Source organism: Oncorhynchus mykiss, chromosome 8 (genome assembly GCF_057628025.1).
Source record: "Oncorhynchus mykiss isolate SJ-2025 chromosome 8, ASM5762802v1, whole genome shotgun sequence".
Taxonomy (NCBI): domain Eukaryota; kingdom Metazoa; phylum Chordata; class Actinopteri; order Salmoniformes; family Salmonidae; genus Oncorhynchus; species Oncorhynchus mykiss.
In genome coordinates this window covers 61,739,705-61,880,485 of record NC_143029.1, presented here as the reverse complement: position 1 = coordinate 61,880,485, position 140,781 = coordinate 61,739,705, and the positions used below count along the sequence as shown (strand labels likewise).

General features: G+C 42.5%; 2 protein-coding genes across 8 annotated transcripts; one reads left to right on the top strand and one right to left on the bottom strand.

The window, feature by feature from the left end:
* Positions 1-23,782: 23,782 nt before the first annotated feature.
* LOC110530255 (ATP-dependent 6-phosphofructokinase, platelet type) lies at positions 23,783-59,009 on the top strand. 6 transcript variants are annotated; one of them, XM_090182153.1, is made up of 23 exons: positions 23,786-24,403; positions 33,248-33,321; positions 35,072-35,149; positions 36,864-37,053; positions 37,306-37,471; positions 37,644-37,688; positions 37,899-38,007; positions 38,559-38,654; positions 43,902-43,994; positions 44,323-44,448; positions 44,681-44,745; positions 44,934-45,003; positions 47,189-47,335; positions 50,253-50,323; positions 50,480-50,567; positions 51,223-51,375; positions 53,163-53,315; positions 54,165-54,329; positions 55,633-55,694; positions 56,100-56,211; positions 56,346-56,445; positions 56,659-56,764; positions 57,867-59,009. In XM_090182153.1, exons 1-23 carry the CDS (start codon positions 24,310-24,312, stop codon positions 58,006-58,008), a joined length of 2,505 nt encoding a protein of 834 aa, XP_090038279.1. In that variant the 5' UTR covers positions 23,786-24,309; the 3' UTR covers positions 58,009-59,009. The 6 variants fall into 6 exon arrangements, 5 of the variants coding, with proteins under 5 accessions (XP_021468841.1, XP_090038279.1, XP_090038280.1 ...); XM_090182154.1 differs by lacking the exon at positions 51,223-51,375 and adding an exon at positions 38,201-38,296; XM_021613166.3 differs by lacking the exon at positions 51,223-51,375 and having other exon boundaries at positions 23,783-24,403.
* A 660-nt stretch (positions 59,010-59,669) lies between these two features.
* On the bottom strand, positions 59,670-73,486 carry LOC110530254 (presequence protease, mitochondrial). 2 transcript variants are annotated; one of them, XM_021613165.3, is made up of 27 exons: positions 73,067-73,486; positions 72,726-72,831; positions 72,361-72,467; positions 71,974-72,125; positions 71,710-71,824; positions 71,517-71,613; positions 71,224-71,384; positions 70,876-71,002; positions 70,481-70,569; positions 70,154-70,282; positions 69,892-70,005; positions 69,705-69,801; positions 68,370-68,504; positions 67,965-68,103; positions 67,761-67,877; positions 67,350-67,479; positions 65,387-65,507; positions 65,202-65,278; positions 64,838-65,003; positions 64,574-64,674; positions 64,347-64,467; positions 63,722-63,778; positions 63,314-63,426; positions 62,996-63,118; positions 61,982-62,127; positions 61,459-61,561; positions 59,670-61,271 (listed from the first exon to the last, which is right to left on the bottom strand). In XM_021613165.3, exons 1-27 carry the CDS (start codon positions 73,111-73,113, stop codon positions 61,178-61,180), a joined length of 3,084 nt encoding a protein of 1,027 aa, XP_021468840.3. In that variant the 5' UTR covers positions 73,114-73,486; the 3' UTR covers positions 59,670-61,177. The 2 variants fall into 2 exon arrangements, with proteins under 2 accessions (XP_021468840.3, XP_021468839.3); XM_021613164.3 differs by having other exon boundaries at positions 72,726-72,902; positions 73,067-73,483.
* Between the last annotated feature and the right edge of the window lie 67,295 nt (positions 73,487-140,781).

The following is a 140,781-nucleotide window of genomic DNA, read 5'->3' as shown; positions in this document are numbered from 1 at the left end:
CTCATTAAATATAAGAAGGCAACTGTTTTCATTAGTAGTAGCCTAGTGTTTCAGCGTGTATAGCCCCTCTTCCAGTCAAATTCCTTACATGGAAACTCATATGGCAATCATATTTGCTTTTCTGCCTGAATGATGATGCATTCCAAACAGTCATTATCCTAATGGTAGAACATTTACCTGCTATCATTATCCGCAGCTTTGAAACCCACAGCCATGAAGGTTGCTGAAGCAATGGCTTTTCAGTGGACGCATGTTAGAAGGCAGTTCACGGCAATCCACAAACTCCGGTCATTTGTATCATAATACCTATTTTGCATAATCCTCCCAATAAATACCATTTCAACTTTACTTTTAATTAACTGGTGTTTAATCCCTGCCAGTCACATACCATTGTGGTCCCCAGAAGGATGATTATCATAAATAATATTCCAATTATGATTCCAACTTATGGCACACGTTGTACACAGGGATGCAACAATACCATATCAATATCTTGCTAATTGTGGCTGTCATATTTGTTTCAGTTCCAGCTGTATGGAGAGGAGAGATGCAGGTTCAGGTTGTTTGTGTCCTTGTATTTCTAAGGCGGGGTCGATTTGAACTATAAGCCTCCTCGAGGGGATCAGTTTGATACTGTAACCTCCTTTATCTATGATTCCAATGCTGTGTCTGGGGGATTGTGTCGAGCCCTTTGGGATCCCTTCTTCCAGATAGCCTTTCACCTCACTGCCTCTATGTGTTTTTTAGCCTCTACCCCACAGCTACTTGAGATTATGAGTCCCAAATGGCATCCTATGACCTATTTAAGCACTACTTTTGACGCTTCACTCTGGTCAAATGGTCAAACGTAGAGCACTATATAGGAATAGAGTGCAATTCGGGAGCATCCTGGTAGTAACAAGGTGTACTTTCATTGTTTGTCTGATACAAAATCTGTTCTTAGAAGGCCTTAAGATAAAGGAATGAATTTGGGAAAATTCTAAATATATATTTTTTACAGACTCATTCACTACACTATGTTAAATAATGTCACCAGTGGTAAATGTCCTCTGTTCATATCACATGAACAGGTTTATTACTGTAAAAAGGTACAGTATAATTAATACCATCCTTTTAGGATTCTCCGAGACACATTGCTGCTGGTGTTAAGTTCCCTACATGTATATTGTGTAAGAGGAATATAGCCTTGGTGGTGGGCAGAGTACAAAACATGATTTAGCACTTTAACACACAAACTGTTTTGATTAAAAATGAAAAAAAATGGAAATTCCAGCAATGTAACTGTTACCATTCAGTGGATCAACCTGCTGTCATGTTTGTGCATCTCTCCATTTTGTAAACATTTGTTTACCACACACAGAACCTTAACTCCTAATGTGATCTTGAGAACCATCTCATGCAGCCCTTTTTCAAATGTTTTCTTTGGGCAGTATCTAGAGGCATGCACCTGCTTGAGCTATGACCTGTGTCCCAATTGGAATCCCTATTTCCTGCACTACTTTTGACCAGTGCCTATAGAGAATAGGGTCACATTTAGGACACAGATATAGGCTACAGCTAAAATAATCCTCATGGGTGGGAGAAAACCACACTGGGTTTAACATTGACTATACTCATGCCTCTGTCACGCCGTGTCATGTGGAATAACTTTAGGATTTAAGGATACATCCCAACTTTGGGATGGAAACGGAGGGACAGGGTTAGATGAAACATGGTCTGCGTCCCAAATGGCACCCTATTCCTATATAGTGCACTTTGTAGGAAATAGGGTTCCATTTGGAACACAAGCCAGTGATGTGACCTCTTTTCACCTCAGTTCAGGTTGAGTTTAATATAAGATTTCAGCATTGTGTTGGCATAAGAGAAAATCCAAGTCCTCATTGTGTCTCATAAGGAACAGATAACACATGCTCCAGTCAGTGTCTGAGAGCCCAGGGGGCAGGCAGGGGGAATGAGCTGCTGCCTAAATGATCCTAACACAGGCCACTCAGATAGGATACAACATTTTGTATGTGCTCTCCTGAGGCCAGGCATTAGAGAAAACAGATCTGACCCTATTCCACTGGAAGTATCTCTTCCTCCAAGACATGTGGACAAATGTGTATTTTTAAAGTGACGTTTGACCATATAATATTTGGCTCTCTATTCTCTTTGTTTTCTTCAATCAGATTTGGCAGATCAAATCAGATCAAATGGAAATGTGATAATGATTGTAACACTTTCTATTTAGTTGAATGCAACATTTGGCATGAAACCAGGCTCTCACATTTTTCATATGTAAACCTGCAACAGTTGTCAGCATCAAATTTTGACATTGTCCCTCATATTTTGAATGTAGACGGGTGTCGGGGGGTGTTTTTTGGTATCTCTGAGACACTAGTCAACTAATCCTGTTATGCTTGATTGAAAATTCCATACTAGGATCTTTCATTAAGATGTGTAATAAAGATAATATTATGGTTAACTTGATTCGATTTCCTGAATATTTGGAAGGCATACCAAATGGCTAAATAAATATTTACTGGCAGTTTAAGTATAGTGGTGTGGGGGTATCATTTCATATCTCACAAACTCCTTACTGTATCTCTGTCACTATCACTAACCCATGATGACATCAGCTGGATACAGTTACCTAGGAGTTCTTGTTCTTCTAAGGCATGATCAAATATGTCTTTCATTTCAAGTATTTTTTACAAGAAATCATTTACAGTCATGTCTAAAACAATATATACAATTTATGGTTGATAGGTTGGGCCCTGAGTTTTTCCTGACCACGTGACCTGATGAGGAAAAACTCAGGCAAGGGCCCAAATTTTGTTCAGTCCTTCATGCTCAGAGTAATAGTAGATCCTTGTAGCAGAAGTGGACCTTAAATTGTCTGCTTTAGGCGAAACACTGAATGTCAGCTGAATATAAATGTGCAGATTTAGGCATTTTGATCAACTTGACATGTTCACTAGGAACCTACTTGAATTGGTCCAATAAGAAAAGCTTGTTTTTGTTTTTTCCATGCAAAATGTTTTGCTACACTGTGCACAAATGAATACAACCCTGGGTTTGGGATGATTAGAACATTGCATGTGACTCAAATTAAGCTGGTGAACTTTATGTTGATTATAGGACAAAGATAATCTTTTAGATGTAACATTTCCAGCCAACTATCTATGTAAAGAGTGTACATAATTCATATCTAAAGCCTGGTGGCATTGACATGTCATCAAATTATAGACCAACTTTGAATCGTTGATAAGCCAGGCTTATATGCGCTGTGTGTAATAACCTAGAAATGAGGTTAGTGCATCACTGTCACTATAGCTATCAGTAGAAAATAATCAAGTCATGGGTAACTGCAACTCAACATGGCTGCCGGACACAGGTGTTTTAACATAAAGGGGCGTATCAACGCAAGTGGGTGTAATAGAAAAGCTAATTGGGCAGATTTGTTGCCACCCAATGCTGCAACTATGAGAGCATTTTAGCTAAGCCTAACCCTTTACCTTACCTTCACCTCATTCTCCTAACTTGCTATGTTAATTCTCCTAACCTGCTACATAAACAAACCATCAGACCCGACCAACCATCAGTATCACCACACAGGAACTGACCAATGAAACGTGTTAAAGGTCCAATGCAGCCATTTTTATATCAATATCAAATCATTTCTGGGTTACACCCATCGCTGATGATCCACCCACTTCAAATCCAAGTCACATTAATATTGATTTAATAATTTAAACCTAACCTGACCCATCACCTTATATATTATAAATAAAAAACAACACAAATGGCTCCTAGCCTCCCATGCTTCCTTTCTGTCCCTATCACTAAAACTGAAACTGAATAACATAAAATTAAATGGAAATATCTGTTTACCAGAGGAGGCTGGAGGGAGGAGCATAGGAGGAGCATAGGAGGATGGGCTCATTGTAATGGCTGGAATGGAATAAATGGAACGGTATCAAACATATGGAAGCCACATGTTTGACTGTTTCATTTGTTTTATTCCAGCCATTAAAATGAGCCCATCCTCCTATAGCTCCACCCACCAGCCTCCACTGCTGTATACAACTACAACTAAATAAAAACTTGTAAATCAGGTCTGAAAACTAACCTCAAATAAAAATTGAAAAACATATCGAAATAAAAACGATTATAAAAACACAAATCTATAATACCCTTAATAGCAATGTGCTGTAATGGTGGCCTGGCCACCAAAACAACATAAAATGTACCTTGTGCTTATATCCATTGCAGGTTCTTGTGCCACCTATTACGAGATTGTGAGGTGGGAAGTAACGGTGCGTGGGTAAAATCACTGGGGAAGCCAGAAAAAAAAGCCATATTACAACCTATGTGTTGTGATATAATTGCGTTGTTTTCTTTAGAACCTGTTAGTTCATATGCCTTGCGACTGTGATGTATATATAGGCCTAAAGGCCAAGACAATAAGAAAACACAGTGGCAGAATAAATTCAACCAGGCCTTTGTTTCATCACAAAACCAGAGAGCAACATCTGTCTGGTGAAGTCCACAAAACATATTGCATGTAACACAGTTACATGACCTACAGCATGGTCCAGCAAGTTAATGATTCCGACATTTTCAGACTACTAAACAACTATAGATTTAGAACCAGGGAGAGTTACCGCAGGTCGCAAGGAAAACAGGAGCTACCTCCACTATTTCAGCACCATTTCAACTTCAACATCATCAAATCACCTATGCTTAGTCTAATACAGTGACAACTAAAGATACCAACAACAATTTAGTAGAATCAATTTAAGCTAAATATGATGTGGCTGCCCATGGTTCTGATTTCTGTTTCTGTGACCTGCGGTAACTCTCCCTGGTGTGTGCACGTTTGTGCAGGTAGAAAAAACATGTTGACTCACCCTACTTGAAGAGAATGCCATTCTCCTCTCTCTTTTTTTATTTTATTTTTTACATTTTACCCCTTTTTCTCCCCAATTTCGTGGTATCCAATTGTTGTAGTAGCTACTATCTTGTCTCATTGCTACAACTCCCGTACGGGCTCGGGAGAGACGAAGGCTGAATGTCATGCGTCCTCCGATACACAACCCAACCAGCCGTACTGCTTCTTAACACAGCCCGCATCCAACCCGGAAGCCAGCCGCACCAATGTGTCGGAGGCTACACCGTGCACCTGGCAACCTTGGCTAGCCCGGCCCGCCACAGGAGTCGCTGGTGCGCGATGAGACAAGGAGATCCCTACCGACCAATCCCTCCCTAACCCGGACGATGCTAGGCCAATTGTGCGTCGCCCCACGGACCTCCCGGTGGGACTCTGATGGCACAGCTGGCGCTGCAGTACAGCGCCCTTAACCACTGCGCCACCCGGGAGGCCCCATTCTCCTCTCTCATGTTGACGAAACGGTCCCTCTCTCTGTCATACAGTACACACTTTTTTATTTTTTGTTGTCCTAGGCTACCTGGCTACAATGCTTGCTCGCTAGCCAACCTTCCTTTCATTGGCAACGTTAGCTAGTTAACAATCGCCTGCTACATCAACCTAAATATTGAACTTCTATCCTCTCAGGCCAGGGGCACAATGTATGAAATAATGGTTGGATCAGATTCGCTATTATAATCATTGGCCAGTACGGAGAATGTAGTAAAACCCTAATCCCATCTCCAATTTAGGAAAGGGACCATTTTAGCTAGCTAGCTAGCCACCGGAGGACAACAACACAAGAAGAAGGAACAATTCAAGTTGTTTCTGTCAATGATTTATGCTCTCAATGCGATTTGATAGGAGTGATGCCAAATCCAAACTGGCATCTGCTCACTCAGTTTATCTCAACACTGATTGGCTATTATGTTGTACTTTTTTTTTATCAATGGAGGCCAAATGCGCGCTGGCTTCCCTTGCATTCAATTCTATGGGCGGCAACAACGTCATACTCTTTTGGACCAGACAGCATCAGATAGATGGCCTACACAACCAGAGACAGAGGAGCGCTGTTTCGCTGGCACAAATTCTTTCTCCAGTGAGATATATTCAGCCTCTTGCGAAATGAGGGACAATTCTGAAACACAGAGAGACTAAATATGAATGTTTTTTTCTTGGTCAATGTTTTGTGGAAGCCTGGCTCCCTTGGCATCCATGAATACACGCCACTGGAGGCGGGCATATCTCTCAGGCTTACCTGAGAACATAGTGGACACAATCTTGGAGAAACATGCAAAGAAGGGTCACCAGATGAGAAAGCGGTTAATTACTCCTGTATTAGTTCAGGTCCTTGGAATACAAAGTGCATGCATGGCCCTATTACATGTTTCAAGTTATATATTTGAGTCTAGAAGAGTAGAATAAAAACAGAATTGAATTCTACCCACCTGGTCTAGAGTGGCTGCTATAGCCCCATTAGTTTCATTAATCACCTGGTCTAGAGTGGCTGCTATAGCCCCATTAGTTCCATTAATCACTGATTGCTATACTTTGTTGCAATATTAATTGCCTCTGTATCAGAACCCCATTGACTGTTTTACTGAAAATAACAGTAATCATGAGCTAGGTTCACGTTTTGGCAAAAATGATATTTCCTACTCTAGTCCACATGCCTGTAGCTCTGTGCACTGACAGTATCACATTCAAAACTTGTAGTATATCACGTTAAGAGTGATAACTGTCAAAGGTTGGAATTCTCCTTTAATATCTCTCAATCTGTATTTTATATGGCTTTAACGGGGGAATTAGCAGTTGTGACATCCATTTTTAGACTTATAAATGAATTATGTGTCCATTGATTCTTGAAAAATACAACTTATAAATGCCTCATGAGCTTAGTTCAACCGCCGTACCCCATCAGAACCCTAAATATAAGCTTGTTTTACTCAAATTTTTGTAAACAATGTAAATGTAAACAAACATTATATAGCCACACAGCATGGTTAAAACTATAATTTTATTATCACGGATGGTCAGTCCTTGTATCCATAGCTCTGTCTATGAATTTGAGAGTGGTTACATTTCTCCAGCATCATCAGCTTTTTACTGAAATGGGCAGGGAGTGCACTTTGTTATTGTTTCTATTGCTGATTGCTTTATATGAATTATATGAATATGCATGACTTGAGACTGATGCATTTGTTTACTGGGTTCTATTGTTTTTTCTTTTTCTACATCTAGATGAATGGTCGAGAGTGCATGCAGAGGATGAGAGAGACATTTGCACAAGAGTTAATGCAGACCTGATGAGTGATGAGGAGGACGGCCTGCAAATCTAGATCCCACGGACCCCTCAACCCTCACCACAGTAACCCCAATGGAGGCTGGCCCGAAGCCAAGCTGGATGACTCCTGGCAGTACTGTGCTTGATTATTTTGAACACTTTTGTTGATCTTTGAATTTTGAATAGGCTCTTTCATATTGAGGTATACCCCCCCCCACCCTCTTTAACCCATGTAAGCAGGTAAACACCACATTTGAAATTCGAAGAGTAGCGAAAGGGTTTTCAGAAGAATGAAGCAGAGTACAGGCAGTAGTTCTCCAGTTTGGCCCAGGGCTAGCCTCCATCGGGCTTCCTTCAGTTTCAGGCCCTGCTTAGTCTAAATGCAGATACTATTACTTACTTTCTCCTGCTCTACTGACATGAATTGTCGTCCTTCAAGAAGTGAATTTCTGTGTTTTATTCCATTAATTGTCATCCTTCAAGAAGTGTATTTGTGCATTTTATTCAAGGGACTAAGAATTGTTTTAGGAAAGCGATGTCATGAGGTGCTGGAAAAACCTTGATAGTGGTGCTTGAATTTTATTTCTGAAAAGGTGTAGGAACCCCAATGTGTGATATTAATAACATTAACGTGTTCATCCAGTCATTCATAACTCACTGTAATTCATTAACACTGACATTTATTGGCGAGTCGTTGGCGGATGTGGACGAAGATGTTTTGCATCTCCAGTACACGTCAAAGGTGTGCACTGGATGTGTCCTGGTAAGTGGGTGGACGTGTTTACTGGGGATTTACTGAAGTGTTGCTGGCCATATACACGTCTGTGCACATCCGTGCACTAAAGTGGTCCGTTGTCTGAATTTTACGGGAAGTGTGCAGTGCCGAACATTGCTGGGCATTTTCGAAATGGTACATTTTCGGACTTGTTCACTGGAGTGTTCGACACATAAATGTGCCTTTTCATGCAGTGTTACATGATTGGGAGAAGCTGGTTCTAGAAAGAGTCAGTCTGACTCAGTTATAACCTGAAGACAATAAGATAAGATCTAACCTGTATTTTACACTGAGGCCTGAGTAACTAGGTAGAATGGAGCAATCGTCCATTGAGTAGGCTAGTCTCAATAAGTTCAAATCAAATCAAATGTTATTTGTCACATGTGCCGAATACAACAGGTGTAGGTAGACCTTATAGTGAAATGCTTACTTACAAGCCCTTAACCAACAATACAGTTAAGAAAAATACAGAAAAAAAGTAACAAATAAAAGTAACAAATAATTCAAGAGCAGCAGTAAAATAACAATAGCGAGGCCATATACAGGGGGTACCGGTACAGAGTCAATATGTGGGGGCACTGGTTAGTCGAGATAACTTCTTGAGTGTAGGCATGATTTTTTACCCACTTGAAACTTCCTATTTCTCAGGCCCAGAAACTAGAATATGCATATAATTATCAGATTAGGATAGAAAACACTCTAAAGTTTCCAAAACTGTCAAAATATTGTCTGTGAGTCTGTGAGTATAACAGATACAGATGCAGAAATATTGCAGGCAAAAACCTGAGGAAAATCAAACCCGGAAGTGCTGTTTTTCCTGAAAGCTCTCTGTTCCATTGGATGCCTTGCCTCCATTTAAAGGGATATCAACCAGATTTATTTTCCTATGGCTTCCTTAAGGTGTCAACAGTCTTTAGACATAGTTTCAGGCTTTTATTTTTAAAAATGAGCGAGAAAGATAACATCACGTCAGTGGATAGCTGGGTGTTCGCAGAGTTTTGTTTGCGCAACAGAGTGGGGCAGCCATTGTCTCTCCCTCTCCTATTGAAAAAGCGGCAGTCCCGGTTGATATATTATCGATTATATATTTTAAAAACAACCTGAGGATTGATTATAAAAAACGTTTGGCATGTTTCTGTGGACATTATCGATACTATTTGGAATTGGTCTGCGATGTCGTGACCGTCTTGAGCCTGTGGATTTCTGAACATTACGCGCCAAACAAATTGAGGTATTTTGGATATAATGGATATACAGTGCCTTGCGAAAGTATTCGGCCCCCTTGAACTTTGCGACCTTTTGCCACATTTCAGGCTTCAAACATAAATATATAAAACTGATACTCCTTCCATTTCAATATTATTGCTTGCACAGTGCTCCTTGGGATGTTTAAAGCTTGGGAAATCGTTTTGTATCCAAATCCGGCTTTAAACTTCTTCACAACAGTATCTCGGACCTGCCTGGTGTGTTCCTTGTTCTTCATGATGCTCTCTGCGCTTTTGACAAACCTCTGAGACTATCACAGTGCAGGTGCATTTATACGGAGACTTGATTACACACAGGTGGATTGTATTTATCATCATTAGTCATTTAGGCCAACATTGGATCATTCAGAGATCCTCACTGAACTTCTGGAGAGAGTTTGCTGCACTGAAAGTAAAGGGGCTGAATAATTTTGCACGCCCAATTTTTCAGTTTTTGATTTGTTAAAAAAGTTTGAAATATCCAATAAATGTCGTTCCACTTCATGATTGTGTCCCACTTGTTGTTGATTCTTCACAAAAAAATAAAGTTTTATATCTTTATGTTTGAAGCCTGAAAAGTGGCAAAAGGTCGCAAAGTTCAAGGGGGCCGAAAACTTTCGCAAGGCACTGTATATATTTATGGAACAAAAGGAACATTTATTGTGTAACTGGGAGTCTCATGAGTGCAAACATCTGAAGATCAAAGGTAAGCGATTTAATCTATTGCTTTTCTGACTTTCGTGACCAATCTACTTGGCTGCTAGCTTTTGTAATATTTTGTCCCCTGAGAGAGATGTTCTTACAAAAACGCTTGTTATGCTTTCGCCGAAAAGCTGTATTGAAATCTGACACGCAAGGTGGATTAACAACAAGCTAAGCTGTGTTTTGCTATATTGCACTTGTGATTTCATGAAAATTAAAATATTTTTAGTAATTTAATTTGAATTTGGTGCGCTGCAATTCAGCAGGTGTTGATGAAAATTATCCCGCTAAAGGGATGGGTGCGTCAAGAAGTTAATTGAGGTAATATGTACATGTAGGTAGAGTTATTAAAGTGACTATGCATAGATAATAACAGAGAGTAGCAGCAGTGTAAAAGGGGGGGGGGGGGGTAGCCATTTTATTAGATGTTCAGGAGTTTTATGGCTTGGGGGTAAAAGCTGTTTAAAAGCCTCTTGGACCTAGACTTGGCGCTCTGGTACCGATTGCTGTGCGGTAGCAGTAGCTGGAGTCTTTGACAATTTTTAGGACCTTCCTCTGACACTGCCTGGTAAAGAGGTCCTGGATTGCAAGAAGCTTGGCCCCGGTGATGTATTGGGCCGTACACACTACCCTCTGTAGTGCCTTGCGGTCGGAGGCCGAGCAGTTGCCGTACCAGGCAGGGATGCAACCCGTCAGGATGCTCTCGATGGTGCAGCAGCAGAACCTTTTGAGGATCTGAGGACCCATGCCAAATCTTTTCAGTCTTCTGAGGGGAAATGGGTTTTGTCGTGCCCTCTTCACGACTGTCTTGGTGTGCTTAGACCATGTTAGTTTGTTGGTGATGTAGATGCCAAGGAACTTGAAGCTCTCAACCTGCTCCACTACAGCCCCGTCGATGAGAATGGGGGCGTGCTCAGTCCTCCTTTTCCTGTAGTCCACAATGATCTCCTTTGTCTTGATCACGTTGAGGGAGAGGATGTTATCCTGGCACCACATGGTGAGGTCTCTGACCTCCTCCCTATAGGCTGTCTCGTCATTGTCGGTTATCAGGCCTACCTAACTTAATGATTGCTGATGTTGGAGTCGTGCCTGGCCATGCAGTCATAAGTGAACAGGGCTCCGTAGACGGGCACATCGCGCACCGCTCCCGAGCATACTCCGCGCCAATGTCCAGTCTCTTGACAACAAGGTAGACGAAATCTGAGCAACAGTTGCCTTCCAGAAAGACATCAGAGACTGTAACGTTCTTTGTTTCACGGAAACATGGCTCACTCAAGACACGCTACGGAGTCGGTAAAGCCACCTGGTTTCTTCATGCTTCGCGCCGACAGAAAAAAGCATCTCTCTGGTAAGAAGAAGGGCGGGGATGTATGCCTTATGATTAACGAGACATGGTGTGATCATAACAACATACAGGAACTCAAGTCCTTTTGTTCACCTGACTTAGAATTCCTCACAATCAAATGCCGACCGAATTATCTACCAAGAGAATTCTCTTCGATCATAATCACAGTCGTGTATATTCCCCCCCCCCAAGCAGACACATCGACAGCCCTGAAATAACTTAATTCGACTATGTAAACTGGAAACCACATATCCCGAGGCTGCATTTATTGTAGCTGGGAATTTTAACAAGGCTAATCTGAAAACAAGGCTCCCTAAATTCTATCAGCATATCGATTGCGCGACCCGGGCTGGCAAAACCCTAGATCATTGTTATTCTAACTTCCGCAATGCATATAAGGCCCTCCCCCACCCTCCTTTCGGAAAAGCTGACCACAACTCCATTTTGTTGCTTTCAGCCTATAGACAGAAACTAAAACAGGAAGCACCCACACTCAGGTCTGTTCAACGCTGGTTCGACCAATCGGATTCCACGCTTCAAGATTGCTTCGATCACGTGGACTGGGATATGTTCTGCATAGCGTCAAACAACAACATTGATGATTTCGCTGATTCGGTGAGCAAGTTAATTAGCAAGTGCATTGGTGATGTTGTACCCACAGTGTCTATTAAAACATTCCCCAACCAGAAACCATGGAATAATGGCAGCATTCGCACAAAACTGAAAGCGCGAACCACTGCTTTTAATCAGGGCAAGGTGACCGGAAACATGACCGAACACAAACAGTGTAGCTATTTCCTCCACAAGGCAATCAAACAAGCTAAGTGTCAGTATAGAGACAAAGTAGAGTCGCAATTCAACGGCTCAGACACGAGAGGTATGTGGCAGGGTCTACAGTCAATCACGGACTACAAAAGAAAAACCAGCCCCGTCGCGGACCACGAAGTCTTGCTCCCAGAAAGACTAAACAACTTCTTTGCTCGCTTTGAGGACAATACAGTGCCACTGACACGGGCCCGCTACCAAATCCTGCGGGCTCTCCTTCACTGCAGCCAACATGAGAAAACATTTAAACGTGTTAACCCTCGCAAGGCTGCAGGCTCAGACGGCATCCCCAGCCGCGTCCTCAGAGCATGCGCAGACCAGCTGGCTGGTATGTTAATGGGCGTATTGGGACGTATTAAGACCCTGGGTCTCGACCACACCCTGTGCAACTGGGTCCTGGACTTCCTGACGAGCCATACCCAGGTGGTGAGGGTAGGTAACAACATCTCCACCCCGCTGATCCTCAACACTGAGGCCCCACAAGGGTGCGTTCTCAGCCCTCTCTGTTCACCCACGATTGCGTGGCCATGCATGCCTCCAACTCAATCATCAAGTTTGACAAACTGAAATGGTCCACCTACACAGACAGCGTGGAGAAGAAGGTGCAGAAGCGCCTCTTCAACCTCAGGATGCTGAAGGAATTCGGCTTGTCACCAAAAATACTCAAACTTTTACAGATGCACAACCGAGAGCATCCTGTCGGGCTGTATCACCGCCTGGTACGGCAACTGCTCTGCCCATAACCATAAGGCTCGCCAGAGGGTAGTGATGTCTGCACAACGCATCACCGGGGGCAAACTACCCGCCCTCCATGACACCTACACCACCCAATGTCACAGGAAGGCCAAAAATATCATCAAGGACAACAACCACCCAAGCCATTGCCTGTTGACCCCGCTATCATCCAGAAGGTGAGGTCAGTACAGGTGCATCAAAGCAGGGGACCGAGAGACTGAAAAACAGCTTCTATCTCAAGGCCATCAGACTGTTAAAACAGCCATCACTAACATTGAGTGGCTGCTGCCAACATACTGACTCAACTCTGGCCACTTTAATAATGGAAAAATTGATGTAATAAATGTATCACTAGCCACTTTAAAGAATGCCACTTTATATAATGTTTACATGCCCTACATTTCTCATCTCATATGTATATACTGTACTCTATACTATCTACTGCATCTTGCCTATGCCGTTCGGCCATCACTCATTAATATATTCTTATTCATTCCTTTACACTTGTGTGTATAAGGTAGTTGTGGTGAAATTGTTAGGTTAGATTACTTGTTAGATATTACTGCATGGTCGGAACTAGAAGCACAAGCATTTTGCTACACTCGCATTAACATCTGCTAACCATGTGTATGTGACAACTAAAATTCTATTTTGATTTGAGTACAGGAGGGGACCGAGCACGCACCCGTGAGGGGCCCCCATGTTGACGATCAGCGTGGCGGATGTGTTGTTACCTACCCTTAGCACCTGGGGGCAGCCCGTCAGGAAGTCCTGGATCTAGTTGCAGAGGGAGGTGTTTAGTCACAGGGTCCTTAGCTTAGTGATGAGCTTTGAGAGCACTATGGTGTTATAAACCAATCTTTGTCCCCCTCTTTAAAAAAAATCTGACACAGAAAATGTTACTTATTTGGGGGTGCTGTTTTAGTGTTGTTCTGTTGTTTTTTCCCCCTTTGAAATCATGCTGTTTTAGTATCAAATGATAAGCAACTCTCAGGTTTTCCTGTCTAACTTGAGTCTTTTTCTTTGGTTGGAGCGCCCCTTGCTGGTTAGAAAGCAGAAGTACATTCATAGAGGTTCACAACATCCTGCAGAGATACAATATGCCACTAGATGTCTCTCTTGACTGACAGTAACCAAACAGATGCCTTCTCGAACCAAATCAAATCACACTTTATTTGTCACACACGTGATTAGCAGATGTTATTGCGCGTGTAGCGAAATGCTTGTGCTTCTAGCTCCGATAGATATTACTGCACTAACAAGTAATAATATCTAACAAATTACACAACATATACAAGTATGAATGTATTAAGACTTTATACATATGGACTATTGACGTCAGAGTGGAACGGACTAAGATACTGTAGAATAGTATAGAAAACATTATATACACGAGGTGAGTTATGCCAGATATGTAAACATTAAGTGACTAAGATAGCATAGAATACAGTATATACATATAAGGTGAGTAATGACAGATATGTAAACATTATTAAAGTGACTAGTGTTCCATTCCTTAAAGTGGCCAGTGATTCCTAGGCTATGCCTATAGGCAGTAGCCTCTAATGTGCTAGTGATGTCTGTTTGGCAGTCGAATGGCCTTGAGATAGAAAGAAAAACTGCTTCTCTCGGTCCCAGCTTTGATGCACCTGTACTGACTTCACCTTCTGGATGATAGCGGGGTGAACAGGCAGTGGCTGGGGTGGTTGATGTCTTTGATGATATTTTTGGCCTTCCTGTGACATCGGGTGCTGTAGGTGTCCTGGAGGGCGGATAGTTTCCCCCCAGTAATGCATTGGGAAGAACGCACCATCCTCTGGAGAGCCTTGCAGTTGTGGGCGGTGCAGTTGCTGTACCGGTAAAAATGTGTGAGGGTTTTGGGTGACAAGCCACATTTCTTTAGCCTCCTGAGGTGGAAGAGGCTCTGTTGCGCCTTCTTCACCACACTGTCTGTTACGGTGCGTGAATGAGGACCCAAAAGCGAATCAACTTAAACAGAGCTTCTTTAATTACCAAACATAGGTAGGCTCAGATGGACCGGCAGATTCCGACAGGACAGGACAAGGTTACAGCAAACATGACGGCAGTCTGGTTCAGGCATGAATGACACAAACAAACAAGAATCCGACAAGGACAGGAGCAGAAACAGAGAGAGATATAGGGACCTAATCAGAGGGAAAAAGGGAACAGGTGGGGAACGGGGTGAATGGGTAGTTAGAGGAGACAAGGGACAGCTGGGGGAAAGCGGGGGAGAAAAGGTAACCTAACACGACCAGCAGAGGGAGACAGGGTGAAGGGAAAGGACAGAGACAAGACAACATGACAGTACATGACAGTACCCCCCCACTCACCGAGCGCCTCCTGGCGCACTCGAGGAGGAAACCTGGCGGCAACGGAGGAAATCATCAATCAGCGCACGGTCCAGCACGTCCCGAGAGGGAACCCAACTCCTCTCCTCAGGACCGTACCCCTCCCAGTCAACTAGGTACTGATGACCACGGCCCCGAGGACGCATGTCCAAGATTTTACGGACCCTGTAGATAGGTGCGCCCTCGACAAGGATGGGGGGGGGGGGGGGGGGGGGGAGACGAGCGGGGGCGCGAAGAACGGGCTTAACACAGGAGACATGGAAGACCGGGTGGACGCGACGAAGATATCGCGGAAGAAGAAGTCGCACTGCGACAGGATTAATGACCTGAGAGATACGGAATGGACCAATGAACCGCGGGGTCAACTTGCGAGAAGCCGTCTTAAGGGGAAGGTTCTGAGTGGAGAGCCAAACTCTCTGACCGCGACAATATCTAGGGCTCTTCGTTCTACGCTTATTAGCAGCTCTCACAGTCTGCGCCCTATAACGGCAAAGCGCAGACCTGACCCTCTTCCAGGTGCGCTCGCAACGTTGGACAAAAGCCTGAGCGGAGGGGACGCTGGACTCGGCGAACTGAGATGAGAACAACGGAGGCTGGTACCCGAGGCTACTCTGAAAAGGAGATAGCCCGGTCGCAGACGAAGGAAGCGAGTTGTGGGCGTATTCTGCCCAGGGGAGCTGTTCTGACCAAGACGCAGGGTTGCGAAAAGAAAGACTGCGTAAGATGCGACCAATAGTCTGATTGGCCCGTTCTGCTTGACCGTTAGACTGGGGGTGAAAGCCGGAAGAGAGACTGACGGAAGCCCCAATCAAACGGCAAAACTCCCTCCAAAATTGAGACGTGAATTGCGGACCTCTGTCCGAAACGACGTCTGACGGAAGGCCATGAATTCTGAAAACATTCTCGATGATGATTTGTGCCGTCTCTTTAGCAGAAGGAAGCTTAGCAAGGGGAATGAAATGAGCCGCCTTAGAGAACCTATCGACAACCGTAAGAATAACAGTCTTCCCCGCTGACGAAGGCAGTCCGGTGACAAAATCTAAGGCGATGTGAGACCACGGTCGAGAGGGAATAGGAAGCGGCCTGAGACGGCCGGCAGGAGGAGAGTTACCGGACTTAGTCTGCGCGCAGACCGAACAAGCAGCCACGAAACGACGCGTGTCATGCTCCCGGGTGGGCCACCAGAAACGCTGGCGAATGGAAGCAAGCGTACCCCGAACGCCAGGGTGGCCGGCTAACTTGGCAGAGTGAGCCCACTGAAGAACGGCCAGACGAGTAGGAACGGGAACGAAAAGAAGGTTCCTAGGACAAGCGCGCGGCGACGGAGTTTGAGTGAGTGCTTGCTTTACCTGCCTCTCAATTCCCCAGACAGTCAACCCGACAACACGCCCCTCAGGGAGAATCCCCTCGGGGTCAGTGGAGGCTACTGAAGAACTGAAGAGACGAGACAAAGCATCAGGCTTGGTGTTCTTAGAGCCCGGACGATAAGAAATCACGAACTCGAAACGAGCGAAAAACAGCGCCCAACGCGCCTGACGCGCATTAAGTCGTTTGGCAGAACGGATGTACTCAAGGTTCCTATGGTCAGTCCAAACGACAAAAGGAACGGTCGCCCCCTCCAACCACTGTCGCCATTCGCCTAGGGCTAACCGGATGGCGAGCAGTTCGCGGTTACCCACATCATAGTTACGTTCCGACGGCGACAGGCGATGAGAAAAATACGCGCATGGGTGGACCTTGTCGTCAGAGAGGGAGCGCTGAGAAAGGATGGCTCCCACTCCCACCTCTGACGCGTCAACCTCGACAACGAACTGTCTAGAGACGTCAGGTGTAACAAGGATAGGAGCGGATGTAAAACGATTCTTGAGGAGATCAAAAGCTCCCTGGGCGGAAACGGACCACTTAAAGCACGTCTTGACAGAAGTAAGGGCTGTGAGAGGAGCTGCCACCTGACCGAAATTACGGATGAAACGACGATAGAAGTTCGCGAAGCCGAGAAAGCGCTGCAGCTCGACGCGTGACTTAGGGACGGGCCAATCAATGACAGCTTGGACCTTAGCGGGATCCATCTTAATGCCTTCAGCGGAAATAACAGAACCGAGAAATGTGACGGAGGAGGCATGAAAAGTGCACTTCTCAGCCTTCACAAAAAGACAATTCTCTAAAAGGCGCTGGAGGACACGTCGAACGTGCTGAACATGAATCTGGAGTGACGGTGAAAAAATCAGGATATCGTCAAGGTAAACGAAAACAAAGATGTTCAGCATGTCTCTCAGGACATCATTGACTAATGCCTGAAAGACAGCTGGAGCGTTAGCGAGGCCGAAAGGAAGAACCCGGTATTCAAAGTGCCCTAACGGAGTGTTAAACGCCGTCTTCCACTCGTCCCCCTCCCTGATGCGCACGAGATGGTAAGCGTTACGAAGGTCCAACTTAGTGAAAAACCTGGCTCCCTGCAGGATCTCGAAGGCTGAAGACATAAGAGGAAGCGGATAACGATTCTTCACTGTTATGTCATTCAGCCCTCGATAATCTATGCAGGGGCGCAGAGACCCGTCCTTCTTCTTGACAAAAAAAAAACCCTGCTCCGGCGGGAGAGGAGGAGGGGACTATGGTACCGGCGTCAAGAGCTACAGACAAATAATCTTCGAGAGCCTTACGTTCGGGAGCCGACAGAGAGTATAGTCTACCCCGGGGGGGGGTGGTTCCCGGAAGGAGATCAATACTACAATCATACGACCGGTGTGGAGGAAGAGAGGTGGCCCTGGACCGACTGAACACCGTGCGCAGATCGTGATATTCCTCCGGCACCCCTGTCAAATCACCAGGCTCCTCCTGTGAAGAAGAGACAGAGGAAACAGGAGGGATAGCAGACATTAAACATTTCACATGACAAGAGACGTTCCAGGAGAGGATAGAATTACTAGACCAATTAATGGAAGGATTATGACAAACTAGCCAGGGATGGCCCAAAACAACAGGTGTAAAAGGTGAACGAAAAATTAAAAAAGAAATGGTTTCACTATGATTACCAGAAACAGTGAGGGTTAAAGGTAGCGTCTCACGCTGAATCCTGGGGAGAGGACTACCATCCAGGGCGAACAAGGCCGTGGGCTCCTTTAACTGTCTGAGAGGAATGTCATGTTCCCGAGCCCAGGTCTCGTCCATAAAACAGCCCTCCGCCCCAGAGTCTATTAAGGCACTGCAGGAAGCTGACGAACCGGTCCAGCGTAGATGGACCGACAAGGTAGTGCAGGATCTTGAAGGAGAGACAGGAGTAGTAGCGCTCACCAGTAGCCCTCCGCTTACTGACGAGCTCTGGCCTTTTACTGGACATGAAGTGACAAAATGACCAGCGGAACCGCAATAGAGACAGAGGCGGTTGGTGATTCTCCGTTCCCTCTCCTTAGTCGAGATGCGGATACCTCCCAGCTGCATGGGCTCAGCACCCGAGCCGGCAGAGGAAGATGGTAGTGATGCGGAGAGGGAGGCGACGGAGAGCGCGAGCTCCTTTCCACGAGCTCGGTGACGAAGATCAACCCGTCGCTCAATGCGAATAGCGAGTTCAATCAAGGAATCCACGCTGGAAGGAACCTCCCGGGAGAGAATCTCATCCTTTACCTCTGCGCGGAAACCCTCCAGAAGACGAGCGAGCAAGGCCGGCTCGTTCCAGCCACTGGAGACAGCAAGAGTGCGAAACTCAATAGAGTAGTCTGTTATGGATCGATTGCCTTGACATAGGGAAGACAGGGCCCTGGAAGCCTCCTCCCCAAAAACAGATCGATCAAAACCCGTATCATCTCCTCCTTAAAGTCTTGATACTGGTTAGTACACTCAGCCCTTGCCTCCCAGATTGCCGTGCCCCACTCACGAGCCCGTCCAATAAGGAGAGATATGACGTAGGCGACACGAGCAGTGCTCCTGGAGTAAGTGTTGGGCTGGAGAGAAAACACAATATCACACTGGGTGAGGAACGAGCGGCATTCAGTGGGCTCCCCAGAGTAACACGGCGGGTTATTGATTCTGGGCTCCGGAGATTCGAAAGCCCTGGAAGTGGCCGGTGGATCGAGGCGGAGATGGTGAACCTGTTCTGTGAGGTTGGAGACTTGGGTGGCCAGGGTCTCAACGGCATGTCGAGCAGCAGACAATTCCTGCTTGTGTCTGCCTAGCATCGCTCCCTGGATCTCGACGGCTGAGTGGAGAGGATCCGAAGTCGCTGGGTCCATTCTTGGTCGGATTCTTCTGTTACGGTGCGTGAATGAGGACCCAAAAGCGAATCAACTTAAACAGAGCTTCTTTAATTACCAAACATAGGTAGGCTCAGATGGACCGGCAGATTCCGACAGGACAGGACAAGGTTACAGCAAACATGACGGCAGTCTGGTTCAGGCATGAATGACACAAACAAACAAGAATCCGACAAGGACAGGAGCAGAAACAGAGAGAGATATAGGGACCTAATCAGAGGGAAAAAGGGAACAGGTGGGGAACGGGGTGAATGGGTAGTTAGAGGAGACAAGGGACAGCTGGGGGAAAGCGGGGGAGAAAAGGTAACCTAACACGACCAGCAGAGGGAGACAGGGTGAAGGGAAAGGACAGAGACAAGACAACATGACAGTACATGACACTGTCTGTGTTGTTGGTCCATTTCAGTTTGTCAGTGATGTGTACACCAAGGAACTTGAAGCTTTACACTTTCTCCACTGCGGTCCCGTTGATGTGGATAATGGGGTGCACCCTGTGCTGTTTCCTGAAGTCCACGATCATCTCCTTTATTTTGTTGACGTTGAGTGAGAGGTTGTTTTCCAGGCACCACACTCCCAGAGCCCTCACCTCCTCCCTGTAGGCGGTCTCGTCATTGTTGGTAATCAAGCCTACTGCTGTTGTGTTGTCTTGATGATTGAGTTGGAGGCGTGCTTGGCCATGCAGTCATGGGTGAACAGGGTGAACAGGGAGTACAGGGTGGGGGGGAGGGGCTGAGCACGCACCGTTGTGGGGCCCCAGTGTTGAGGATCTGCGGAGTGGAGGTGATGTTTCCTACCTTCACCACCTGGGGACGGCCCATCAGGAAGTCCAGGACCCAGTTGCAGGGGGCGGGGTTCAGACCCAGGGCCTCGAGCTTAATGATGAGCTTGGAGGGTACTAGAATTTGTTTAGCCTGTTCCGAAGAAAGACATCGGTCTGGCTGGTTTTCCTTTTGTACTTCGTGATTGTCTGTAGTCCCTCCCACATACGTCTCGTGTCTGAGCCGTGGAATTGCGACTCCACTTTATCTCCACACTGACGTTTTTGCTTGTTTGATTGCCTTGCGGAGTGAATAACTACACTGTTTATGTTCTGCCATATTACCAGTCGCCTTGCCATGGTTAAATGCGGTGGTTCGCGCTTTCAGTTTTGTGCGAATGCTACCATCTATCCACGGTTTCTGGTTAGGGTAGACTTTTCTCATCATCAAATAAATACCCAAATGAACCGGAATTCTATGACAAAAACGATTAATTTGGAATTCATGGGCACATGTTTAAGTAGTAAAACAGTACATTTAAGGAAAACAGTGATGCCTTTTTTTCTTTACTTGTTTGACAAATCATTTCAGACACAGTGTTTAGACAACTTGCATGCCTGCATGTGTTTGACCTTTTGAATAGGGTTAAACAACCAACCAGTTAGAACCCTTAGAAACAAAGGAGATGTTTACGCAACATGATTGAGCAACTCCCGGCCAGTTAAGGCTGTCAATGAGGGACTACTTTTCTCGCAAATTAAGCCAGAAAAATGCACAAAAACGCACAAAATTTGCTGAAATGCATTTTGTACATATATGCACGAATTGATTGTGAGACTGTGTTGCGTGGTCATATGCAGGACCAAACCTGCTCTGTGCTGTATGTGCAGTATCAGACTTTTACACATGGAATAAACAAACATACAGTCAATAACACAAGAGAAAAGTCTATATACACTGTGTGAAAATTAGGTAGGATAAGGGAGGTAAGGCAATAAATAGGCCATAGTGGCGAAATAATTACAATTTAGCAATTAAACACTGGAGTGATAGATGTGCAGAAGATGAATGTGCAAGTAGAGATACTTGGGTGCAAAGGAGCAAAAATATAAAATAAAAACAGTATGGAGATGAGGTAGTTGGATGGGCTATTTACAGATGGGCTATGTACAGGTGCAGTAATCTGCGAGCTGCTCTGACAGCTGGTGCTTAAAGTTAGGGAGATATGAGTCTCCAACTTCAGTGATTTTTGCAATTCGTTCCAGTCATTGGCAGCAGAGAATTGGAAGGAAAGGGGGCCAAATGAGGAATTAGCTTTGGGGGTGACCAGTGAAATATACCTGCTGGAGCGCATGCTACGGGTGGGTGCTGCTATGGTGACCAGTGAGCTGAGATAAGGCAGGGCTTTACCTAGCAAAGACTTATAGATGACCTGGAGCCAGTGGGTTTGGTGACGAATATGAAGCGAGGGCCAGCCAACGAGAGCATACAGGTCGCAGTGGTGGGTCGTATTTGGGGTTTTGGTGACAAAACTAATGGCACTGTGATAGACTGCATCCAATTTGTTGAGTAGAGTGTTGGAGGCTATTTTGTTAATGACATCGCCAAAGTCAAGGATCGGTAGGATGGTCCGTTTTACAAGGATATGTTTGGCAGCATGAGTGAAGGATGCTTTGTTGCAAAATAGGAAGCTGATTCCAGATTTAATTTTGGATTGGAGATGCTTAATGTGAGTCTGGAAGGAGAGGACACCTAGGTATTTGTAGTTGTCCACATATTCTAAGTCAGAACCGTCCAGAGTAGTGATGCTGAATGGGTGGGCAGGTGCGGGCTACGATTGGTTGAAGAGCATGCATTTAGTTTTACTTGCATTTAAGAGCTGTGTCTGAGCCTGGAGGTCTGAGACCCGGTGATGGTATTATTACTTAATAATAATGACTATAATGACTATGGCCAGAGCTGTGTGCACCCCCCCTCCTCACCTCCAGTGCTATGTGCTCCTCCCTCCTCCTCGCCCTCTCCATCACCTCGAGCACAAGCCTGACTATATTTAGAACTTCTGCATCACTGCTTATCATATTGACTCGGAGAATAACATACACATAAAATGATCTACTGTTCCCCACCTGCCCTTTCATTCAGATTCAAGGGGTGGCTTTCAAGGAAGAATACTGCATGCTACTGACATATTATCCTGGTGTTAATTCTTCATCTTCCTTATCCTTTCTACCAGTGTGTACCACTCTCTCTTTTCTGGCCATGCAAATTATGCTTCACATAAATATTCTATAACCACCCCTCCAGAGGTATCATTTCAGTCTAGACTAAAGCAAAAATGAAGTCTACTATACCTAAGGATGGTAACAAGCTTAGTGTGGGTTATGTGACCTTTAATACCATCATTATTATTAAATAATAATAGCATCATCGGGGCCCAGACCTCCAGGCTCAGACACAGCTTTTACTCACAAGCAATCAGAGAACTGAAATCTTCAACCGGTCTCTTGCACTGACTCCCTGCACCCTAACACACATACAGTGGGGAGAACAAGTATTTGATACACTGCCGATTTTGCAGGTTTTCCTACTTACAAAGCATGTAGAGGTCTGTAATTTTTTATCATAGGTACACTTCAACTGTGAGAGACAGAATCTAAAACAAAAATCCAGAAAATCACATTGTATGATTTTTAAGTAATTTATTTGCATTTTATTGCATGACATAAGTATTTGATACATCAGAAAAGCAGAACTTAATATTTGGTACAGAAACCTTTGTTTGCAATTACAGAGATCATTCGTTTCCTGTAGTTTTAGATTCCGTCTCTCACAGTTGAAGTGTACCTATGATAAAAATGACAGACCTCTACATGCTTTGTAAGTAGGGAAACCTGCAAAATTGGCAGTGTATCAAATACTTGTTCTCCCCACTGTATACACACACTCACACAAGCTCACACCTAGACTCGAACACACACACAAACACACTCCCACTCTCTCACACACACACAGAACACACATACCCACGCTACACACACACTCCATGACTGCTGCTACTGGATACCAACGGTGCCTTCAGAAAGTATTCATACCCCTTGATTTAGTCCACATTTTATTGTGCTATAGCCTGAATTTTATAATGGCCTTTGATCATCTTTGAGCTGTCACTACAACTTGATTGGAGTCCACATGTGGCCAATTCAGTAGTTTGGACATGATTTATAAAGAAACACATCTGTCTACACAAGGTCCCACAGCTGACAGTGCACGTCAGAGCAGAAACTATACCATGAAGTCCAACAAACTCCAAGATATATGCCTCATCACAATTCTATCTGGGGATGGTTATACAACTATTTTTATAGTGTTGAAAGTTTCCAAGAGCACAGTAGTCTCCATCATTGGGAAATTGAAAAAAAACATGGAACTACTCAGACTCTGTCTAGAACTGTCCGTCCGACCAAACTGAGCAACCGGGCAAGAATAACCTTAGTCAGGGTGGTGACCAAGACCACTCTGATATAACTACAGTGTTTCTTGGCTGAGATGGGAGAACCTGCCAGAAGGACAACCGTCTCTACAGCACTTTACTCAATTGCTTCCTGTTTAACTGTTCCTCGGTCGTGACTAGTTACCACAGCCTCAAAGGCATAAACCCCGCCTATTTATACAGTTTAAAAGTGATTTTAAACCTAAACATAACATTTAACCTAACATTAACCATACTGCGAACATTATGCCTAACCTTAACCTTAAATTAAGACCAAAAAGATCCAAGAAAAAAATATATATTCAATTTTGACTTTGTCGCTTTGGTAAGTAGTGGACACCTTCCTAGTCCCTACCATCGTGTCGCTGTAGTAGTTTCTAAGGACCCAATTGGTCAGAAAAGTTTGAGGAATATACGTGATGCAGTAATCTAATGGATAACAGCACTGTCAATTAATTAATTACAGGAGGAAAGCTCCCTCATAGGCTCACTGCTGCCATCGGGAACAGTGGGGAGATGAGCGTGTCGAGAGCAGGAAAAGGGGGCGTAATCACTTATTTTATTTCACAACAAAATACAACTACCGGTGTTCAGATATTATATTTGTGAAGGATAGACGAGGAGCCATGGCGAAGCAGCAGGACACAAAGAAATTATTTGAGGATCTCTCTGGCGCCGGGAAATCCATCGGCGTTCTGACAAGCGGAGGAGATGCTCAAGGTATCGATTATTGAAACAAGTGGATAAGAGTGATATATTGTATCAAATGGATTACAGTGTAAGAACGACATGATACTAAAAGGGAAATAAACTGTTGAGTTATCATTTTTCCAAGTGTTGTCATTGGCATTGTTTAGCCTAAAGGATCAATTTATCTTACAGTAGGCCTATTTGTTATCGAATGGTCCAACAAAATAATGCAACAGATGATATGGTTGAGTATTGACACTGACAGTCGTATAAGCTATTTAACAGAAACATTTTAAATGTAGGGGCCTAACCATTATTTTTTGAATTATTTGGAAGTTATGTTACAATATCTCGTCATTTAAAGAAATGTGATTATGTACTCTTATAACCGATAAAACACATGTAGCCTATAGGAGCAAATAAGTTAGGATACCATCTTTGAGGTTACTGAAGCCTGCATTGCAGACTTCCAATCGTTGGGTAGATTACGTGGCGCAGAAATGTCAGTCTGCAGCTATCGCGCCCTGCATCTTAAAGTCTACATGCCAAGATTTTATAGAGCAAAGATATAGACCTACACCTCAAATTCCATCATTGGCGCTTACCCAATATTGTAATGAATGTAACTTTATAGACTGTTGCAATGGCTTTCATCGTCGACTTCCCCTGTGCGTTAAAACAGGTCTTGTAACGTGCATGACAGATGGGCAGACATCCACTTGAGTTGTGAGGAAGGGCGGGGGTCATGTACTGTAGACCAGGCCTACGTGAGGAGCGGGAAGTAGCGGGGTTTTCCCAATGATTTATATATAAACTAGATGTCCGATTGGGGAAGCTGTTGAAGCCACTGGACCACCATCTTGGCACGCCCCTACCTTGTCAAAAAATATTTTGGAATTGATAGAAATGCATTTATTAATGTCTACATTCGTTTTTGCCACACTTATTCTATTACAGACATCATACTTTTAAGTTATGTTATGTGAGCTAAGCATAAAAAAGGAAAATATATGAAAACACTTTCCTTAGAGTATACATTTTTGGAGATGACTAATGTTACTGGCCCCGCTACAACCAAAACATTCTTAAATACATGTAATTTTGTTCTTGAAACATTTAATTGAAAAACTGTAGAATTCCATTCATTCCTGTGGAGGACTGCTCCTACTGGGGAATGCCAATATGTTCGATCTTTTGGTTCAAAGCCTCTCAATTCCCAGTCCAGGGTTTATAAACAGTTGAAGTTGGAAGTTTACATACACTTAGGTTGGAGTAATTAAAACTAGTTTTTCAACCACACCACAAATTTCATGTTAACAAACTATAGTTTTGGCAAGTCGGTTAGGCATGACACAAGTAAATATTTCAACAATTGTTTACAGACAGATAGTTTCACTTATAATTCACTGTATCACAATTCCAGTGGGTCAGAAGTTTACATACACTAAGTTGACTGTGCCTTTAAACAGCTTGGAAAATGATGTTATGTTTGGAGGAAAAAGGGGGAGGCGTGCAAGCCGAAGAACACCATCCCAACCGTGAAGCAGGGGGTGGCAGCATCATGTTGTGGGTGTGCTTTGCTGCAGGAGGGACTGGTGCACTTCACAAAATAGATGGCATCATGAAGATGGAAAATTATGTGGATATATTGAAGCAACATTTCAAGACTGGGTCTTCCAAATGGACAATGACCCCAAGTATACTTCCAAAGTTGTGGCAAAATGGCTTAAGGACAACAAAGTCAAGGTATTGGATTGGCCATCACGAAGCCCTGACCTCAATCCCATAGACGATTTGTGGGCAGAACTGAAAAAGCGTGTGTTAGCAAGGAGGCCTACAAACCTGACTCAGTTACACCAGCTCTGTCAGGAGGAATGGGCCAAAATTCACCTAACCTATTGTGGGAAGCTTGTGGAAGGCTACCCGAAACGTTTGACCCAAGTTAAACAATTTAATGGCAATGCTACCAAATACTAATTGAGTGTATGTAAACTTCTGACCCACTGGGAATGTGATGAAAGAAATAAAAGCTGAAATAAATCATTCTCTCTACTATTATTCTGACATTTCACATTCTTAAAATAAAGTGGTGATCCTATCTGACCTAAGACATGGATTTTTACTATGATTAAATGTCAGGAATTGTGAAAAACTGAGTTTAAACGTATTTGGCTAAGGTGTATGTAAACTTCCGACTTCAACTGTATAATGGGAAATTTTTTCACCAAATATTTTTAATATAAGGTACGATCCTCGCTGCGCTTTGATAGGTGGGGGCAATGTACTGGTGGGGTTCATTAGCATATTTGGGGACACAGTCAAATATATGTATATTTGTGCCAACCATCAGTGGAAGTGTTGTTGCAGATTAAGTTTGAGGGTTATGCCAGTGCAAGTTGAGCACCTCATTTGACACTATCTGTTCTGCAAATGTTGTAAGAGCATGTGTCACCAACAAGCTGCTCTGTAGTTATTGTGCATTTTCCAGCAATTTAACAGCAACTTGATGTTAGAAGTTGCTGTGAATTTATATTTTCTTAATTAACTGAAAAACATTTGTCAGTAAGTTATTGTAAAATTCACAATAATTTACAGGCAACTGGCTGCCATGAGCAATACATGCCAGTAATGTTATGTGCCTTCACTGACTCTTCTGTTGACAACATGCAACATTACTTGCTAATTGGCAGCATACTGTAGAAGTGGCAGCCTATCATAATATTGCAGGCGTGGCTTTCAGCTCCCATGAGAAGGAATATCCCAGTTAATGTGATCTGTTCTATTCTGCTCACAAACACGATCTTGTACACTGTCAGTTCTCCAGCCTTGTTAAAAGCTGACGTACACTACATGACCTTCAACCTTCTGGGAAGAGAACTAGTGAGGTTAGGCACTGATGTTGAGCGATTATGTAAGGCTCGCAGTCGGCGTTCCAATTCATCCCAAAAGTGTTCGATGGGGTTGCCCCTGTGCAGGCCAGTCAAGTTCTTTCACACTGATCACGACAAACCATTTCTGCGTGAACCCCGCTTTGAGCACAGGGGTATTGTCATGCTGAAACAGGAAAGGGCCTTCCCCAAACTGTTGCCACAAAGTTGGAAGCACAAAATCGTATAGAATCTCATTTTATGCTGTAGTGTTAACATTTCCCTTCACTGGAACTAAGAGGCCTAGTCCTAACCATGAAAAACCATTATTCCTCATCCACCAAACTACAGTTGGCACTATGCATTGGGGCAGGTAGCATTATCCTGGCATCCGCCAAAGCCAGATTCATCCGTCGGACTGCCAGATGACATTGTGCATGGTGATTGCCCATGAAAACCCATTTTGTGAAGCTCCCAACGAACAGTTCTTGTGCTGACATTACTTCCAGAGGCAGTTTGGAACTTGGTAGTGAGTGTTGCAACTGTGGACTTGAGTACTCGGTGGTCCCGTTCTGTGAGCTTGTGTGGCCTAAAACTTCGCATCTGAGCCGATGTTTTTTCCTAGATGTTTCCACTTCACAATAACAACACTTACATTTGACCGGGGCAGCTGTAACAGGGCAGAAACTTGACGAACTGACTTGTTGGAAAGGTGGCATCCTATGACGGTGCCATGTTGAAAGTCACTGAGCTCTTCAGTAAAGCCATTCTTCTGCCAATTCTGCCAGTTTGTCTGTGGAGATTGCATGGCTGTGTGTTCGATTTTATACACCTGTCAGCAATGGGTGTGGCTGAAATAGCCAAATACACTAATCTGAAGGGGTGTCCACATACTTTTGTATATATAGTGTATCACCCAACCCTACTCTACAGCTTTAAAGATTGTTACTGCGCATGGCCCTAATATTGTGGCCTTACTTATAGCCTTCAAACACAGTGTTATGTCTCTGTGTTTCACTGGCCTGATGTTTTTTACTTTGCTTGCTTCTATCTCGATTGGTCAGTAGTGCTGAAAAGAAGAGGTTGTATGCGTACATACGCCTGTGTTGTGAAATACACTGTATCCTGACTTCAACTGTACATCATTGGTTTTGCCTCTATGTGTCACTATTCCAAAGATTGTATATTATATTGACAAGATAGTCAAGTGACTACTGTAACAATGGAAATACATGTCCTCAAAGATGGAACACAGGTGGGAGGAGGCGAGATCTGGCGGGACCTTTCTAGCCAATGAGAGGTCACATACAGGTGTGAACAACAGGCCATAGAGATAGAGGACTCATCTTTGTATCTGCCATTATAACGTCTATGACATTATGGGCAGTGCCATTTAGGCTATCTCCATTTAAAGTATTCCATTTTCTTCTTCATTGGCTGATTGCTCCCAACTCATAGTAATTCCCACCCTGTTGACTACTTTAAAATGGCAATGTCCATGCTTAAACAGGTTATATCCATAATGAATACTCTATCTATAGAACAGGTTCAACTTCACATGCATCCACTTATATCAGTCCATTCGTAACATTCATAACAACCTAACCATCTTCTATTTGATCAAGCAAATTCGCAATAACAAAATGTGTTGACCAATTTTACACTCTTGTTGATCTCCATACAAAAATTCCTCACTTCTTGGGCTTATTTTCGTGGACAGATTTTGGGCAGAGTAAAACCTCTCACTTTTCCTCTTCCTCGAACTGACTATCCTCCTGAGACCCAGCAAAAAAAAGGGTTTGGATTTTTAAAAAACATTTTTTTTTACACCACATAAGTGTTTGGGGTGGGAAAAAACATCTTACAAAGAACATTAAAATAAATAAATATTTTTATTTCATTTATTTTATTTGAAATATTCCATAAAATTATCTCAGTGGATCTCAGCTGATAATATGAAAAATGTAACATTACAGTAAATAGGTAGAAAACATCCAGATGAAAACTCACCAAACTGTTACTGAGATATTTACCTATTAGAAACTATTTGAATATCAAACTCACAAAAATTATAATTACACAATTACACGCACTTACCATAAAATGTGCTAATTGTAATGGAAATTGTGATGGTTGCCATTTTGAAGAACCAGAAAGAAGAAATGATCAAGGTGACACTCATACACATATGGTATCATTGAAAATCCCAGAATGTCCTCTTAAAGGTACAACAGGACCTAACACAGTGGCAAGTATGGTCTTAGAGATATGGACCAAAAACGAATGTCCGTTAGAGAGAACAAAAATGAGTCTCAGGAGGCTACTATAATGTGGAAACCCAACTGACATCCCAGTTAAGGACTGTGGTAGTAATAGAGTAATAGTGACTCAGTCCTTCATTGCTTCATGCCTGGCTGTCATCCAGTAACAATATTGCACTCTCTGAATATGGACGGTCTTATTGGCATACAGGCTACAGTAGGCTGAGATTTCCACTGAACTTAGGATACTGTAGTAGGCTACATTTTCAATAATAGCCTAACTGTCATTGAAGTGTGACGTGGTGGGGAGTAGAGTAGTGGGCTACTCCCTTTCTCACCAGAGCACCAGTGACAGGAGCCTACAAGTTTCATTTATGATCATGTAATGACAATTCTAGCTCTCCACAATAGGGTTGGGCGATGTCAACCTTTGTCCTGTCGTGATTATGTACTCACTAAATATTGTGCTATACCTGGCCTGGGCAATCCCAGTCCTTGGGGGCCCGATTGGTGTCACCCCCCCCCCCCCCCCCATCCCTAGCAAACACAGCTGATTTAAACTACGTGCATTCTAAACTGAAGATCATGATTAGTTGATTATTGGAGTCAGGTGTGTTAGCTAAATAAATAAAATGAACACCTCTGGTAAAACCCCCGTTGAGCTATAGCTCAAAATCGCATGCTACATCTGGACAAATCATGACCAGATATTGTTGTTGGAAGCCTGAGCAGAGGTTAAGTGCAGGCAAATATAATATTTATTTCTGGTGGAGATTCAGCATGGAACAGGTGTGTCTGTCTGTGTCTGTGTCTCGTACATATGATGGAGCAAAGTGACAGTCAGCTGATGAGGAACAGGCTGTTTTACCGTAGTGAGTTAGGTTATAAATAATGGGTGTTATAGAAACAAAGTCTACAGTCTTGAGAACTGGATAATAATTGCGTTGCCTCATCAGCCTGTTTTAATAGGCTATTGTTTGTTATATCACTCATAAAGCTGTGATTGAGAATAGCCTATAGACTCCGATTTCCATTATTCTTAAAAGCCGCAACTTTGGGAGAACAGTAACTTCTTAGGCTATTTGGGAAATTGGCTAGTTGTTCATAACTTTAATTTGTCTTAAATCCTTATGGAAAAAAATAGCTTTTTTATTTGATTTATTTCACCTTTATTTAACAAGGTAGGCTAGTTGAGAACAAGTTCTCATTTACAACTATGACCTCGCCAAGATAAAGCAAAGCAGTTTGACACATAGAACAACATAGTTACACATGGAATAAACAAACATACAGTCAATAATACAATAGAACAAGTATATATACAGTGTGTGCAAATGAGGTAGGATAATGAATGTGCAAGTAGAGATACTGGGGTGCAAATATGGAAAGGTGCAGTGACCAGTGAGATATACCTTCTGGAGCGCGTGCTACGGGTGGGTGCTGCTATGGTGACCAGTGAGCTGAGATAAGGCGGGGCTTTACCTAGCAGAGACTTGTAGATGACTTGGAGCCAGTGGGTTTGGCGACGAGTATGAAGCGAGGGCCAGCCAATGAGAGCATACAGGTCGCAGTGGTGGTTAGTATATGGGACTTTGGTGACAAAACGGATGGCACTGTGATAGACTGCATCCAATTTGTTGAGTAGAGTGTTGGAGGCTATTTTGTAAATGACATCGCCGAAGTCGAGGATCGGTAGGATGGTCAGTTTTACGAGGGTATGTTTGGCAGCATGAGTGAAGGATGCTTTGTTGCGATATAGGAAGCCAATTCTAGATATAATTTTGGATTGGAGATGCTTAATGTGAGTCTGGAAGGAGAGTTTACAGTCTAACCAGACACTTAGGTATTTGTAGTTGTTCACATATTCTAAGTCAGAACCGTCCAGAGTAGTGATGCTGGACAGGCAGGCAGGTGCGGGCAGCAATCGGTTGAAGAGCGTGCATTTGGTTTTACTTGCGTTTAGAGCAGTTGGAGGCCACGGAAGGAGAGTTGTATATCATTGGAGCTCGTTTGGAGGTTAGTTAATTAACACAGTGTCCAAAGAAGGGCCAGAGGTATACAGAATGGTGTCGTCTGTGTAGAGGTGGATCAGAGAATCACCAGCAGCAAGAGCGACATCATTGATGTATACAGAGAAGAGAGTCGGCCCGAGAATTTAACCCTGTGGCACCCCCATAGAGACTGCCAGAGGTCCGGACAACAGGCCCTCCGATTTGACACACTGAACTCTATCAGAGAAGTAGTTGGTGAACCAGGCGAGGCGAGGCAATTTGAGAAACCAAGGCTGTTGAGTCTGCCGATAAGATTGTGGTGATTGACAGAGTCGAAAGCCTTGGCCAGGTCGATGAATACGGCTGCACAGTAATGTCTCTTATCGATGGCGGTTATGATATTGTTTAGGACCTTGAGCGTCGCTGAGGTGCACCCATGACCAGCTCTGAAAGCAGATTGCATAGCGGAGAAGGTACGGTGGGATTCGAAATGGTCAGTAATCTGTTTGTTAACTTGGCTTTCGAAGACCTTAGAAAGGCAGGGTAGGATAGATATAAGTCTGTAGCAGTTAGGGTCCAGAGTATCTCCCCCTTTGAAGAGGGGGATGACCGCGGCAGCTTTCCAATCTTTGGGAAAAACGTGATCACGTTATTTTATGTGAAGTTACTGTGATAACATGTAACAACGTGAAGAAAACATGATCTCATTTGAAATAAAAGTGACAAAATGGTGATGCAAAATTTCAACATGTGATGCCATGCCAACTACACATGTGATGACATTTGAGCACGTGAAAACGCTGTGTCAAATGTTATTGAGAATATTTTATTTTCAAATGTATAATGGACATTAATTCAACCAGTCATCGTCCCCTGCAAGTGTTATCTAGTTCCCTGTTTGTGGACAAGAATGTTTTTAGAATGTTGTATCATGGTCCCCTGGATAACTTGGGACTCAACCTCACAACCTCTTGGCCAAGTTTGTATCAGGCCAATGTCTCATCAGAATCCATCAGAATCCAGGTGCGGCCAATTTGCATAACCACTCCACCTTGTAAACTAAAGAATGCGGTATGCATATTTCCTCACATGATGTTAGTAAAAACCACTTGCAAGTCTTACCTGCCAGAAAATATCAGTTTGTTCTGTATGTAGGGGGATTTCTATAATGACTCACAGAACCATTGGCCATGCTTCAGGAAATCTTCCAGTGGATTAATAACTTTTGAAGTGTTTATCATTATTAATCCACATTGAGAAATCTGTGCCATTCTCCATGTGTAGACTCATCTCCTTCATCTTATATCGGTACTGGTACCCTAGCATGACTGCTTGGCACTAGCCAACCCACAGTACCAGTACCAGTGCTTACAGTTTCATTGCAACTAAGATGGCAGTTTTTATAATCATTATGATCAGTTTTCAGACTGTAAATGGAAAATTTATTAGATATTGAATTAATGCAATGACACATGGCCGATGGCTATGCAAGCAACTTTCTCTGCTGGACGAAGCACCCCACTGGGCAAAGACGTCAATTCAACGTCTATTCCACGTCATTTCATTGAAAACAACCTTGATTCAGTGGGACATCACTTTAATTTGGTTGATTTATCTCTGTGATTCATTCCATCTCCCTGATGAGTATTTTCAGTCTGGAGTCTACTGGATGGAACATCCAGTGCAATAGCCATTCATGTACTGCCATTTTTAATTCTCTCTCCAACCTCTCTCTCTCTCTCTCTCGTTGTGCAGGTATGAATGCTGCGGTCCGGGCTGTTGTCCGCATGGGTATTTATGTGGGAGCTAAAGTCTACTTCATCCATGAGGTGAGATCATGACAGACACTACTTGGGGGCTTGTACCATTCTACCACTGACACTGAGACAAATCAACTCTGGCAAGCTCTGTGTTCAGGGGGCAAAGCTATTCTGTCAAATGAGGGTCATGAAAATGAGAAGTAAGGTTATCTAACATTTTGCCATGTCATGGGTGTTAAGTTCATGTTTTAAGTATCCCTATAGTTCTGTTTTTACGGGGCATTCACTCTGTTATTAGTACTCCTGCGCAGCAGTCTCGTTGTGGATGAACCTGGCCTGAGTGCAATGGCAACCATGTAGTGTGCTAATATGGTTTAGTAAACGTTGTTGAACTGGAACCTTGTCGTTGTGTCATTTCGAGTTAACAATGGGGTCAGTCCTAAATGGCACTCTATTCCCTATATAGTGCACTACTTTTGACCGGGGCCCTTTATAGGAAATGGGGGCAGTTGATAGTGGGAGTAGTTTCCCATAGATAAGTAGCTTCTTAAAGCGATTGTTCACCCAAATTACAAAATGACACATTGGTTTCCTTACCCTGTAAGCAGTCTATGGATAAGGTAGGAGAGCAATTCATGCGTTGGTTTTGTTTCCCTAGCACTGTTTCCACATGATAACATTTTAGCATTTGTGGCACAAATCCCATTCAAGTCATGGGACTGATATAAGCATCATGTCTAAATCATTCAAAAGTATCTACAATTTATGGTGAAGCTCAACAAAGTCACTTAGATGATTTGAACATGATGCGCGAAAAATGCTAATATTGTTCACATGACTTGAATGGGATTTCCTCCACCAAATTTAAAATGATAGCATGTGGAAACAGTCGCAGGGAACTTTGCTTAAGTGTTGTCTATTGTTAGAGACTCTGGTGTTTAATGAGTGATGAAAGGCATTCCGTTGAGGAGGCTCACATCACACTCACTGGTTTTGTCCCAAATGGCACCTTATTCTTTATATAGTGCACTATTTTTGTCCAGTGCCCTATATAGTGCAATACTTTTAACCAGGGCCCATAAGGTCTCCTATTTTGTGCCCTACTTTTGATCGGGGCCCATCTGGTTCTGGTCAGAAGTAGTGCACTATTTCCTATATAGTGCTCTACTTTTGACCAGATTCCTATGGGTCCTGGTCAAAAGTAGTAAGAGGTGTTAGGTTCTATTATTAGAGTAAGAACTCAACAGACACTGTGAAAGCTCAAACCAAGTTTATTCTTCCCCGAGGGTCAATACAGCTGCATTAGACAAAGCCATGGTTCCACCTGTGGTAGTCTACATACCCCACTTTGGGTGGAGTCTCCTCATTATCGCTACACATTGCATCATTATTGCTAGGCAGGGAGCTGAGTGATATTGGCCTTAAACGATTCCTCACTGTCACGGATCCCTCCGGAACTTTCATCACACACACCTGTCCCCTATTCCCACTGATTAGTATTGGTATATATGTGCCCTTTGATTTCCATGGTCTTGTTGATTATTGTTACAATCTGTCTGACTCAATAGAGGATGTAGGATACCTTGAGTTGTCTATGGAGGCCAGTAGTGACAGTATCTATGATAATCTGTTGTTTACTTTTACAGGCAGTAGTTAGCATGATTTAGCATCGTCATCTCAAAGTCAATGTCAATATCCCTGATAGCAAAGCTGCGTTGTAGAGTCAATGACTGATACTATGTAACAACATTATAAGTGGTGAAGATGTTCGGAAATGAGGAAATATAGGCCAATGTTAAGGCTTCTTTTCTCCTTGCAGGGTTACCAGGGTATGGTAGATGGTGGAGATAACATTGAAGAGGCATCATGGGAAAGTGTCTCCAGCATGTTACAAGTGGTAAGCAGGCAAAATACTAGGGATTTCTTTAGAATTCCCATAGGCCATGTACAGTATACAATGCTAGGAATATGAGTTGAAAGTTATTCCGCTAGCTAAGAATAGCAAAGCACCCTTAAGCCAATTAGCCTGTTACCGACCCTTAGTCAACTTTTGGAAAAAATTGTGTTTGACCAGATACAATGCTATTTCAAAGTAAACAAATTAGCAACAGACTTTCAGCACGCTTATGGTGAAGAGCATTCAACATGTACGGCACTTACGCAAATGTCTGAGAAAAATGTTTTATCAGAAAACTCTGGGGGCTGTTTTGTTAGACTTTCAGTGCAGCTGATGATTGACATTATCAATCATAATCTGCTGCTGGAAAAATGATGTGTTATGGCTTTACATCCCCTACTATATTGTGAAGGAGAGTTACCTGTCTAATGGAACACAGTGTTCTTTAATGGAAGCCTCTCCAACACAACCCAGGTAGCCAGGCATTCCCAAGGGCATCGGTCTAGACCCCTTACTTTTTAAAACCACTGGCACTGAGTAAAGCCTGTGTGTCTATGTAACAAAGAGCTGCAGTCAGTTTCAGAATGGGCAGCAAGAAATAAGCTAGTCCTAAATATTAAAAAAACCTAAAAGCATTTGGGACAAATTATTCACTGAACCATAAATCTCATCTAAATCTTGTAATGAATAATGTGGAAATTGAGCAAATTGAGGAGATTAAACTGCTCGGTGTAACCCTGGATTTGAACCGTTATGGTCAAAACATATGGATGCAACAGTAGCTAAGATGGGGAGAGTTCTGTCTATAATAAAGCGATGCTCTGCCTTCTTAACAACACTATCAGCAAAACAAGTACTACAGGCCCTAGTTTTGTTGCACCCGGACTACTGTCCAGTCATATGGTCAAGTGCCACAAAGAGGGACGTTGGGAAATTGCAGTAGGATCAGAACAGAGCAGCTGGCCCTTAGATGTGTACGGAGAGCCAGCATTGATAATATCCATGTCAATCTCTCCTGGCTCAGGGTGGATGCAGAATCCACATTACTGCTTGTCTTTGTGAGCATTATTGACATGTTGAAATCACTGAGCTGTCTGTTTAAGTGACTAGCACACAGCCCAGACATGTTTTATTGTATGTAATTGTGATTGGAACCAAGGATGTGTAGCTGCTGCCTTGGCAGCTAATGGGGATCCAGAATAAAATCCCAAATGGTATAAATATATTTGTGGTCCCAGACTTGTAATTCACAAATTGCATGTGACAGATGAGCGCAGCTGCATTTCTGCCTGATGCTAAACAGAGTGGAAGGTGCCTTGTCATTATGGATTCTGCATGAACCTGTTAGTTAATGACAACAACAAAACACACCACACAACACAACAAAAAAACTAAATGAGAGGTTGAATTAATGAGGCATATCAATGACTGCAGCAGTGCTCCATTGTATCAGATAATGCCATCCATTGGTTTGGTCTAGAGCTTTGTGTTCCATCCATCCAACCGTCATCTGCCCATTCATCCAACATCCATCCATCCACATTTATCCATCCATCCCTCCATCTATCCTTCATCCATCTACCCAATCTTCCTTCATCCATCTATCCAACCTCAACCTATCCATCAATGAAATTGTCATCCATCCAGCAATCCATCTTTCCAACTGTCATTCATCCATTCATTTGAATTCTTAGCTGTTGTGTTTTCCTGTCAGGGTGGCACAGTCATTGGCAGTGCCCGCTGCAAGGAGTTCCGCAGCCACGAGGGGCGTCTAAAGGCTGCCCACCAACTGGTTCTGCGTGGCATCACCAACCTGTGTGTGATCGGAGGGGACGGTAGCCTCACGGGGGCCAACCTCTTCAGAGAGGAGTGGAGCGGACTACTGGAAGAACTTGTTCAACAGGGTAACTGAACGTTGTAGTCCATGTAGTGGACCAAATGTTCACAGTAATCTACTCCATCACTAAATTAGATAACTCATTTCCCACGCAAATTGCAAAAAAATGTATTTTCCCACATGATATGTAGTAAGACATGTATTACTAGGTATTACCAAAGTCTGTATACCAAAGCCTGTATACATCCACCTATGCATGTACATTACTCAGTAGTAAAACCAGTGGGTTAAATTGTGGTCTTGTGTATCCTGTTTAAAGGTCTGATTGATGAGGAGGCTGCCCAGAACAACTCAGAGCTGCACATCGTGGGAATGGTGGGCTCCATCGACAACGACTTCTGTGGCACTGACATGACCATCGGGACAGACTCTGCCCTGCACAGAATCATAGAGGTGGTAGACGCCATCATGACTACTGCACAGAGGTACTGACAGAAACAGTATAGCAAGTGTGTCCCAAATGGCACCCTATTCCCTATATAGTGCACTATGTATTTGGGAAGCATCCAGTGAATTTAATAAAGGGTGCATATTACAGCTCAGTGGTGTTGTTTGTACACACTCAACCTTTACACAAACTTCTCTCCTTTCTCTCAGCCACCAGAGGACGTTTGTGCTAGAGGTCATGGGAAGGCATTGTGGGTATGGAATGACATTTATTTGCTGCTCTGACTTCCTGCTTTATTCTTGTGTATTTCCTTGCTGGAATTTAGCTATGGGCTCTCAGCGGTCTTGCTTTGAAAATGTTTGTTCATAATACATACAAATGGGTTTGTGTTTGCATGTAGTTATTTATAGTTTATTATATTCTAATGTGTGTGTGTTTGTGTGCGTGTGTGTATGCGTGTGTAGGTACCTGGCTCTAGTCAGTGCTCTGGCCTGTGGGGCCGACTGGGTCCTGATCCCTGAGATGCCCCCTGAGGATGGTTGGGAGGAACATATGTGTCAGAAACTATCTGAGGTAAAACACACACACACGCACAGGTGACATCTGACATGTGCAGATGTAACAATAAACACATTTTAATCTATGCTTTACATTGAATGGGATGTACTGCTTAGTGATCACAAGTGTTGTAGTGTATTGTATTCCCTTGTATTCCCTTCAAGTAAAATCAACAGTGTTCATTCATGCAGTGTTTCTTAATGCCCAGAGCCGATCCAGGGGTTCAAGGCTGAATATAATCATAGTTGCTGAAGGAGCCATTGACAGACAAGGAAAGGCTATTACTGTTGATAATGTCAAGGATGTGAGTACCTGAATATGCAACGAAGGGGGAACCAAAAGCAGGTCCGACAGATGCGTGAATAGCTCCATGCTTTACAGATGAAAGGAATCTGTACAGTGAAAGATAGAGAAAGAAAGAAGAGGTAGTAGACATATCTGTTCTTTCTCGTTCTAAGGTAGGCATGCAGCTGTTTCAGCATAAACCGGGTCCAGCTTTTGACAAGCCAAATGCAAAACTTTTCTGTCATGTACTGTATATCTGTGCTTTGTTTGTATTCCTATAGAACCGTGCAGATAAGAAACGGCTCAATATCATTATTGTAGCTGAGGGGGCGATAGATTGCCACAACAAGCCTATCACTACAAACCATATTAAGGAAGTAAGTGCTATGAGAAGACCAGCCCAGCCCAGCTGTCTTGTACTGGTACAGTACTCATCTGCAGACCTGAGTTCAAATCCGGTTTAAAATCTTTCAAATACTTTGAATGTTTGCTTGAGTGGCAGATGGGTGGGGTTTGCAGTTTTGCGACTATTCTATTGTTACCAAGCGCCAGCCAAGCTCAATTAAGCCCAATTTAAGTATTTTAAATGATTTCAAATAGTTTTTGAACCCAGGTCTGGTACAGTACTCCTTTGTTTCCATGGTTCCTTCTGGTTGGACATTGTCATCTCTCACTCTCTCTGTCCCATTAACAACATGCTGTACATGTTTTAACTCTGAAGTCTTTTCATGGACCTTTCTTAGTGATGTGAAGTTCTGTGAATTATACTCCTTCCTGTTTGTGCATTGCCACCTTGTTCTTCGTCACCGCACCTAAGAACCTAGTAAGCATAGAATTACATATAGAACTTATAGGATCTCTGTGCCGGTAAGAGTCCTATACAGTACATTTTACCTGGGAGAACAGAAGAACAAGATTGAGTCCAAAGTGACACCCTGTTCCCTATATAGTGCACTACTTTTGACCAGGACCCATTGGACTCTGGTTAAAAGTAGTGCACTATATACAGAATAGCGTGACATTTGGGACACAAAGGTGTTGGAGGTGTTACATCTGCTCCTGCCACGCCCTGTTCTGCTCATCCTGTTTCTCCTTGACCTGCCACGTAACAGTACTATCTGGCCAAAGAGATGAACCCAGCGGACTCAGATACTCTCCACCAAACCCTCTCTGGCCAAGGCGCCCTGCTTGAGCAACATGACCAAGACCTGAAAGCCCTTCTGGAGCACATCAAGGAGTTTTCACAGAGCCTGTCTGACCTACAGGGCCGAACCTTCACATCGAGCTCACAACCAGTCCAAAGTCATTCTTCTCTGCCTCGGGAGCCGTTTCCAACTCCCGAGCTCTACGATGGCAACCTCTGAGCTTGCAGAGCCTTTTTAGTATAAAGTTCACTAGTATTTGAGCAACAGCCCTATTCTTATGCTAGCAAACATGCCAAGATTTCCTTCCTGATTAGCTGCCTCCATGGAGCAGCGCTTTCCTGGGCCACAGCGGTGTGGGAGAGACAGTCCCCCATCTGCTTCTTCTACTCTAGATTCACGGAGGAGATGAAAAAAGTCTTTGACCACCTGGTCTGCGGTAAGGATGCGGCTAAATGACTCCTGTCCCTCCGTCAAAGCCACCATAGTGTTGCTGAGATGGCATGTGAGTTTCGCACCCTCGCGGCTGAAATGAGGAGGCCTTTCAGGGAGCATTCCAGAATGTGCTCACTGAGACCATCAAGGACGAGTTGGTGTCCAGGGATGAGCCTGATGGACTCGATGAATTCCTCTTTCTCGCCATCTGCATCGACAACAGTCTCCATGAGCGTCGGAGGGAGAGAGTAGGTAAGGTTGCATGCACCATAATATCTGCTTCAACACCTTGTCCTCCTTCTCCGACTGCATCCCTTTCCAAGGCACTCCAGAGGAGAGGCAGTGGCGAATCGGCGCTAGGAGCTGCCTATACTGTCGCCAGGTTGGTCACTTTGTCTCCACTGGTTCCCTGCGTACAGCAAAAGTGGGTAGTGGGGGATATACTGTTGAGCCAAATCGCCTGCCCATCTTCCCCCAGACCCCTGCTTGAAGGCAACCCTGTGTGGCAGAGCCAGGCTTTTCCTCACTCTGCTCTCATCGATTCGGGCGCTGACCGGAGCTTCCTGGACCGAGGTGTCGTTACTCAGTTGGGCCTGGACACTGTCACACTCGATTCAACCCCTCAATGCCAATGCTCTCAACGGACAGCTCCTCGCCCGTGTCTGTGAGAGAACCGTACCTGTCATCCTGTCTCTCTGGAAACCACCAGGAAAAGATCCGTTTCCACATAATCGACTGTCCTTACTCCCCCTGGTTCTTGGCCATCCATGGTTAAAGCTACACAACCCACAGATTGACTGGACTTCCGGAAAGGTAACCACTTGGAGTTCATTTTGTCACTCTAATTGTCTACATTCTGCCATTCTCCCTGCCTTTTCTGTGCCCCAGTTCATTCTAGAACCTCCGGACCTGTCATCAGTTCCTCCAGAGTATCACGATCTACCTCCTGTGTTCAGCAAGCACCCGCCTCATTGGCCTTACGACTGCGTCATTGACCTCCAGCCTGGAGGTCCTCTTCACAGTAGCCGGTTATTTAACCTCTCTCGCCCCGAGCAAGAGGTTATGGAGAGGTACATCCAGGATTCTCTGGCTGTAGGACTTATCAAGCCATCTTCCTCCCTGGTGGGTTCTGGGTTTTTCTTTGTGAAGAAGGATTAGTCACTGAGGCCGTGCATAGACTTCCGTGGGCGGAATAATATCCGTGGGCGGAATAATATCACAGTAAAGAACAAGTAAAGAACCCCTTGCCACTCATCAGCTCTGCTTTTGCCCCCCTCCAGGTGCCCAAGTGTTTACCAAACTCAACCTCCGGAATGTCTACCACCTTGTCCGCATAAGAGAGGGATCCACTGGATCCCTTTGAGGAGTTGGTCATGCCTTTTGGTCTAACTAACGCCCCTGCTGTTTTCCAGAACCTAGTCAATGATGTGCTGAGGGATGTGATTGGACACTTCATTTTTGTCTATTTAGATGACATCATGATTTTTTCCAAGGACCCTGAGGCTCACCATCAACACATTTGCCAAGTTCTTCAACGGCTGTTGGAGAATAAGCTTTTTCTTAAAGCTGAGAAATGTGAGTTCCATGCTGCTTCAGTGTCTTTCCTTGGTTATATTATTGCACAGGGACAGTTACGTATAGACCCTACCAAGGTCATGGCAGTCACAGAGTGGCCTGCGCCATCCAACCTGAAGCAGCTACAGTGTTTTCTGGGGTTTGCAAATTTTTACAAACGTTTCATCTGCAACTACAGCCGTCTAGCTGCACCACTCTCACCTTCACCTCCACTCCATCCCAATGGACTCCTGAGGCAGAGGCAGTATTCCTGGAACTCAAGCGTCGCTTCACCTCTGCCCCGGTCCTTACTTAGCCCAACCCAGGACTCCAGTTCATCGTGGAGTTGGACACCTCTGACACCGGGGTAGGTGCTGTTCTGTCTCAATGTTCCCCCTCAGAAGGTCCACCCATGTGCATTCTTTTCCCTTAAGCTCTCACCTGCAGAGGAATTTTGACATCGGAAACGGTGAACTCCTGGCTCTTGAGGAATGGCATCACTGGCTGGAGGGCTCTGGACTGACCATAAAAATCTGTCCTACATCCAGACTTCCAAACGTCTGAACTCCCGGCAAGCCAGGTGGGCCTTGTTCTTCGGTAGATTTAATTTCACACTCGCTTATCGCCCCGGTTCAAAGAATATCAAGCCTGATGCCATCTCCCGCCAGTTCACCACCGACAGCACGGGTACCGAGGCAGAAGCCATTGAGCGATCCACCTGCATCGTTGCCACCGTCACCTGGGAGATCTAGTCCCGTATCCTCCAGGCTCAGCAGAACCAGCCTGATCCGGGTAACGGTCCAAAGAATGCTTTGTTTGTTCCAGATTGTGTTCGCTCTGTTCTTCAGTGGGGCCATTCTACTCACCTCACCATTCACTCTGGTATGAACCGGACCCTCGCCTTCCTGCGTCAGCGCTTCTGTTGGCCCACCATAGAGAGAGATGTCCGGGAGTTTGTCTCAGCCTGCTCGGTTTGTGCTTGGAACAAAACTTCCACTAAACCCACTTCCGGACTGCTGCGCCCTCTTCCCTTACCCAGTCGCCCCTGGTCACACATCGCTCTGGACTTCGTCACTGGCCTTCCACCATCTAACGGTAACGCCGTCATCCTCACCATTATTGATAGGTTTTCCAAAGTGGCTCACTTCATTCCCCTCTCCAAGCTCCCGTCCTCCAGGGAGACTGTGGACCTGCTAGTATCCCATGTGTTTTGTCTGCATGCCATTCCCACTGACATCATTACCGACTGGGGACCCAACTCCCAGGTATGGAGATCCTTCTGTTCAGCTCTTGGTATCAATGTCAGTCTTTCTTCTGGATATCATCCCCAGACCAACGGCCAGACCGAACGGGCCAACCAAGAGTTGGAGACTGCCCTACGCTGCGTGACTTCTGCTAACCCTTCTTCCTGGAGCGCTCAGCTAACCTGGGTTGAATATGCCCACAACACCCTCACCAACGCCTCATCAGGTATGTCACCTTTCGAGTGTGCTCTGGGTTACTAACTCCCCTTGTTCCCCATCCAAGAGGTTGAGGTTGCGGTCCCCTCTGTCCAGGACCATCTGCGCTGTTGTCATCGTACCTGGAGAAAGGCTCGGGCTGCCCTTCTTCATGCCTCCGACAGGACCTAGTCCCAAGCCAACCGTCGCCGGGTCTCAGCCCCAATCTACACATCAGGTCAAAAGGTATGGCTCTCATCAGAGGACCTGCCATTGAAGAAACTGTCCCCCCAATTCATTGGTCCCTTTGAAATTGACCGTGTCATTAACCCCTCTGCTGTGCGCCTGAAACTCCCAGCCTCTCTCAGGATCCATCCTACCTTCCATGTATCCCTGATTAAACCTGTGTGCTCCAGTCCCGTCTCCTCCTGCAAGAGCTCCTCCACCCCCTCGACTCATCGATGACCATCCTGCCTATACCATCCTGCGGCTTTTGGATTGACGTGGTCGGGCTTGCGGCTGGCGGTACCTAGTGGACTGGGAGGGGTATGGGCCGGAGGAGCACTGCTGAGTGCACCACCGTCACATTCTGGACCCCTCCCTCTTACGTGATTTCTATACCTCACACCCAGATGAGCCTGGTCAAGGGGGGGGGGTACTGTAAAATCTGCTCCTGCCACGCCCTCTATTGCTCATCCTGTGTCTCCTTGACCTGCCGCAAAACAGGAGGCTCACTTACTGTGTACATGGCAGGAAGTGTTTTGCATGTGTCTACAGTGCTTGTGCTTTCCCCTTCTGTCTTACTTCCTGAGAAATAGCATGCCATTTTCATTCTCTTTCTGCCATACATAGTGTATTATGTAACATATCTCAAATACCACGTTTTCAAATAGTCAATAGTTACGTCCCAAATGACACACTATTCTTTATATAATGCACTACTTTAGATCAGAGCTGTCTGGTCAAACGCAGTGCATTATATAGGGAATAGGGTGCCATTTGGGATGTAACCAGTGTTATTTAAGTACACTCTGATCTTCCTCTCCTGCTATAGCTGGTTGTTAGCTGTCTGGGGTTTGACACCCGAGTCACCATCCTGGGTCACGTCCAGAGAGGAGGAACCCCCTCTGCCTTCGACAGGATCCTAGTGAGTGATACATCCACATACCAAAATTACATCATTAAAAGGCACTTACAGTTTCAGTATTGCTTCCCAAATGGCACCCTATTCCCTATATAGTGCGCTACTTTTCAGTTGGAGTCGCAGCCATTTGTGCTGCTGCTTGTCTAATAGCTCCATAATATCCCTGGTATGTTTGTTTTGGTTAGTGACCATGAGGCAGCCAAAGTTTCAGAGTGGTCAACATAATTGAAAAAGCATGTCATACTATTAAGCAATTTCTAACTTGAACCTGAAGTTACAGTATTTTCCCAGCGTCCCAAAATACAGTGTAACCTTTGACCTGTCTGTCCAGGCCAGTCGTATGGGAGTGGAGGCGGTCCTGGCCCTGCTGGAGGCGTCAGACAGTACCCCGGCCTGTGTGGTGTCTCTGTGTGGGAACCAGGCTGTCCGTCTGCCCCTCATGGAGTGTGTTCAGATGGTAAGTGCTGTTGGCCTGCCACTTACACTGTGTGTTCAAGATTGCTTTACTCAACTGTAAATGAAGCACACATATGGAGTGATAGCCTACCCCATTTTAGTGGTGTGTTTTTATGTTGTACACCCCCAAGTACTTCTACCTACGGTATACATTATAGATATATTATGAATTAAGATAATTGGTAGGCTGTTGATTAGAGACAAATTACCATTCGTAATTATTTTCTCACTAGACACAAGATGTCCAGAAATCCATGGACGAGAAGAATTTTGAGGAAGCCGTGAGACTGCGTGGAAGGTACATTATCTGACTCTGTGTATATAGGATTTCTTTGGTAAAATAAACATAAATCTCTGTATTTGGAAGCTTCATTGAATTGTGATGGATTTTCCACTGGCCTTTAAAAGCTTATGCAACTCAGTAATGGAGGCTTCTGGAGAATGGTAGAAGGATAAATAACAGTATGTTTCATTAATATTTTGCAGGAGTTTCGAAAACAACCTGAACACCTACAAACTCCTCTCTTACCACAAAGCAGACTCTGAACTCCCAAATGTAAGTAACCTCAGATAACCCAAGATAAAATGATTAATGTACATACACAAAGTAACTGTGACATTCATATTTATTTCCTCCTAATGTTTGTGTCATTCCAGCATTTCTCAGATTTGCGCGTTAGGAACAGGTACTTCCTGTTGAGGTGCATTGTGGGTCATGCGAGGTCTTTTTGTGACAGTAACAGTGTTTGTTCAATTGCTTCTGTTTTAAGGGGATAGGAGGAGGATGAGCCCCCATATAATGTATGTACTATACTGTAGCCTATTATACTATAACAGTTCTAGCTCAGTGCTCCTAAGTGCCAACAATTAGTTGCAACTATATCTATTTTTAATTATTATACATTTTTTTAAAACCTTTTTCTCCCCAATTTTGTGGTATCCAATTGGCAGTTACACTCTTATCTCATCACTGCAACTCCCAGACTTGGGAGAGGCGCAGGTCGAGAGCCGTGCGTCCTCCGAAACACAAACCAACCAAGCGTGCTTCTTGGCACAATGCCCACTTAACCCGGAAGCCAGCCGCACCAATGTGTCGGAGGAAGACCTGGTGACCATGTTAGCGTGCATTACGCCTGGCCCACCACAAGAGTCGCTAGTGCGCGATGGTACAAGGACATCCCTGCCGGCCAAACCCTCCACTAACCCGGACGACGCTGGGCCAATTGTGCACCGCCCCATGGGTCTCCCGGTCGCGGCCAGCTGAGACAGAGCCTGGACTTGAACCCAGAATCTCTAGTGGCACAGCTAGCACTACGATGCAGTGCCTTAGACCATGCCAAGTTGCAACTATAGCTATACCTTGTCAGATATCAGTCTCAACGTCAACAGTGAAGAGGTGACTCCAGGATGCTGGCCTTCTAGGCATAGTGTGTCTGTGTTCTTTTGGCCATCTTAATATTTTCTTTTTATTGTCCAGTCTGAGATATGGCTTTTTCTTTGCAACTCTGCCTAGAAGGCCAGCATCCCGGAGTCGCCTTTTCACTGTTGACGTTGAGACTGGTGTTTTGCGGGTACTATTTAATGAAGCTGCCAGTTGAGGATTTGTGAGGCGTCTGTTTCTCATTCTAGACACTCTAATGTACTTGTCCTCCTGCTCAGTAGTATACCGGGGCCTCCCACTCCTCTTTATTCTGGTTAGAGCCAGTTTGCGCTGTTCTGTGAAGGGAGTAGGACACAGCGTTGTACGAGATCTTCAGTTTCTTGGCAATTTCTCGCATGGAACAGCCTTCCTTTCTCAGAACAAGAATAGACTGACGAGTTTCAGAAGTAAGTTCTTTGTTTCTGGCCATTTTGAGCCTGTAATCGAACCAACAAATGCTAATGCTCCAGATACTCCATTAGTCTAAAGAAGGCCCGTTTTCAGCTGTGTTAACATAATTGCAAAAGGGTTTTCTAATTATCAATTAGCCTTTAAAGTGATGAACATGGACTAGCAAACACAACGTGCCATTGGAACACAGGAGTGATGGTTGCTGATAATGGGCCTCTGTACGCATATGTAGATATTCCACTAAAAAGCAGACGTTTCCAGCTACAATAGTCATTTACAACATTAACAATGTCCACTGTTTTTCTGATCAATTTGATGTTATTTTAATGGACATTTTTTTTGTTGCTTTTCTTTAAAAAACAAGGAACTTTCTAAGTGACCCCAAACTTTTGAATGCTACTGTAGGTGATTACAACGCTTATGATGTCACTCATTATACGTGGGGTCTATCTGTCCATGATCTTACTGTGATCATCATGTGATTGACAGCTAACGAATTTTCCTAAGCTCAGAGCCAGTGGTCTATGTGAATGAAGTACAACAGCAGCCTATAAAGATGTAACATCTTGGAGCCATAGCATGAGGCCTTGTTAGAGATTATCAATGCATGCTGCTCCATTCTCCGCAGAGACAGCAGCTTTGCCAAGCCTTTACAGCATTTCTCCTGAACATCAAGCACTATGTGCTCCTATATTGTATACAGAGGGATCTGTTGTTGATATGTGTGTCAACGGCTTGGAGTTGGGGCCAATTCTATTTCAAGAATTGGATAAGTGCCATTTATCTTCAATGAGTGTTTTGACATGAACTGAATTGAAAAAGAGTTGTCGCCATCCTCGCTGTCTAAAAGTGTGTGTGTCTGCACATATGCTCGTGTGTGTGACGGTTGTGCTGTGCTGTTGATCCTCAGAGCTCCTTCAACGTGGCTGTGCTGAACGTGGGCGCCCCCGCGGCGGGCATGAACGCAGCTGTCCGCTCGGCCGTCAGGGTGGGCATCAAAGAGGGGCACAAGATGTTTGCCGTTAATGACGGCTTCGAGGGATTCTACAACGGACAGGTACTGGCATTAAGACATAAATCTGTTTTGTTTACCTTGTTGTCATTTCATTCTTACCCAATGAGGATTATTGTCCCTTATCACTCCCCTATGACGCCTACTTCCTGTTATTGTTAGTAGCGCCTCACTGCCACATGATCAACAGGTCAACGTGATAAGAACACAAACACATTTTGACCGTATTAGTCCCCTAGTATTGTTTACACCATATAAATAGTTCTGTTGTTTACACTATATCTTGAAATCACTAGCAAAACCAGAATACTTCTGCATATTTGATCAAAAGATATCAGACAGTGTTGGCTGTGATGAAAACATGACAGCGAAAACAGGTAAGCTATAGGTTATAGTGACCTTGTTAGTGTAATACACTTTTCAAACCAAGATGTTTTGCCGCCAACTTTAGCATGCTGCCATCTTTTTTCCATCTCCTTTATATCTGAAAGGTGTTGCCGGCAACAAAGCCTGTACTTTTATTTCCGCCGACCGACCTAGTCATGATTGCGGTATTATTTAAAAGTCCCGCCAACCCCTCTGTATAAATGTCCCCTTTCATCTTACTGGCTTTGTCATTATGAAACAGTATAAACACACAAATGACTGTCTGCAAGACATCGCAGCAGCCTGGTCCAAATAGCAACATTACCTGCTCAATTTTGTTTGCACCAACAAAAAAAAAACATCGGTTTAAACATTTATTTAGGATATGTAGCTATTAAATCTGGCAAGCCAGTGAACTAAAAACGAACTTTCAAGACAATGTTTTGGTGTTTTGCTAACGTTAGCTTGTTAGCTAGCTATCTAGCTGGCTAGCCAGCTCATATAATTAAGAGAACATATCTAACAATGTTTTGAGTTCAACTGTAGCCAACTTTTTATTCACCATAACAGAAAAATGAACACATTACAAAGTCATATTTTACAAGTATGGCATGCTGCTATCTTCTGCTGTGAATGTGAAGAAATAGAACAACTTGCAGCTGTCACTCATGTTACCAGGACTATTGTTGCAACAACAGGGTCTAGGAGCTAGGGTCAAAGTTAAATGTCTCTTGCTCCTTGCCGGCTAAAGCAATGGCGATATAAAAGGGGAATGCAGACAAGAAAGACGTAGAAATAGGGCTGTTTGAAATGGGATCATAGAAACATTGCCCGATTGTTTTTACAGGCAACATACCGTCAATCCTATGTGAAATCAGTATAAGTCACCTATACCCCTGTGCCCATGACGCTGGCACAGACAGTGTTTTACAGATACAACTTGTGTGGGGAGATAAACAGCTTACAGTAAGCCATTTACTCTCACCCTCACCCCTTTTCCCTTATGCAGGCCTTTCTCTCATCCCTACTCTTACCCCGTATTCCTAATGCAGGCCTCTATCTCACATTGTCTAATGCTACTGTACCTCGGCCAACATTGGGGGATGTGTAAGATGTGGGTAGAGGGCTGTTGGTAGATTATAGCCTGTGTGCTGCAGTACAGACAAGCTGTCAGCTCAGCGTTCAACACCATATTGCCCTCAAAGCACATCACTAAGCTAAGGACCCTGGGACTAAACACCTCCCTCTGCAACTGGATCCTGGACTTCCCGACGGGCCACCCCTAGATGGTAAGGGTAGGCAACAACACATCTGCCACATTGATCCTCAACACGGGGGCTCCTCAGGGGTGCCTGCTCAGTCCCCTCCTGTACTCCTTGTTCACCCATGACTGTCTCTGACTCCAACACCATAATTAAGTTTGCCAACGACACAACAGTGGTAGGCCTGTTCACCTACAATGATGAGACAGCCTATGGGCAGGAGGTCAGAGACCTGGCAGTGTGGTGACAGGACAACAACCTCTCCCTCAACGTGAGCAAGACAAAGGAGCTGATCGTGGACTACAGGAAAAGGAGGGCTGAACACGCCCCCATTCACATCAACGGGGCTGTAGTGGAGCTGGTCGAGAGCTTCAAGTTCCTTGGTGTCCACATCAGTAGCAAACTATCATGTTCCAAACACACCAAGATAGTTGTGAAGAGGGCACGACAATGCCTATTCCCCCTCAAGTGACAGTAAAGATTTTGCACGGGTCCTTTTCAGTCATAATTTCTTGGTAGGGCAACTGCTCGGCATCCGACTGCAAGGGGGTAGTGTGTACGGCCCAGTACATCACTGGGGCAAAGCTTCCTGCCATCCAGGACCTCTATACCAGGCCGTGTCAGAGAAAGGCCCTAAAAATCAAAGACTCCACCCACCCAAGTCATAGACTGTTCTCTCTGCTACCGCACGGCAAGCAGTACCGGAGCACCGAGTCTAGGTCCAAAAGGCTCCTTAACAGCTTCTACCTCCAAGCCATAAGACTGCTAAACAGTTAATCAGATGGCCACCCGGACTATTTGCATTGACCCCCTTTTCTATGCTGCTGCTACTCACTGTTTATGAATCACTTTACCCCTACCTACATGTACATATTACCTCAATTATCTCTACTAACCTGTACCCCCGCATATTGGCTCGGTACCCGTACTCCCGGTATGTAGCCTCGTTATCGTTATTTTATTGGGAAACTTTTTTAACTTATAATTTTTGTAAATTATTTGTGCAAATATTTTCTTACTTACTTTAAAAACAACTCTGCATTGTTGGTTAAGGGCTTGTATGTAAGTAAGCATTTCACCTGTTGTATTCAATGCATGTGACAATTTGGGGGGGATATTGTCATACAAAGCAAGATAAATGTTGATTGTAAATCTGATGTGCTTGATTGCTTTTTAGAATGTAATTCATTCATTTAGCTTAAATGCTAATGTTTTGTGACCCCTTGAAATGAACATGATGATGTTCACATTTAGCACTGCTTTTTGGAGACTACACAGAACACATTTGAAACCTCATTCTCAAACACAGTTTTGTTGTTTTTGTCTCCACACAGATAAAGGAGATTACATGGGGAGATGTAGCAGGTTGGACCGGCCAAGGGGGGTCCATACTGGGAACAAAGAGGTAGGCTAATGTTTATGTCTGTGGGACCTAAATGGCAACCTATTCCCTATATAGTGCACCACTTTTGAACAGGACCGATAGAGTGCCATTGAAAAAAATCAACACTGACTTACTGTAGTGTGTAGGTGATTATTGGATTTTCATTTCTAATTTTAGAACCCTTCCAGCGAAGCATCTTGATAAGATTGCTGAACAAATCAGGATACATAACATCAATGCTTTGCTTGTTATCGGTGGATTCGAGGTATGTAGGGCACATAACAGCATCAAGTACATTTTACATTCACAGTTGAATATTTACATTTTATATGTAATATATTTACAATATTATTACAGAATTATACCACTATTTTGCAGTACCAAATTGTATATTGTACTTTTTATAATTTCGAAAAGTTATTAACATTAAGCGTATGAGTAAAATTGGAATCTTTGAGTGATACTAAAACATATACTCTCTTCTCATGTGTCTTTGTATCTTTTTCTTAAGTGTTTCACGCAGTTATATTCATTCATTTCACAATCTAAAGTTACAAAATATTCTCCTTTATTTCCTCCTATAATAATCAAGAACATATTTCTGTATGTTCAAAGAACCCCCTTTAGGCTCTTTCCTCCCTGTGGGTCCCTCCCCATCTCTGTGTGAGTTACTGTGTGGTGCTTCCTGTCTGAGTCACACTGTCCGTTGTGATAGGCCTGGCTCCCTCACCCTGGCTCCGCCCACCTTGTCTCATCTTTACTCATGGTTGTGTCCCAAATGGCACCCTTTTCCATATACAGTGCACCCTCTGGGCCCTGGTCAAAAGTAGTGCACTACATAGGGAATAGAGAGTCAGTTTGTGCAAACACATTAACTCCTCGCTCTTAAGCCCTGGCTCTGGCTCTGCCCTGTACTGCAGGCCATCCTGGGAGTCATAGAACTGTCCGCCGCCCGGGAGAAATATAATGACTTCTGTGTCCCCATGGTTATGGTCCCTGCCACAGTCTCTAACAATATACAGGATTCTGATCTCAGCATTGGCGCAGACACAGCTTTAAATGCTATTACTTATGTAAGTGTGGCTGGGGATCAGAGGTCGCAAGGTCAGATGTGTTTAGAACACCTACCACCCAATCCGAATAAAGGACTTCACTGATTGCAGCTTGGGGCGTTGCGTGTACCAGCATCACAACAGGCTGAACATAACTAGGTCTAACCCAAACACACCATACTGATTTGTGTTGAGCTAGGTGTGCATGTGCTCCTATATCATCTGAAGGAAAATAGTTAGGTAGAGTTTAAAAAGCCTTAGAAGGGAATAATAAACACAGTGAAATAGCAAGATAAGGTATGACAACTCATTGTCTGATCAGCTGCAAACAATGTATACATTAGAAACAGCAAGCAGTTACAAAACAGTGTTTTCATTCAAGCTCAACCCATGCAGAGGTAAAGTAGTATATGATTAGGGGCCAGTTTCCCGGACACACTTTAAGCCTTGTCGTAGACTAAAAAACACTTTCAATGGAGATTCTCCTAATGTTTTTTTAGTCCAGAACTAGGCTTAATCTGTGTCTGGTAACTGTCCCTGTAAGTCTAGGTCTTTCAGTCTGAGGCTACTGTTGCTGGTAAATATCACATTGAAGATCCCAGGTAAGTGATAGATACTGGCATGAAGTGACGTCAGTGGCATGTTTTTGCGGCTAGCGTTGTTCTGCCTGCAGCTGCACCTTTCTATGCTTGTTTACTAAACACAATGAGTTGACTTGTCCCTGGTCTGGTTTAACACAACACTTCCTATCCTGCTATCTCTACAGCACTCCTATCCTGCTATCTCTACAGCACTCCTATCCCGCTATCTCTACAACACTCCTGTCCTGCTATCTCTACAACACTCCTGTCCTGCTATCTTTACAACTCTCCTATCCTGCTATCTTTACAACACTCCTATCCTGCTATACATTTGTCTACAAGCCAGTTGGATGAGGTGGAGGTTTTTAAGAGAAGGGTATTAATGAAGGAGAACTAGTAGTAGTAGTAACATTTAGATGTCTTCTCTAACCAATATTTTTACTTTCACCCATCTAGTTGATTTTAATTCCATCATCAACCAAAACTAGATTTTCACTAAGCATCTGAAAAGCATTTGAATAGTCACTAAACTGTATTGGAGAAGGAAGTGAATTCACTTAAGTAACCTACTTGTTGTGATCAAACACAGTATCTTATTTTGTGTTTACTGAGAATCTATTGCTAATGGTGAAAAATGGAGATTGAATGTGTCATAGAACAGTATTAGGCTATCAAATTGTTGTCTTGAACCAGGCCAGACGTCCATCTTGTTTTGAACACTGTCTGCATCGGTAGTGTACCTCACGAATAACAGCCAGCATTTTTCCACTCGCGTTCAAACATTCCCTCACGTCGTGAGGCCAAGTGCAGTGTCGCCAGGCTGCATCGTGACAGTCTGAGTCTACTGTTATTTCCACGTCAACACTTCTGTCTGTCTGCCAGCCAGGGTGACCAACCAACCCCGCCCTTCTCTTCTTTACCAATGGGATGCCAAGCCAACCCCCCTATCACACGGAGATAGCCACCCTCAGGATACACAGACACTACATTTTCTAGATCAGGCCCTAGTAGGGTAACAAGAGGTTCTGCCTCCCAAATGAGAGCCTATTCCTTTTATAGTGCACTACTTTTGACCAGAGTCCCATGGTCCCAATAGTGCATTGCATAGAGAATAGGGTGCCATTTGAGACAACGCCCATAGTCGGTGTAAAATGAAGTAGGATTTCTCTTTGAGTCTGAGAGTGCCCCCCCTAGTGGTCTAACATGTTTGTGCCGCACCACCTCCAGGCGTTTGAGTGTCTGCTGCAGCTCTATGAGGCCCGGACCAGCCATGAGGACTTTTGCATCCCGATGTGTATGCTGCCTGCCACCATTAGTAACAATGTGCCCGGTACTGATCTGAGTATCGGGGCAGACACTTCCCTCAATGCTATTGTGGAGGTAAGGTAGAACTCACATAGTCTGATCCCAGATCTGTTTGTGCTCTTGCCAGCTCTATTGCTGTCATTGTCAAGACAAGCATGACAGGGAGTTGGCATGAGAGCACAAACAGACTAGCACTCAGGCAAGACCTCACAACTTTGAATAGGGGTGAAATTATACCGTACTATCAAACATCACTCGATTTGTATTATTATGTGGTATGCTTTCCTAGAGATCTTCAAGTATACTTATGAGCATTGTATTAGCTAAAATACAACAACAAAAATAGTTTAGTCAATAATTCTCTTATTGGACAGACCCTAGTTGACATTGTGGAAAAGAAGAATGCACAAATGTACTTGGGAATATAGACTGACAACAGACACAGACATTTCCCACAATGTCTCTCCCACATTTACACAGACTTATACAAGCACACTGTACACAAACCCATTTCTCTGCACTTACAACATGCATACTTTAATAGTTAAAATGACTCTTCCCTTTACTGACTGTTTTCTGCTTTAGTGTTCTGGAATAATTCTTTATCAGACTCTGCATCCTGGTAAATCTTGCAATACTGTTTGTATTTTACGATCGTATTATATTGGGACATGGAGCATGTTTTGGGCAATTGTGTGAGCATTTGATACCTACTGTATAGACAGCATTTTTGTATGTAACTACTACCTAACAAAATAACATTGTCTGCAAGCTATTGATAACCTTACAGTGGTTGTGTCTCAAATGGCACCCTATTCCCTGTAGTGCACTACATAGAGAATAGTGTGCCATTTGGGATGCAGGCAGTGTGTCTATTTGATCTGACTATGAGCATCTATGTGTGTGTGTGTGTGTGTGTGTCAGACATGTGACCGCATCAAGCAGTCTGCCAGTGGGACCAAGCGGCGTGTGTTCATCATTGAGACCATGGGGGGGTACTGTGGGTACCTGGCCAGTGTCGGGGGGCTGGCTGCGGGGGCTGACACTGTCTACATCTATGAGGAACCCTTCGACATCAGAGATCTCCAGGTGAGGACCATTGTTTTACAAAGGGTTGCAAAATTCCGTCAACTTTCCCAAAAATCGCAGTTTTTATAGAAATCCCGGTTGGAAGATTCTCGGAATCAGGAGGGAATAAACAGGAAATTCGGAAACCTCCAACCATGATTTATGGAAAACCAGGGGAATTTTGGAAACCTAGTTCTACACAGTATACAGTACATTGTTACAAATGTAAATGTTTGCATCATAGTTCATTCCTCAGTGGATACATGTGCAGCTGTGACAACTTTCTAAGTTGAAGCAGTTTTTTAGTATGGAGAACAATCTCCATGTGGCTGTCAATGGTTACATTGTCCTATTTATACAGTGCTGTACAGTACAATTACACTCCAAGGAAAGAGCATCCTTGACAGCAATGTTTGTAATCCCTTTATTGTGCACTACTTTTGAGCCCTTTTGACCCTGGTCAAAAGTGGTGCACTGTAAAGGATGGGGCGGCAGGTAGCCTAGTGTTGGGCCAGTAACCAAAAGGTTGCTGGATCGAATCCCTGAGCTGACAAGGTAAAAATCTGTCGTTCTGCCCCTGAACAAGGCAGATAACCCACTGTTCCCCTGCCAATCACTCTCTCCTCCCTCAGCACAATGGGGCCTCTATTTTAGGACTTCTCAGGTGACCCAGATAAGGCAGTTATTAATAGGTGGAGAGCATCATAATTCCAGGAGTGTTAAGCTCTGATCAAGACACATCACATTATGGTTTGAGGAGGTCTACTCAACATCAGTAGAGAGTTGTTGATGTGCCCGTTTTTATTGTCCGAGAGACACATTGCTGTTTTCAGGTACACAAAAGTTATAGATCCCCTCAGATTATGGAGAAAATATGCAGTCTCCTTCTAAGACTAGACCAATGACATCAAAATGAAAGTATTATTTAATGCCATGAACGTTATGGATATGCTACATTGTGAAACGAGGTGATGTTGATATTTACCCATGTGTTGCAAAGAGCACACACAGTATAAACAAAAGATCGTGTTGATTTTGTGTAATGAGTGCTCATCAATACCCTTACCACAATGTTCAAGCTGTAGCCTACATTGGTCGGAGTGAATGGCGACAACTCCTCTAAGTGGACAGAAAATCAGTAAGACGTGAGCCACCTCCTGGTCACCAGAGCACACTGCAGTGCTCTGTCCCTGAGACACAGCAGAGGAATGAGCGCTCATGCCGCAGCTCTGAAAGTTCGTGCAGGTTAGAGATAGAGGAGGAATACTCTAGGATACTTCAGACTTCTCACAGCTAATGTGAGGATTTTTCTCACTGCTTTCAGTCCAACGTCGAGCACTTGACAGAGAAGATGAAGACGGGGATCCAGAGAGGCTTGGTGCTGAGGTAAGTGAGCAAAGGCAGAGTCCAGCATGATAGCCTGTTAACAAGTAAACAGTATGGTAACAATGAAGGCATATGTGTACGTCGCCAGCTATGTATGATAGTATGACTATCTTTATGCCATACTGTATAGGCTATTAATACAAATTGTCTAATAAAACTCTTCATTTGTATGTTAAAATATAACCTTTTTGGAACTATTCATGACAATTATGTCCCATTTATATTGTGAACGGGCCCTAATTCTTCCTGTACTGTTGATATTCTATGGAGGCTCTATCAAGGCCACTCATCATCGCTCTGTGTAACTGAACTGAGAGGGAAGAGTCCCCCTGTATTGCAGCAGCAGGACAACTGGAACCTTGACATTGTGTGTGCGCGTGCGTGCGTGTGTGTGTGACGTGACAGGAATGAGAACTCCAACGAGAACTTCACCACAGATTTCATCTACCAGCTGTACTCTGAGGAGGGGAAAGGGGTGTTTGACTGCAGGAAGAACGTGCTTGGACATATGCAGCAGGTGTGGTTAGCTCATTACCCACGCACACACACACACAACTGTGTATTCCACATAATATTATTAGCCTACTCCAACCCTAACCCATGAACCTGACCTGAGTAAAACGGATCAATTGTTTTTATTTATTTCCAAAGGGAGGGGCTCCTTCTCCATTTGACAGGAACTTTGGAACGAAGATTGCAGCAAAAGCAATTCAGTGGATTTCAAGAAAGCTAAAGGAGTCCTACAAAGACGGTACTGTACATGTACTGAATGTAGTTCATAAATCCTTTTTTAGTACTAACAGGATGTGGCCTCTTTAGTTTCCCTGTTGATTAAGGTTACATTCCAAATGGCACCCTATAGGCCCATAGGTCTCTCTAGTCAAAAGTAGTGCACTATATTTGGAATATGGTGTCATTTGGGACATACATAAATGTGTGCTGACTGTATTCCCTTACCATGCAGGGAAAGTGTTCGCTAACACAGAGGACACGGCCTGTTTGCTGGGGATGCGTCGCAGAACCATGGCCTTCCAACCAGTAGTGCAGCTGAAAGATGAGACAGACTTTGCGTAAGACAACATTTACAGTACCTTCAGGCACAGCACTTACACCTACACAGACACCCATTTAGGATTTCAACCAATGACTGCTCTTCAAATGAGAGAGAGTAATTTTTCTGTGTAGACTTCCACAGTAGCACATAATGAGAAGTACAATTATTTATTCAATATGACTGACTAATCCTACTTCAAATCAAGTGTAGGTCTTACCGTGAAATGCTTCCTTACAAGCCCTTAATTAACTAACAGTGCAGTTCAAGAAAGAGTTAAGAAAATATTTACCAAATAAACTAAAGTAAAAAATTATAAAAAGTAACACAATAATATAACAATAACGAGGCTATATACAGGGGTACCGGTACTGAGTCAATGTGCGGGGGTACAGGTTAGTCGAGGTAATTTGTACATGTAGGTAGGGGTGAAGCGATTGTTCAGCAGTCTTATGGCTTGGGGGTAGAAGCTTTTGGTCCTAGACTTGGCGCTCTGGTACCGCTTGTCATACAGTAGCAGAGAAAACAGTCTATGACTTGGGTGACAATTTTTGGGGCTTTCCTCTGACACCGCCTGGTATATAGATCCTGGATGGCAGGAAGCTTGGCCGTGTACTGGGCCGTACGCACTACCCTCTGTAGCGCCTTACGGTCAGATGCCGAGCAGTTGCCATACCAGGCGGTGATGCAACCGGTCAGGATTCTCTAGATGGTGCAGTTGTAGAACTTTTTGAGGATCTGAGGACCAAATCTTTTCAGTCTCCTGAGGGGTAAAAGGTGTTGTCATGCCCTCTTCACGACTGTCTTGGTGTGTTTGGACCATAATAGTTTGTTTGTGATGTGGACACCAAGGAACTTGAAATGCTCGACCCACTCAACTACAGCCCCGTTGATGTTAATGGGGGCCTGTTCGGCCCACCTTTCCTGTAGTCCACGATCAGCCGCTTACAACTCCTTACAACGTCCACCCGTTCAAACGTATAGTGGCAAATTGAATTGTCTTTATTGAATTGTCTTTGTCTCTTATCTTCCTCTCTCTGTGTGTGTGTGTGTGTGTGTGTGTGTGTGTGTGTGTGTGTGTGTGTGTGTGTGTATATATGTATGTATGTATGTATATATAGCCACAGGATCCCTAAGGAACAGTGGTGGTTGAAGCTTCACCCCCTGATGAAGATCCTGGCTAAGTACAAGACCAGCTACGATGTGTCTGACTCTGGCCAGCTGGAGCCAGTGACCCGGGTCAGGCCCAAGAAGGCAGACTGAACAGACCATCTAGCCTTGCTGACCAGCAGATAGTTAGACTAGATAGGCTAGTCTGTAGAGGCCTAGGCTGCTCTGAGCTGATCTATTCAGTGTAACTTAGCCTTTATCATGATAACTCTTACCAGCACTTTTCAGTCCATCCCATTCTCATGTCTCCTCAGAAACTCCACCCTTCATCCGAAGTATGCACTTGCACACTTTCTCTTATGGATTTTACAATGGTGAAAACTGCTTCCAGCCAACACTTGTGCTTTTAAATTCATGACTGGGCGTGTTATAGTGCACACTTCTGGAAAAGGGTGGAGAATCAGGGGCGGCAGGGTAGCCTAATGGTTAGAGCGTTGGACTAGTAACCGGAAGGTTGCAAGTTCAAACCCCCGAGCTGACATGGTACAAATCTGTCGTTCTGCCCCTGAACAGGCCGTCATTGAAAATAAGAATTTGTTCTTAACTGACTTGCCTAGTTAAATAAAGGTTAAAAAATAAAAAATAAAAAAAATCAGGATGTAGCTTCAGTCGACTCCCATAGGTTCTTCTTCCCTCTCCATGTTCTTCTAAAGGGAGAGCCGACTGTGTCTCCAATCACCTACTGTAGGTCTATTCCACTGTGTGTTGTTACTCTATACTTGCACTTTGTATCAAACCTGGGCTGTGTGTGGCACTTAAAGGGATAGTTCACCCAAATAAAAGAAAAAGAACACAGAGGTTTTCTTACCCTGTAAGCAGTTTGTGGCACTTAAGAGTAGGGGCTTCAATCCATGTATTCAATCCATGTTGCAGAAATTCAGCGTTCCTGCGTTAGCTGAAGATGCCGGCTCAGTAGGAAATTACTGCTTTAGCGATCCAGATTGAATAGAGCCCTGGGTCATGTTTGTTCTGCTGCTGTATTATGTTGCTTTGTTGAGGATGTGTGAAAACCATTATTATGCAATATAACCTTGTTCTAATATGTTGACTCACTGTGTGTTTTCTCCAATTAAAGAATACTTGTGAAACCTCAAGCACATCAACACTATTCAACATATCAGAGGAAGGGCATGTAAACCTCACAGAATAAAAATGCATGTAGAATTGTGTCTGGTATAGAGATGGAAGTTCAAAGCCTTGTGAAACCGACTGAGCGCTGTATTTGTATGTATTATGGATCCCCATTAGCTGCTGCCAAGGCCGCAGGCTGCAACTCTCCATGTGGTCCGGCAAAATTAAGGCAGTTATTCAATTTACATTCATTACAGAATTCACAACACACTAAGTGTGTGCCCTCAGGCCCATATGCCACTACCACATATCTACAACACAAAATCGCTTGCGTACGTGTGTGTATAGTGCGCATGTTATCATGTGTGTGTATGCATGTGTCTGTGCCTATGTTTGTGTTGCTTCACAGTCCCCGCTGTACCATAAGGTGTAGCTTTGCCAAGAGTGTGCAGAGCTGTCATCAAGGCAAAGGGTGGCTACTTTGAAGAATCTCATATATAAAATATATTTTGATTTGTTTTAACACTTTTTTGGTTATTACATGATTCCATGTGTTATTTAATAGTTTTAATGTCTTCATTATTATTCTACAATGCAGAAAATAGTACATATAAAGAAAAAACATTGAATGAGTAGGTGTATCCAAACCTTTGATTGGTACTGTATATCATAAATGACACGTATTACAACATGAGAATTTAATGGTCATATTTTATACAAACACTGAACAAAAATATCAACGCAACATGAAACAATTTCAAAAATTTGACTGATTTCCTTATGAACTGTAACTCAATCAAAATGAATAAATTAGGCCCTAATCTACAGATTTCACATGATTGGGAACACAGATATGCATCTGTTGGTCACAGATACCTTAAAATATATTTTTAGAAGTAGGGGCGTGGATCAGAAAACCATTTGCCTCATGTAGCGCGACACGTCTCCTTCACATAGAGTTGATCAGGTTGTTGATTGTGGCCTGAGGAATGTTGTCCCCCTCTTGAATGGCTGTGTGAAGTTGCTGGATATTGGCGGAAACTGTAACACATGCTGTCATACACGTCGATCCAGAGCATACCAAACAAGCTCAATGGGTGACATGTCTGGTGAGTATGCAGGCCATGGAAGAACTTGGAAAATGTCAGCTTCCAGAAATTGTGTACAGATCCTTGCGATATGGGGCCATGCATTATCATGCTGAAAATAGCCCTTGAAGGCGAGCATCGCCAAACTGCAGTCAGGTCAAGACCCTGGTGAAGATAGCAAGCATGCAGATGAGCTTCCCAGAGAGTTTCTTACAGTTTGTGCAGAAATACTTTGGTTTTGTAGTTTCATCAGCTGTCTGAGTGGCTGGTCTCAGACCATCCCGCAGGTGAAGAAGCCGGATGTGGAGGTCCTGGGCTGGTGTGGTTCCACGTGGTCGGCTTGGCTGTTGTGAGGCCGGTTGGACATACTGCCAAATTCTCTAAAATAATGTTGGAGGTGGCTTATGGAAGAGAAATTTACATTAAATTCTCTGGCAACAGCTCTGGTGAACATTCCTGCAGTCAGAATGCCACTTGCATGCTCCCTCAAAACTTGAGACATCTGTGGAATTGTGTTGTGTGAAAAAACTGCACATTTTAAAGTGGCCTTTTATGGTCCTCAGAACAAGGTGCACCTATGTAATTATCATGCTGTTTAATCATGAATAATGCTGATTCTTGATATGCCACAGCTGTCAGGTGGATGGATTATCTTGGCAAAGGAGAAATGCTCTCTAAACGGGAAGTAAGCACATTTTTTGAGAGAAATGTATTTTTTTATGTGAATGGAAAATGTCTGTGATCTTTTATTTCTGCTCATGAAACCAACACTTTAAATGTTGTGTTGTATATTTTTGTTCAGTATTCATTATATGTACCCTATGGAAATACAGTATTTCAATAGACCATCTTTGTACATACTTGCATACATTTAGAAACCAGAGGTGAGTCTATGTCTAGAAAGTACACTAATAAATTAAATGTATGTTGTCATAAACCAAATAGACTTTCTGGTTAATTCAATACAATTCAAGTTATATTATTACCGGACACAGTCCAGTTATTCAGGACAATCAAGTAACATTGATGTTCACCATCTTATGACACAGTGCCTCTGAAGTCGCTTAATTGTAAAATAGATAAGTGTATAATTCTATGTCTGGTTATTTTACCACCCACGAGGGGTCTTTCTTGATGATGTCATTCTCAGGGCCCAGAATAGCAACTCCACATGTCCTTTGTCCAATGCCAAGGTACCTGTGTAAAACAGAAATCCAAAATATTAAAATGGCCATTCTCTGCATATAACATTTTATTCAGTCCAATAATATGGCTTACCTAGGGACAACTTCAAAAAATACAAATTCATGGTAAACTGTAGTTGGAGCACTCAAAAAACAGGTTCATATCTATATTACAAATTCAACACTTGAAATTATATTACCTGCCAGCAACATCGACAATGTTCTTGTCTGTGACAGCAAAGAGTCTCTCTCTGTGGGCCTGTTTCAGCTCGTCTGTGATTCCACTCAGGAAGCGGCCCATACCTGCAACACGGTGGTGTGATGTGTCAAGACATGGATTGACAGTCGGTCTATTTCATCTCTTTGTTTTGGTCCATTTATAACATGTCATTTAGAAGTCTCTAATGCAAATGCATCTCTTTGTAGACACTGTACATGTGTCCAGTGCTGTCCTCATGTACAGTAAAAGTTAACAGGACATAAACGAACAGCATGTTAAATGTCAGGTAAAGAGGTTGAGAGCTGGGACAACTCCAGGAGAGATAAGGAAGGGCCCATCTTTTGTCATCCAGTGGGATTTCTGTTCAGTCTGGAAGGCTCTGAGTGAGTCCCAAATGGGACCTTATTCCCTACATAGTGCACTACTTTAAACCAGGGCCCATAGGGCTACTCATAGGTCTCTGTTCGAAAGTAGTGCACTAAATAGGGAATATGGTGCTCTACCTTTATCGGAGGGGGCGACGGGGGAGTCCACGGCTGAGAACACGGACAGCTTGGCCTCATTGATGTCCTGCTGGGTAAACTGTCCTGATATGGCCCAGTCCACACCCTTACGGAATGCTGACAGAGTCTGCACCGTGTTGGGGTCTCTGAAATAAACACAGGGACATGCAAATTAAACGAGAAGTTATCTAATGCAAAAATGTACATTTTTTAAAAATTAAATAACTCTCCTTAATGTACATTTTGATAGGTTCAGACTTCTAAACGTGAAATATGAAATGCAGAACGTTTACGTTCTGTCAGAACATGTTATTGTTCGACATCAGGTATCCTATGGAAAGGAGAAGGGCCACAGTCTGGTTTCAGTTGTTGGGTTGTATTTTGAAATACTTGCTAGATCAGAAGTTAATGGTTATCTGTAGGAGGAATGTATATGGTGGGTCAAAGGTTGAATATGAGTCAGGGGCTTGGAATGTTACTGAGGAAGGGAAAGGCAATCACATGGTTGGGGTCACTGATAAGGGTGGATAGCTGTGGATTAGTAAGGAATGGGGGCTGACGTCAGGTCACATGAAGGGAGAAGGAACAGTTTATTACCCACGTCACTTAACTTCCTGCCTAGCAATGAAGATGTAATGTTCAGAGAAAAGGAGAAGACTCAACCTAAAGTGGGGTATATATACATGCACATGTGGGAACATGTCTTTGTCTGTTCAGCTGTCTGACCCATTGGATGAATAAACTTGGTTTTAGCTTTTCCTAGTTGTCCGTTAGTTTTTACTCTGTTTATTTAGTACCTAACAATTTCACGACTCTTAAGATTTAAAAAAAATGCATTCAAAGTAGTTCCAATGTTTTGTGATTGCATGTATTATTTTCCATTTCCTGAAAAGTTCCAGTTTTGGAGATTTTCTTTCGACAGTGAGTCATGTTTTAATCTGGTTAACAACTGTTAAAACCGGTTTGAGTACAATATAATCCTGTCTTATTGCAGTACATTAATACACTACACACCTGTATGAATAGAAGGTGAATAGTCCTCCTCCCATCCTGGCCCCTCCACCGTAGGCCCCACCCTTCTCTCTGATCTCTCCATGCAGGTACTTAGACGTCATCATCCGGGCCAGGATATTCAGGCTGAGGGAGAGAGGGGGCAGAGCATGGGAAAGTTTTCCAGAAACCCCAGTTGAAGGATTCTGGATTTCGTGCATTTTCTAAAGTAACCAGAGTTTTGGAACCCTAGTAAATGTAAACATGGATCTGAGAGGGTATGGAAAGACATGGAACATTAACTACTAGGGCGATAGCTTAACACAGTATTAAGACAGTCACCTGGCACAGTCCTCATGGGTGAAGGGCACGGTGCGGATACACTCGCTGACAAAGTTGATTGGGAAGGGCATTGGGAAAAATGTCTTCATCTGGCAGGGCTTGAAGTTGGGCTCCTGTGTGGGGATGATCAAACACACTCACATTAGCTCAATGGTAGAATATGGAGGACAGGGACCAATGAAGACCATTGGTCAGAGACCAATGATAGTAAGATCAAACTAATGTTCAGGGGCTGTATGGGATCAAGCGTCTGAGAGTCGGAGTGCTGATCTAGGATCAGGTCCCCTGTCCACCATGTAATCTTATTCATTGTGATCTAAAAGGCAAAACTGATCCTAAATCAGTATGTATGCTCTATACAGTACATACGGCCCCGGGGCCTAGGTTAAAAGTGGAGGCGATACGCACAGCGACAAGTTTTCTGCTTGGGCCAGATCCAGGGGGTGCCAGTGGGTCAAGAGGTCTCTGTTAGGATCAAAAGAAAAGTGAATGAAAAATCCTGTCAACTCACAGTGAAATACAGGCTTCGTCCCAAATGCGACCCTATTCTCTACACAGGGCACTTCTTTTGACCAGATTCCTATGGGCTCTGATCAAAATGTCACATGGAATAATGCTGGAGAGACGGAGCAGGTACGGGGACTAAAACATTTAATAAATAACGGACATGGAACGAGACAGGAACAGCGTCAGCAAACAGGTAACACAAAGGAAAGACAATCAATGCAGAAGTGGGGAACAGAGCTGGGGAACTGACAAATATAGGGGAGGTAATAACAGGTGATGGAGTGAGTCCAATGTCGCTGCTGCTCGTGACGAGGGAAGGCAGGTGTGCGTAATGGATGATAGGAGTGCGTGATGCAGGGCAGGCTGGCGCCCTCAAGCACCAGGGGGGTGGGGGGGGCAGACGTGACACAAAAATAGCACACTATGTAGGGAATAGGGTGCTACTTGGGACAAACCCACAGTACTCATTTCAATTTGTTATAGTGCAGTCTCAGTACAGTACCAAGATAGTGTAACAAACTCATACCTCAGTGATATTGGACTGGACTGGTTTGCGATCCTTCTTATTGGAAGAAACGTTACACATTAAGTTATCCAACTGTCCAGCGGCATTAGACATCTTCTGTGGTGTTGCGTTAACCGCACATCTGTCCAAAGAAGTTGTAAAACACTTTACGTAAAGTCAACATAGAGAAATCATAGTAATATCTTAACCGTTGATAAGTAACTGTCACGTGTAAAGACTTTACCCACCTCATGTTCAGTGGGTTGAGAATGTGTCTCTTGATTCTAGGAAGTGTCCGTAGAACTTGGGTGAGGTCTGGCATCTCTGCGACCCTCTTCATAAACTTGACCTGATATTCAAGATACACAAGATACCTGAGATTTCTTTCATTTGAGGGTACAGAAGTGCATTATATTCTCATTCAGAGGGTACAATACCAGTGTCCTTCGTCATTAGAGCTTTTTCTTCGCTTGTAGACCCTCAGGTAACATGGTCTGACTCCCCCCTCTCACCTGCTCCATCCCTCCGAAGGTCTCCTGTAGTTCTCCTGTTGGGGTAAGGTTGCGAGCTGCCCGTGTCATGGCATACATGTGACCAGAATTAGAGATCCCATTGGCCAGTTCCTGAGCCGACATCATGACCAGAACACGTAGACGCTCCTCGTCATCAAAGTGCGGGCTGTGGGTCAAAGTTCAAGGGTCAGAGCAGAGCAGAGGGACAAGGGCTCAAATAATATCAACTTACTTATTAGAAAACAATGGACATGTGGATCATTAGTGATAGATGTATTATTTAAATTTTGATAATTATCTGATAAGAACATATAACCATGTATTACTGTTCCATTGTATTATTCTAATGGACATGTGAACCTACCTGTTGAATATGTCACTCCACAGGTGAAACATATCAGGAAGATTCCTCTCCAGGCAGGAAGATGAAAGGAGGACTCCCTGTGAATCAGAGGTGATTGAGAATGCTCTGTCTTGTAGCTAATTGCATTGCGTACTTGTGTAGGGTATAAACTAGGCTTTATGGTGACTGACTGGCTGGGGACTGACCTGTTCATACATATCCATGTTAGAGTAGTCAGGGTTGACTGATGTGGAGATGGACATGCCTCCTGTTTTCAGCTCAATCTGCTGGTCCTGCTGCCTGTAGTCCAGCCCTCCACAGCCCATCCTGAAATAACACACCGTCTCAATTATCATATGTCTCATTTTACAGCGACACGGGACCAACACACACTCCTTATCATATTCACCTTACATCCCATCAAGAAAGAACACACACTCCCATGACCCTTTCACAAATCCTACTGACCTAACAGCCAACACAGCACGCCATCTCACAATCACCTCAGTAACCCAGACTGACACACAATCTCAAGACATGTTAGCTCAATAGTCGGTATCACAATTGCAACTACCTCCATTACCTTCAACTAGAGGTAGACCGATTAATTAGGGCCGATTTCAAGTTGTTTTCATAACAAAATCGGTAATCAGCCTTTTTTGGACACCGATTACATTGCAATCCATGAGGAAACTGCGTGGCAGGCTGACCTTGTGGCTGCAAGAAGCCAAGGTAAGTTGCTATGCTAGCATTAAACTCATCTTATAAAAAACAATCAATCTTCACATAATCACTAGTTAACAGCACATGGTTGATGATATTACTAGGTTAACTAGCTTGTCCTGCGCTGCATATAATCAATGCGGTGCCTGTTAATTTATCTTCAAATCACAGCCTACTTCAACTTTGCCAAACGGGGGGTGACTTGACAAAAGCGCATTCGCGAAAAAGCACATACGTTGCACAAATGTACCCAAACATAAACATCAATGCCTTTCTTAAAATCAATACACAGAAGTATATTTTTTTTAAACCTGCATATTTAGTTCAAATAAATGCATGTTAGCAGGCAATATTAACTAGGGAAATGGTGTCACTTCTCTTACATTCAGTGCAAGCAGAGTCAGGGTATATGCAACAAGTTTGGGCCGCCTGGCTCGTTACGAACTGTGTTTCTTCCTAACAAACACCGGAATTAATTTGCCAGAATTTTACATAATTATGACATAACATTGAAGGTTGTACAATGTAACAGCAATATTTAGACTTATGGATGCCACCCGTTAGATAAAATACGGAACGGTTCCGTATTTCACTGAAAGAATAAACGTTTTGTTTTCAAAATGATAGTTTCCGGATTTGACCATATTAATGCCCAAAGGCTCATATTTCGGTGTGTTTATTATAATTAAGTCTATGATTTGATATTTGATAGAGCAGTCTGACTGAGCGATGGTAGGCAGGAGCAGGCTCGTAAGCATTCATTCAAACAGCACTTTACTGCGTTTGCGAGCAACTCTTAGCAATGCTTGAAGCACAGCGCTGTTTATGACTTCAAGCCTATCAACTCCCGAGATTAGGCTGGCAATACTAAAGTACATATAAGAACATCCAATAGTTAAAGATAAATGAAATACAAATGGTATAGAGAGAAAAAGTTGACGCGTCATAATTCCTATAATAACTACAACCTAAAACTTCTTATCTGGGAATATTGAAGATTCATGTTAAAAGGAACCACCAGCTTTCATATGTTCTCATGTTCTGAGCAAGGAACTTAAAAAGTTAGCTTTTTTATTTACATGGCACATATTGCACTTTTACTTTCTTCTCCAACACTGTGTTTTTGCATTATTTAAACCAAATTGAACATGTTTCATTATTTATTTAAGACTAAATATATTTTATTTATGTATTATATTAAGTCAAAATAAAAAGGTTAATTGTTAATTCAGTACTGTTGTAATTGTCATTATTGCAAATATATATACATACAATTTATTGATTAATCGGTATCGACTTTCTTTGGTACACCAATAATCGGTATTGGCGTTGAAAAATCATAATCGGTCGACCTCTACCTTTAACACATGTATATGAAACCACACAAGCTAAAGCTGCTGGACAATACACAAATGATCTTTCATATCATATTGGTTCTGGACTCACTTGGTGATGACACTGCAGAAGAGGGGCACGTATAGTTTGAGGTCCTCAGGGAGGCTGTTGAGACTACACATAGCTCTGAAGTAGACCATGCCATTGGTGGGCTGCTCACAGTACTGTACTGGCACTCCTCCTAGTGGGGTGAAGAGAGTAGAACAGGACAAATGTCAAAGGTAGGCAAAACCATGAGACAAATGACCCGAGTGTCCTAACGTTGAACTTCAAGGACTGATTCTCCAGGGAGCTACAGAGTTTATACATCAACACGTATCCATAGTACCGTGCATGTTGTTTTAAATGAGGGGTTTAGTCTATCAAAACAGACAGACTGGGTGGACTAGAGTTTAATCTCAGAACCCAGAGCAACTAGAGTGTAGCGTCAGCATGTATCCATTAATACAGTAAGTACTGTACCTGCAGTGCCCATCTCCACATGTGTGACTGCTATCGTTGGCTCAATATCAGATACGTTCAGGGCAGGGAGACATGAAGCATCCTGGGTCTTGCTCTGAATCGATAGCAGCTCAAGACCTGAATTGAAAACAACACAAAATAAAAAAGGTTTTCATAATCAAGTCAATGTGTCTCTCTATTCTCCTTTATAGACGTAGAACTGACCTTTCTCATAGATGTCTTTCTTGTCACTCTCAGACAGAGCCTGTATCTTCTTCTGGAGTTTCTCCTCCTCTGCTTTGACCTGTTTCTCCAGGTACGCCTCATCAGGACTCATAGACAGAGTCAGTCTGTGAGTATTATCCTGCACAGGCACAAACATGACACTCATGACCACAACACTAAATAATGTAAATTACATTATTACACTGATGATGTCATGTTCTGCTTTCAACAACACCATGGTCTATGACCCCTGCACGATGACTTCTCAACTTCCTTGATTAGACTGCTGAATCTCCTTAATTGATTTGTTTTGTTAAATTTCCTGTTACATACGTCATTCAGATTTAGATGCTGTCTATACTGAAACTTAAAACTCAACTTATTTTCTCCTGTCTGGTTACTCACCTTGAAGTAGTGCACGACTTTCTCCTGGAGGAAGCGAGGGTTGTCCTTCAAGGCCTGTCTGAACTGGGTCACACTGTCGCAGATCTTCAGCAGCTGAACCGGGTCTCCATCATGGTTCCAACAGGAAGCTATGTACTGTTAGCAGAGAGACAACATACAGGGTGAAACATGGTTACACTGTACATAAGAGCTGCCCAGGTGTGTGTGTGTGTGTATGTTTGTTTGTGTGTGTCCATCGTGGTTCCAGCAGGAAGTTATGTACGGCAGAGACAAGTAAGCATGAGTTGACCCACACAAAACACCAACATAGTTAGAGAGGTGCTGACTAACGGAATACTAAGCTTACCAGAGGTCATACTGTATACAGGAGTGCTCACAGGACAATCACTATGGTTATGTGTACATTCTTGAGTCTGTCTTTATATACAGTGAGCTACAAAAGCATTGAGACAGTGATACATTTTTGGTTGTTTTGTCTCTGTACTCCAGCACTTTGGATTTGAAATGATACAATTTGTGCATCTAACTTTCCGACTCATTATTTATTCACGATTCATTCAGGATTATCCATAACATTGGTAGCATCCATATTAATGTAGAAGTGTTTAGAAACATATTTTATTCATATTTACAATTAAAGTGACTCCAAAATGACACATTGGGCACAAATTAATCTGAAAAACAACCAAAATAAACAGCAAATGCATCCTAACAAATTTGTAGTCACAAGCTTGATGTAGTCATTGCATGCTATGAATATGGGATCAAATACTTAACTTTTACTGCATCTCAGTGCTAGAGGCATCATTACATGCCATGGTTCGATTCCAGGCTGTATCACAACCGGCCGTGATTGGGAGTCCCATAGGGTGGCACACAATTGGCCCAGCGTTGTCCGGGCTAGGCCGTCGTCGTAACAAAAAATGTGTTCTTAACTGACTTGCCTAGTTACATAAAAGGTTAAATAAAAGTACATTTGACCTAATACTTTTGGTCCCCTAAAAAATGGGGGACTATGTACAAAAAGTCCTGTAATTTCGGAACAGTTAACTCAATATTGATGAAAATACCCTAAAATTAAAGCTGACAGTCTGCACTTTAACCTCATAGTCATTGTATTATTTCAAATCCAAAGTGCTGGAGAACAGGATCCAAAGCAACAAATAATGTGTCACTGTCCCAATACTTTAGGAGCTCACTGTACAATGTCATTCCCTGCACATTTAATCTCTGTTTAGGGTGAACATGTGTGTGTTTAGGGACTTGACAAGGACTTGTTCATGGTTAAAGCACAGGGGAGGCACTAGTCATGCTGTGGCCCTGTACTGTACTCACCGAGGCCAGAGACAGGCCGAAGCTGGTAGACTGATGTTTCATCTGGATCTCAATCTTATGAAGCAGGGCCTCTATCCTCTCCTCTTCAAATCCATTACTGGACCGTTAGGAGGGAAGTACAGTTAGATGAAACGGCATTATTGTGATGACAAAAGTTACAAGAAACATTAGCAGCAAGTGCACTTACGCAATGATCTCATCAAAGGTTTGGATGATGATTTGCTTGACTTTCTCGGTATCTTCTTCGGCCATTCCTTGTAAGCCAATACTGAACGATGCCTCTTTGGTGCTCCCATCATATCTGAAAAATATACACCGGTAAATTAAGTATATACTGTTCCACTTAAAAGGCAAACAGTTTAAACAACATTTCTTACATTGCTCCCCAACATACTATGACAATGTTGTTCTCGTGTAACAAGTTCTAAACGCCTCCCACTTGAACCTACCCTACGACAGAAGAAAAGTCTGTTCCTATCTTGGGTTCTATAAGGGCCTTGTAGAAGGGAGCGTTAGGTCCAGAAATCATCAGAGAGGACATCAGACTCAGGGTGAAGCCCTCAAATGTATCTGTGATACTGCAGAGAGAAGAACACATGAGTGAGACCACTACATTATCACTTACTGATTTCAAGTTAAATGACCAAAATGCATATGGAAATCACAGTATGCACCAATTGAGGTTACAGTCGCTTTAAAACTGACCAATGTATACTATCCCAGACAAAATTTTAGAGAAACAACTGTTAGTGTTGTAGTAGATCAGCATTACATACTCTCCAAGCAGGTAGCTCATACACAGTGTGTTCTGTTTGGCTGCATCAGGCGCCATAACATCGGGACTACAGGTCACATGGTCCTCTCTCTGTGGACAAATCAATTAGAATTACAGGAATTATAAAAGCTTTATTGTCCACACAATGTGGAAATTTACATTTGGCTTCACACATAAAAAAAGACATCAAAACATTATCAAACAGCACCTTATCATCAAGATCATTCAAATAAGCAATTACAGTGAAATGTATTCAAACTTCCAAACCATAGACCTTGCCAAAGTCGCTCAAGTTGAGAGAACAGATTTGGAAAATCTAGGAGCTGATAATGAATTAACTAATATCTGATAGCTGGTACTGACTGAGCTACAATGATACTAAATGGGAAGACTCACAGGCCTGTCCCAGTGGACTTGGTTGGGGACAGCAGTGTCAGGCTTAGTGCGTTCAAACTTGGACAGAGCCTCCTCATGGATCTGTTTCAGGTGCTGCTCTAAGGGCAGGTCCCCATAGGTAAAGAACCTGAGGAGCAGAAAAGGGAAACCCTGTTACTGCCAAGGCCCAACAGAGTTGTGTGACAAGACACAGTGCGACTGTACCGAGTATTTAATATTGGGGTGTGTGACAGTGTGTTGTGCCGTGCATTGCTAAGTGGTAATATGTGACAGTGTACTGAACAGGTCATGGTGTATCACAATGTACTTTACAGTGAGTTGCTAGTATGGAAGCATGTTAGACTGTACCTTGCGTTGCTGGGGTGGTAGTGTGTGGCATGGAAGTGCTTGAGTTGCTCCCAGGAGAGGTCAGGGATGGCCAGAGGTTCCCCTCCAGACACCACACCATATGTGTGGTCAGGATACAGCTTGTTCTGGAGGTGCTGGGCATACACTTGCTCATTGTCTGACTGAAATCACATACAGAGAGGAAATGTAAGACTCCAATATGACATCCATTTGTCCACCTCCTGAGCAAATGATTCTGTAATTAACATAGCCTAATTCTCTAGCTATTAATAATTTGGAAAGAAATAACTCACAAAAGCACCCTTCATTTCATTGAAGACAACTCCTTTGAAGACCAAAGGGGAACTAGGATCTGTAGGGTTTTCATTCTCCAGTCTCCATCCCTCCTGCCTTTAATGAAACCCATTGAGGACAAGGGTGTGAATGGCAGACTTCTGATGTCACCGATTATGATTAAAGAGGCATCTATTTAAACATCACACTTACCGAAAATCTAGTTCCCCCAGACAAGGGAAAAACACTGCATCCAGATACACGGAGAGGAGATTCTGGAAGTCTTTCCCGTTTTGTGTGGAGAATGGATACATGGTGAAATCACTGGCTGTGAATGAAAAACAATGATTTTAGACACCCTTCTCTCACACACACACACACACACACACACACACACACACACACACACACACACACACACACACACACACACACACACACACACACACACACACACACACACACACACACACACACCTGTGAATGCATTCATGAAGGTGGAGAGTGATCTGTTGAGCATCTTGAAGAAGGGGTCTCTGCAGGGGTACTTCTCTGAGCCACACAACACTGTGTGTTCCAGGATGTGTGGGACCCCTGTGTTGTCCATCGGGGTCGTCCTGAGCTGAACACTGCAAAGGTGTTAGGACAAGAGAAGGAAACACTGTTATTACAAAAAGCATTGTCTTAAAATAAGTATTTTGTTATTAAACTAAACATTTAATTTGATCTAATCTTTTCCACCAGCCCGCTCTCTCTCTGTCACGGTAGCAATTGAGCCTGGAGACAAGATTACATTTGACCTAATCCAAATAACATTTGACCTAATCCAAATAAAGCACAATCCCACAAATGTGGGATTATTACCTAAAGAGATTGTTTTTGTCATCTCTAGCTGCGTGTAGATACTGGGCGCCTGTGTTGTCATGGGTCAGTTTGACAGCAGTAAGGAACAGGTCAGGAACATCAACCACCTGCAGAAATACAGGAAGATAATTCACATGTTATCTTTACCTTGCGCTAAACCTTGACTAAAACTGTATGTGAAGATGATCAGAATCGGGGTAATCTTTTTGTTGTGGATTGGTGTTTTTCCATCCTAGGGTCCCAAAGGGATGCACATTTTTGTTTTTGCATTTGATTAGTGGAATCAGGTGTTTTAATGCTAGGGCAAAACAGGACCATGACTGAGATACACAGTTGTGAATAATGTGATGACTTGGTCATTTCACCTCCTTGACTGTGAAGCCATGGATCTTCTGTCCTGCCTGGTACTGCAATGCCCTCTCTGTTGCTGGGGTGCTCCTGAACCTCCATGATGGATTATGCCCCTGGAAACTGGATTTGCCAAGAGAGAGACCATTGCTGGCTTGCATCAGCTGTTGCATCACGTTATACATTGTGTCTTTCTAGACAGCAGAACACAGAGCAAGAATACAGCTGTACAGGTTTACCTATGTGTAAGGAAAGCATCGATATACTTGACACCACTGAAGGAAACGTGTTTGAATATAACGTTACAGTATATAACTGGCTAGCTGACAGGCTAGCTAGCTAACGTTACATTACTCACCTTAAAGATCGAAGTTTCTGGAGAACTGTTTTACTCTGCCTAAACATTATTTCCTTAATTTAGCGACAATAAATATAATGGGTATTTATCCGTACACATGCATATCAGAATACTACGCTCGGAACAGCTCTACTATTAAAAAATAATAATCACGTTTTGGTTAGTTACACATCCATGTCCTCTCATGCCGACAATACTGTTGTAGCTAGTTGACACACGGAAATTGAAGTGGACAATGTCAACGTTGCGTCAACTGCGCAATGACAAACTAATACATGTGTTGACCCAAGTCACTCATTGATATTAGTATACGTGGGTTCAGGTTGTTGATAGATCTACATAAATTGCGGCTTGCTATTTAGAGTTGATGGACTAGACTTTCAGTGTTGTACAACTTAACTTTCTATTGGCTAAGTAGGTAAGAACATCCGATATGATTGGGTAAACGTGGTATGACGACAGTTACAACGTCATGACGTCCGGAAATGTTCGGGCAACATCAAATATTTATAACTAACCCTGGCAACACGTTGTTCGGGCCGTAGCTAGCGTGCAGCGAGTAGTGCGGACGAAGTGGAGAACATGTTTGGGTGTTAATTCTGATGATATGGAGCGGGAGGATGAGGGTCAAGGATCGGAATGGTCTGTAATAGAAAGACATACAGCACCAGGCAAAAGTTAGGACACACCTACTCATTCCAGGGGTTTTCATTATTTTTACTATTTTCTACATTGTAGAATAATAGTGAAGACATCGAAACTATGAAATAACACATATGGAATCATGTAGTAACCAAGAAAGTGTAACCAAAATATATTTTATATTTGAGATTCTTCAAAGTAGCCACCCTTTGCCTTGATGACAGCTTTGCACACTCTTGGCATTCTCTCAACCACTTTAATGAGGGAGCCACCTGGAATGCATTTTAATTAACAGGTGTGCCTTGTTAAAAGTTCATTTGTGGAATTTCTTTCCTTCTTAATGTGTTTGAGCTAATAAGTTGTGTTGTGACAAGGTAGGGGTGGTATACAGAAGATAGCCCTATTTGGTAAAATACCAAGTCCGTATTATGGCAAGAACTGCTCAAATAAGGAAAGAGAAACGACAGTCCATCATTACTTTAAGACATGAAGGTCAGTCAATCTGGAAAATATCAAGAACTTTGAAAGTTTCTTCAAATGCAGTCGCAAAAACCTTCAAGTGATATGATGAAACTGGCTCTCATGAGGACTGCCACAGGAAAAGAAGACCCAGAGTTACCTCTGCTGCAGAGAATACGTTCATTAGAGTTACCAGCCTCAGAAATTGTTGCCCAAATAAATGCTTCACAGAGTTCAAGTAACAGACACATCTCAACATCAACTGTTCAGAGGAGACTGCGTGAATCAGGCCTTCATGGTCGAATTGCTGCAATGAAACGACTACTAAAGGACACAAATAGGAAGAAGAGACTTGCTTGTGCCAAGAAACACAAGCAATGGACATTAGACCAGTGGAAATCTGTCCTTTGCGCAAGTGGGACGATCATTTGTTTTTCAACAGGACAATGACCTCCAGGCTGTGTAAGGGCTATTTGACCAAGAAGGAGAGTGATGGAGTGCTGCATCAGATGACCTGGCCTCCACAATCACCTGACGTCAACCCTATTGAGATGGTTTGGGATGAGTTAGACCGCAGAGTGAAGGAAAGGCAGCCAAGAAGTGCGATATAGAATCAGTCATATTGTATCGTATGCAGAGGCTGTAAAACAGATTAGTAGAACTATAGTGCGGACTGATTGAGCTTACATGGATGTTCCTGTAGTAAGTGGACACACTGTCGGAGCTGTGCTTCTGCTGGTCCTGGCGCGGTTTTGAGGCCTGTTCATAAATCATGTGCTCATGAATGTGTGGTGTCAAAGGACACTTTAATAATGAATAAAGTTGACATCATAGCTTTTATTGGGAAGGTTATCAATACGACTTGGGTTGTGGAAAGCAGAAATGCCAGGTTGAAGGTTATTTTGGAGAAGGTAAAAGAGATATTGGGGGTAACCAATGTTAAAGTTGAAATGATTGTTGACATGCTGAACAATCCTATGGTTGGAGTGTTTCAGTATGATATAGATAACGTTTAATGGGGTAGGGGGCTTGGGCAGGGGGAGGGTGTGGGTGTGGTAGAAGTTAGTAGGGATTTGTTTGGTTTTGAACATTGTTTTTTTTATGGTAGTACAGAATTGGGCAGATCATAACTGATCGTACATTCCAGCACAGTAGGTGGTGGCATGCACTTTAAATGTTTGGACGGCCATGATATCAAAGAAGAAGAAGGGTAACATGTGGACCAAGATGGCATTGTTCAGAAGCGGGAGTGTTTGAATTCATGTTCCTTTAAATTGAGGAGTTTGTGATATTACTCGTGAATTTGATGACTGTTCTTCTTTCAACCGTTTTAATTTGTTGCACCAAAAGGTGATTAAGACGAGATGTCATAGTTTTAATGGGCACAAAAGATAACATTTGTGCGACTCACAAACACCTTCCCGCGAGCACAGATATAAATGTAAAGTATTCAAAACATAACACGTCCATAGTCAATACTTAGACAGCATTTTTATGTTTCACTATTACATTTGTGCACACTTTCCAGTTATGTTCCCAGCAGAGAAAGTATCTAGCTAGAGATAAACAATCTCTTTCCAGTTCATAGTCTGGCTGTAAGTTGCTTGGTCTACCAGCAGATGGTGGTAGAGGGTCATGTCTTCCAATTATGGACGTTTGAGTCAAAATGTTGCAATTTTGGTCAGTTTCCATATGATTACTTTAGCAGAGATCTGTAGCTTAACGTTAAAGTGCGATTAAGCTTCAGGTACTTGTCACAAACTAGGCTATTTGCCCACACACTACAAATATTGCTTGTACTGATATACCCGGCCAACTGTATTGACGAGGGTCTGAATGTATTGTAATGCAATTTATATGATTGATGCACTCAGGGTCATCATGTGCATTTCCAATGACAACAAACTGAAGTTATTCCACCATATCAGCATGAGGAGACCTTGAGCTAGAGGTCAGCATGAGGAGACCTTGAGCTGGAGGTCAGCTTGATGAGACCTTGAGCTGGAGGTCAGCTTGATGAGACCTTGAGCTGGAGGTCAGCATGAGGAGACCTTGAGCTGGAGGTCAGCATGAGGAGACCTTGAGCTGGAGGTCAGCATGAGGAGACCTTGAGCTGGAGGTCAGCATGAGGAGACCTTGAGCTGGAGGTCAGCATGAGGAGACCTTGAGCTGGAGGCATGAAACCGCTTGCCTTGAGCAGAAAGGGACAAAGTTTTTTAGATTTTTATTTTTTATTGTTGGACGTAAGACTAAGAACACCAGCCAATCAGCTCCAAGTGATTATCATATAGGAAATATGTACCAAACTATTCCTACGAATAATAGAGAGATATATGCGATCGTATAGCATACAAATGTAAGCAAGGTTTGAAATGATGTTTTAGTCAAATATTATATCTGTTTGGGCTTCTTGCATTCAATTTGCAGTCAAATTGTGTACTGTCCCCTCACCATCCGCTCAAGAAAAAAAATCTCCCTGCGGTTGAATCTTGTTGATGATCCCTGCTCTACAGTATACTGTATGATCTGTTCCATTGAGATACCACAATAAAAGTGCATCAGATTGTATACTTGGAATCTTGACAAATACAAGCAAAGCTGGTTTAAAAAAGTGGCCAGTGATATAGAACCCTAGATCTAGAGCCTAGAACACTATGTAGAAGTAGAGTGCATCATGCAGTAGGTAGCAATGCATCATATTCAGTGTTTGTAGTGCATCATATTCAAATACAGGCTTCTGGTGTGCTAAACAATGTGCTCTCTAGCACACACTGTTGTTATGGCCAGTGCTGTGCAGGACAAGGCTGTCTACACAGGATCCAAGATCTTCATTCAGGCATCTGTGCAGGATAGTGTATTGATAAGGATTCTAATATTGTCTCCTGTGAGCTATTGCTGTTTTGATGTGCCATGTCCAGCCCTCAGGCACCATCAAGTAGCCAATGTAAATGGGCAGAATCAAACATTTTAGGTTGACCAAGTATGCACTCACTTTCACACACACACATCTCTCTCTCGCTCTCCTGATGGGTTTGGTGTGAAATATTAGAGTTGATCTCAGTGGGACAATTATCAGGACAGATATCCACTCAACACATATAGACCTCAGATGGATTCTCTCTCTGACGAATGGCCCCGGGTCCTGCTCTCTTTTATTCAGACACAGTAAAAACCATGCTGTGGCACTATATAAAAAATCTGCCATGTTGTAAGAGCACAATGAACAGCACTTGTGAGATTGAGGTTAATTGGAGAGAGCCAAGAGGTCGATAACATGCAAAGTCACTATATTCTGAGTCAGGTAGACTGCTAGAGTTTAATATCTTGCTTTTTCAAATCCCTCTGTGGCCCAGTTGGAATTGTTTCATTCAAATGTAAAACTGTCCTGTATATCTCAAGTAGGCTATTCACAGCAGCCTCAATTGTGAGAAAAAAATATAAATAAATGTATAACTAATCAGAGCCAAATTTTCAAATTCGATACCATTAGCTTCTGTATCGCTCCAGTTTCCCCCATTGCTTTTATTAACTAAGCTGTGCTTCACTCTAGTGGACAATTCTCCTTAGACTGGACCCCATGGACATTCTCATTCTGCTGTTTGAACAGTTCCCCAAAGATGAATTCAGTGAGTGAGAAGCTCTCACTCAGATCCAGTTTGCTTTGCATGGGCTGCTTTAGCCCAATAATGGACTAAAGGAGCCTAACATTACTCCTTATAGTCCAAGGACCTTACATGTCTAGTTCTGTTTAAAGGCGAGTAGGCTCTGGAAGCAAAACATTTGCGGTATGGTTCTGGAAAAATAAATCCCTCCATTTTCATATCATGTCAAAATAATTGCCCAAATACAAAAATCACACTAACTATATGTACTCTGTTTTAACCGGTTTTAACACGGTTGCAGCCGATGGTATTTTTCAGTGACAACTTGTTTGTGGCGTCCATCTTCCGTTTAACACAATACCCCATAATGACAAAGAGAAAACAGGTTTTTAGAAATGTTTTCAAATGCATTAAAAAAAAAAAAATTTTTTTTTATTTACATACAGTAGGGAGAACAAGTATTTGATACACTGCCGATTTTGCAGGTTTTCCTACTTACAAAGCATGTAGAGGTCTGAAATTTTTTATCATAGGTACACTTCAACTGTGAGAGACGGAATCTAAAACAAAAATCCAGAAAATCACATTGTATGATTTTTCAGTAATTAATTTGCATTTTATTGCATAACATAAGTATTTGATCACCTACCAACCGGTAAGAATTCCGGCTCTCACAGACCTGTTAGTTTTTCTTTAAGAAGCCCTCCTGTTCTCCACTCATTACCTGTAAAAGCATTGAAGATGGGTCGTGGCTGGGTCTTCCAGCATGACAACGACCCGAAACACACAGCCAGAGCAACTAAGGAGTGGCTCCATAAGAAGCATCTCAAGGTCCTGGAGTGGCCTAGCCAGTCTCCAGACCTGAACCCAATAGAAATTATTTGGAGGGAGCTGAAAGTCTGTATCGCCCAGCGACAGCCCCGAAACCTGAAGGATCTGGAGGAGGTCTGTATTGAGGAGTATGCCAAAGTCCCTGCTGCAGTGTGTGCAAACCTGGTCAAAAACTACAGGAAACATATGATCTCTGTAATTGCAAACAAAGGTTTCTGTACCAAATATTAGGTTCTGCTTTTCTGATGTATCAAATACTTATGTTATGCAATAACATGCAAATGAATTACTTAAAAATCATACAATGTGATTTTCTGGATTTTTTTATTTTTAGATTCCTCACAGTTGAAGTGTACCTATGATAAAAATTACAGACCTCTACATGCTTTGTAAGTAGGAAAACCTGCAAAATCGGCAGTGTATCAAATACTTGTTCTCCCCACTGTAAGTATTCAGACCCTTTGCTATGAGGCTTGAAATTGAGCTCAGCTGCATCCTGTTTCCATTGATCATGCTTGAGATGTTTCTACAACTTGATTGGAGTACACCTGTGGTAAATTAAATTAATTGGACATGATTTGGAAAGGCCTACACCTGTCTATATAAGGTCCCACAGTTGACAGTGCATGTCAGAGCAAAGACCAAGCCATGAGGTTGAAGGAATTGTCAGTAGAGCTCCGAGACAGGTTTGTGTCAAGGCACAAACCTGGTTGAAGGGTACCAAAAAATGTTTGCAGTATTGAAGGTCCCCAAGAACATATTGGCCACCATTATTCTAAAATGGAAGACGTTTGGAGCCACCAAAACTGTTCCTAGAGCTGGCCGCCCGGCCAACCTGAGCAATAGGGTAGAAGGGCATTGGTCAGGGAAGTGACAAACAACCTGATGGTGACTCCGACAGAGCGCCAGAGTTCCTCTGTGGAGATGGGAGAACCTTCCAGAAGGACAACAATCTCCGCCTCACTCCACCAATCAGGCCTTTGGGGTAGAGTGGCCAGACGGAAGCCACTCCTCAGTAAAAGGATATCCCGCTTGGAGTTTTCCTAAAGGAACCTAAAGAACTCTCAGACCATAAAAAACAAGATTCTCTGGTCTGATGAAACCAAGATATTGAACTCTTGGCCTGAATGCCAAGCGTCACACCTGGAGGAAACCTGGCACTATCCCTACGGTGAAGCATGTTGGTGGCATCATCATGCTGTGGGGATGTTTTTCAGCGACAGGCACTGGGAGACTAGTCAGGATCGAGGGAAAGATGAACAAAGCAAAGTACAGAGAGATCTGTACTTTGGTTCACCTTCCAACAATCCTAAGCACACAGCCAAGACAACACAGGAGTGGCTTCGGGACAAGTCTCTGAATGTCCTTGAGTGGCCCAGCCAGAGCTCGGACTTGAACTCGATTGAACATCTCTGGAGGGACCTGAAAATAGCTGTGCAGCGATGCTTCCCATCCAACCTGACAGAGCTTGAGAGGATCTGCAAGGAATGGGAGAAACTTCCCAAATACAGGTGTGCCAAGCTTGTAGTGTCATACCCAAGAAGACTTAAGGCTATAATCGCTGCCAAAGGTGCTTCAACAAAGTACTGAGGGAAGGGTCTCAATACTTATGTAAATATGATATTTCTGTGTTTTATTTGCTAAAATTTCTAAACCTGTTTTTGCTTTGCATTATGGGGTATTGTGTGTAGATTGACTATTTAATCCATTTTAGAATAAGGCTGTAATAAAATGTGGGGAAAGTAAAGAGGTCTGAATACTTTCCTAATGCACTGTATACTTCCATAATTTTTTACAACTGGCTCTGGGGACCTTCAGACAAGTCTTGTGAGGCCTGTGGGCATCCTAGAGCAAAACAACTGACACTTACATGTTCATGAGTCTCACCTTTGTGAGACTCATGTATCAGTGTGTGTATCAGTGGGTGTATCAGTGTGTAGCCCAAACTGTTCGGACACTACAGACAGAAGTTGTCAGATCGGCTGTACTGCTCCAGACACTTGTGGAGGTCGGAGAGCAAAACGGAGAACACCATCATGTTTGTAAGAGTCAAATTTTTCATCTTTCATAATAGTTTGAAGGCCAAACCGTTCAGCAGCTACCGACTATTTTGTGAGAAAACCTTTCACTGCAGATGCTGAAATGCGACATAGGGGCATGCGGTGGATTGAGATGCATCCAATGCAGAAATATATATCAGGTATCTCTAGCTTCAACTAACAGATTTTTTGGGGGGTGATTTTTGTATTATGCTTATTCGATTTTCGTGGGGGCGCAGACATCGACCGTAGTGTGCACACAGGTGTTTGGAGACGCAGATGGTTAATTAGCACAGGTAGTCCACTCTGTCTTCCGTCTGTTTTCCGTAAACAAGCGCTGTAAAATGGAAATATAGACGTGTGGGAAGTTGGGAACGCTAACCATATTAAGGTGTGTAGTAGTGATGTGCGGGTTGACTCATAACACGCAGTCCCCGAGGTGGGCGCACGCCAAATTGCCTATATGCCAAATGCGTTTGGGAACGGGCAGAAAAGTTCATGTTGATCAAGGAGGCAAAATAACCATGTCTGAGTTTAGTGCAATAAAATAAATGTTGCAAAATGGAAAGTTGAAAATAAAGAGAAGAGAGGGCCAGGAAAGTAGGCTAATGTTTGGTAAAGTGGTAAAAGAGGATGATAGCAGTTGTGGCTATGTTACGTGTGATGGTTGTGACGCGTTAACATGCCAGTTACAAGACGGGGACTTCAAATAGGCCTATGGCATATCAAGGGAACTGTCGCCTACTGTTCAGATTGGCTAAATGAAAGCTGAAATCTAGACACTGACTGTAGGTTTAACCTGACAAAGCATTTATATTAACTCTGCAGAATTAAGCATTTCTTGCAGTACAATGATACAGCAAATGTAGGCTACATTTTGACTCGGGAACAGGAGTGGAGAAACATTATTTCTTTCAGCATCTTGAGAGAATGCGAATGTGCCGTTAGATACCATCTGTAAAGCTTCCCTCTTTATCAGCATCATAAAAGCGGATAGAATTTTAACCACATAAAATATGCGTTCTAGCCGAACTTAAATCTTATCAGAAACATTTTTTTTGTTATTGCATTTTCTCCCTGGTCGCTAAACGTCTTTTCTCCGAAATAAGCAGAGATGACAGCGAACACTTTACCAATGTAAACTAGATTGAAGCATGCATTCTTAATGACATTCTGGTAAGAGTGGGTTTATTTAGTCTTCTATGGAAAATGACAGAAGAGAAGCTGCATATCTAATTATAGACTAACAAATAGCCTACCATATTGCAGGAAATTATAAGCAGAAACATCTAAATCAAGCAAAAAGTATTTAAAAAATAGTTGTAACCTACAGCGCATTTTCTATATTAGTGGGTTAGAGTTGGGTGCGGGCCTCAGATTTTCACTTTATCACATATAGTCTGGCGATTGCCGACGGGTTATTAGCAATTGCGGGCAGGTGGGGAAGAACAAACAGCTGACCATTGGTGTGTAGTAATTTAGCCTTTTGTTTTATTGAAAACGATTACCAAAAAGAGTAGAACCAGCTCACCTGCTTTTACACTGTTAATTGTTTCTTTAGAAAAAAATATTTAAAAGGAATTGTTTCACATTAAAATGGGAGTTCAGTTCACATAACAGGGTTGACTTTAAATTGAGGGACAGGCATAAATGAATCACTAATCACATTACATAAATAATAGTCTTCAGAAATTACTTTGTCAAAGCCACAAAATAACTAGGGCTCTACAATGATGGTGAAACTTGGAGATATTTTGGGATTAAGTCTGTAGAAATCGTCCTAGAAGTGACAAAGTCACCCTACTCCCTATGTGGTGCACTACTTTTGACCAGTGCACTATAAAGGGAATAGGGTGTCATTTGGGGTGTATGCTGTGGCTCTGGTGTAAACTTTCTCTATTGTGCGATTATGAGCACATGTACAGTAGTGTAGACTTCCTAACAGTAAAGCCTTTACTCTACACATTATTTCACCTTTATTTAACCAGGTAGGCCAGTTGAGAACAAGTTCTCATTTACAACTTGTTGCCAACATTTGTTTTTGAAATGGCAATCACACAGAATAGTTAATGTGATGTGATCTGACATTGTAACCCTGAATGCCAGGTTTTTTTGCGTCACATTTGAAGTGTGTTTCTAGCACATAGGATTTTTTTTACGAATAGTTGACAGCGATATCAATTTAACAAGCCACGGTCATGAAAGGCAAACCTTGTTTGGCAGTTTCTAAAAAGCTTCCTTTAATGCAATGTTGTCATATGTTTAAATTATTCATTAGAGTTATTATAGACAGGAATATCATTATATACTTTGACATTGTTGTCGAAAAATCCCCAAATTCATTTTTATCTCTCAAACATTCATGCATATTTAATGGGGAATGCAAAGAACTTCACAGAGCAATATAATCCCAATATGCAGACACTCGTTATCACTGTCATATGCAATAATTCCTCATACCACTTTGTAAAAAATGAAAGCTTCCAAAGTCGAACCCCAGAGTTTGGATCCCCTGGGTCTTGTTCTTTGTTCTCCGCTGCCCAAGAGACAGGCGTTGTTAACTCAGTGACACTCCTTGATTGGCTCCTTGTTCTCCTCAGGGGCTCCGTTGCCTGGAGCCGTGTAAAGCCATCACAGCTCCAGCAGACCTGTTGACAAAGCAGCAAGAGATTTTTAAGGAAAGGGACTAGAAAATGGGGCTATAAACAAATAAGATAGGTATTCATTCCCTTGCTTTACTCTGTAAGTTTATCTCACTCTCAAGGTACATTTATTTAATCAAAGGTACACCTGCCAAACAAGGCATGGAATTGTATTTGTCTTGTCGAAATGTTTAATTAAAGACTGTCTGTGTGTCTCCTGTGACTTTAAGATTGCATGAGTGAGCAGAAAATATCTACTACAAAAAAAGCCATTCAATAATGTAGCCTATCGCTGCCAGAAGAAACATAAAAATGGAAAATGAAAGACAACAGAAAGACGACATGCCACACAGAGATCAGCACACTCAATAAGACTCCCTCACAGGGGTACCTACACAGAGATAGAAAGCCAATGTCATAAAAGGGACCAACACTATTCACCATGACTTAAAGGCAAGGTTTTTTTAATTACATTTAATGGGAGAAGAGGGGAGAGATGTTCTTTTCTATGAAGCACAAATTGAGTTGACGTGCCAGAGAACCTCACATGGGCACAAGTGTCATCGCACTTGTTTGGGTTTTCAAACTGGGTCCTGGAGCCACCCCATGGGTGCACATTTTGGTTTTTGCAATAGTACTACACAGCTGATTCAAATAATCAACTAATCCTCAAGCTTTGATTATTTTAATTCGCTGTGTAGTGCTAGGGAAAAAACCAAAACGTATATATATTTGAATTTACATAAACAAATTCATACTTTCTCATCTTTTGGTTAATAGAGACAATACCCAGTCATTCAATTATATGCTGACTACACCGGCCACGCGCATGCGTCCACATCGATACCAGACATGATCATGACATGCAGGTTTAAATATGAAAATTAACGCTGAACCAACTATACTAATTTGGGGAGTGGTCAAAATATGTATGAAACATTCATGGGTATTTAGCTAGCTAGCTTGCTGATGCTTGCTAATTGTTCCTGGGATATAAACATTGGCTTGTTATTTTACCTGAAATGTACAAGGTCCTTTTTTGCTGGATCTTTGTAGATTATTGACCAATTTTGAGTCACACAAAATTGTGTGTTCTCTCCTCTGACAATTAATCCACAGATAAAAAGGGAAACATAGTTAGTTCCTTGTAATCTCTCCTCATTTAGTCTTCTTCTTCTGTGGATTTTATATGGCAACCAACTTTAAGGTGCATTACCGTGTGGACCTTGTTCATCTTTCAATCACCGACGTGGGTATATGATCCTAAAAACCAGTGAGGAGATGGGAGAGGAGGGACTTGCGGCGCATTCTATTTTACACACACGAGCAGTTTGGATTAAATGATTGAATAACATGTATGGGTACATTTATTTTGCAACGCTCGCGCACGCAACGTGGGCGGTGTGGTCAGCATGTTGGTTTAATATTTATGGATGCGACCCAGTCGTTTGTCCTTTATGTTCCATGGCAACGTTCTTATTCCTTGCTTTCTAACTACATGGGTGTAAACACTTACACAGAATAATGGCCACACAACCCTTGTTACTGTGCTGGACCCTTGCCTTATACCCATGTTGGGCACAGACCTGGTAATACCTGAATCCCTCAACTCTACTCTCAAACAGAGATTAATGACCATGCTATTTACGACCCTTGCTTTATGCCCATGTCTGGCTGTGTTTTCTCCACAGCTCATTTCAGATGCACAGACCTGTTCACCAGAGTCATGGGCTGCTTACCAAATTGCACTATTCCCTATACACTGAGTCTACAAAACATTAAGAACACTTGCTCTTTCCATGACAAACTGACCAGGTGAATCCCAGTGAAAGCGATGATCCCTTATTGATGTCACTTGTTAAATCCACTTCAAACAGTGTAGATGAAGGGGAGGAGACAGGTTAAAGAAGGATTTTTAAGACTTGAGACAATTGAAACATGGATTGTGTATGTGTACCATTGAGAGGGTGAATGGGCAAGAAAAAACATTTAACTGTCTTTGAACGTGGTATGGTAGTAGGTGCCAGGCGCACGGGTAGTGTCAAGAACTGCAACACTGCTGGGTTTTTCACGCTCAACAGTTTCCTGTGTGTATCAATACGGGTCCATTACCCAAAGGACATCCAGCCAATTTGACACAACTGTGTAATGCATTGGAGTCAACATGGGCCAGCATCCCTGTGGAACAAGTCCATGCCCCGACGAATTGAGGTCGTTCTGAGGGCGGGGGGGGGGGGGATGTAACTGGGTGTTTATATTAAAATTCATACACTGCGACCTCAGGAGAACAAAACAATTATGCTCTCTACCTTTCGGTGACTTGTGAGTGCACGACAGAGGTAGTAGACTAGAAGGTAGGATGACTGGTTGCCAGGTAGGATGTTCTGAGACACAGGATGCATTTGATGTGCGCCTCACTTCCTTCCAGAGTCCTTGGCTCGTTATCATTGTGCATCAGTAGTTTCTCTGTGTGCGTCCCAAATGGCACCCAATTCTCTACATAGTGCACTACTTTTGACCTGGGCTCTATAGGGAATAGGGTTCCACTTGGGACACAACCCTGGTATTTAGATCTGCTCTGGGTTCATCTAGTGGACGGTGACAGTCTTATCTCCCTCTGGGCTCACTCACCTGGAAAGGCAGAAATTATGGAGCTCAGAGCTCAGTGGGGAAAAGGCTAAAATAAGCTTCCCTTTGTTAGATGCCAACCTTTCATAGTTCTCCTTGTGTATCTGATATCTAATGAGCTGAAAATGGTTTTGATGTTATATGATCCTTTTATGGAAGATTAGATAAGACTACATTTCATCTTATGCACATTCAAACATTCATGAAGGCAAATGTAAGGGGACATACTGTATGTATGTCAACAACAACATAAAGGTTTCAGTGACCTTTGAACTTGTTGTTGACATATGAATTTCCATGTTTCATAAACATGAGAATTGACTATCCTTTTAGAGACCATTAGGCTGCTTTTTTTGCTTACCATGAAAAATATACACAATATTAAATATGTTTATACCACAGCGTTAGTGAATACTCGTTTATGATTGGCTACAAGGGCATTCTAGACTGGACAGTAAAACCAGATAAAGGGACAGTTGGAAAATATATAAACACCTTGCAATCATGACGCAAGAAGCCTACTTGCTTCAAAGTTACAGAAAGCTAAACCAACAACCACACACCGAAATTGGATACAAATGTAAACGCAGGTCCAATGAGGGAAAACGCAGTTATCTAGCTAGCATTTGTTTGTTTTGGCAGATACTTTTTGGGGGAGTATCTGATGAGCTCATGGTGAGTGGTAAACATTAATTTCTTTGGTCCCTACTGTTGGCTACAGTCATGACGCAAGTGGTGCTATGCTGTCAAATCCTCCCACGTTTCTAGTTTGACCAGCGGTTTTCAGCAACTGGTATTTTTGAATTCGATTGTCGTATTGGCAGGTTTGCTAACAACAAACTATTTAGCTAGCTTCTAGCCTATTGTTTGATATGCAATGTGATCTCCTAGAAATTAACAGTGTCAAGTGTTCTGACAAGAAGCCACACTTTTCTAGCTATGCTAGGCGAATAGGGCATTATGAGCTCATTGGTATGGATGTATCCAAATGAATGTCAATAGAAAACAGCTACTTTGCTGTTATTCTGTCTGCAGAGGTCATTACTGTGTTAGCCATAGCTAGCTAGCTAGTTAGCAAGCAAGGGATAAGAACGTTGCCATGGAACATAAAGGACAAACGACTGGGTCGCATCCATAAATATTAAACCAACATGCTGACCACACCGCCCACGTTGCGTGCGTGAGCGTTGCAAAATAAATGTACCCATACATGTTATTCAATCATTTAATCCAAACTGCTCGTGTGTGTAAAATAGAACGCGCTGCAAGTCCCTCCTCTCCCATCTCCTCACTGGTTTTTAGGATCATATACCCACGTCGGTGATTGAAAGATGAACAAGGTCCACACGGTAATGCACCTTAAAGTTGGTTGCCATATAAAATCCACAGAAGAAGAAGACTAAATGAGGAGAGATTACAAGGAACTAACTATGTTTCCCCTTTTATCTGTGGATTAATTGTCAGAGGAGAGAACACACAATTTTGTGTGACTCAAAATTGGTCAATAATCTACAAAGATCCAGCAAAAAAGGACCTTGTACATTTCAGGTAAAATAACAAGCCAATGTTTATATCCCAGGAACAATTAGCAAGCATCAGCAAGCTAGCTAGCTAAATACCCATGAATATTTCATACGTATTTCGACCACTCCCCAAATAAGTATAGTTGGTTCAGCGTTAATTTTGATATTTAAACCTGCATGTCATGATCATGTCTGGTGTCGATGTGGACGCATGCCGTGCCCGGTGTAGTCAGCATATAATTGAATGACTGGGTATTGTCTCTATTAACCAAAAGATGAGAAAGTATAAATTTGTTTATGTAAATTAAAATATATATATATATATATATTTTCATTTCTACCGGTAAATGTGTGCTTAGTATTGTTTCCTTTGGCAACTGTGGTATAAGCGGGATAAACAGCTTAAACAAAAGCAATGCAAAAAACTGTTATTCTGGCTGCAGAGGCCGTGACTGTGTAGCCATAACGTTAGCTAGTGTGCTAGCGAGGTAAAAAAAATATTGCCACTGAGCATGGCAACGGAACATAAAAAACGAATGACTGGGTCGCATCAATAAATATCAAACTAATTGAAAGAACGACGGGGTCACGTCTCTAGCAACTAAAAAATGAAAAAGTATGAATTTGAAAATATAAACAAAAATGTTTTTTTTCTACTAGTAAATGTGTGCTTTAGTATTGTTTTCTTTGGCAGAATTGAGATAAACGCCTCTCTTCTGTACATTGCCTTGAAAAATGTACTCAGCTCCGCCTCGTCATCCATTATATCCAAGGTAATGTACAGAATTTCGGTACGTGGATGCCTGGATACAGCCCTTAGCCATGGTATATTGGCCATATACCACAAACACCTGAGGTGCCTTATTGGTATAATAAACTGGTACCAACGTAGTTAGAGCAGTAAAAAAAAATATATATTTTTGTCATACCTATAGAATACTGGCTGATATATAGGGGCTTTCAGCCAATCAGCTTTCAGGGTTCCAACCACCCAGTTTATAATAAGTTTTATACAACGGGTGGGTCTAATCCTGGATGCTGATTGGTTAAAACCGCATTCCAGCCGGTGTCTATTCCACAAATTACCACCGGCTAACTCTATGACATTGACATGCCTATTCACTCTGTTCCATCTGACTACGCAATCCACTGTCTCATCAGCTCAGCCTGGCAATTGATATACTAGATCTACACTGTAAAAAGCATATAGACATTATCTCCCATTTCTTTAGACTAGGATTTGGCTTTCAACAGCGGAGATTTGCAATAACCTTGCTGTCTGTCTCTCCGACATATGCAACATTGTTTCAGTGTTGAAATTCGATCTCCAAATATCCTATGGTAATGATCGTGTCGGGAGTCAGGACCTGACAGACAGGCTGGCAGCTTTTCTCAGCCAGTCAAAATCATTAATCAGCATCATGTTTATGGATATATACAAAGAAATGTCAATAGAAAAACACAAAACTGTGTTAGCCAAAATTGGCTAGCTAGCAAGCAAGGGATAGGAACGTTGCCAGCCATCATGGCAATGGAACATTTAGAATGGACGTCCATAGATTTAAAACAAAAATACCTAATGACTGGGTAGCATCTCTGGCAACCTGAAACGATAGAACGAACAACCAGCCGGGTGGGTAGCAACCCTAGATTTATATCGGAACTATATCTTGTGGAAGGATGAAATAGTATGAATAAATTCATCAAAATATATATTTTTAATGAAAATATGATCATCATTATTTTAATATGTTGGTAATGCGTTGTATAAGAGTGATAATGCCCTCGAAGCCCGTGTTTGGAGGATATATTGGCACGGTTTTCGTCTCGTGCCTAACAACACCCGGGCCAATAATATTATATCCTCCAAACACCGGCTTCTCGGGCATTATCACTAAAGTCAACTCTTGAGTGAACTATTGTACAGGTGAGGGTGAATGTTTTGTTTGAATTACATAATCAGAAGTCTTTCATTAACGCATTCTCCTTGGGTTTCCATGGAAACAGACTCTACAGTCACAAAAATGGATGGATAACACAGTGTAAGAGGGAATAGCTGTGTGTGTAATTGTGTGTGCGTGTGCGTGCACTTGTGTGTGGTGTGTAAACGCCAGAATAAAGGAACATTTTTGGGAGAGGAGAGGACTCAGTTTTGAACAGACTTTGTTATCCTCTTTTCTTTGAACGCCACCCACCAAACACAAAGCAACTTCCCCATTGAGCATCCGCTATGGAGTTGACACAATTGAGCCTACTGTATCACCACAGGCAGGCAGAGGCAGCTTGCTGTCTGACATTTCAATGTTAAAAGGGAACTCATTTGACAGATTTGACTCTCCAAAAGGCTTTCTCGATCCCTTATTAATGCCAATTGAGTTTCTCGTTTGTACATCCGAGGTCTCTGTAAGAGTTCAGCTCATCAGGGAAGCTTTATACACAAGTCAATTTATGACATCTTTGATCTCAATAGCATCATTTATTAATAGGCTAGCTCCCTCCAAGTCTCCCTCCCGCCTGCTTTACAGTACAACGGCTTGACATACACACCAAAAAACTAGACTCCCCTAAGCTCGCTCCATTGAGTGTTATACCAGTTGATGGACTGCTTCTGAAACAGCTAGCAGAGCTGCATGTCCCTGGATCTAGCCTGTATGAAATCACCCCCCAGTGCACCGTGCACCAACACCGTGTCTGAATTAGCCCGGGTGCCTCCGGCTACTTTCATCTTAATAAGTATGTTGTTTATGGGCCTATAAGCAAAATATTGCCTGCACTGCTCATTACTGCTGAGTGGGAGGAAATCCCATGAGGTCTGCCTGCCACGCAGTTAAAACAATTCATATCCACGGCTTATGGCAGGCTCAAGGAAACACAATATAAAAAATAGTAACAGTACAGTGGAGCTGCTGATGCTCCAGCTGCTGCTTCTCTCCAAATGGCACCCTGTTCCCTCTGTAGTGCACTACTTTTGACCAAAGCCTATTAGAATAGGGCGCCATTTGGGACGATGGCTCTGAGTGCCTCTCAAATATTTTGACTGGGCACTTCAACATACATTACGGCCTACAATGAGGACTGTGAACACTTATTCGTGTCAGCAGTAGTTTAAATGGTTCAGTGGTTCCGTGTTATCGCTACTGTGCCAATCTAAACTGTACTGGGTGAGTCGTAACACTCCTATATAAAAAAAGATGACTGTGTATGCATCCCAAAAGTAGTGCACTAAAGGGAATAGGATGCCATTTTGGGAGCCTAGTTTTTTAAATATACTGAATAAAAATATGAATGAGACATGTAATAATTTCTACTATTTAACTGAGTTACAGTTCATTTAAGGAAATCAAACATTTCAAATAAATTCACTGGACCCTAATCTAAGAATTTCATATGACTGGGGATACAGATATGCATCTGTTGGTCACAGATACAGTTGAAGTCATAAGTTTACATACACCTTAACCAAATACATTTCAACTCAGTTTTTTCACAATTCCTGACATTTTAGTGGCCTTGTATTGTCCCCAGCACAAGGTGGACCTGTGTAAAGAACATGCTGTTTAATCAGCTTCTTGATGTGCTACACTTGTCAGGTGGATGGATTATCTTAACAAAGGAGAAAGGCTCACTAATAGGGATGTAAACACATTTTTGCACAAAATTTGAGAGAAATAAGATTTTTGCTTGTATGGAAATTCTGGGATCTTTTATTTTTTCAGCTCATGAAACATGGGACCAACTCTTTCCATGTTGTGTTTATATTTTTGTTCAGTATAAACTCAGCAAAAAATAAATGTCCCTTTTTCAGGACCCTGTCTTTCAAAGATCATTCGTAAAAATCCAAATAACTTCACAGATCTTCATTGTAAAGGGTTTAAACACTGTTTCCCATGTTTGTTCAATGAACCATAAACAATTAATGAACATGCACCTGTGGAACGGTCATTAAGATACTAACAGCTTACAGACGGTAGGCAATTAAGGTCACAGTTATGAAAACTTAGGACACTAAAGAGGCATTTCTACTGACTCTGAAAAACACCAAAAGAAAGATGCCCAAGGTCCCTGCTCATCTGCGTGAACGTGCCTTGGCATACTGCAAGGAGGCATGAGGACTGCAGGTGTGGCCAGGGTAATAAATTGCAATGTCCGTACTGTGAGACGCCTAAGACAGCGCTAGAGGGAGACAGGACGGACAGCTGATCGTCCTCGCAGTGGCAGACCACGTGTAACAACACCTGCACAGGGTCAGAATATCCGAACATCACACCTGCGGGATAGGTACAGGATGGCAACAACAACTGCCCGAGTTACACCAACAACACACAATCCGTCCATCAGTGCTCAGACTGTCCGTAATAGGCTGAGAGAGGCTGGACTGAGGGCTTGTAGGCCTGTTGTGAGGCAGGTCCCCACCAGACATCACCGGCAACAACGTCGCCTTTGGGCACAAATCCACCGGCGCTGGACCAGACAGGACTGCAAAAAGTGCTCTTCACTAACGTGTCGCGGTTTTGTCTCACCGGGGGTGATGGTCGGATTCGTGTTTATCGTCTAAGGAATGAGCGTTATACCGAGGCCTGTACTCTGGAGCGGGATCAATTTGAGGTGGAGGGTCCGTCATGGTCTGGGGCGGTGTGTCACAGCATCATCGGATTGAGCTTGTTGTCATTGCAGGCAATCTCAACGCTGTGCATTACAGGGAAGACACCCTCCTCCCTCATGTGATACCATTCCTGCAGGCTCATCCTGACATGACCCTCCAGCATGACAATGCCACCAGCCATACTGCTCGTTCTGTGTGTGATATCCTGCAAGACAGGAATGTCAGTGTTCTGCCATGGCCAGTGAAGAGCCCGGATCTCAATCCCATTGAGCATGTTTGAGACCTGTTGGATCGGAGGGTGAGGGCTAGGGCCAATCCCCCAGAAATTTACAGGAAGTTGCAGGTGCCTTGTTGGAAGAGTGAGGTAACATCTCACTGCAAGAACTGGCAAATCTGGTGCAGTCCATGAGGAGGAGATGCACTAGAGTACTTAATGCAGCTGGTGGCCACCAGATACTGACTGTTACTTTTAATTTTGAACCCCCCCTTTGTTCAGAGACACATTATTATTTTCTGTTAGTGAAATATATGTGGGAACTTGTTCAGTTTATGTCTCAGTTGTTGAATCTTATGTTCATACAAATATTTACACGTTACGTTTGCTGAAAATAAAGGCAGTTGACAGTGAGAGGACGTTTCTTTTTTTTGCTGAGTTTATATCACGTCTTCACTCTGGCCATGTCTGTACTGCTTTTACTCCACTGGTTGTTTCGGACTCTCTGGGTTTGCCAGAACATATTTGTTGGGGTTGTGATCAGACCTTCTGGAGCTTTATGGTCTTATCGAGGCATCTGACAGGCCAAAAACATGAACAAATGACGGTTCTTACAGTGACTTAGGCCTACAAACTTTCAACCATGTCTCGATCTAAACAGTATAGTAAATTAGATAATGTAGCCTTTATTTATGTGCCGGAAAGAGGTTGTTGTGGTTCTGTCCAGAATTATTATGGTTTTATGGAGATGTTTGTGTCACGTGATGAGGTTGGGACCCAGGAGCAGAGACCAGACAAGGAATCAGTGGTTTGGATAAACGTAAATACTTTACTGAGAAACGGTAACAGAAGGATCACAGTAACACTGAGAAACCAACAAACACTAGGGCTCAAAAACTCACTCTGGAGACAAAAGCACATGGCAAACGAATCAAGCTTCTGCAAAATGAAACAGAAAACACACCTCTCTTAAAAGGGAAATCATAATTAGTGATAGAACACACCTGAGTGTCATTATTGTCTCAAGGACGGTCTCTGTCGCACTCTGGTGACAGGTGGAACCATGACAGTCTGAACTTGAATGGGCCAAAAACAATAACAAATATCTATTCCCACTTTGACTTTAATACAACAGACATTTAAGTTGAGCTATCAACATGCCTCCCTCCACCTACAGTATATGATATCTTGACCTGTATATGCAATATGCAATACAGCAGAGCCTAAAAATGGAGGTGTATTAGGTATGTATGCCAAGATGCTAAAAATACTAGGAGATGTAGAATGAAAAATAATTAAATTGAATGACTTATTTTTCACCATAATTTGCAAATAAATTCATAAAAAATCCTACAATGTGATTTTATGGATTTTTTTGTACCTATGATGAAAATTACAGGCCTCTCTCATCTTTTTAAGTGGGAGAACTTGCACAATTGGTGTCTGACTAAATACTTTTTTGCCCCACTGTATATATATAGATATTGTAGGCAATATCGCTGGGTTCAACCATATGTGAACAATCTGAAGTTGAGCTTTCATCAGATTTGATATCACAGCGATATATATATATATATATATGTACTGTATATTTTACATTTTACTGTATATTTCCCTCAACTTCAGTTTGTTCAAATATGGTTGAACCTAGTGATATTGCCTACAATATCTATCTCTAAACCATTCACTAGTGAAAGTACTAAAGACCTTGCTCTCCACAATTCTGTGAGAATTTGTTACATTTCTAAAAAGACACAAAAAGTCCATAAAAAATTCACAGCCATATAGACCAACTGTAAGATTACGCACCTGTGCACTCCCATTGACCCTGTTGGCGCCCCAATCCCTGAGTCCCTTGGGTGCAGTGTTACATACAGTAGTGTCTGACTACATTTAAATCCCAACCCTGAGGCTACTAAGGGTGTAAAGACACAAAGAAAAGGATGGGAGCCAGCACTCTCACACTGAGCAGAGTGCCACTGAACTACAGTATGCATTGTGTCGTTACATTTCCTGTGTTGGGAGTTAATAATTTATAGGAAATATAGGCTACCCTTTCATTCCAACAAGGGTTAGGTTTTAAGTCAATTCTACAGTACTGTTGCATGCAGCACTATGGTTTAATACCAAATGGCACCCTATTTCCTATATAGTGCACTACTTTTGACTAGAGCCCTATCATTCTACTTTTAAGTAGTGCTTTACATACGGAATAAGGTGCCATTTTGGAAGCAGATAAGGCTTGCCCAAGTGGTCTGAAAGGGGCATGATTAACCAATAAGACTGGATCAAACTGATTGTACTTATAATCAAGGCAATTGAACACCTCGTGAAGTTGAGTGATGATAGTAATAGCAAGCTGATTTACCCACCTCAATTTTGCAGTTTTTATTGTGGGATGCTTACTGCATATTGTTGCTGATGTGTTGATTTGTTTTCTTGTGTTGGCCTAACTGTTCCCGTCACAAATGGTAACCTATTCCCTATATAAAGCACTAGTTTTGATAGAGCCCTATGGGCCGTGTGTACTGTATAGGGAATAGGGTGCCATTTGAAATGCTGCCACTGTTGTTCCTAGAATTCAAACAGTATTTAAAAAGGTTCTCAATAAACCAGGATGTCCTTGGATTTCAAGACCTGCAGAATGTTGTCTCATGTGTCTGAAGAAAATCTGACACAGCCTCACAATATGCCCACTGAATAAGAAATGCTTTCTATCTTCAGTTACCTTGGTTTCGTCACCAAAATGTAGAATTTTAACACAGAATAAATAAAGTTTGTTTCTTTGTGTTAATAGATAAAATACCACTAATTAATTAGCATTGCATATGAAGTATATTTGATAAATGTGTGTTAATAATTTGAAACACACTTTTTAATATTCAACCTTTTGTATTTCACACAATGATTCAGTATCAGTGTAAGTCACCAAGTGCATTTGATGTTGGCAATGGTATGTGATCAAAGTCAAGTGTAGAGGCTGTCAGTAGTAAAGGAGGTGGTGAGAGAAGGTGGGGGGAGTGGATTGTGTCAGGGAAGGCAATCCCCTTGAGTCATGCAGTCACCCATGATGCCTTCCTCAGTTGTGATACCCCGATGAGCTCATTTATGATGAGCTCACCATCTCTGTCTCTTCTCTTTACACTTTGAAAGCCAAGACACTTTTAAAGGGGCAATCTGGGATTAGACTTGAATGAATGATAGCCTTTGTTTCTTGAGGAGTATACAGTTCCCTTGGAAAGTGTTCAGACCCCTCAGGTTTTTTAAATTTTGGCAAATGTATTTCAAATAAAAAAACAGAAATACCTTATTTACAACATAAGTATTTACACCCTTTTTTCTACGAGACTCGAAATTGAGCTCAGCTGCATCCTGTTTCCATTGATCATCCCTGAGATGTTTCTACAACTCGATTGGAGTCCACCTGTGGTAAATTCAATTGATTGGACATGATTTGGAAAGGCACACATCTGTTTATATAAAGGTCCCACAGTTGACAATGCATGTCAGAGCAAAAACCAAGCCATGAGGTTGAAGGAATTGTCCGTAGAGCTCTGAGACAGGATTGTGTTGAGGCACAGATCTCGGGAAGGGTACCAAAAAAATGTCTGCAGCATTGAAGGTCCTCCAGAACACAGTGGCCTCCATCATTCTTAAATGGAAGAAGTTTGGAACCACCAAGACTCTTCCTAGAGCTGGCCACCCGGCCAACGTGAGCAATCGGGGATAAGGGCATTGGTCAGGGAGGTGACCAAGAACCCGATGGTCACACTGACAGAGCTCTAGAGTTCTTCTGTGGATGTTACGAATCCCTTTTGGCCCGACAGTCTAGGGGAGATGGTAACGAGACCCGTAACATAACTCATGCAATTTATAATAGTGACAAAGTAAAAGTGAGAACGAAATAACCACGACAACTGAAATCTACCGTCAAACTCAAACACACAGTAATGGGGGGGGGGGGGGGCAGGAAAAGGGGCTGAGCTGGACCCAAGGAAAGAAACAATAAGCATCCAAAACACCCCTAAGCTAGACTAGCCTATTTTAACAACAGCTAACTAACTAACCAAAAATACAGTGAGTGGTCCGCCCAGTTCTAACTAGTGTATTTAACTAAGTTTACCTACGGGTAGTGTATGCCCATGGGCGACTTGTCTTGGTTCCCCCTTTTCCCACCAGCAAACAAACACAACCACCATAACCAAAAACAATACTCCCAGGTTAGGACAAAGTGATATGGAGGTGCTCAAACAAAAGATAGCTCAATACATAAAGAGAGATAGAGCAATATGGGCGAGGGTGAAACAGCGCAATCTACAGACGTAGGGCATTTACAGAGAGATTGAGCTCTAGAGAAAACTACTGACAGGGTTTTTAAACCAAGGGAAAGGAACTGTGATTGGGTAGGAAACAGGAGGAGGTGTGTCTTCTGATTGATAATTGATTGGTGACTGATTGGGGAGTGATGATTTTCACCTGTAAGGGGAGAAGGAGAGAAAAGAACACAGGATACATACACACACACAGGATACCTGTATCCGTAACAGTGGAGATGGGAGAACCTTCCAAAAGGACAAACATCTCTGCAGCACTCCACCAATCAGGCCTTTATGGTAGAGTGGCCAGACAGAAGCCACTCCTCAGTAAAAGGCACATGACATCCCGCTTGGAGTTTGCCAAAAGGCACCTAAAGAACTCTCAGACCATGAGAAACAAGATTCTTTGTTCTGATGAAACCAAGATTGAACTCTTTGGCCTGAATGCCAAGCGTCACACCTGGAGGAAACCTGGCACCATCCCTACGGTGAAACATGGTGGTGGCAGCATCATGCTGTGGGGATGTTTTTCAGTGACAGGGACTGGGAGACTAGTCAGGATTGAGGGAAAGATGAACAAAGCAAAGTACAGAGAGATCCTTGATGAAAACCTGTTCCAGACCTCCAGACTGGGGTGAAGGTTCACCTTCCAGCAGGACAATAACCCTAAGCACACAGCCAAGACAACGCAGGAGTGGCTTCGGGACAAGTCTCTGGATGTCCTTGAGTGGCCCAGCCAGAGCCTGGACTTGAACCCGATCGAACATCTCTGGAGAGACCTGGAAATAACCTGACAGAGCTTGAGAGGGTCTGCAGAGAGGAATGGGAGAAACTCCCCAAATATATTTGTGTCAACCTTATAGTGTCATACCAAAGAGGCTGTAATCGCTGCCAAAGGTGCTTCAACAAAGTACTGAGTAAAGGGTCTGAATACTTATGTAAATGTGATATTTCAATTTTTTATTGTTAATAATTTAGCGAAGATTTCTAAAAACCTGTTTTTGCTTTGTCATTATGGGGTATTGTGTGTAGATTGATGAGGGATTTTAGAATTAGGCCGTAACCTAACAAAATGTGGATAGAGTCAAGGGGTCTGAATATTTTCCAGCATGTTAAATGTGCAACCCGGGGGGGGGGGGGGGGGAACAACTCTAGACCACCTTTACTCCACATACAGAGACACGTACAAAGCTCTCCCTCGCCCTCCATTTGGAAAATCTGACCATACCTCTATCCTCCTGATTTCTGCTTACAAGCAAAAACTAAAGCAGGAAGTACCAGTAAGGTACTCAATAAGGAAGTGGTCAGATGACACAGATGCTAAGCTAAAGGACTGTTTTGCTAGCAGAGCTTGGTATATATTCTGTGATTCTTCCGATGGCATTGAGGAGAACGCCACATCAGCCACTGGCTTCATCGATGACGTCATCCCTGCAGTGACCGTGTGTACATACCCCAACCAGAAGCCATGGATAACAGGCAACATCCGCACTGAGCTAAAGGGTAGAGCTGCTGCTTTCAAGGAATGGGACTCTAACCCTGACGCTCATAAGAAATCCTGCTATGCCCTCCGACGATCCATCAAACAGGCAAAGTGTCAATACAGGACTAAGATTGAATCGTACAAAACTGGCTCCGACCCTCGTTGGATGTGGCAGGGCATGCAAACTATAACAGACTATAAAGAGAAACACACCCGGGACGAGCTAAATAACTTCTATGCTTACTTCGAGGCAAGCAACACGGAAGCATGCATTAGAGCATCAGCTGTTCCGGATGACTGTGTGATCACGCTCTCCACAGCCGATGTAAGTAAGACCTTTAAACGGGTCAACATTCACAAGGCCGTAGGGCCAGATGGATTACCAGGACGTGTACTCTGAGCATGCGCTGACCAACTAGCAAGTGTCTTTACTAACATTTTCAACCTTTCCCTGACAGAGTCTGTAATACCAACATGTTTCCAGATGGGAAATTACTTTTTATTTTAGGCTACTTGGTAAATATTTTATTTTTCTTGAACTGCACTATTGGTTAAGGGCTTGTAAGTAAGCGGTAAAGTCTACACTTGTTGTATTCGGCGCATGTGACAAATAAAGTTTGATTTGAATAGCATTCTCACGTAGGTATTCCTTTTGTCCAGATGGGAAAGGGCAGTGTGGAGTGCAATAGAGTGCAACAGATTCCATCATCTGTGGATCTGTTAGGGTGGTATGCGAATTGGAGTGGGTCTAGGGTGTTCGGGAAGATGCTGTTGATGTGAGCCATGACCAGCCATTCAAAGTACTTCATGGCTACCTACGTGAGTGCCCCCGGGCGGAAAATCATTTAGGCGGGTTACCTTCACTTCCTTGGGCACAGGGAATATGGTGGTCTGCTTGAAACATGTAGCTATTACAGACTCAGTTAGGGAGAGGTTGAAAATGTCAGTGAAGACACTTGACGGTTTGTCCGCACATCCTTTGAGTCCTGGTAATCCGTCTGGCCCAGCAGCTTTGTGAATGTTGACCTGTTTAAAGGTTTTGTTCACATCAGCTACCGAGAGATTTATCACACAGTCATCCAGAGCAGTTGGTGCTCATGTGCATGCTTCAGTGTTGCTTGCCTTGAAGCGAGCATAAATGGCATTTAGCTCGTCTGGTAGGCTTGCGTCACTGGGCAGCTCGCGTCTGGGTTTCCCTTTGTTGTCCGTAATAGTTTTCAAGCCCTGCCACATCCGACGAGCGTCAGAGCCGGTGTAGTAGGATTCAATCTTAATCCTGTATTGGCGCTTTGCTTGTTTGATGGTTCATCTGAGGGCATAGCGGGATGACTTATAAGCATCCGGATTCGTCTCCCGCTACTTGAAAGCAGCAGCTCCAGCCTTTAGCTCGATGCGGATGTTATCTGTAATCCATGGCTTCTGGTTGGGATATGTACGTACAGTCACTGTGGGGACGACGTCATCGATGCACTTATCGATGAAGCTGATGACTTAGTTGCCATTGGATGAATCCCGGAACCTATTCCAGTCTGTGCAAGCAAAACAGTCCTGTAGTGTAACATCCGCGTCATCTGACCACTTCCTTATTGAGCGAGTCACTGGTACTTCTTGCTTTAGTTTTTGCTTGTAAGCAGGAATCAGGTGGATAGAATTCTGGTCAGATTTGCCAAATGGAAGGCAGGGGAGAGCTTTGTATGTGGAGTAAAGGTGGTTTAGGATGTTTTTCCCCCCTCTGGTTGCACATGTGACATGCTGGTAAACATTTGGTAAAACTGATTTAAGTGCCTGCATTAAAGTCCCTGGCCACTAGGAATGCCGCTTCTGGGTGTGCATTTTCTCCTTTGCTTATGGCCTTATAGAGTTGGTTGAGAGCGGTCTTAGTGCCAGCTTCGTTTTGTGGTGGTATAAATAGACGGCTATGAATAATAGAGATGAGAACTCTCTCGGTAGATAGTGTGGTCTACAACTTATCATAAGGTACTCTACCTCAGGTGAGCAATACCTTGAGACTTCTTTTATATTAGACATTGCACACCAGCTGTTATTGACAAAAAGACACACACCCCCACCCCTCGTCTTACCAGATGTAGCGTCTCTGTTCTAGAGGTCGACCGATTATGATTTTTCAACGCCAATACCGATAATTGGGGGACAAAAAAAAGCCGGTACCGATTAATCATCCGATAAAAAAAAAAACGTATTTATTTATTTCATTTGTAATAATGACAATTACAACATTACTGAATGAACACTTATTTTAAATTAATATAATACATCAATAAAATCAATTTAGCCTCAAATAAATAATGAAACATGTTCAATTTGTTTTAAATAATGCAAAAACAAAGTGTTGGAGAAGAAAGTAAAAGTGCAATATGTGCCATGTGAAAAAGCTAACGTTTAAGTTCCTTGCTCAGAACATGAGAACATATGAAAGCTGGTGGTTCCTTTTAATATGAGTCTTCAATATTCCCAGGTAAGACATTTTAGGTTGAGGTTATTATAGGAATTATAGGACTATTTCTCTCTATACCATTTGTATTTCATATACCTTTGACTATTGGATGTTCTTATAGGCACTTTAGTATTTCCAGTGTAACAGTATAGCTTCCGTCCCTCTCCTCGACCCTACCTGGGCTCGAACTAGGAACACATCGACAACAGCCACCCTCGAACCATCGTTACCCATCGCTCCTCAAAAGCCGCGGCCACTGCAAGGGGAACAACTACTCCAAGTCTCAGAGCGAGTGATGTTTGAAACGCTATTAGCGCGCACCCAGCTAACTAGCTAGCCATTTCACATCGGTTACACCAGCCTAATCTCGGGAGTTGATAGGCTTGAAGTCATAAACAGCTCAATGCTTGAAGCACAGCGACGAGCTGCTGGCAAACACACGAAAGTGCAGTTTGAATTAATGCTTACGAGCCTTCTGCTGCCTACTCAAAAATCACTCAAAAATCTCTGAAACTGGAAACACTTATCTCCCTCACTAGCTTTAAGCACCAGCTGTCAGAGCAACTCACAGATTACTGCACCTGTACATAACCCACCTATAATTTAGCCCAAACAACTACCTCTTTCCCTACTGAATTTATTTTATTTATTTTGCTCCTTTGCACCCCATTATTTTATTTTCTACTTTGCACATTCTTCCACTGCAAATCTACCATTCCAGTGTTTTACTTGCTATATTGTATTTACTTTGCCACCATGGCCTTTTTTTGCCTTTACCTCCCTTACCTCACCTCACCTCATTTGCTCACATCGTATATAGACTTGTTTCTACTGTATTATTGACTGTATGTATGTTTTAATCCATGTGTCGAACTGCTTTGCTTTATCTTGGACAGGTCGCAATTGTAAATGAGAACTTGTTCTCAACTTGCCTACCTGGTTAAATAAAGGTGTAAAAAAATAAATACATTTTTTTTTTTTTTAATTGTCCACAATCCGTGTCCAAAAATACCGATTAACGATTATTATGAAAACTTCAAATTATTATGAAAACTTCCTAATTAATCGGTTGACCTCTACTCTGTTCTGCCAGTGCATGGAAAATCCCGCTAGCTCTAAATTGTCCATATTTCATCCACGTCTCGGTAAAACATAAGATGTTACAGTTTTTAATGTTCCATTGGTAGGATAATCTTAACCGTAGGTCATCAATTTTATTTTCCACTGATTGCACGTTAGCCACGTTCTTGGACAGTGTAGTTAGATTAACAAGAATTTAATCTTTCTGCCCATTTCAGACATGTCTATGTCCTGGTATGTCTATGTTTCTTGTTACTTACAACCTCATGCTAATCACATTAGGCTACTTTAGCACAACCGTCCCGCAGGGGGAAACTGATCCTGTAGAGGTTTTAATCTCTTTAGCACATGCTCAGCTATAAAACCGAAGTAGACTGGCGGGAAAGCTCGCAGCCTCCAGTCACTATTCCAGTGCATACAGATTACATATTTTTCCCCCTGTCCCTGCCCATTTGATAATGGGTCATTCTAAATCAAAACTAGTTTTGCATATTAGTAAAGACAATATTAAATTGAGAATAGTCTGATGGAGTGGTGGAAAAAATACCCAATTCTCATACTCTCTTCGGGCTAGGGGCAGCATCCTGAATTTCCGGATGACTGACGTGCCCAAAGTAAACTGCCTGTTACTCAGGCCCAGAAGCTGGATATGCATGTAATTGGTAGCATTGGATAGAACACTCTGAAGTTTCTAGAACTATTAAAAGAATGTCTGTGAGTATAACAGAACTGATATGGTAGGTGAAAATGTGAGGAAAATCCAACTGGAAATGTTTTTTTTTAGGTCACAGGCCTTTTCAATGCTAGCCTATGGGATATACAAAAAAAACGACCCAGATTGCAGTTCCTTTGGCTTCCACTAGATGTCAACAGTCTTTAGAAATGGTTTCAGGTTTGTTTCTTGAAAAACGAACAAGTAGTTGTCGTTTATAAGGTGTTCTCATCAGGACAGGTCTTAGTTTTTTTCCTTTTCTATTGAACACTGTTCTTTCTGTCTGAAATATTATAATTTATTTACATATTAAGGTACCTGAGGATTGATTAGAAACATTGTTTGACTTGTTTGGACAAAGTTTACCGGCAGATTTTTTAATGCCTTTGTATGCATGTTGAAGGAGTGGATTACTGAAATCAATGGCGCCAACTAAACAGACTTTTTTGGATATAAAGAAGGACTTTATCGAACAAAACGACCATTCATTGTATAGCTGGGACCCTTGGGATTGCAAACAGAGGAAGATCTTCAAAGGTAAGTGATTTATTTTATCGCTATTTGTGATTTTTGTGAAGCCGGTGCTGGTTGAAAAAGTATTTTGATGTGGGGCGCTGTCCACAGATAATCGCATGGCATGCTTTCGCTGTAAAGCCTTTTGAAATCTGTCAATGCGTAAGGATTAACAAGACGTTAAGCTTTAAAATGATGTAAGACACTTGTATGTTCATAAATGTTTCATATTTAGATTTTCTTATTTTGAATTTGGCGCTCTGCAATATCATCGGAAGTTGTCGCAGATGGACCGCTAGCAGTCCTCAATCCCTAAGAGGTTTTAATAGAAAATCACTCAAGTAAAAGTGAAAGTCTCCCAGTAAAATAGTACTTGAGTAAAAGTGAAAAAGTATTTGGTTTTAAATATACTTAAGTATCAAAAGTACATGTGATTGCTAAAATATACTTAAGAATCAATAGTAAAAGTATGAATAATTTAAAATTCCTTATATTAGGCGAACCAGACGGCATGATTTTCTTGTTTTTAAATTTTACGGATAGCCAGGGACACATTCCAACACTCAGACATAATTTACCATCCAAGCATTTGTGTTTAGTGAGTCCGCCAGATCAGATGCAGTAGGGATGACCAGGGATTTTCTCTTTAAGTTTGTGAATTATACCATTTTCCTGTCCTGCTAAGCATTCAAAATGTAACGAGTACTTTTGGGTGTCAGGTTAAAATGTATGGAGTAAAAAGTACATTATTTTCTTCAGGAATGTAGTGAAGTAAAAGTAATCGAAAATATAAAGAGTAAAGTACAGATACCCCCCCGAAATACTTAAGTTGTACTTTAAAGTATTTTTACTTAAGTACTTTACACCACTGCTGATGGGTGATAATATGATCACTTGATGAGAAAACAGCTGTGCAGCTTGAGGTAAGGAACAGAGCACAAGCTTTTTTGCGATTCTCAAATCAGCAATAGCCTATAGTTGCATCATGCCGCTCATGTATGTTTTATTTTCTAAGACATTCTAAGGTTTGTATCATTCACAACTAAAGTAGCTAAACAACTCTAAATCTAACATATAGGACCTGTTTCAAATAATTACGCTCAATATAGCCACTTCTTAACTTCATATCATATGTGTACTCACTCCGGAATGGTCCTTTCTATTTTATTCAGCTCAGTTCAATTATATTCTTCTTACTATAAAATCATATAATATCAAAAAATGGCATGGGACTTATGAGCATAACTTGTCAGCTAAACCAAAAAGCCTACAGCCTATGGCATGGAACATAGCCAGGTAACATACAGCAGCCAACTCATAAGCTATTCTGTTCTTCTGAAACGTTTTCTTCATTTCATAGTGTTTCTTTAGACTTTACTAAACTTAAGAACAGATTTATTGTGATGGTGTGTATTCAGTTTATTTATTATACTTTTTAAAATGTAGATGTTGCAAGGGCACACATCAGCGGCTTGTGTCCAGCTTGCATGTGTGAAGGCCTGGAGATACTAAACGTGTTTATGCCAATTAATGGTCAATTACCGTGAGAACGGCAGGCTGACAAAATGTCATGAAATCCACAGCCCTAAATGGAAGAGTTTCTAACTTTGTGTTTGGAACCAAACCGGATGCATTCTGTCTTGCCTAAATGCAGAGACAGTTTGTTGTCGGATAAGGCTAGGGTCCTTTTTTCCGAATTTCCGCCTGACTGACGTGCCAAAAGTAAACTGCCTGTTACTCAGGCCCAGAAGCCAGAATATGTACCATTGGATAGAAAACACTTTGACGTTTGTCAAAATGTTACAATAATGTATGAGACTATAACACAATCGATATGGTAGCCGAAAATCCAAAGAAAAGCCAACCGGAATTTTGTTTTTATGAGCTCCCACGCTCTTTCAATGGACGCTATGGGTCCTATCTAATTCCAGCTCCCAGATTGCAATTCCTATGGCTTCCACTAGACGTCAACAGTCTTTGATCAAGGTTTCAGACTTGTTTCTTCCAAAACAAGGAAGAATTTTGAGTTTTGGTACAAGGAGTCACAGTTGGAACTCAATCTGTGGGCGTGCGACGAGGAGGATGCGCACTTGCTCATTTTACTTTTCTATTGAACATACTACTTTCCATATGAAAACAGGAACAATGGTGGCCCTCTTGAAGCATGTGGGGACAGCAGACTGGTATAGGGAGAGATTGAATATGTTAGTAAATACACAAGCCAGCTGTTCTGTGCATGCTCTGAGGACGCGGCTAGGGATGCCATCTGGGCTGGCAGCCTTGCGAGGGTTAACACGTTTAAATGTTTTACTCACGTCGGCCACAGAGTAGGAGAGCCCACAGTCTTTGGTAGCGGGCCGCGTCGGTGGCACTGTATTATCCTCAAAGCGGGCAAAGAAGGTGTTAAGTTTGTCTGGAAGCAAGACGTCGATGTCCGCGATGGCGCTGGTTTTCTGTTTGTAATACGTGATTGTTTGTAGACCCTGTCATATACGTCTTGTGTTTGAGCCGTTGAATTGCGACTCCACTTTGTCTCTATACTGACACTTTGCTTATTTGATTGCCTTACGGAAGGAATAACAACACTGTTTGTATTCGGCCATATTCCAGGTCACCTTGCCATGATTAAACCCAGTGGAATGTGCTTTCAGTTTAGGGTGAATGCTGCCATCCATCCACGGTTTCTGGTTAGGGAAGGTTTTAATTACAGTGGGTACATCTCCTATACACTTCCTTATTAACTCTCTCACAGAGTCAGCGTATATGTCAATGTTATTCTCTGAGGCTACCCGGAACATATCCCAGTTCACATGATCTAAACAATCTTGAAGCGTGGAATCCCAGCTAGATTCCTGAGTGATGATGCTGATCGTATTGGACCTTAGGTAACACACATCATCAACCTTTCCATTCAACATGGAAAGGTACCACAGGAGTTGAAACATACAAGAGTTGTTATTTTATACAAAAAAGGAAGTCACTGTGAACAAGGGAACTACAGACCAGTGTCATTTGAGTATGTCTTCAAAGATTTTACATTGATGACCATACCATTTTATATGAACTTCAGTCTGGCTTTAGACCATCCTATTCCACCGACACATGTTAACTTTACTTGACAGATTTTATCAAGCAAGAAATTGACAAGGCAACTTCTGTGGTATGGTCATGCTTGACCTTCAAAAATAATTTGATACTGTGAAACACAATATTTTGTTGTTAAATGGAAAGCAATTGGTTTTGGCACTGACTCCTTATTATAGGTGAAGTCATACCTAACTGATAGGGTCCAAAGAGTGGATGTGGGCGAGACACTTGTTTGATGCTAAGGAGATAAACTGTGGTGTCCACCAGGGAAGCTTTTTCTTGCCTTTTCTTTTTTTTCTCTACATAAATTACATGGACTCTGCCTGTTCGTGCCCTCTGTTCCTGTGTGCAGATGATTCTGCCCTCTTGGTTTCACAGTCACTGCTGTTGAAAAGAGCCTAAGCAGCAAGTGGTTATTATGAGCATCTGAGGAATTAATATAAGAACACTTATTTCACTCCATGCATCAACCATTGGTTGGGGAGCATGCTCTCGCTGCGCAAATGTCAAACAATCTCCCCAAGGAGAAGTGGGCGTGGAGTCAGGCGCAGGAGAGAGCAAATTTCGAAAAGGGGTTTTTATTAACAATTCCCAAGAACAGGAAACTGGACTACAACAGTAGCCTCAAAACAACCGGACACCGTCCAGGAAAAAAACACCTGAACACAAGAAAACGCAACGCAACCCAAACTAAATGACAGCAACGTAACAATCCCGCACAAAACCCAGAGGGTATGGCGAGATAAAATACTCCCCCCTAATTACCCTAAATCGAACACAGGTGAAACACAAGACAGACATAACCAATTGAAAAGGAAAAAGGATCGGTAGCAGCTAGTAGACCTGCGACGATGATCGCTGAGTGCCTCCCGAACAGGGAGAGGAGCCAGCTTCGGTGGAAGTCGAGATAGCAACGGGTGACAGTCCGCCAAATTCTGTATGTCATTGCTCCCCAACCTTGTTCCTGCAGCTACCCCGTGCTTATTTTGGGAAACCAAGTAAAATCTGTTCGGGAACATCAATAGCAACATGTTTTCGCAAGGAAGCATATTTCACTAAATTGTTAACCTCTTTGATATAGGGGGCGCTATTTTAATTTTTGGATGAAAAACGTTCCCGTTTTAAACAAGATATTTTGTCACGAAAAGATGCTTGACTATGCATATAATTGACAGCTTTGGAAAGAAAACACTCTGACGTTTCCAAAACTACAAAGATATTGTCTGTGAGTGCCACAGAACTGATGTTACAGGCGAAACCCAGATAAAAATCCAATCAGGAAGTGCCGCATTTTTTGAAACCGCCTCATGCCAATGACTCCTTATATGGCTGTGAATGAGCTACGAATGAGCTTACGTTTTCCACGTTTTCCCCAAGGTGTCTACAGCATTGTGACGTCTTTTTAGGCATTTCCCTTGAAGAATGGCTGTAAGGGACCATATATGGAATGTGGTCACATGGTGTCTCCCGCAGAAAACCTTGCGTAAAGTACTGAGGTAGCCATTTTTCCAATCGCTTCTTATGAGAAACCAACTGCCTCGACGGATATATTATCGAATACATATGTTAAAAACACCTTGAGGATGGATCCTAAACAACGTTTGCCGTGTTTCTGTCGATATTATGGAGCAAATTTTGAAAAAAGTTTGGCGTTATAGTTGAAGTATTTTTCGGTCGATTTCTCAGCCAAGCAGGATGAACAAACGGGAGCTATTTCGCCTACAAAAATAATATTTTTGGAAAAAAGGAACATTTGCTATCTAACTGGGAGTCTCCTGAGTGAAAGCATCTGAAGTTCTTCAAAGGTAAATGATTTAATTTGGTTGCTTTTCTTTTTTTCGTGAAAATGTTGCCTGCTGCCAGCAGAGCCTAGCATAGCATTATGCCATGATAAACTTACACAAATGCTTGTCTAGCGTTGGCTGTAACGCATATTTTGAAAATCTGAGATGACAGTGTTGTTAACAAAAGGCTAAGCTTGTGTTTGAATATATTTATTTTATTTAATTTGCGATTTTCATGAATAGGAAAAGTTGTGTTATGGTAATGCGCTTGAGGCTATGATTACGCTCCCGGATACGGGATTGCTAGTCGCTAGAAGCGAGCGCCCCTCAGCGCGCTCGAGAAAGGAATTAAGGAGGAAGAGGAGAAGGTGGAAACGCATGGTGGTGAGATATCCTGTATAGTTAATTACAGAGTAGTCGATGACAATCCTCCCGGATCCGGGATGGGTAGTTCCAAGAGTTAAAGGTAATGTGTCAACTATTTCATTTTGAAAGTTTTTATTTTATTTGAACTATTACTAGGCTTTTCAAAATCGTCCTACACAATCAATGAACCAATTGCATCACCTAGGGCTATACGTTCTCTCCCAGACTCGTGGATATACATTTTGGAACGTAGCATAAGGTAACCAGTCAACACTGGAATTAGTTTGATTTTGGAGTATAAGCTCGCTAGACCAATAACGTACCAAATACATCTTAAATCAGTTTTGTTTTATGTTTCTCTGCCATGCGTGATATAGTATATTGTATAAAGGCACTAAGATCATTTTAATTCTACGTTTTTTTTTCGGGCTTGGGTTCATAATTCATACATATGCATAAGGTCTAATATGCGTATAGTGTTTTGAATTAATTATCACCTTAGAAAGAAAGCCCTGTCCATTTCGTTATGTTAGGTTTTGAAACAACATCCACAATGACCATGTATTACATTCAGTTTCAACCTGCTGTGAAACTTCCTTCAAATTGATCATCACAGTTTTAAAAGCATGATACTGTTTTGATGATGTGTTTGATGTGATTTTTTATTGCATTTGCAATGATGTCAGAGTGGTTAGAGGGACAATAGAGCCCTGAGTACTAGAGGTCGACCGATTAATTAGGGCCATTCATTAATTAATTGTTTTCAACAATCGGAAATCGGTATTTTTGGACACCGATTTTTTTTTTTTTTTACACCTTTATTTATCCTTTATTTAACTAGGCAAGTCAGTTAAGCACACATTCTTATTTTCAATGACGGCCTAGGAATGGTGGGTTAACTGCCTTGTTCAGGGGCAGAATGACAGATGTTTAACTTGTCAGCTCGGGGATTCAATCTTGCAACCTAACAGTTAACTAGTCCAATGCTCTAACCACCTGATTACATTGCACTCCACGAGGAGACTGCCTGTTACGCGAATGCAGTAAGAAGCCAAGGTAAGTTGCTAGCTAGCCATCGCTCACCTAGCCATCGCTCAGGTGGCAGGTTCATTCAAACAGCACTTTCGTGCGTTTGTCAGCAGCTCGTCGCTGTGCTTCAAACATTGAGCTGTTTATGACCTCAAGCCTATCAACTCGCGAGATTAGGCTGGTGTAACCGATGTGAAATGGCTAGCTAGTTAGCGGGGTGCGTGCTAATAGCATTTCAAACGTCACTCGCTCTGAGACTTGGAGTGGTTGTTCCCCTTCCTCTCCCGAGGAGACGGACGGAAGCTATACTGTTACACTGGCAATACTAAAGTGCCTATAAGAACATCCAATAGTCAAAGGTATATGAAATACAAATCTTATAGAGAGAAATTGTCCTATAATTCCTATAATAACTACAACCTAAAACTTCTTACCTGGGAATATTGAAGAGTCCTGTTAAAAGGACCCCCCATGTTCTCATGTTCTGAGCAAGGAACTTAAACGTTAGCTTTATTACATGGCACATATTGCACTTTTACTTTCTTCTCCAACACTTTTTTTTGCATTATTTAAACCAAATTCATTTTATTTGAGGCTAAATTGATTTTATTGATGTATTATATTAAGTTAAAATAAGTGTTCATTCAGTATTGTTGTAATTGTCATTATTAATAATGAATTAATTATCAATCATTAATAATTGTCATTATTACAAATAAATGTAAAAAATAAATAAAAAATCGTCCCATTAATCTGTATCGGCTTTTTTTGGTCCTCCAATAATCAGTATCGGTATCGGCGTTGAAAAATCATAATAATCGGTCGACCTCTACTGAGTACCAGGCCATTAGGACTTGATGGAGGGACAATAGAGCCCTGAGTACCAAGCCATTAGGACCTGATGCAGGGAAAATAGAGCCCTGAGTACTAGGCCATTAGGATCTGATGGTAGTTAGCAAATTGGGTACTACCAAAGCATTCCAGAGTGCAGACTCAATGGTCACGTGGAATTTTACTGCGGTAATAGACCATAGTCACCATAACACCTCTATTTCCAAATTCTCTGTCAAGTATAATGGTGTAGCGGTGAAGGAGAAGTTCTCTGTTACATACTTGAGATGTGAACTGGACACATGACAGGTGAACTTTCTGAAGGTCATCAGGACCCTGGCAACATCTCCGATACAGTGCCACTGTGACTATGCCTGTATCTCATGGTTCAGTGACATAACAAAAAATCTTTAGGACCAAGGCCCAAAACAAATTGATGAGAATTATACTCAAGCTCAGCCCTAGGATGCACATTGGTCCTAAGAATTGTAGGGAACTTAACTGGCTTCCAGTTGATCTCTGGGTGGTGCAGATTAACTATTGATGTTTTTTCAAGTTATACATTACCTTATCTGGTTATTTCAATTTCATTATAGACTCTCATAGCCATCACACCAGTGATAGTGTTGCCAGTATCCGACCGCTGTGCTATAGGAGCATTGCTGGAAAAAGCTCTTTCCTTACAGAGTTACAGAGGAATGGAATGGTGTACCAAACCATATAAAATCCATCACTATGCTAGGGGAGTTTTAAGATAAACCTGAGGAAATGGGTTATGGGCAAAATGCTTTAAAACTGCATAAAGAAAGTATAATTGTATCAATGAACATGACTTGGTCATCTGCTTTATTCCTTCACCTGTTTCCTCCCTATTGATGACATGTATTTGAGATGTATTTTGTTTTCATGTTATAATCTTGTCTATATTTCGTTTTCATGTCTTTTCATGTTTTCATGTATTTTCAAGAGGACCACAATGGAAATATGTTATGAAACTTTTTTTGTGTCATCTTTGATTATTTGAATGGCATTATACAGTATCCACCCGTGTGGTTGTGTTGTGTTTAAAATGGTCAAAAACATCAAATACCTTTTTGTTTATCAATCACTATATTTAGTTATTTTGATACAGTAAAGGTACAGATTACCTAATTAAATACCATGTCTCAAAAAGACTATCCCGAACAAAGACCTTACTGTCTAAACATAAAAACAGAAGTGTGTGCCTAGGTTTTGATATTCAGCTTCAAATTGCAGCTTGTGAAATATAGTAAATTGGTTTCCTTCCCTCTGAATTCGATGTAGCACAAGGTACATGAGAGGGGGGTTTGGTAGTAAATTACAGCACTTTCCTCCCCTGAAGGTAGTGGACTTGTGTTGGTAAATTATTGGTCCAGTAGCTGACATAAAACATTATTCAAATCATGCTCATCCCCAGACCGCTAAAATCTGTTATTTAGCTGCAACATGAGCCAGTTCAAAGAGTAATAACACACAGGAACACTGAGAGGGTTTGGCCAATGTTTGTGTTGTCATATCAAAACTCTCTGGTGGAAGTTCCCTCCAGACCCTTGCAAGGTGCTCTTATTGCTGTCCGCTTATTAATCAAATATTTGACATGGAGCTGGTCCAGATTTGAGACAATGAAAAATGACTTTCTCTAGCTAATAACAGACACACACACACATCATTTTCTCTACTCTTCCTGTGTACATTTTGGAGAAAAGTTGGGTTTGACATCAGCTGAGGGGTATCTTACGAAGCAGGTTTGAGGCGTCAGCGAGGTAACTCTGGTCAACTATGAGTTCAACTCGGGATAACAGTTCCCATGAAAATGGCTCACCTTTTAGCCAGGTACATTTCTATGGCAATGAATCCTTCAGAAGTAACTCCACTTACCCTGAATGAAATGACTGAGCTACAAGTTGAGCACCAACGAAATCAGATTCCCTCCCCTTCATTTGAGGAAGACGACTGATTAAAAATTGTATTAATCAAAAAACAAATTGTGTTAAATAGTCGTAATGTCCAAAATATATTGATAGATGTGGGAAAAATAGGAGCTTGTGCATTGATAAGCACACATTAACGATACGTAATAAAATAAAGGCGGCACTAACGATAATTCATCAAATAAAGACGTCACTTCTAAAAAGCCTCTTTCACACCATAAGCCTGCTGAATTTGCAAGCAAAATTTTCTTTCATTTGGATTTCGGCACAAATGAAAATGTGGCATTGACTTAACCCATGGATTGATGGTTCAGCATTGTCGCAATTAATATTTTGCCGTCCCACTAACCACATACGACATGCACACACAGTTACAAGCCTGCTCGAGTTAGCGGTAGGCGGAAAAGCAATATCCACCGTTAGTAGTATGGATGAAGCCCGAGCTGGAATGTGAAGCTAAATGAACTTGGTTAGCTTTAGAAAACCCTGAGTAGATATAGCTTGCTTCACAGGATGCCCCTCTGGTGTCTAAGCCTACGGATTTCTCAAGATGACAAAACATATGAATTACCATACTGCTTCTTCTACTTTCTCTCTAAATAATAAGGTCAACTGAAGTTAATGTCAACAAGAAAAAGGCTCATGTATAGAATGGGGTACGGTCCCCAACAATGCACATGGTACTGCACATGGTACTGTAAGTACTGAAGGGATCAGAGTCAAATCCCCAACAGATGACAATCTCTAAATGGTGATTCCCCAGCTGCCTGTAAAATGCTCTGGAATATCTGAGTAGTGTGGTTCTGCCATAGCCTAATATGTCATCATCACAGGACATTCACATCCAACAGTCAGAACCAATGGTTTGTTTGCGTTCAAAAGCACCGCTGTTATTCAAGTTACCCTTTCCAAATGTAATATGATTTTTTTTAAATGGATGAATGTAGGATTGTATTTTGGTTGATTAAGGACAGCAGCGCTACCAGAGTAAGAAAAAAAAATCATTTTATGTCAGAATAAGGAAAATGGGAGGCCAAGTGTAAAAACTTTCCACTGTTGCAAAAAAATAAAATCTGAAACAAAGCACGTACTCCACAACCTCTAGGTTTTCCAAAGTTCAATACCCCACACACTGTACTACACTGTACTACACTGCATTTCAGTTCTCATAAAGAATGCTGCTATCTGTTCACACGTCTCTTCCTTTGTGGGCTGCTTTTATGAATAAGACAGTGGGGCTTTGGGTCAAGTTTGAAGGATTCCCCCCATGTGTCATCCTCCCTTGCAGTTCGGGACAGAAGGAGAAAACAATAGCATTGTGACTGTAAACAGGTTGGTCACATTCCAAACAGTACACTATTCCCTTTATAGTGCACTACAGGCCCAGGTCAAAAGTAGTACACTATATAGGGAATGGGGTGTCATTAGGGATGCAACCGCTGTCCACGAATCTGTCATCAGCCATCTGGGGGAAAAAAGGCTTTGTTGCCATTGCAGTAAAGAACCAGTGTCTCAGTGCTGAGTGAATATTTATTGATAACTATTGGAATGTATGTTCCTGCTGCATCCCAGCCATGCTTGTAAACATGGTCTCTAGAGGTAACATGGTCTCTCTCTTTCTTTCGTTCTCTTTTATGAACATACTTTAGAGAAACCCCCTTTATTGCCCTTTCGATCTCTCACTCTTCTATTTTCTCTCTTTTTCTTACTCTCAGCCTCTACACCTCCACATCAACACTAGATTTTAAATGTGAACTGCCTCTCTGCTGTACACTCTTAGAAAAAATGGTTACAAAAGGGTTCTTCGGCTGCACCTATTGGAGAACCCTTCGAAGAACCCTTATTGGTTCCAGGTAGAACCATTGTTGGTTCAGGTAGAACCCTTTTGGTTCCAAGTATAACCATTTTAGGTTCCATGTAGAACTCTCCATGGAAAGGGTTCTACATGGAACCCAAAAGGGTTCTACCTGGAACCAACAAGGGTTCTTCAAAGGGTTATCCTATGGGGACAGCCAAATAACCATTTTAGGTTCTAGACAGTGTAGATTATATCATTCATGGGGATGAATGGAAGTATTCAAAAACTACTAACCCCCTTGCCACACACACACACACACACACACACACACACACACACACACACACACACACACACACACACACACACACACACACACACACACACCTGATTAAGCTGGGCAAAGGGTGCAGCCAGTGGATGTCTGCACTCTGCATGCTGGCTAGGGCCTAACCCCAGAGGGATGTTTCATGGATGAGATCACTGCCTTTTTTTTTTTTGAATGACCCCCTTTGTACTGGTGCTGTTAGGGGGCAATGAATAAATCAAATGTGGGAAATACAATCCAGTCAACAATAAACTGGAGCCAATTATTATCTTTGTCTCTCCCTGGGGCTGCTGACAGGGCAGGGATGGATGGGGGCTGGGCTGGGCTTGCACAGTGCAATGACCGTCCTGGGAAAGCCCATTCACCTATACGTCCGTGGCTCACTTGCTCTACTATAAACAACATGCAAGGGTTACTCCATACCAAATGTATTTCCATAACAGCAGCTTACTAATAACTATTAAGGACGATCCACGTCTGCCATTGACCAAGCCTGCCGTTGTCATAGAAACATCCAATAAAGGAGGCTGTGAGTGTGGATCTGTGGAGAATTCAGCCTGAACCTGGGGGTCATAGTTACAATATATTTATGTCTCTATTGGTTGTTTGTGTTGACCTTCACATTAATGAGACAGAAACAGAAAAGGCAACAGCACTATCATACAACTGCCCTGATTCATGTGCCACGTCTGTAAACTGACTGTCTAGCTATACCGAGGCTTGATATATTTCTATGGAATTGCTCAAGTTTAGGGCATTATCTGAAGTTTTCAATTTAGTTACCTGTTAGAATGTAACACATTTTGTTGTGTTACAGCCTGAATTCAAAATGGATTAAATAGATTTTTTCTCACCCATCTACACACAGTACCCCATAATGACGAAGTGATGACATGTTTTAGACAATTGTGCACTTGTTGAAAATAAAATACAGAAATATCTAATTTACGTAAGTATTCACAACACTGAATCAATACTTTGTAGAAGCACATTTGGCAGCGATTACAGCTGGGAGTCTTTATGGGTGGGTCTCTAAGAGCTTTCCACACCTGGATTGTGCAACATTTGCCCATTATTATTTTCAAAATTCTTCAAGCTCTGTAAAATTGGTTGTTGATCATTGCTAGACAACCATTTTTAGGTCTTGCCATAGATTATCAAGTAGATTTAAGTCAAAACTAACTCGGCCATTCAGGAACATCCACTGTAGATTTGGCCTTGTGTTTTAAGTCACTGTCTTGCTGAAATGTGAGTTAATCTCCCAGTGTCTGGTGGAAAGCAGGCTGAATCAGGTTTCCTCTAGGATTTTGCCTGTGTTGAACTCCCCAGTCCCTAACGATTACAAGCATATCGATAACATGATGCAGCCACCACTATGCTTGAAAATAGGAAGAGTGGTACTCAGTAATGTTTTGTATAGGATTTGCCCCAAACATAACACTTTGTAATCAGGACAAAAAGTTAATTGCTTAGCCACATGTTTTGCAGTTTTGCTTTAATGCCTTGTTGCAAACAGGATGCATGTTTTGGAATATTTGTATTCTGTACAGGCTTCCTTCTTTTCACTCTGTCAATTAGGTTAGTATTGTGGAGTAACTACAATGTTGTTGATCCATCCTCAGGTTTCTCCTATCACAGCCATTAAACTCTGTAATTGTTTTATTGTCACCATTGGCCTCATGGTGAAATTCCTGAGCGGTTTCTTTTCTCTCCAGCAAGTAAGGAAGGACGCATGTATATTTGTAGTGACCGTCCAAAGTGTAATTCATAACTTCACCATGCTCAAAGGGATATTCAATGTCTGCTTTTTATTTATTTTGACCCATCTACCAGTAGGTGCCCTCCTTTGCGAGGCATTGTAAACCCTCCCTCCTCTTTGTGGTTGAATCTGTGTTTGAAATTCACTACCCGACTCGAGGGAACTTACAGAATGTTTGGGGCCAAGAGATGAGGTAGTCATTCAAAAATCATGTTAAGCCCTATTATTACACAGTCCGTGCAACTTATTTTTGCTCCTGAACTCATTTAGGCTTGCCATAACAAAGGGGTTGATTACCTATTGTTTCAAGACATTTCAGCATTTCATTTTTTATTAATTGGTAAACATTTCGAAAACATAATTCCACTTTGACATTGTGGGGTATTGTGTGTAGGCCAGTGAGCAATTTTTTTTTACATTTAATAAAACATTTAATCAGACTGTAACACAACAAAATGTGTGAAAAGTTGAGGAGTGAATACTTTCTGAAGGCAATTACATTGTACATTTTTTGCTTTTTATTGTATTATTTATTGTATTAGTTATTTTATTGTACTATTGAATATATTTTTGCTGGATACAGTATGTTTTTTTGCCGTATGTTTGCTCCCATGATTCTCTGTTCTGTTTCATTTCAGTTAAACATCGAGTCTGTTATTTGTCAATACTTCCGAGTTAAGTTATTTGTCTCGGGCCTACAACACCTGTGCAAATATTATATCCTCCAAACCACGGCTTCTCTGGCATTATCACTTAATACACAGCTTCAACTGCATGTCTTTTGTGTTGTCATTGCTCTTCAATCCTCCCTGCTAGCTATCTGGTTGTCTCACCAAGCTATCTTAAGATGAAGGCACTAATTGTAAGTTGCTCTGGATAAGAGCGTCTGCTGAAAGACTAAAATGTAGAATGTAATTACCCCTGAGGTTCTACACAGTAGGGTCTCAGCCGGGTGGAATCAAGCATGAGTGCATCCCATTGTTGCCATAGAAACCCTGTAAGCCACCAACAGCTATGGGACCGGGGAACTTAGGCTCGCTGTATATGGATACAGAGTTAAAACTCTAGCTCAAACGGCAGCATAACACGGTTGACAATAAATAAATTATTGAAATAGTGTTTTGCATCTCCATGTATAAATTATTAATTAACTTAAGATTCTATTACTCAATATATGCCATTTAGCAGATGCTTTTATCCAACCCAACCTACAGGCGTGCATACATTTTTTACGTATGGTTGGTCCCATCGGGAATTGATCCTACGACCCTTGGCGTTAAAGTTGTATTTGATTGGTATGTCACCTGGGTTTTGACGATAGCTACACCTCATGGCCCAAGTAGGTTGGACACGTGCTCGTCAAACATCTCATTCCATAATCATGGGCATCAATATGGAGTTGGTCCCCCCTTTGCTGCTATAACAGCCTCCACTCTTCTGGGAAGGCTTTCCACTAGATACTAGAACATTGCTGCAGGGACTTGCTTCCATTCCACCACAAGAGAATTAGTGAGGTCGAGTACTGATGTTGGGCGATTAGGCCAGGCTCGCAGTCGGTGTTCCAATTCATCCCAAAGGTGTTTGATGGGGTTGAGGTCAGGGGTCTGTGCAGGCCAGTCAAGTTCTTCCACACTGATCTTGACAAATCATTTCTGTATGGACCTCGCTTTGTGAACAGGGGTATTGTCATGCTGAAACAGGAAAGGGCCTTCCCCAAACTGTTGCCACAAAGTTGGAAGCACAGAATCATCTAGAATGTCATTGTGTGCTGTAGTGTTAAGATTTCCCTTCACTGGAACTAAGGGCCTAGCCCGAATCATTTAAAACAGTCCCAGACCATAATACCTCCAACACCAACCTTCACAGTTGGCACTCTGCATTGGGGCAATTCAACGTCTTGGACTTCCTGACGGGCCCCCCCCAGGTGGTGAACGTAGAAAACAACACCTCCCCTACACTGATCCTCAACACAGGGGCCCCACAAGGGTGGGTGCTCAGCCCCCTCCTGTACTCCCTGTTCACCCACGACTGCGTGGCCACACACGCCTCCAACTGAATCATCAAGTTTGCAGACAACACAAGAGTCGTTGGCCTGATTACCAACATTGACAAGACAGCCTACAGGGAGGAGGTGAGGGCCCTGGCGGGGTGGTGCCAGGAAAATAATCTCTCCCTCAAGGTCGACCAAATGAAAGAGCTTTTCATGGACTTCAGGAGACAGCAGAGGGAGCACGCCCCCATCCACATCAACGGGACTGCAGTGGAGCAGGTGAAAAGCCTCAAGTTCCTTAGTGTACACATCACTGACAATCTTAAATGGTCCATCCACACAGACAGTGTGGTGAAAAAGGTGCAACAGCGCCTCTTCAACCTCAGGAGGCTGAAAAAATTCGGCTTGTCACCAAAAACCCTCACAGACTTTTACAGATGCACAATCGAGAGCATCCTGTCGGGCTCTTGACCGTCAGGCTCTCCAGAGGGTAGTGAGGTCTGCACAACATATCATCGGGGGCAAACTACCTGTCCTCCAGGACACCTACACCACCCGATGCCACAGGAAGGCCAAAAAGATTATCAAGGACAACAACCACCCGAGCCACTGCCTGTTCACCCCGCTATCATCCAGAAGGCGAGGTCAGTACAGGCGCATCAAAGCTGGGACAGAGAGACTGAAAAACAGCTTCTATCTGAAGGCCATCTGACTGTTAAACAGCCATCACTAACATTGAGTGGCTGCTGCCAACATACTGACTCATCTCTAGCCACTTTAGTAATGAAAAATGGATGTAATAAATGTATCACTAGTCACTTTAAACAATGTCACTCTATATAATGTTTACATGCCCTACATTACTCATCTCATGTGTACTCTATACCATCTACTGCATCTTGCCTATGCCGTTCGGCCATCGCTCATTCATATATTTTTATGTACATATTCTTATTCATTCCTTTACACTTGTGTGTATGAGGTAGTTGTTGTGAAATTGTTAGGTTAGATTACTTGTTAGATATTACTGCATGGTCAGAACTAGAAGCACAAGCATTTCGCTACACTCGCATTAACATCTGCTAACCATGTGTATGTGACAAATAAAATGTGATTTTTGATTTGATTTGAAGACCCGCACTAACTTTTACAGATGCACCATTGAGAGCATCCTGTTGGTCTGTATTACCGCCAGGTACCGTCCACAACTGCAGGGCACTTCAGAGTTTGGTGCAGTCTGCCCAACGCATCACTGGAGGCACACTGCCTGCTTTCCAGGACACCTATAGCACCCAATGTCACAGGAAGGACAAAAAGATCATCAAGGAAATTAACCACCTGATCCACGGACTGTTCACCCCGCTATCATCCAGAAGGCAAGGTCAGTACAGGTGCATCAAAGCTGGGACCGAGAGACTGAAAAACAGCTTCTATCTCAAGGCCATCAGACTGTTTAATAGCCATCACTAGCCGGCCTCCACCCAGTACTCTGCCCTGAACTTAGTCACTCTCACTCGCCGGCTAACACCCGGTTACTCAACCCTGCACCTTAGAGGCTGCTGCCCTACGGTGCCTTTGGAAAGTATTCAGACCCCTTGACTTTTTCCACATTTTGTTACATTAAAGCCTTATTCTAAAATTGCTAAAATTGTTTTTTTCCCCCTCATCGATCTACACACAATAAAAAAATATGTTTTTAGAATAAAAAAACAACAGAAATATGACATTTACATAAGTATTCAGATCCTTTACTCAGTACTTTGTTGAAGCACCTTTGGCAGCGATTACAGCTATAAGTCTTCCTGGGAATAATGCTACAAGCTTGGCACACCTGTATTTGAGGAGTTTCTCCCATTCTTCTCTGCAGATCTTTTCAAGCTCTGTCAGGTTGGATGGGGAGTGTCACTGCACAGCTATTTTCAGGTCTCTCCAGAGATGTTCGATTGGGTTCAAGTCTGGGCTCTGGCTGCACCACTCAAGGACATTCGCACTTGTTCCGAAGCCACTCCTACGTTGTCCTGGCAGTGTGCTTAGGGTCGTTGCCCCGATGGAAGGTGAATCTTCACCCCAGTCTGAGGTCCTGAGCGCTCTGGAGCAGGGTTTCATCAAGGCTCCCTCTGTACTTTGCTCAGCTCATCTTTCCCTCGATCCTTCGACCTCATGGCTTAGTTTTTGCTCTGACATGCATTGTCAACTGTGTGACCTTATATAGACAAGTGTGTGCCTTTCCAAATAATTTCCAATCAATTTAATTTTCCACAGGTGAACTCCAATCAAGTTCTAGAAACATCTCAAGGATGATCAATGGAAACAGGATGCATCTGAGCTCAATTTCGAGTCTCATAGCAAAGGGTCTGAATACTTAGGTGAATAAGGCATTTCTGTTTTTTCAAAGCATGTCACGTTCTGACCATAGTTCTGTTATTTTATTCTTTGTTTAAGTATGGTCAGGGCGTGAGTTGGGGTGGGCAGTCTATGTTTGTTTTTCTATGTTGGTTTTTGTGTTCGGCCTAGTATGGTTCTCAATCAGAGGCAGGTGTCGTTAGTTGTATCTGATTGAGAATCATACTTAGGTAGCCTGGGTTTCACTGTTGGTTTGTGGGTGTTTGTTTCCATGTGAGTGTTTGGGCCACACGGTACTGTTTCGGTTTTGTAAATTCACGTTGTTATTTTCTGTTTAGTGTTCTGAGTTTTAATTAAAAATCATCATGAGCACTTACAACGCTGCGCTTTGGTCCGATCCTTACTCCTCCTCAGACGAATCCATTTTAGACTAAGGCTGTAACATAACAAAATGTGGAAAAAGGGAAGGGGTCTGTAAACTTTCTGAAGGCACTGTACATAGACATGGAATCACTGGTCACTGGAATAATGTTCACTTACTGTTTTACTCATTTTATATGTCTATATTGTGTATAAATTTCTACTCAATGCCCCTCCGACATGTATTTCTTTGACCTTTATTTAACTAGGCAAGTCAGTTAAGAAATTCTTATTTACAATGAAGGCCTAGACCGGCCAATTCCGGAAGATGCTGGGCCAGTTGTGCGCTGCCCTATGGGACTCCCAATCACAGCTGGTTGTAATACAGCCTGGATTCGAACCAGGGTGTCTGTAGTAATGCCTCAAGCACTGAGATGCAGTGTCTTAGTCCGCTGCACCACTCGTGAGCCCCAGACATTCCACATCCTAATATTGATATATTTCTTAATTCCATTCCTGTATTTTTAGATTTGTGCGTATTGTTATGACTTGTTAGATACTACTGCACTGTTGTAGCTAGGAACACAAGCATTTTGCTACAATAACATCTGCTAAATAAACTCAGCAAAAAAAGAAACGTCCCTTTTTCAGGACCCTGTCTTTCAATGATCATTTGAAAAAATCTGAAATAGCTTCACAGATCTTCATTGTAAACGGTTCAAACACTGTTTCCCCTGCTTGTTCAATGAACTATAAACAATTAATGAACATGCACCAGTGGAACGGTCATTAAGACACTAACAGCTTACAGACGGTAGGCAATTAAGGTCACAGTTATGAAAACTTAGGACACTAAAGAGGCCTTTCTACTGACTCTGAAAAAAAACAAAAGAAAGATGCCCAGGGTCCCTGCTCATCTGCGTGAACGTGCCTTAGGCGTGCTGCAAAGAGGCATGTGGACTGCAGATGTGGCCAGGGCAATCAATTGCAATGTCCGTACTGTGAGACGCCTAAGACAGTGCTAGAGGGAGACAGGACGGACAGCTGATCGTCCTCGCAGTGGCAGACCACGTGTAACAACACCTGCACAGGATCGGGACATCCGAGCATCACACCTGCGGGACAGGTACAGGATGGCAACAACAACTGCCCGAGTTAAACCAGGAATGCACATTCCCTCCATCAGTGCTCAGACTGTCCGCAATAGGCTGAGAGAGGCTGGACTGAGGGCTTGTAGGCCTGTTGTGAGGCAGGTCCTCACCAGACATCACCGGCAACAACGTCGCCTATGGGAACAAACCCACCGGCGCTGGACCAGATAGGACTGGCAAAAAGTGCTCTTCACTAACGAGTCGTGGTTTTGTCTCACCATGGGTGAGATTCACGTTTATCGTTGAAGGAATGAGCGTTACAACGAGGCCTGTACTCTGGAGAGGGATCAATTTTGAGGTGGAGGGTCTGTCATGGTCTGGGGCAGTGTGTCACAGCATCATCGGACTGAGCTTGTTGTCATTGCAGGCAATCTCAACGCTGTGCGTTACAGGGAAGACATCCTCCTCCCTCATGTGGTACCCTTCCTGCAGGCTCATCCTGACATGACCCTCCAACATGACAATGCCACCAGCCATACTGCTCATTCTGTGCGTGATTTCCTGCAGGACAGGAATGTCAGTGTTCTGCCATGGCCAGCGAAGTGCCCGGATCTCAATCCCATTGAGCACGTCTGGGAGCTGTTGGATCGGAGGGTGGGGGCTAGGGCCATTCCTCCCAGAAATGTCCGGGAACTTGCAGGTGCCTTGGTGGAAGAGTGGGGTAACATCTCACAGGAAGAACTGGCAAATCTGGTGCAGTCCATGAGGAGGAGATGCACTGCAGTACTTAATGCAGCTGGTGGCCACACCAGATACTGACTGTTACTTTTGATTTTGACCCCCCCCCCACTTTGTTCAGGGACACATTATTCCATTTATGTTAGTCACATGTCTGTGGAACTTGTTCAGTTTATATCTCAGTTGTTGAATCTTATGTTCATACAAATATTTCCACATGTTAAGTTTACTGAAAATAAACTCAGTTCGCAGTGAGAGGACATTTATTTTTTGCTGAGTTTATGTGTGTGACCAATAAAATTTGATTTGATTTGATCTGGCATCCACCAATCCAGATTCGTCCGTCGGACTGCCAGATGGTGAAGCGTGATTCGTCACTCCAGAGAACGCATTTCCACTGCTTCAGAGTCTGATGGCGGCGAGCTTTATATCACTCTATCCCACACTTGGCATTGCATATGGATATCTTAGGCTTGTGAGCGGCTGCTCGGCTATGGAAAACCATTTCATGAAGCTCCCAATGAACAGTTATTGTGCTGAAGTTGCTTCCAGAAGCAGTTTGGAACTCAAGGGAGTGTTGCAACCGAGGACAGACGATTTTTATGTGGTGCGCACTTCAGCACTGGGCGGTGCGATTCTGTGAGCTTGTGTGGCCTACCACTTCGTGGTTGAGCCGCTGTTGCTCCAGTTGACCGGGGCAGATTTAACAGGGCAGAAATTTGACGAACTGAGTTGTTGGAAAGGTGGCATCCTATGACTGTGCCACATTGAAAGTCACTGAGCTCTTCAGTACAGACCATTCTACTGTCAATGTTTGTCTATGGAGATTGCATGACTGTTTGCTCGATTTTATACACCTGTCAGCAACGGGTGTGGCTGAAATAGCCAAATCCACTAATTTGAAAGGGCTGTCCACATAGGTTAATTGTACACTAAAAAGTGTCATATTGACACAGCATGTCACTTTTTCCTGGATTTACCACCAATAATGTGAACTTTTCAGTCTACGGTCCAAATCGATGTAATCTCAGTCATAGCTGCTCCATGCACATGTTCCCTGAGTGCCAGCTGCTACCGACACTATCACAGTCAATCTTTCATTTAGCAACAGGGTTATAAATCTGTCAGGACGAATAAGACTGCTGGTATTTACAGGGGAATCACACAGATAAGCCTATCACATGGACACCTTATGAATTGGAGTCCCAAATGGCACCCTATTCCTTATATAGTGCAATACAGCAGACAGCCTACAATGAACAGTTGATAATACTTTAGGATATGGGATGTCTAATGTCTTACTAATATTTTTTACAAGCTAATTGACCATGGCTTCATGAATATGTATCTAATTCATTACCTGTTAATTGGTAGTTAATTAGCCTTGTATATTCATACAATTAGACTCAGGCACTTACAAAGCTATTAGGAGACTGACTAGTCATTAGTAAATCACCCAAACTAGGCCTAAATGTTGACCAAAAAGAGACCCATCTGTCAATGCAAAACATAAGATACTCTAGTGGATTTCTGACATGCTGTTATTGTTACTGCAATGGTTCTGTATCACAATCAGAAATTAACGTTTGTATTTCTGCAGAAAAAATTATGTGCTAAAACAATTATTTTGTATTAGCCCAGGTATTCAATGTGACCTGGAAATAAAATAGCATTCTGTCTGCCTTTCGATTTTTTTTTTTTGGTGGGGGGGGGGGGTTCTACTAATGCAAATAAAAATCCCAAATAAATGTGTTCTTTCATCAAAGCAATATGTAAATGTTGACACTCCAAGGATATGGTTCCTTGAGGAATGCAAGCAAAGCGAAGTTGGTTTCATCAGTACTGTGCCTTTATGGAAGCAGCAAGCGTCGCTGCGGAGAACGAACTGTTTGTTGTTCTTGTGGAAGAGAAATGTATGCCTTTAATTAAGAACAGGGTGTGTGTGGCCTCGCAGGAATGCTATTATTGCTATAGAGCTACTCACCCCAGAGCTGTATGCTAGAGGGCTTCATGCAGCAGGAGTTAAAGGGGCAATCTGGGATTCAAACAACAACAGAGCAGGCACCCCGCTATTTTTTTTTAGGTAAACAGCTGAGGGATGGTGCTGGAGAAATGTAACCACTCTCAAGATCATAAACAGAACTAGTTTTAACCATGTTTTAACGCTAGGCTATACAGTGTTTGTTTACAATTACATTGTTTACAAGCAATGGTGTCAAACAATCTTATATGTTTGGTTCTGATTAGGTCAAACAGTTGAGCTAAGCTCAAATCAAATCAGAAATCGAATCCAATTTTATTTGTCACATGCGCCGAATACAACAGGTGTAGGCAGACCTTACAGTGAAATGCTTACTTACAAGTCCTTAAATGGAACACTAGTCACTTTAATAACGCCACTTGAAGAACGTTTACATATCTCGCATTACTCATCTCATATGTATATACTGTATCCTACACTATCTATTCTTTACTATCTATTGCATCTTAGCCACTCTGTCACTGCTAATTAACTACCAATTAACAGGTAATGAATTAGATACATATTCATGAAGCCATGGTCAATTAGCTTGTAAAAGATATTAGTAAGACATTAGACATCCCATATCCTAAAGTATTATCAACTGTTCATCCATATATTTTTATATTTATATATTCTTATCCCATTTCTTTTCTAGATTATGTGTATTAGGTTTTGTTGTGGAATTGTTAGATATTACCTGTTAGACACTGCTGCTCTCACGCATCTAGAAGCAGAAGCATTTTGCTACACTCGCAATAACATCTGCTAACCATGTGCATGTGACCAATAAAATGTGATTTTATTTGATTTTATGTTACTCAGGCCTGTGGCTTTCTGTTTGTCAAGATCTTTAAGGATCTTTGCAACATCTGAAGACCGGTGAAAATGCAAACTGTCCTTTGGAGATGGCCTTGGCAAAAGAAATGTTTTTAATGTGATGGTTTCCAAAGATGCCAGAACATTCTGTGAGTTGGCCAACAAGGTTGCTGGCAAAGGTGGTGAAAGGCTCATTAAAATGATCAGATACCTGTGCCCTGTCAAAGGTTACAGTATCATTGATGTTCTGTCCAATGCTGTTTGACTTTGTTTTCAGCTTGTTGCAGCTGCCAGAGCTCCCTAGGCTCGGTCTTCTTGTCCTGGATCTCGTTCTTATAGAAAGACTGATTCGATTCGTCAACCAGCCTTTGAATTGTATTTACTTAGGTGTTTTTTATTGAGTGAAGTAATCTGGCAAGTATTTTAGAGCATTGCTTCTCATGATGATGGAATTAAGGATTTCCCTAGTGATCCAGGGTTCTGTCCTTTGTCTGATCCTCATCAGCTTGTCCATGGTACTGAGAAGTTTACATTGGAAGAGATCCCATACAATATCAACATCCTCACACCATCCAACATCATCATCAGACCAGTCTACCTGTCCTAGCAGTTCAGTAAATTGGTCTTTGTCATAGTTTTTGAGGGATTTGGTCCTGATGGTATTGTGACAATTTACCAGTTTTTTTGTATCACTTTCCTAGTGCTGTGTATTACGAAATGGTCTCTAATTCCATATGCAATTACACCACTTTGGGATATTTTGTGATTACCTGATACCATAATGAGATTAATGGCTGTCTGACTGGTGTCAGATTCTTGAAAGCTTATCAGCTGAGTCAAACAAAGTTTTGCAAAAGCTAGACAAGGCCTTATACAGGGGGCAGCTCAGGTTCAGTACATCAGTATTTACATCATCCAGTAGAATCACTTCAGAGTTTAGAAAGTCACAGTAGGCAGTACACATATTTTCAAGGATCTCATTAAAGTCACTCTGGTCTGGAGGTCTGTAGGCTATACAGAGCACCTACCAAGATTGGCTCGCTCTTAGGTAATAATATGTCCAGCCAACCTGCTTCCATGCTGTCATAGTTGAATCAGTTCATATTTTAAAACCAATGTCTGTTCTGACAGATGCACACACCACCTCCTCTATGATTTCTGTCCTTTCAGGTAATTAGGAAGTTTTCAATTTATTTGAAGGAAGGATCTAACCAAATCCCTGTGAAACATAAAACCCCTGCAGTACTCTTTCTGGTAAGCAAGCGAATCTCATCTATTTTTGGCAGTATACTGGATACATTAAGATGTAAACAATGCAAATCTCTCAAGGTGAGGGGCTTGAAAGAGTCTACCTCAGGAAGATTTGTTTGGGTCACTTGGTTGAGTTCTCCCCCTGAGTTTTCCTCTTCAACAAGGAGACTGCCGACTCAATTGGATGGTCCATTGTCCACTCTCCCACAATGGGTTCAGCCCTGTCCATCTCCAAGCTGGGTTGGGCCTCCGCCTCGGATGGTGGAGCCACCCCCTCCACCTGGCACCTGCCGGTGTTGGTAGGCTGCCCGACGCATTGATGGAATGTCGCAGCGAGTCTCTTGAGTCTCTGCCTCCCTCACTTCCTGAGCTGTTCTGGTGTGGCTTGACTATTTCCAGCATCCCCTCCAGTCCTGGTGGGAAGTAGTACTGTCTTAAAAGAAGCAGACTCTCCAGTGTGTATCGGTGTCTAGTTGCATCTTTTGTTCCCATGGTTAGCACAGGTGAGATGCACATCAAAAGCAGCAGAAATGCAGCTAAAAGACCCCTGATCGAGAAAACCCGCGTCCAGCAGCCGAAGCAACCATTCTAATGCAATTCACAGAAAACTGCAAGCATGAAAAACACCGCGGTCCTTGGCCCCAGGAGATGAGATGACCCAGGAAGATGTAGGAACATCTAGGCTGATATTTAAAATCCAAACAACTAGCTAGTTGATTGGAGAAGTAGTTTGGAAAAGTAGTCAAATATCCAATGTTGTTGGTGAAAAACAAATGACATTTCTGCATTCTATGCTTGAATAGCTATCAGAAAAACAAAAGGTGGATAAAAACAATGCACATGAAAAACACCTAAAACAAATAATTATAGAGACAATCGCGGGAGTAGATTACAAAGGTCCCACTAGGTGCCATGGCAACCATGGAACCAATCACAACATTTTTTAGGAAGTAACATTTTACATATAAATATCCTTAAAATATGAAGTATGTTCCTTTTATTAGCATCAGTTCTTCTTGTAAATCTATGATATGCTATTAAAAATGAACAGATAACACACATAATATTCACATACATACATTCACATACACCTAAATGTGCAAAATGTCAACTGACATGAAAACCAAGCATGTGATAGGGTTGAAAAGTGTTACAGTAAACTATGGCATAGAAAATAAATGGAGCTGCACGAGATGCTCTGGCATTGCTGTTACGTAATTTGGACGTCAAGCTCAGGACCCAGGGGACAAAAATAGTGCTGTCGCCTCGCTTAGGGGGGTAGAAGCCAAACATAACACAGGGCTAACAGTGTCAGTCTTGCCTGGGTGAAATTTCTCAAGTCAGAAGCAGTTTAGAGACTTCAAATCCCTGATAACGCAGCCCTTTGCTGACACGACACAAAGCACGAATAGAGCTGATCACTTAGTATGGAGACAACATTCACAGGTTAAGTTGTAACTGTAAGAAATGAAGATTATAGAAGCATCTGTTAGGGGGTTGTTCCTTTATTTATTATAGGCTGCAATCTTCAGATGACCAAATTTGACATTTGGTAAACATTAGGCGACCTTAAAAAACTATTGAGATAGTATTGTAAAAACAATAGTCTTTCCTGCTTTTTATTTGAGTTGTGTTCACTCACAATTTTCCTCAACATTTCATCAGTTATGAACAAATCGTTTCAACAATGAATGAAGATACGAGGCCAGGAAAAACCACGCCTTCTTTTATCCACTGACAGAGCAGACATTGATGGAGTTGTCTTTCCTCTTGATTAAGCATGACCCATTTTGTGTTACACACTTTCAATGGAGAAATCTGTCAAGCCGAGGCCTCAGATAAGACATGGATCGTCACAGCCTTCTAATCGTCCCTTTGTGATGCAATTCCCTGCTACTCACACAGTTCAAAATCGCTGTCAATCAAAAACCAAAGCAAAGCATTGTCAGAGGGAAGCACTGTCACTATGGAATTATCACGCAAAACAAATTATATCTCTCAAGTAGTCACTCAAAGAAATCCAAAACCGAGTCTCGTCTTCAACTGTTTGATATTCAGTCAGGGTATCTATCCTCTTGTGCGTTCAAAAAATATTTGAATAATTCTGGTATTAAAAGAACAGAGTTAATTAAAATGTCATCGTTTAGTGCTGTGCACTTCCCTCCTTGTATCCATACTTACAATCTGCATTTTACTATACCATGTGCCATGGTTACTTAGGATAAGATTAGGATGTTGCCCTGTACATACCCTGTGACATAATAGGGGTTTCCATTTTCAGACCTCAATGAGACACACAGAAAGGCTGACTATACATGCATCCCAAATGGCACCCTATTCCCTATATAGTGCACTACTTTTGACCAAGGCCCACGCTATCCATACAGCCTACAGTAATACTTTACCTTGATGGTTACCATAGGTGTAAAGCTCATAAACCGCCGAGCACTGAGACCTCCATCGTACTGCACATGTCAGATAGTTAACATTGCTGCTCTTTTGATTAAGTTCGCAACACTACTCTATAGACACTGAGTGTGCAAAACATTAGGAACAAGATTTAAGTGCCTTTGAACAGGGTATGGTAGTGGGTTCCAGGTGCACCGGTTTCAAGAACTGTAACGCTGCTGGGTTTTTCACCCTTAACAGTTTCCCGTGTGTATCAAGAATGGTCCACCACCCAAAGGACATCCAGCCAACTTGACACAGCTGTGGGAAGAATTTGAGTTCACATGGGCCAGCATCCCTATGGAATGCTTTTGACACCTTGTAGAGTCCATGCCCCGATGAATTGAGGCTGAGGGCAAAAGGGGGTGCAACTCACACTGCAAAAGGGGGTGCAACTCACACTGCAAAAGGGGGTGCTTCTCACACCGCATGCAGGGCAGCCTTTTTAAAAGCCTGTTCAAATAACAGTATGTTTATATAGTAGGTTAAGTTTTGTGTTCTGGTACCCACTGCCTGCTTTCCTATTCCTCCTCCATTGTGAGTGTCAAATCCCCCCGCCAGATGACGAATGAGTGTGCAAAAACCCACATCTATAAAATAATAAAATGTGCGGGTAACACAACTCTCTCTATCTCAATAGACTTATATCGGCTGGCAGCCAAAGCACACATTTGGCCAGTTACATAAAATACAGATAAGTCGGTATAATGTTAGACAGAGCCAAGGAACTGCATATTATTGATGCTTAAAAGTGACACCATCATCATATACATACTAAACATGGCTTGCGATCCAGACAATGTGATAGAGTAGGTTGTTCTTTCAGGGTGGAGCCTCGATCGACGTCCAAAGTACTCCCTATTCCCCATATAGTGCACAACTTTTGACGAGAGCCCTATGGACTATAAAGGGAATAGGGTGCCATTTGGCCTGGAACCTGGGAAATATAACGAAAAAAGGTGCATTCTTGATCTCCTTGCAAGCATAGACTGATTTGACACGGGTCATTAGCCTAAGAATGTTGAAAACAACCATAATAACTCTACAGTTGAGCCTAGCGAGCCAAATCAAATACATTATTTTATGAGAAATTCATTTCTCAGCATGGTTTTCTTTCAACAGTTAAGTGGAGAGTTGAGTCCTAGTATGTTGATACTGTCTGAATGAATCCTTTAATGGCCATGTATCGTGATTTATGGGGCCTTATTGGAATTCCTTTACAAGAGAGTACCTTAGATGAAAAGGGACGTATTTCTCAACAGAAGATTGTTTGCTGATAAGGCCTCTGTGAGAGAGAGATAGCGATCTGAAAGGAAAGGACTAGGAATCTTTGTTATGCCTAGGATTAAAAGAAATGCAGCCCTCAGTATTATGCAATACTAGATAGGTAAACGCTACCAAAGAGAAGAAGGTTTGTCTAGGAGGCCTGTACCCATGAGTTAAATGTAGTAAAGGACAAACATAATCACTATTCACAGAAATATCAAACGTTTATGTAGTTTTAAGTTTATTAACCAGTGGTAATACTGTATGTCCTGTACACTATGAAACCATGACGCGACTACATGTACATGTTATGGTTAGGGCTCGGATATTCTCCGGGTCAGGTCAGGAAAACCTTCTAGTGCTAGTTATGTTCTAGGACAGGGTTCTAGGACCAATTTTTTATTGTTGGACATAAAAGAACAGCAAATCAGCTCCCATGTGATTTTAATTTTGGAAATCTGTTCCAAAGTATTGCCACACATAATAGAGAGATACAGTACCAGTCAAAAGTTTGGACACACCTACTCATTCAAGGTTTATTTTTTATTTTTACCATGTTCTACATTGTAATATAATAGTAAAGACTTCAAAACTATGAAATAACACATATGGAATCATGTAGTAACCAAAAAAGTGTTACGCTTTCTGCCAATATCAGATATGTCTATGTCCTGGGAAATGTTCTTGTTACTTACAATCTCACGCTAATCGTATTAGCCTACGTTAGCTCAGCCTTCCCGTGGAAGGGTTAAGAAAAACCCTTGGATGAGTTGGTGAGTCTGAACTTTTGACTGGTACTGTATATGTGATCGTATACAAATGCAAGCAAGATTTGAAAGGATTATGTTTTAGTCAAATATTTTATCTGTTTGGGCTACTTGTGGTCAATTTGCAGTCAACAAATTATTTTTCATTATGTTCTGGCCCAGTGACCATCCATCCGTTCAATTAAGAATCAGCCCGCTGCTGAATTTAGTTGATCTCTGATCTTGGATATTTCAGCTCTCTGTGAGGACTACACTTGACTCTGAGAATGGACATGGTGGTTGTATTAAATCACATTAATTGGAATGACAACAGTTCCATGAGAAGACTGGTGGATATTGTAATTCCACTAGTCTTCCATTATCCGATCTTCCCTTGTCCAATTACCCAAGCATTTCCTTTGTTTTCGTATTTTCTTTTATCTGTCTGACTCTTGCTTTTCAACTTTTCTAATTAACAGGCTTTTGTTCACATGCCTGTTCTTAGGCAAACCATGCTGTTCGCAGTTTGTAGCATTTCCACCAATCACTTGGCTAGCATTCACTGAAAACACCATGTACACACAGGTTACCTTCCAATTGAGTTTTGAATCTAATTTCCTGCAACTTTACAGATTTTTACCATGATGTGGAAATAATATTTGGCAGTTTTAAAGCTAATTTCCTGCAATTCTACACATTTTGACATGGGGCAGAAATAACATTTTGCAGTTTGAAAGCTAGTTTCCTGCCATTCTACCCATTTTGCTATGTGGTGGAGATAAAAATGTGCAGTTTTAAGGTTCATTTCCTGCAATTCTACACATTTTGAGTTGAGAGTGACTAACAAAATCAATGAGCCACTCCTGGAGTGTCCTGCATTTTTCATACCCCCACGGTTATCAACATGATTTTTTCTATGAAACCATAACTTTTTTTGCTAGAAGGTGTATATTCAGTGACACAAGTTATAGGTGGGGTACGTTGCTCTCAATAATATATAATATATGCCATTTAGCAGAGGCTTTTATCCGAAGCAACTTACAATCATGTGCGCATACATTTTACAAATGGGTGGTCCTGGGAATTAAACTCACTACCCTGGCGTTACAAGCGCCATGCTCTACAAACTGAGCTACATAGGCCTCAATAATAGGAATGCTGTGCTACAGACATAACATACACACCACCCACTGTGACCCACTGTGATTGCCCTCTAGGCCTTTAAGCTCTTTTAACTTGCACAACTTGTTCACTTTTGTTAGCTTTTGTAGAAAGAGCAGCTACTCTTTCTGGGGTCCAAACCCCCACAAAACAAGACAACAAAACACTGATACACTGATAGACAAGGACAGTCACACACCTTTTCAATACAACGATATACAAACAACACAACAACAAAAATTATGTGTGTGTTAGTGTCTGTGTGCGTGTGTTTGTGTGCGTGTCTGTGTGCGTGTGTCCCCTCACAGTCCCCGCCGTTCCATTAGACGTTGCTTAATAAACATTTTGAAGGTCGTTTAGCTGTTTGCTTGAGTAATTGACAATGGAAGGGATTTCCATGTGATCATGGCTCTGTATAATACTGTGCGTTGCTGTGAATTCGTTTTGGACTTGGGGACTCTGAAGAGACCCCCTGGTGGCTTGGCTTGTCTTGTGGGGTATGTATGGGTGTCTGAGCTGTATGATATTTGATTGTGCAGACAATCTGGAATTTTCATCACAGTACTATTTCTCATAAACATTTCGACAGAAGCATTTAATCTCTCATCAACCCTCAACCAGGAAAGACTGGCATGCATGTTGTTTCTGTATGTGCAGTTCAGGGCAAGGCATGCTCTGTTTTGAGCCAACTGCAGCTTTGCTTGGTTTTTCTTATGCCTGCACCTGACCATATTACCGTATAGTAATCAAGATGGGACAAAACCAGAGCCTGAACTAGTACAGTTGATTTGTGTAAAAAACACCAAACATATTTTTATAACAGATATACTTGTACCCCTCTCCATCTTCATAACTTTGTGAGTATGACTTGACCATCCAATGTTATACCTAGGACTTTAACTTCCTCAATGGTCACATCCTTTATACACATCTCTAGTTGAGGTTTAGGTCTGGAACGGTCGTCGTGTGAAGAAGGTGTGGACCAAAGCGCAGCGTGGTAAGTGTTCATGTTATTTTTATTTAAACTGAACACAAAACAAAATAACAAAGAGAATAAACGAACCAGTCCTGTCAGGTGCAGAAACACAAAACAGAAAACAAGAAAACAAAACACAGGTGGAAAAAGGCTACCTAAGTATGGTTCTCAATCAGAGACAACGATAGACAGCTGCCTCTGATTGAGAACCACACCCGGCAAAACACACAGAAATAGAAAACATAGAACACAAAACATAGAATGCCCACCCCAACTCACGCCCTGACCAAACCAACATAGAGACATAAAAATAATCTAAGGTCAGGGCCTGACAAGGTCTTAGAGAATGTTTTGAACAAAATACAATGCTTTTAGTTTTAGATGTATTTAAGACCAGTTTATTTTTAATCACCCATTCTGATAAAGACTGTAACTACCCAGGCTTACCCGTATTAGGGAAGCCTGGTTCTCAACGAGGTCAGACTGGCCTTTGCCTGGTGCCTCCAAATCACTAAGTCCGCCCCCGTATCTATAATCTTTATTCAGGTTTCCATTATTTATTAACCCATTATTCTTCTTCAAATTCAAAAATCCAAACAAATGTCAAGAAAATCAGACTGAATCAGAAGTCTTGTGTGTAGGACTAGTGCATTGTTTAGTTTGAGTACTGCTTAGAACTCACTTACACTCTCAGACTGTATAAAGAGTAACTCACCTTAATGGACTGACATTGACATTTGCCCAACTATACATAGTGGAAAAGGAAACAATGTAAACAACAATTGCCTGTTCTTGAAATGGAGGCTTAAGGACAAGCTGACTTCATTTTTTTCCTGTTTAAATGACTGTTTGGATGTTGATCCTGCATGTAACACTCAAAATCTTTTGCTCCATGATTATTTTTATTGCGTCCCAAATGGCACCCTATTCCCTATGCACTGTTACCCACAGGGCTTTGGTCAAAGGTATGTAGGGAATAGGATGCCATTTGGAACACTGACTGTGTTTAGTCTTTGTTTATCTCTTGTCCTCAAGATACATTTGGACAGCCTGTTTTGTTGTGGGAGCATTTCATCTTGGAATTCCTCAAAATGTTAAACTGTTTATTAAGTGACAATGATCAATAATGACTGATGTTGTTATTGTGGGCTAATACTAGTTCTGGATGACATTGGCTGCATCCGAGATGGCACCCTGCTCCCTATGTAGTGAACTACTTTGACCAGAGCCCTGTGGGCCCTGCTCAAAAGTATTGCACTCTGTAGGGAGAAGGGTGCCATTTGTGACACAGCCGTTGAATGTTAAGTACCCTGGGAGCCCTCCACAAATAATGCAGAGAGCCTCTCAATCAACTACATGCGCATGGAAAGATCTCTCTATTGCGTCATTCATCTTCGTTCCAAGGAATACTCCTTCTCTGGCCTTATCACAAAATGTGCCTTTAGCTTTTCTCTACGTGTTTTGTATAGCTGTACTGTACACAACAAGGACGATAAGACATTGAAATACTGTGTCTAGCCCGTTATAAGACTATGACCAAGCTTATTATAGCACAGATACCTGATCAACATGTTTCCATGAACTGTTATAATTTCATTTAACAGTCATTCGTATAAAAATGTGTTATTGTGATATTAGTACACGACATTTCCTGGCATACTCAAAAACATAGGTGTATATTTTAATATCGAACTTTAATTTGGGGTGTGCAAACCTGAAAATATGTTCTCTTCCACGCCCACACATCAGACAGAGTAAATCAATTCATTCAGCCTGTGATTGGTTAGGGCTGTGATCCATTGTTCTGCTGGACCTCTTTTCAATACACCTGCAATCTCTTTTCCTTCCTGGTGCATGGTTCCCACCACACCTAACCAAGGGATTTGGGAAAGGGGGATGGCACCAACACTCTCAAAAATGTATGTAACCTTTATTTTAGCAGGGAAATCCCATTGAGCCTCTTCTTCTTGTGAGCCCTGCATGTACACAAATGATGGAAATGAACAAAATGTAGAAATACAACACAATAAAAACATACAATATTTACAAGCAGTTTAGTGCATGTCAGTAGCCAAGGAGTACTGGGGGAAGCAAAATAGAGTGCTAAAAGGCACTTCGTTGGTTTTCTTGTTTTTGGAGCTAATTATTATGGTCAAGGCGTAATTGCTGTTTCCGTCTTTCTCTAATGACTCTCTCTATATCTCTCTCCAGAGCTCTTACACCAACTAGCTCAATATTGTAACTCCTGCTCTAAGATCAGAGAGAGAGAGATGCACTGCACCAGGGGCTGCTTCACCAGTTGGACGTACGCCTAGTCATAACTCTACATCTAATTGAGCATTGAAGACTAACTTCTTTACACCCAGTTGGTGCAACCTCTGGTCCTTCAAGATACTGTAAGTGCTGTGCTGTCTGAGACACACCATGCAGAAACAGGTGGCCTCCTTGTGGACCGTTTCCAACATTTTTGATTACGATGTTTCTATGTTTCCCTTGCAGCTTCATGTAGCTCGGTACAAAATAATGACATAGTCTCTAGATACGTAATGTCTCAACTTCTCCCACCAGCCACTTTCTTCAGCTGACAAACAAGTTTGCCCATTTTGTTATGCATGTGCCCTCTCGTTACGAAAATATTGTCACATAAATAATTTGCTGAGGCTGAAACCCTTTTCCCCTTATCTCTCGAATTGTCCCTGATTCTATGCATGTACTTACAGGATGCGTCCCAAATGGCACCGTATGGGCTTTGGTCAAAAGTAGTGCACTATAAACGGAAGAGGCTGCCATTTGGGACTTAACCACAGCTGTCCTCCACTCTGCTGTGGGAAGGAAACCACAGTGGCCCTGCAGACAAGCTCATTATAAATAATACATGCATTAAACAGAGACGTGTCTAATTTAGAACGCAATCATTTAACAACAGCATTAAGACTTTTGGCCCTCTCATTAGTCAGCAAAGTGCTCATTGGAATTTCAGATCAGGCACAAGTTTTGAGGACATCCCTCTCTGCTCCGCTCCGCTCCTTTGCAATGAAAACGAGCTGCCTGCCTGCAGACATCAGGCTCAATCAGATCTCATTACTCCTCTGACTTCACCCGCTGGTGATATTTACTCTGTCTGCCTGGCTGGTAGTGATGGCTGGGTCCTCCACTGGGTGTCAATGCAAGGACTGCCTCATGTAGGGATTTAGTAGGTAAAACTCAGGTCTTCAAGAAAGAGCAAGAGCTGGTACGATAAATCAGGTTTAATATGATCTGACTTTCAACTAGGGAACAACAATCCACATCAGAGCAGAACGATTGTCCAACTTCCTATAGACACATACTGAGTGCTCAGCACCATATAATTAGAATCACGGACTTCCCATTCTAGTAATCATAATTCAATACTCAGCACTCTCATACTGTCATGGTGACCCGATCTGCTTATTTGTCTTACCACTGGAGAAATGAGAAGGTATTCTCCACTGGGGTTCTCCTCCTCCACGGTTTGCTTGTTTGTTTACTTCAGGTTGACAGCAATCTTACATCATACTTGTCATAACAAAGACAGATGTTCCTATCAAATATTTAGTCCAAATATGCTAAAGGAATAGCATTATGCAACCTAGTTACAGTTTAACCTAATGTGTTATTATGGTTTGTGACCCTAATAATTTTTGTTTGGTAATTGTAGGCTAGTTGATACCGTCCTATCAAGACCCAACACACTGAGACTCAACCAATTGAGAAACATGACATTACTTTCAGCAGTCAATTATAGATGCAGATGCAGATGTGTGTGTGTGTGTGTGTGTGTGTGTGTGTGTGTGTGTGTGTGTGTGTGTGTGTGTGTGTGTGTGTGTGTGTGTGTGTGTGTGTGTGTGTGTGTGTGTGTGTGTGTAAGTGTGTAAGTGTGTAAGTGTGTAAGTGTGAGTGTGTCTGTCGTCAGCTAGAGCCCACAGTGCACACACACTTTGTTTAGTGTCAATAGTGATGGGAAATTCAGAGTGCAGTGCACTGTGGTTCAGAGAGGAGAAGAAGCCTTTCTCTCCGTCATTCACAAGATCACTGGAGCATGGCATGCACCCACATATCTCATAGCTTTCATTAGGCCGGAGCTGTGGATTTCAGCACAGCATGCCAAATAGCTTTGCATGGCTCTCGGACATCTGCAACGGAAGACAGCAGACAACTGGATTATGGTCATGAGCCAGGGTAATCTCAAATGTAGTCATCCGTCAATCCTAGACCGCCATCATTCTGTGTTAATTGGCAAAGAACACTCGCTTCTCTGGCATACATACATCCCGACTTTCTATTTTGTAATGTTTTATAGTTTTTTTTTTACAACAAAAGCCTAAAAGTACTAGCTAGTCCTGGGAGTATACTGTTGCAGGAGATGCCTTGAAACTCCCTCCCTCCCTCCCTCCCTCCCTCCCTCCCTCCCTCCCTCTCTCTCTCTCTCTCTCTCTCTCTCTCTCTGTCTGCTCTCTACAGTGCTACTGCTAACAATGCTGCTTTCTACATCTCCCATGTGGAATAACTTTGTAGTTTTTCCAGTGCTTGCTTCTTTTGCTAATTAGATGACAGTTCTTTCTTTTTCTTTTTCAGAAAATGATCCTCCGAAACCCAAGTCAAAAAGCTATGCTTATCAGCCTGGAGTGTATCACCCCAGTCACAAACCTCAGGAGCTCCATGAGAATAGGCTGAGATCAAACACTTTCCAATGAAACATAGTTTACATGTAGCTTTGATTTGCAATGTTTGGGTGGCCAAGTATTTGGATTATAGGGATGGAAATATGTCAGATTTAAGCATAATTTCATGAACAACACATTTTTGCCATGTTTTTCAATCAAGCATACATGCTATATCCCCAGCAAGTGTTTCTCATTTATTTTATTTTATTTCACCTTTATTTAACCAGGTAGGCCAGTTGAGAACAAGTTCTCATTTACAACTGCAACCTGGCCAAGATGAAGCAAAGCAGTGCGACAAAAACAACAACACAGAGTTACACAAACAAATGTACAGTCAATAACACAAAATAAAATTAAAATAGAAGAATCTATGTACAGTGTGTGCAAATGTAGAAGAGTAGGGAGGTAGGCAATAAATAGGCCCTAGAGGTGAAAATAATTACAATTTAGCATTAATACTGGAGTGATAGATGTGCAGATGATGATGTGCAAGTAGAGATACTGGAGTGCAAAACAGCAAGAGGGTAAGTAATAATATGGGGATGAGGTAGTCGGGTGTGCTATTTACAGATTGTCTGTGTACAGGTACAGTGATTGGTTAACTGCTCAGACTCAGACAGCTGGTTCTTAAAGTTAGTGAGGGAGATATAAGACTCCAGCTTCAGAGATTTTTGCAATTCGTTCCTGTCATTGGCAGCAGAGAACTGCAAGGAAAGGCGGCCAAAGGAGGTGTTGGCTTTGGGGATGACCAGTGCAATATACCTGCTGGAGCGCGTGTAGCGGGTGGGTGTTGCTATGGTGACCAGTGAGCTGAGATAAGGCGGGGCTTTACCTTTACCTAGCAAAGTCTTATAGATGACCTGGAGCCATTGGTTTTGGTGACAGATATGTAGTGAGGGCCAGCCAACGAGAGCAGTGGTGGGTAGTATATGGGGCTTGGTGATAAAACGGATGGCACTGTGATAGACTACATCCAGTTTGCTAAGTAGAGTGTTGGGGGCTATTTTGTAAATGATATCGCCGAAGTCAAGGTTCAGTACGATAGTCAGTTTTACGAGGGTATGTTTGGCGGCATGACCGAAGGAGGCTTTGTTGCAAAATAGGAATCCGATTCTAGATTTAATTTTGGATTGGAGATGATTAATGTGAGTCTGGAAGGAGAGTTTACAGTCTAACCAGACACCTTGGTATTTGTAGTTGTCCACATATTCTAGTTCAGAACCGTCCAGAGTAGTGATGCTAGTCGGGCGGGAGGGTGCGGGCAGCAATCGGTTGAAGAGCATGCACTTAGTTTTACTAGCATTTAAAATCGTTTGGAGGTTTGTTAGCACAGTGTGCAAAGAAGGGCCAGATGTATACAGAATGGTGTCGTCTGCTTAGAGGTGGATCAGAGAATCACCAACAGCAAGAGCAACATCATTGATATATACAGAGAAAACAGTCGGCCCGAGAATTGAATCCTGTGGCACTCCCATAGAGACTGCCAGATGTCTGGTCAACAGGCCCTCCAATTTGACACACTGAACTCTATCTGAGAAGTAGTTCGTGAACCAGGCGAGGCAGTCATTTGAGAAGCCAATGCTATTGAGTCTGCCAATAAGAATGCGGTGATTGACAGAGTCGAAAGCCTTGGCCAGGTCGATGAAGACGGCTGCTCAGTACTGTCTTTTATCGATGGCGGTTATGATATCATTTAGGACCTTGAGCGTGGCTGAGGTGCACCCATGACCAGCTCAGAAACCAGATTGCATAGTGGAGAAGGTACGGTGGAATTCGAAATGGTCGGTGATCTGTTCATTAACTTGGCTTTCAAAGATTTTAGAAGGGCAGGGCAGGAGGGATATAGGTCTATAACAGTTTGGGTCTAGAGTGTCTCCCCCTTTAAAGAGGGGAATGAACTCAGCAGCTTTCCAATCTTTAGGGATCTCAGATGATACGAAAGAGAGGTTGAATAGGCTAGTAATATGGGTTGCAACAATTTCGGCGGATAATTTTAGAAAGAGAGGGTCCAGATTGTCTAGCCCAGCTGATTTGTAGGGATCCAGATTTTTTCAGAACATCAGCTGTCTAGATTTGGGTGAAGGAGAAGCGGGGGGGGGGGGGGGGGGGGGGATTGGGCAACTTGCTGCAGGGGGGGCTGAGATGTTGGCCAGGGTAGGGGTAGCCAGGTGGAAAGCATGGCCAGCCGTGGAAAAATGCTTGATGCTTGAAATGATGCTTGATGCTTGAAATGATCAATTATTGTAGATTTATCGGTGGTGACAGTGTTTCCTATCCTCAGTGCAGAGGGCAGTTGGGAGGAGGTGCTCTTATTCTCCATGGACTTTACTGTGTCCCAAAACTTTTGGGGATTAGTGCTACAGGAAGCAAATTTCTGTAGCTAGTTTTTTCTATCTTAACTGACTGAGTATATTGGTTCCTGACTTCCTTGAAAAGTTGTATATCGCGGGGGCTATCGATACTATTGCAGAACGCCACAGGATGTTTTTGTGCTGGTCAAGGGCAGTCAAGTCTGGGATGAACCAAGGGCCGTTCTTAGTTCTATATCCGTTCTTAGTTCTACATTTTTTTGAATGGGGCATGCTTATTTAAGATGGAGAGGAAAGCGCTTTTAAAAAGCAATCAGGCAACCTCTATTGATGGAATTGATGGAATGAGGTCAATATCCTTCCAGGATACCAGGTCGATTAGAAAGGCCTGCTCACTGAAGTGTTTTAGGAAGCATTTGACAGTGATGAGGGGTGGTCGTTTGACCGCGGACCCAGTACGCACGCAGGCAATGATGACAGTGATCACTGAGATCCTGGTTGAAGACAGCAGAGGTGTATTTAGAGGGCAGGATGGTCAGGACGATATCTAAGAGGGTGCCCATGGTTACGGATTTAGGGTTGTACCTGGTAGGTTCCTTAATGATTTGTTGAGATTGAGGGCATCTAGCTTAGATTGTAGGACAGCCGGGGTGTTAAGCATGTCCCAGTTTAGGTCACCTAACAGTACAAACTCTAAAGATAGATGGGGGCGATCAGTTCACATATGGTGTCCAAGGCACAACTGGGGGCCGAGGGGGGTCTATAACAAGTGGCAATGGTGAGCGACTTGTTTCTGAAAAGGGGGATTTATAAAAGTAGAAGCTTGAATAGTTTGG

Excerpts from the sequence above, each read along its gene's own strand:
- LOC110530255 (XM_090182153.1), top strand. The coding sequence starts at position 24,310 with ATGGCGAAGCAGCAGGACACAAAGAAATTATTTGAGGATCTCTCTGGC. Across the intron at positions 54,330-55,632 it reads TCGACATCAGAGATCTCCAG|TCCAACGTCGAGCACTTGAC; the intron begins GTGAGGACCATT and ends CACTGCTTTCAG. Across the intron at positions 55,695-56,099 it reads CAGAGAGGCTTGGTGCTGAG|GAATGAGAACTCCAACGAGA; the intron begins GTAAGTGAGCAA and ends GTGACGTGACAG.
- LOC110530254 (XM_021613164.3), bottom strand. The coding sequence starts at position 72,893 with ATGTATAACGTGATGCAACAGCTGATGCAAGCCAGCAATGGTCTCTCT. Across the intron at positions 72,126-72,360 it reads GACAAAAACAATCTCTTTAG|TGTTCAGCTCAGGACGACCC; the intron begins GTAATAATCCCA and ends ACACCTTTGCAG. Across the intron at positions 71,614-71,709 it reads CTGGGGGAACTAGATTTTCG|GCAGGAGGGATGGAGACTGG; the intron begins GTAAGTGTGATG and ends GTTTCATTAAAG.